Source organism: Anthonomus grandis, chromosome 8 (genome assembly GCF_022605725.1).
Source record: "Anthonomus grandis grandis chromosome 8, icAntGran1.3, whole genome shotgun sequence".
Lineage (NCBI taxonomy): Eukaryota > Metazoa > Arthropoda > Insecta > Coleoptera > Curculionidae > Anthonomus > Anthonomus grandis.
This window is the reverse complement of record NC_065553.1, coordinates 20,493,231-20,600,299: the sequence shown is the minus strand read 5'-3', so window position 1 is coordinate 20,600,299 and position 107,069 is coordinate 20,493,231. Positions and strand designations below refer to the sequence as shown.

Below are 107,069 nucleotides of genomic sequence, written 5' to 3'. Positions count from 1 at the left end.
ACCAAATATTTTAAATTTACTTTCATCTGTCCAAAGCACTGTACCCCAGTTTTGAGATGTCCAGTTTAAATGCCTTTGAGCAAACAGAAGCCTTGTCCTTCGATTTTTTTTTAAGAGTAATGATTTGTTGACAGCAACTGTTTCAAACAATCCAACTGTAGAAAGGCGCCTTCTCTGCTTCACGCCTTGTTTTTTTTTTTTAAATCAACAACTCTTTTGGCAAGTACTTATTTTTTCTCATTTTTAACAGTGTTGGATACATCAGTCGCAGAAAAATACTGTACCAATTATTTCAAAACCTAAATATGCACATCGGATGTTATCTTTCCATACATATGTCCAAGCCGTAAACAAAAAAGGCAGATAAGAAAGGAGTGTGTACAGCCCAAAATAAAAGAATTTGATAATTATTATAGAAACAATCCTAAACTTCGTATATAAAAATAAGCAACCACAAATTATTACCCCTAAAGGAAAATTCATACCTGTATACCTAAATCTCAAAGAGAGAAAAAAAAGATACAATACAAACAGAAAAGTAAATTGGATAATCCCAAATTCGGCACCAGAGCATACAAAGAAATCACAAATAAGATTGTGAGATCTATCAGCGTTATTACACATTACATAAAGGGATGAATATAAGAATATATTCGTATTTGCCTTGGTACAGTAAAAGATTTTAGTATTCCTAAAATTTAATCGTGGTGCACAAAAATTTAATTTATCTAGCAGTTCAGTCAACAATCGTTATCCCCACGGAGAATTCTATGCAACAACACAATTGAAGCTTTGTTTCTCCTGAATTCAAGAGATTCCACGGAGAATCGAGTTAAAAGCAGATTATATGAAATGCCCTGTGGAGGGTAAAAACCATAAACTTGAAAAGAAATATACTTAAGAAACTTTCGTTGAAATTTTTTTATTGAATACTTATAAATTTCATAGTAAGGGCTCCATATAACAGAAGCGTATTCAAGTTTAGAACGTGCAAAGCTAAAAAATAACGTTGGGCAGTATTGGGCACTATAAAGCTCAGTGCCCTACTAGCGCGATCAGAGACAGACTCCACCGGATCCACAAAGGTTACTTTAGGGTCAAAAAGTATGCTTTAATCCGAAATGGGTTCACACCGTTTTAGATTTGTTGATAAACCATATTTAAATTTAATTGGATTTTTTTTTCGTGAAAAAGTAAGCACTTCATATTTCGAGACATTGAGATTTAATTATAGAAAATCTTATAAAAGAAAATTATATGTTATAGGAAAGTTATCAAAATCTCTTTGGGAATTAGAGCCTTACTCGTTTCTTTAACATTTGACTTTTTAATTGTCACAAAAATACCTTACATTATATCAATTTAGTTATTCATAATTTAGTTAATATCTGGACAAAAAAATTATTAACATTCGTTAGAAGTTATAGGAGATACGGACATTATATCGATTAAATAACAGCGGGTGCCGACTATAAATTGGTTGCTTTTAAAGGAGATATCCTGCAATCTCGATTTGGTTGCTGGATATCGATCGGACGCTAGCTTTACATACAGGGTGTTTCAGAACTATGGAATCAAACTTCTAGGGGTTGTTCAGTGCAACAGTAGAATTCATATGAGTATAGGAACCCATGTCCAGAAATCTGTCACTACGCCACTACGGCCCTAAGACGCGTTTAAATTTAGAAAAAATATTAATTACCTAAATAGGATCTGATGCATTTATTTTTACCTTTTGTATATGATACCATCACAACAATAACAGCAGCAAATTTCAAATGCTGCTGTTATTCGTCCAATTAAGTCTAGCTCTGATTCTACTGGAGTTTCGTAGACTAAAGACTTTACATGTTCCCACAAGAAAAAATCGAGCGACGTTAAATCGGGTGACCTAGGAAGCCAAAAAACTGCTGAGCCAAATACTCGCGTACTTGTACAGCAAAGTGAGCCGGCGCTCCATCATGCTGAAACCACATTTGCTATCTAACGTTTAGTGGAACATTTTCAAGGAGTTCTGGGAGAACTTCCTCCAAGAAACGCAGATGAATAGGTCCTGTTAACCGTTCCGGTAGAAGGTATGGCCCAATTAAATAATCATCAACAATGCCTGCCCAGATGTTGACAGACGATTCTGATGTTTTCTTGGAAAAATTGCATAAGGATTTTCTTCGTCCCAAACATGGCTATTCCTACTATTAAAAATATCGTCTCTTGTGAAAGAGGCTTCATCGATCCACAAAACATATCGTAAAAAATTTGGTTGTGCAATGATGTGATCCAGAAGCCATCGATAAAATTGAACTCAAGGATGATAATCGGCTGCAGTCATATCTTGAACTTTCTGGAAGTAGTAAGGATGGAGTTGTTGCTCGCGTAGTACCCGCCAGACAGAAGCATTACTCGAATTCATATTCTTAGCGACGTCACGTGTGCTATTTGATGGTTCATCGGCAACTCGCTGAAGCACCTCTTCAAATTCGACCGTTCTTACGGTTCGAGCAACACCAGTATCTTTGTCTTAAACATGCCTGTCTCAGCGAGCCGCCGATGAACCGCAACAAACTTTTTGTATCCAGGATGCTGTCGTTCAGGATGCCAAATGCATAACCGCCAATTCTTGATTGGTAAAGTTTTCCATTAGCAATAAATGTTTAAAAATTGTAAGCTATAAAGTTTTTAAACATGGCATTGAGAATTGACATTGATAAGCGTTGATTTTAAACAATTGTTGTTATGGTATCATGTACAAAAGGTAAAAATAAATGCAGCAGATCTTATTTTGTAATTAATGTTTTTTTATAAATTTTAACGCGTCTTAGGGAGTGACGCATTTCCGGACATGGGTTCCTAAACTCAAATGGATTCTTCTGTTGCACTGAACAACCCCCAGAAGTTTGATCCCATAGTTCTGAAACACCCTTTACATGCAAAAATATCCAGGAAAAAACACAAAGTGGCAACGGATACTTTCATTGTTAACATGTGTGGTATTCTACGTTGCCAAGTTGCTTTTGTTCTCATTAATTTTTTTGTTTGGAATATTTTTTTAATCTGAAAAGTTTGTTAATGAGCCTCAAAGTATATATTATTAGTTAGCAACTAAAAGCAAATTTTAGAGTACATTTTTTAGCTGTTACAAAGTAAAACACTTTAAAAAAATTCAGTGGATTAAGAAAACTATATATTGTAATAAAAATTGGAAAATCGATGACATCATTTTCTGAGAGATGGTGAACTCAAACAACCTCACCTATGGTTTGCACCTAGACTTATTCTAGGAAGTTAATGTTCTAAGTGCAAATCTATTAATTGCAACAAAAATTTAGGAAAATAAAACTTCGCCTAAATGCAAAATAACGAACACTCTCGTTTATCAGTAATTTTTTTACATAAAAGCCAAGTCAAGTATTATACAAACTAAAATATTACACGTAATTTACAATTTAATTTTGTCTTAAACCTACTTAAAACCTATCAAAAAAAAAGCGATTTAATCCTCCAAATCCGGTTCTTCCATTTCCTCGTCGCTCGATATGTTGGGCAGCTGTTTAATATCGACCAGTTCGCGGAAAAGTCGATCCCGGAAATCCCACATTTTAATTTTCTCCTTGTTTAGTTGTTTATATAGAATCAGGGCGTTTATTGTGGCGGTGTTTACTATTGCATCACAGGCCAATCTTTGATACCTGAAGTTTAGGTTAAAAATTAGTGTTATGATGATCAATTTAATTATAGTTTAAAAAAATATGTAATACATGACAATAATTGGCATTTCTTAAAATTATTTTTTTAAATAAGAGACATTCTGGCTACCCACACAATATTTATACAAAATTCGAAGGAAAAGCTTCGCTCTACAGGAAGTAATTTCTAGATGGGCTTATTCTCCATTTTAAGGGCTGAAGTAAGTGTGCTGGATGATATTATGAAAGGCATTGATGAAGGATTTGCCAGTATTTTAGTTTTCCTTGACTCGTAATTCAAAATAATCATCCATTATGCTCAAAGAGACTTAGATATATGACCAAAGGAAGAGAAAGTCTACTCAGTCTCACAAATCAAGTGTTTATTTAAAGGGTTACGCGTTTCGCCGCATTTGGGCATCATCAGGCCTAAATAAAATTATCAAAATTAAATATTAAGGAACAAAACGTTAATTAACAAAAAAAGACATACCTCATCTAAATACAAAAACTATACACTTACTCTCACTAACATAAATATAAAATATAATATGGCTACAACATCGTGTACCGTTATAACTAAAATATGAACTTTAAAACGGCAAATATCACCAAAATCCAGTACATTTTATACACATTATCTTATAAAGAACCAAAACAAATACAACCATGAAAGAAACAAATTAAAAAAGTTTTTTTTAAAAATTTAATAGGGATCGAAACAGAGACCATTGGATCCGAAGTATAGACCTTGTCGCCAAACCTGGGTGTTGATGTAGTATACGAGGATTTACATTATATGAGAAGTGATAAAACGGTGTTAACAAGATTAAAATTTATTGGAGATTATTGAAAATGAGATTAAGTTTGAAATTACACAGATATCATTGACACAATTTAATATTGGGCTTCTTTTAGCTCTTGTTTTCTCCAGCTTTTTGAGAAGATCTAGTTTTTTACCTTTCCCACACTCATGCAATATAGTTACATCATCCGACACCGAAAAGTTGTGACCAGTCGATAAAAGATGATTTGCAAAGGCTGACTTTTTTTCTTTAATATCGGTGTTCTTATAATTGTTAAAAATACTTATATGTGCTTTCACCCTAGTGGAAATCCTTCTACCAGACTGACCAACATACACAGCGGAACACTCACCACAATTCAAAGAGTACACCCCAGATTTTAAAGTTTGCTCCGTTTTATCATTGTGTTTATCAAGTACTTTGTCAAAGTGTTTGCAGTTTTAAAAGCCATTGAAAGATTAAGATTATTTTTAAAAAGTTTTGCAAGATGTGGTAGGAGAATTTATATTCATTCATGTATTCGGAAAAAAGTTTATTTATGGTAGAAAGTGGAAAACCCTAAGTAACTGCAAGCTGCTTTATTATGTTAATTCTTTATAAAAAGATTCCTAGGATAGAGGAAGGGTGAACATCCTATATAGCAAAGAGTTAAACAAAGCAAATTTGTGGGTATGTGGTGAGTTAAAAGTGAATTGTATGATGTCAGTTGTGGACGGTTTCCTGTATATATCGAATTCGATTTTATTATTATTCCTGGTTAACAAAAGGTCCAAGAAAGGTAAACTTTTGTTGCGCTCCTTTTCCAAGGTAAATGAAAGTCTATCATGTAGACTGTTTGTACAATTTAAGAAGGTGGACAATTGACCGTCATTGCCTCCCCAAACAATACAAATGTCATCCATGTATCGTTTATACACTATTATATGTTCGGCGCAAGAACTCTTTATAATTTTGCACTCCAAGTTGTTCATAAAAACTTCACTTAAGAAAGGGGAAAGGCATGACCCCATCCGTGGCTAAGCCAGCCTTCTGTGTATACATTTTGCCATTGAATTTAAAAAAGTTTTGAGCTAAAACATTTTTTAGTAGGCAAATTAAATCCGAAGAAACCAACCTGGGTAGATTAGAATTTGCTACTAAAGATTCCATTAGTTCAATGCAGTCGGTAGGTATACTGGGAAAAAGATTTTTCACATCTAAGGAAATTAACACTACATTGGTTGGTATATACAGGGTGTTCCGTTGATCATGTTACAAACTTGTAGGGCAGATAGAAAACGTCAAAAGAAAAACAAAAGTTTATATAAACATGGGTCCGGAAAAGTTTCCTCAGGGAGCTAGAGCTCTTTGAAAATAACCTTTAAAAACTAGTTTTTTTTTAATAGCTCCGGAACTACTTTAGCTACCGCAACCAATTTTGGGAGGTAAATTATTGTTAGTACGTTTATTCTTTTGAACCTACTAAATAAAAAAAATATTTACCAGGAGCTTCAGAATCAGGGGGGTATTTGGTAAATTTAGGCCCATTTCTTTAAGACTTTAATTTCTGCCCGTTTGGGCATTAGATTATGATGTTCCTATGCTTTTTACATAAAAAAGGTGCTCTTAGTAAAAGTCAATAAATATCACCGTTTTTGTGGAAATTGACTAAAACCAAACTAAGATACAGCACCTGAATTAATTATTTTAATAATAATAATAATGCTAATTCATTGCCACTGTCATTATTTTTTACATGATATTAATTCCCTTTTTATTACGGTTAAGTAATGGAAGATTACACTTTTGCTGAATACGCCGATATGCTTTTAATTTACGGGGAAGTTCGATGTAATGGTAGAGCTACTTCTCGACAATATGAAGAGCGGTTTCCCGAAAGGCGAATCCCAGCTCACACACTTTTTGAAAGGGTCAATCAACGGCTCAGGGAGACTGGCTCCGTTAAAATAAAACGCCAAGATAATGGCGCGCAAAAGAACATCCGAATCCCGGATTTTGAGGAAGAAGTGCTTCAGCGATTTGAAGATAACCCATCAGTAAGTACTCGAGCAGTAGCTGATGCGATGCATGTTAGGGTATGGAACGTTGTTAATGAACAGCTTCTTCGGCCCTACCACCTGCAAAAGGTGGAATCATTAGGACCCAATGATTTTATGCCCCGCGTGAATTTTTGCCAGTGGTTTCTTGACCGGTGTACAGAAGAACCTCAATTTCCAAAATATGTCCTTTTTACTGAGGCTTTTTTAAAAGAAGGCATTTTTAATTCTAAGAATAATCATGTGTGGAGTGAGGAAAACCCTTATGGTATTCATTTTAGGAGCTATCAACATAAGTTTTCGGTCAATATGTGGGCCGGCATTGTTGGAGAACGCTTAATTGGTCCAATTATGTTGCCTCCTTGTTTAACGGGAAATATTTTTTTCAATTTTTTAAGAAATGTACTGCCAGAACTATTAGATGATCTGCCCCTAAATATACGACAGAACTTATGGCTACAACACGATGGAGCGCCAGCTCATTTTTCACTTATTGTCCGCGAGTTTATAAATGAAAATTTTGGAAGGCGCTGGATTGGCCGCGGAGGCCCTGTCACCTGGCCAGCGCGCTCACCAGATTTGACACCTTTAGATTTTTTTCTTTGGGGGCATATGAAAAGTCTCGTATATGAAACTCCAGTCAAGTCAGAAGAAGACCTGGTGGCCAGAATTTCCGCAGCTGCTGAAGTAATTCAAACCACGCCTGATATTTTTAACCACGTCAACCTTAATATGGTGCGTAGATACAATAAATGTATCGATCGTGGCGGCCGGCATGTTGAGCAATTAATATTTTAAGTTGATTTTTGTAATACCAATTTTTAATAAAATTTGTTTACGTTTCTAAAATTGTTAATTTGTCGGTTTTTTATTACACTTAAAATCATTTAAACATTTTATGCCTCAAGGTAATTAAAGTGACAGTTAATTAATTTGAGTACCAATTTAATAAAGTGGCTACCTTAACTTTTTTTAAACATTTATTTTTTATTTACGCCAGATTTTTTTTTTAATTGTTTATTAATAATAATAGGTAATTCATTTTTGTATCTCATAACTTGCTTTTCGTCAATTTTCACAAAAACGTTGATATTTACCATTTACCGACTTTTACTAAGAGCACCTTTTTTATGTAAAAATCATAGGAACATCATAATCTAATGCCCAAACGGGCAGAAATTAAAGTCTTAAAGAAATGGGCCTAAATTTACCAAATACCCCCTGATTCTGAAGCCCCTGGTAAATATTTTTTTTATTTAGTAGGTTCAAAAGAATAAACGTACTAACAATAATTTACCTCCCAAAATTGGTTGCGGTAGCTAAAGTAATTCCGGAGCTATTAAAAAAAAACTAGTTTTTAAAGGTTATTTTCAAAGAGCTCTAGCTCCCTGAGGAAGCTTTTCCGGACCCATGTTTATATGAACTTTTGTTTTTCTTTTGACGTTTTCTATGTGCCCTAGAAGTTTGTAACATGATCAACGGAACACCCTGTATATACCTTTTAAATTATTAGAAAATTCGACGCAATTCTTAGTGGAAAAAACTTTCGAAGCCTGTTACCTCTCTTAAAACCCCATTCAACCACGACGAAAGTTTATAGCAAGGAGAATCCACAAAAGATACCACTGGTCTAATTGGCTGTCCTTTATGAACTTTAGGTAGCCCGTAAATAAGAGGAGTTCTAGGGTTCATAGGATAAAGAGCCTCCTTTCTAATATTAAAAAACTCCAAGGTTAATAAAGATCAAGAACACCTTTCATTTTTGTAAAAAATTAAGTTGTGGGATCCCTAGTCAAAGGTTGAAATTCATCGGTAGCAAGAAAACTGTTTAATTTTAGTTTTTAAGGATCTTAAGTGTTTACCATTATAATTAAAAGTTTTGTTTTTGTCCAATTTAGAATTTAAGAGAGAAATAATATTTGCTCTAAGGATATTTTTGTTGGTAATATCTTTAGTTTGTAGGATATTTTCAGCCTCGACGGCTAGCGTTTCTCTAATTTTTAAAACAACTTTATGCGAAAAATTACATTTTAAGTTTTATGACTTGAGAATATTTTCTTCATGGGCTAAAAATGAAACGTTAGATAAACACACTGTACAAAATTGACATCAAAAAATTTAAGTACAAATAACACCCAAGACAAAACACTGTGTTAAAACACAATCTATTTCTATAATAATTGATCCATTTTCCTCCCTACAATAACTGAGACACAATAACGGATAACCCTCATAATATCACAATTAATCCCAAAAAAAAAATCAAACATTTCTCACCATTTAACGTGTTCATTCAACGGCGACGTATTAATACTAAACTTCTCGTAGGCGTCAAATATTTTCTCACTTAACGAAATATCCTTGAGATATTTCGGTATTTGTTCCTCTTCCTGTGTGGTGCCGTTGTCCAAATAGTTTCTCACGTATCTTTGCACCGGGATGGTTTCGAGGGTGTGACAGGTTGATACACCATGATACGGCGCCCCTGAAACGATTATTTAACATTAAATCTAATTTTAAAGTTTGGATAAGAAAGGACTAGTAGTAACGTAAAAGGCACAATTTTTAGATGTTTTGTGGTATTCCAGATTAAATTTAAAAATATAAGTGGTTTTGAAACAAATACAATAAGTGTAAAGAAATAAAAATTGAACTGAGCGATGTCGGTTTACCTGCAAGGGACGCGCGGAAGGCAATCGAAAAGAATGATTAACGAAAGCGCGCAAATATAATTGGATATCATACAATCGTAGGGAATTATTCATTCGGCATTTATCTTTTCAGGGCGACGTTCATATTTAGTTGCTAATTATTAAATATTTTCGGATATATATAATATCCATTGTAAAATACAAGTGTAGTTTAATTAACTCTTATAGTGCAGCAGAGGGATTGTGAATTTTACGCCGCTATATACCGGGTGACACAGAAAAAAAGGGAACACTAAATAACTTTGTTACTTTTCAAGATAAACAAATGAAATTTGGTATATCGATAGAATAGTTATAAGAGCATCTTTTGATCTGTTCTATTGTTTTCCACTACTTCCGGTTTTGTTAAACCGGAAGTGATGAAAGTTAGTGTCATTTCCTGTTGGAAATGACACTAACTTTCTTATTTTAAATGGGACACTTGGTATATTATTACGTATTTCGATATAAAATAATATTCTGAAAACAATGATACTGTATTTTCTACTTTTTGTTTTATACTCATAGAAATTTTTTAATGTTTAATGAAGTAATCACGGAAAAATTGTTTTCATTGCATTTTATGACTTGAATCTATTACACGCCTATTTAAACTGTCGAAATTATTTATTTTGGTATTTACTTTATTTTTTTAAATAGCACATTTTTGAAATGCGGTTTCTTTTTTCCAATAATTTGATATGATGATCTTTTAAATCGGTTGATAAATAAGCCCATAAGGAGAAAGAATCAAAGAAATAGAAGCAGCTCTAGTGAAACCAGCTTTCCATCAAGCTCTTCGACAAGTAGTAATTTAACTGGCCGTTATAGGCGAACAAAAATATAGGCAAATTGTAAGTACAGATAAATCAAGTACTCCAAAGTTACTAATATCTCGTAGTTCAAACCAAGTCATAACACATACTGGCGAGAATGGTAATAGGATTTCTCAGAGTAACGTGCAAAATATGATTGTAACTGAACAGGCTGCAGGTGGAGAGGGTACGTCACAAAGTAGTTGATCAATTATTACAAAGGAAAGGGATTTGCAGAGGCGAATTAAACAGCTTGAGGATTTCGCCAATCAATTATCGACATTTATGAACAGAATGGAAACAGCTCTTGACAAATGCATTTACAGAAAACCAAGATCTTCCTACTTCGATAAGAAATCTTGTTTAACGTACAAAGCTTTCAGGAGAGCCTTGGACAGAATACTTTTGCAAAATGCAGTTAATTCGAAAGTGCGAAATAAAAATGCAATGGCTACAATTATAAACGAAATTCCTGACCCAACAATCTAATCGGGAGCAAAAGTAGGCCAATATACAATACCGAAAGATCTATTCAAGGAATATCTGTCAGCTCGGTCATCAACGCCCGTGGCTTATAGATAACATGAACGTGCTAATGCGCGTCGTACAGATGAAAGGCGCTCAGACACTTTCCAAAAACGCCATAAGAACAAGCCCAAACCGAGGGGTATGTAACATAAATATTTATACCTTGAGAGGATTTGTCGTCTTGGGTTGTCAGCTTGTTCTTATTCGCGAACCAGATGCCAAAAATGTTAATTTAATATGGATCAGCAGTGATGTATGTCTGAATGGTTATGGAGGAGCTATTTGCAAGGTCATGGGTACAGGAAGGACACTTCTAAGAGTAGACTCGTTTGATGCTGAAGTTAACATATTTGTGGTGTCAGATAACATGCAAACCATGCCAGTTCTTATGGGCAGGTCAATTTTAAATAAAAACAAGGCCATCACCATTGTACGAGATGGGAATCTTAGAGTAGTTTCCAGTGATCTGTCACAATTGCCACAAATTGAAAAACTTCCTCCATAAAGAATTGTGATGATGACAGCGGCTCCTACAAATATACCGCCTGGTTCTCAATTTGTCTAATGCCTTTCAAGAAAGAGTCAGGTGATGTTATGATGATGTCTATATTATGATCTTATATGATGTCTCCAGTTATGATGAAACGAGACCTTATTTTATGCATTGGCAGATGGTGGTTGATAACCCAGGAGTTCAATTTTACGGTAGCTATATAAGGCACACTTGAATGGACTTTCTTGGGAATTTTGCGTTAAGGGCACGATAATCAATCAAAAAAAAAAAATTTAATTACCAGTTGATGCCAACGCATTTACCGTTTGCATAACATGTTTCCTCCCGCACGCGGAAAGCCTATATGGTTTATATGTGGACGATTTGTCGTTCGTTAAACGAATTTCATCTCTGCCTGTTTAATTTCACCTAGTTCATACATATTTTCGTCGAAAGCATCTCGGTATTTATTTAAAAGTAGCAGCAAATTATATACAGGGTGGTCCAGTTTAAACGTCATTAATTTGAATACGTGATAAAGAATTTAAAAAGAAATAGACTTTCATTATACATTTTTTCTCAGAAATGTTTAATAACAAAGATACAGGGTGTTAAAGTTAAGAATAATTATTTGTCTATTTATCATAACCTCTAAACTACCAACTCAATTTTAATTAAATTTCGCATGCAGGTTATTGTAGTAAATTGTCAATTACTGATGAAGCCAATTATTAAAAAAAATACCAGTGGCGTAACATACAGAAGGACTTGGTCCTTTGTTGCCTCAAATCTGCGAGGTGATAAAATATTTTTTTATAAGAAGTCAACTGTTAGATTCTCCATTTAATTTGGAAAAAGAAGTTACTCTTGCAAAATTATGATTTAAGGCACTGTTTTTGAAATATCTTAATTTGATTGTTCCGAAAAGCAAGTTAAAATGCTGCAAAAACTTTAAAACAAAAAGAAAATTTAAGCTTGAATCTTAAATTAAACCTGTCAAATGAAATAATGACTTTTGCAGAAGTATTTTTTTTTCCAAATTAAATGAAGAAAACTAAACAGGAAACAGTTGAATTCTTATAAAAAAATATTTTATCACCTCGCAGATTTGAGGCAACAAAGGATGAAGTCCCTCCGTATGTTACGCCACTGGCATTTTTTAAAAAAATTGGCTTCATCAGTGATTGACAATTTACAACAATAATCTGCATGCGAAATTTAATTAAAATTGAGGTGGTAGTTTAAAAGTTATGATAAACAAACCAATAATTATTCTTAACTTTAACACCCTGTATCTTTGTTATTAAACATTTCTGAGAAAAAAATTTTAATGACAATCTATTTCTTTTTAAATTCTCTATCACATTTTAAAATTAATGACGTTTAAACTGGACCACCCTGTATATCATGTTCTCTGAGATTCGACATATTACATTATTCAAAGAACATTTTAAGAGACTTTTAATATTAATTTTATGACAAATACTTGCAGTTTCATCTTCAGGTGTGCATGGGACACCTCTCGTGATCACCTGACGCTTTCTAAAACGCATTGCCTCATTAAACAAATTGAAAACCGAAATCTTAGGAGTTGTGTAAGATATAAAACATCTGGGTAAAACATATTCTTTGTTTGGCTGCAAACACTTCCGAATTTACTTAAAAAAAGAATTTGTAAGATAAGAAAGTGCTAGGCATTCCAATTAATATAAAAATAAGACCTTGGGTTCTTGGGAATATAGTGTTAATACCATTATACATATTGTCCAAAAAATGGAACCACCGCTGTATCTATAAATATTTTAGGAAATTATACTGATATATGTTTTCTTTATCCAACAAAAAAAAATTAAGCAAGTTTACAAACTCGGGTCACAAGAAATAATTCACATTTGAGATTACTTTTTCTGTAAAATATATTTAAAAAAATACCTTACGCTATCTCTCACCTAAAAGCTGCCATTTTAACACAGAAATCCCCTTAGAATTCTGATAACCAATAAGGTCTCCGTCTTGTAAAGGTTTCGTCTCGATCTCTTTCGGGGTTCCCCGCGAATTCTTCCTAATCATGCCAATCGAATGGCACTGTCGCCTCAACAATTCCCTCGCCAAATGCAAAGAAATATAAATGTTATGGAATATGATGAGTCTGCCTTGGTCCATGTAATCCGCCAAAAGGTCCAGAGTGTTGTTCGTGGTGCGTCGAATGCGGTTCGAGCTTACTTCCGGCGGCAGCACTTTTATTTTGTACGTGTAAATATCCTGGTCCATCACTTTTAGGATTTTCGAGCCTTTTTTCGTGATGTCCTGCGGTATTGGTTCGAAAATGTATTTGTTTCGAAGGTAGCAGGTTGTTCTGCCGACGTACAGAATGTCTCCTGGGATTTTGTACTTCCTAAAAAATCAGTAAACTACATGAATATAATAATAACATTAAAAACTGGCTTTACTGTTAGACAAATTTTTAGAAATTTCGTGAAAAAAACTAGTAAAATAATAATAAAATACACCAAATAGAATCAAAGTGGTTTACTGCATATAATGCTCTCTTCAGCAAATGTGATTTCAAAGCCTTGCACAATTACCCACTTATACTCTATTTCAGAAGTGTGTAGAGCAATAAAACCTCATTAGGTATGCAAAAGTGGTACCTGGTGATCCACCAATATTTTATGCCACTACCTTAGTTGGGTTGGTTAGTTTCAATGTAAAATTCTTTCTTTTCGTTGATTGCAGGTAGTGCCACCCGGTTTTGGGTCAATTTATGAGTTTTGCCCATTGTTACCCACTGATAAACATTGAAAACGGTTCGCCAAAGGCGTGCAACTGGGACTTGTTTTTTACCTTATAATTAATGTACTTAAATGCTATTTTATTTTAGAAAGTTACTTTTGTTTAAATGGAATAATATATTTTTTTCACAAATTTATTGAACATAATATGTAGAGTAAAACAGTTGAAAATGTCACTTTTGGATCTGGCACTTTTTGAACAGTGTATAACAATTTTAAATTATAATAGATTGTAGCCTTCTTCGTCATCTGACGAACTGTCATCACCTCTTGACATTATAATTAAAGGATCGACTGTCTGATCGATGAGGTTGTCAAGATCCCACATTTTGTCCTCTTGCTTAATTACATGCTGGACTGCTTTTCGCCAATTCTCTGGTGTTGCTTCCGTAATGGCTTGATCAAACAGTAGCTTAACATCTTTCATTTTAAAAGTCGTGTTTTGTCTTGCTACAAATCCTTTTACCTGCGCCCATATCAGTTCTATAGGATTTAGTTCGCAATGATATGGCGGTAAGCGCAGTACAGTTATATTATATTTTTCGGCTATATCTTCCACGGCGTATTTCATGAAACGAGTTTTGTGTAAGTTTGCTATTGCCAGCAGTTCTTTTTTTATCAAATTTGCTTCAAACGCAATACCTTCTGCAGTCAGCCAATCGATAATTTCTTGCTTTCTCCAACTTGAAGTTGGCGTCTTCTCTATTCGCCGTGAATGATAGCTTGCGTTATCTATAACCACCACCGAATTAGCCGGAAGAAATTTTATCATTTCACCAAAATAGTCCTCGAAAACGTCTGAGTTCATGTCTTCATGGTAATCTCCTGTGCGAGTCGACTCAAAGGTTAGCAGACCTTCTTTTAAAAATCCCTCTTCGCTTCCAATATGTGTAATTATAAGTCTTTTTCCTTTTCCCGAAGGTACTTTAATACCCGTAGACAGGCCTTTTATGAAAGCTTGGCGAGCACTGGTTATATTTTTGTCTTGCCACATTTTTTGGACTATATAACCTTCGTTAATCCACGTCTCATCAAGATAAAAAACTTTCTTTTGCTCCCTGCGGTACTGCTTGATACTTCTCAAGTATTGTCGTCTCCAACAAACAATTTCGTCGCTCTCCAGTAAAAGTGCTTTGCGGTTATGCTTTTCCCAGGCAAAATCCATATTTTTTAAAGTTTTCCATAAAACTTTTCTACTTATCAACGGAATACTGTCATCTCGGCCAAGCTCCATTAAAATTTTGTCTAGGGTGGGTATTTCCTTTTTAAAATAAAAAGAGTGAACTTTTCTTCGAATTATACATTTAGCATTTTCATCAAGGACTTTTGTAGGTCGTCCTGTCTTTTGCTTGGGAGATTCCACTTGACTTGCTACTTTCCTTTCCCGCAACAATTTGAAAATGGTGGACTTTCCAATTCCACTCATTCGAGAACATTTTTCAACAATTTCTTGCACAGTAAAACTAGGGTAATCGTGTTTTATGCAATCATGTACATTTAAAATAATAACTTTTTCACTCAGCGATAGTGGAGAATTTTTAGTACATCTTTTCGTTGGACTGAATACCTCCATTTTTTAAATATTGGGATAATAATATTGTGATTACACTATAGCGTAGCAGTGACTACTAACGTTTAAAATATGATTTAAAAGTATTTATAGTCTGTATATATTACCTGACCCCATTTTTGCATGTTACAAAGCGTTAAAAAATAAAATAAAGGCATTTAATCCGTGAAAATTAAATTCATAAATATTATAAGTACCTGCGCCTATGAACTACCACGAAATGTAGCCAAACAGAACGGAATTCCCCAGTTTATTGCTCTATACACTTCTGAAATAGAGTGTAGGAATGGAGAGCATGATCTTTATCTTCCAGCCCCACGGTGAAAGCTCTATACTATATAATGCAAAAAAATGTACAATCATTTGCCACTTGAAATCAAACCCATGTGATCTTTCACCACATTTCGCAAGGCTTTAAAATCATACTTGCTGGAGAGAGCATTATAGTCAGTGAATAATTTTTTTATTAAATAATATCGGAACCTTATATTCATTTATTAAAGTTTTTACTTCTCTTACTTTTTTAACACTATGTACTCTACTAATATATTGTGACCGCCTACAATTTTTATTTTATTTTACAAAGATTTTCTAGTCTAGTATCTATTTTAAGTCTTTATACTTTATGTTTTTTGTATGGTTTTTATTATCGTATTAGCTTTGTCTACAAAATTCGTAAAATATTTTTGGCAATAAAGCGGAATATATATAAATGCAAAAAGAATGTGATAGACTGATCTAGACGTTGCCAAGGTTAACTCCCTGAAATCTGATCTACATACAATATTCTGATCTACATACAAAATATGCAGAGCTTAATTTTTGGATAAATTCAAAAAATTAAGAATCAATGTGCATGTCCTATTTTAAAACTTAGCAGATTCAAAGCGGTTAAGCTGGTATAAAGTACAGGGTGTCCCATTTTTGTTTGTTTTATGAAATTTCTCGCTTATGAAAAGAGTAAACTGGAATTTTATTCGTAAAATGACTACTTGTTCCAATATATAGTTGTTAGGGCTCGTATAAATCGCATATTGAAAATTTTGGGAAAGTCCGAAATAAATTCTTAAGAAATTATTATTTTGAACTTAAGGTTCCATTAGCTAATTCAATTTATTAGGTAATAATGCACAGTATATAAATAGAATAGACATAAATGACACCTAGATACAAAGGTATCTGTGTGTGCCACATGATTCAAAACAATACTTCAACTTAAATATACATAAAATATTCTCTGTACAAATAAATACAGTAAAAATTAATTTTACCAAAGCTGGATTAGTTAGTATAGGTATCTAATAATTACATAATATAATACTGAATTTATAATGTATAGGTAGGTATATCACACAGAACTAAGTTAATAATATATAATGCATATATAATGATCTCTAGAGATTGGCCCTTGATCACATTTTAGATAATATTCATTATATGTAGATCATTATATCTATCCTACAAAAACCAAGAAATTAACTGAAAAAAAAAATTATATTTAATAAAGTATATATTAACTCACAAATTTTGTTTTATTTATTTTAATATAATTAGTAACTGACATTAAACTTAAAAAAAAATTTTACTTGTTTAATTTCATTTGGCAATAGGTTATAAAATTTGGGGTCCAAGAAAAATATTGTTTGCTAACTTAATGTTCGGTTTACTTTAGGTAGGAGTATATTTTTATTTAATTTGCACCTGGTTTGATGATGATGATTGGTAATTGTTTGTTTAGAATGATGTTTATGTATATAGGAACAACATGTTGCAATAAAAATTGTCTTAATATCACTTATTATATCACCTTTATACAATTCATTAGTTGAAAACAATCTGGGTTTTTTAAACATTATTTTTATGGTTGAATTCTATACATAATGATCACACTGATTACAAATCGATGATAAAAAAATCTTCTATGTAGAATTTGATAGTAGTTCTTATGGACAGCACTATAACAAGAATGCAACGTTATTTCGATAGGTAGGTATAGTCTTGACTTGCATGTTGCTTTTACCAGTTTTAGAGATTCTCCCAAATTAATTAGTGACTCGTGACTTTAACATGTTTCTTTAAATTAATTTGTAACATTGATTTATGTCTTAGTATTATCTAGCTTAAGTTGTATTAATATTAGTATATTTTGTATTATTTTGTTTTTGTAAAATTGGTGGATACCATTAATAAATAAATAAATGACCTCTTGAGTACTTCTGGTATCTTTAAATATCAATCTTATATACAAAAGAGCATACATATTGCGTATTGTCGAAATTAGAGATTTATATCATCTTTTCACCTAAATTATGTATATATTGAACACAGTAATAAGAAGAACATAAGTTGGACTTACCTAAAGTTCTCGTTCAATTTGGCCAGAAGCGGATTTAATTTAGCGTAAACGCAACGGGTGCCATCGTTACCGAAATGCCAATAAGTCAGGATCCGGTGAAATCTGGTTTGGGTGAAAACCCGACAGGCCACGGAATTAAAGTACAGCCGTTCGGTGCTCCAATACGAACTGGTTTCTAAAAAAAAACAGTTTTTGTATCTAATAACATAACACTCAGATTTATGCCCTAAAACCTTTAATAGGTGACATATATTTATAAATTACCTGGAAGTCGTTTAAATGCCATAAAAATTACGATTCCTAGAAACTGGGTCATTTCTTTAAAAGTCACGTCCAGCCAGCCCGAAAGGAAGTCCTCGTGATATCCGTAACGGATAAAATTGGCTCTGGCATTTCTAAAAGTCAAATAAATTTATATAACAGTTGACAGTGTGAAAATAAATATCAAAACTAAACTAATTAACCAAGTTACATTTCCATGGAATTGTAATCTTTTACTTTTGAATTAAAAAACTAGGATGTACTTGTAACAATATATCTCAGAAAAATAATTTTAAAAATTTCACATATTTCTTCTAATTATATTTAAGTTTGTAATTTGAAATACCAACAATTAATGTGGATACTAAGAGGGTTTAAAATATTTTTTCTTGGATTTTCCAAGCAGTATTTTAAGTAATTTTATAATTTTTCCACGCACTTGAAACGAATTTATTATTTTTCTCAGATTATTAGGACAAGTCGTTTTCAGGGATTTGTGAGTTTTTTGTAAGGATTTAAATCTGTTTTTAAGCTTCTTTTAAATATCAAACGCAATTTCGTATTTTCTCTAGACCTGCAGAATAATGTTTAATATTAAGCCAGCCATTTGAAGTAATTTTAATTTTCTTCCTGGAATTTAAAACCATTTCTACATTAGCAGACCGGCTTGGCCTCTGATCTCTTTAATCTTTCAAATGATATTTAGAATAATTTTTCAACAAATTCCAGGCATATGAAGCTATTTTTTAAAGTCTTTTCAAGTATATTTTACGCATTTTAAATTCATGTTTACTTTTAATGCCTTTATTTTGAATGCCAGAGAAGAAACATCAAAGTTTTGAGAAATTAGTCTCAAATCGATAAACATTCTTTTACAAAAAATTGGAGTTTCTTCTACAAAGTATCATGATCAGACATAGCAAAATTTGCAATTTTACAGTTCACTACACATTCACCTTGATCATTTAGCACCTTGTGTTAAAATAATTGAGATGTATACTGCCGTGATTAGCAAAAACGCCGTATGTGCAAAAAAGTTGAAACGGAGAAGATGGTGTTTAAGTAAATTGCTCAACAGTACCAAACGATTTTCTAAAACTTCTTTTTTACTGCATCATATTTTTTCAATGTTAATAAAAAAACATTCTGACTGAAAAAAACGACAAGATCTGTCATTTTTTTAAAAACGCATTTACTGCGTTTTTGCTAATCAGTTAACACAAAACTTAACACAGCCCCTCATACAAAAACGCCCTACTGCATTTTTCTTAAGCAGGTTTTTGGTATTCTGAAAATGCAGTAATAAAAAAAAACTGTGAAAAAGCAAAACAAGACATTTTAAAAAAAGTTGTACACTATGTAATAATACACTTTTAACACATAAAATTTTTTAGTCCAATATATAAATAGTAAGCAAATTCAACCAAAAGTCTCTCCAATTGTGGGATAGAACTTGTTCAAGGCTCTTAAGTAAAGCATCTCTTTATTCTGCGGGGAAACCACAAGGACCCAATAAAGGTGGCATGAACTTCAAACCATTTTTAATAGCCTTAACTGTTAAAAAACAACTTTTCCACTGTTAAAGGTTTGTACCGCCGTCCGTCACAAAATCCGGAAAATCGTATGTCTTTCCTTAGTATTTTAAAAATAGTTGTGTTAAAGATAGTGGAAACTATCCGAAAACAAACTGACCTGTCATGAGTCTACGGAACCGTACCGATGAAAGATGACGAGTTCGCTGGCAAAAACGCCACAGCTGATGCCTGCCTAGCAAAAATTAATCACTTGAAATTTAGATGCCACACGCACAAGGCCAAAAAACAAAAAAAATTAGATGCAACATTTTGCTTAAAGAGCCATTAGATATGGCATTTATCCTGAGCAGTTGCTTAATATTATAAACAGACACGGCGTTTTAGATATTCTGTTTTGAAGGTTTTACGTTCGATACGGCCTTTTTACTAATTTGAAAAGATAAATAATGTAACTTCAAACTTATTAAAGTAAAAAAACAAAAAATGAGCCAAAGTGCATATACGACGTTTTTGCTGATCACGGCAGTATAGAAGCATTTACTATGTTTCTAATACTATTGCAGGCATTTGAAGTCCTTACTGACTCAAGATTTACCAAAATTGAACTATTATTCAATTTTTGAAGTAATTTTGGGTTTCATCCAGGTTTTTAAAATTATTTGTTTTTTCTTTGAGATCGTTGGGACACTTTCTGTGTTCCTGGGGTCTTGAAGTCATTTTCTATGAGTTCCAGGTAGTTGTAGGAATTTCTTTCCGGTATTTAAAGTAAGTTCAGGCTTTTTGAATAGAATCCAATACTCATTTCCAGGTCATTGAAATGATTTCTAAGTCTTTAGTATGGTTATGATAGCTTCAAAAGTCATTTTCTTTATGTTTTTGGGTTGATTTAAAAAAATTGTTGCTTGTTCCAGGCATTTAAAAGTACTTACAATTTACTAGGATTTTTAAGTTCAAAAAACAAGTTTCTATTCTCTAAATTTCACTCATTTCAATAAAATTCTCTAGAAAAAAATTATCAAAAAATAAACTTCTTACAGGCTTTAATTTGTTTACGGACAAACTATATACTTGACTTGTCTGTGCAAAAATTCCTCCTACTGATAATACAATTTTAAATCACTTACTTATTTGTTTCTCTAACCATCATGTGGATAATATCATCATCGACAAATAACTTAAAGCATTCCAAGGCTGAGTATTTTCTTCCCATATCCAAATTTATAATTCCCTCTGTCCCTTTAAACTTTAAAGGGATTATATTCTCTTGCTTGGGAGTGTCAGTCCAGCTTTCAGTGAGTTTATGAGCAGGCGAAGATCGTGTCCCCTAAAACAGTAAAAAAAACCAATCATCATTTAAATATCTTGGAAAAACTTTTTTAAATTAATATACCAACTCACTTCCATATCGTCATCTTCGTCAGGACTAGTGACATCTGAACTCCAAAGCTCAAAGTGATCTACAGCATCATTCGGTTCGAATTCAGATTTTTCTTTGCTTTTTTTGGTATGTCCTCGGCAATGCACATGTGTTTCCACTTCAGCACCGGCCTCACTAAAATACCACTATTAATTTTTTTTCGAAAAATGGGGATATGTTAATTCTACTCAAGGTTGTTAGCAGCAGTACTGTCCTCATGGTCCATGGGTTCAGGTGTTTCACCCGAGTGGCTACTTTCACCTTCTGATGCTGATTCGGAACTGTCCGGTTCTAAATTGTACGGAGGTAATGGATCTGGTTGCTCTGGATTAAGCATCTATATAGTAAGATTTGGATTAATATAAAAAAATGTGTAATGGATATTATTTATTATTTATTTATCAACAGGCTACTGATTAATATATATTTGCTTCGCCAAAATGATATTAGCTTAATCTACAACTAGTGCAAGATTAATAGGCTCCTCTCAATATTGAAAAGTGTAAAAAGATGTCCATTTCTTTGCTAAAAAATGAAATTAGCTTCGACTATACATTAAATGGTACAATTCTTTCTAACTGTGATTATGTTTGTGATTTGGGTGTTACTATTGACAAGCTTAATTTTTGTAATCATATCGATAACATCATAAAGTCATCTTTAAAATCTCTTGGTTTTATTATAAGAGCTACATCAGTCGTCACTAATATATCAAGTAGAATCATCTTATTTAATTCCCTAATAAAATCGCGATTACTTTATGCGGCTCCACTCTGGTATCCACACTATACTATTCACATTGTTAGACTTGAATTTGTTCAACCTAAATTTCTGAAATATACTGCTTTTAAAATTGATGGAATTTATCCGGAACAAGGATACGATCAGCACTTGTTACTCAGCAGATTCAATATGCTTTCCTTCCATCAGGAAACCATTTGTGCAGCTTTGCTTTTTCTTTTCAAATTATGTAATGGTCGTATTAACTGCCTGGAATTGCTAGTAGCTCTACACTTTGTTGTGCCTTACATTAATACTAGAAGATAAAACGTTTTTTACTTCCAAACATATAGCGCAAATTTAGCAAAGAAAGAATCTTTATACAGAGCATGCTTTTGGTTTAACTTGGTCCATCTTGGTCCATTTGAGTCTGGATGTCGATCTCTTTAATATGTCTTTTCATCATTTAAAAAAATTATTGTCAAATAATATAGTAAACCTGTTTAGTTGATATGCCTCTTATATATATTTTTTCTTCTTAAACATATTTTATGATTACCTATTAGTTATATTTTTATATATGATTATTATTATTTTTCATGATTTGATTATGGATAGCATCAGTGTTTCATTTACAGTGTTTAAGTTATTTTTGAAATATTTTATGAATCTAAAAGTAAGTAATTCCCAATTTGCCTATAATTGTCTTTCTAATTAGCCAATCTAGCTGATCTTCTCAAAAATGAGTTATGGCCATTGTTAGTACCATGTGAGTTGACTTGGATGGAATGATTTTGATCTAGTTTGCTGAGAGGGGTTTATTTTAATTCCTCCCCTATTAAATATAAAGTCATATATTACTTGAGAGTTCAGAGGCATTAGAGGAACATTGCAATAAGTTATAGAACAAAGTAAAAATCTCTGTGCACATAATGGATTTTGAGAGTTGCTTTTTGAAGTGAGTTTTCCCGATCTGAGTAATTTATTTTATCAACTCCTTGCTGTTGTCCATATGTTCAATCATCTATGAAGGGATGAAAATATACAATCACATGCCTCTATAATATAAAAATATTAGTAATGATATGCAGTTTAGTAAGTTAGTTAAGACATTTTTATTGGGCAAACCATATTATAGCTTGGATGAATTTTATAAAGAACTAGAGATGAGTGTGATGAAATACTTGTTTTGTTGTCTATGGCATTTGTATATTATATTGCCAACAACTACGGTTTATTAGTTTATCATTATCAGTGTACATATTTATCTTGGAAAATCGATTTTATTTATTTTTTTGTCTGTTCTTGTATTGGTGTTATCATTTTGACAATTCTAGTTTCTGTATTTTATTTTTCTTCTAGCTTTGTAGGGTGTAATAGACTCTTTATACAATAAAGTATTTTTTGAATTTGAATATCTTATGAACTTATGCTGAACTGTATCAATCACCTGAATATGAATGCTGTGAGATGGAGTTATCAGCAGAACAGTTTTCTAGGTGTGCTCTTACTAGAAAGCACTTTAATTAAGGGAATGTTAAGGAATTTATTAGTACTATGTTTGATAAATCCCAATATTTGTAAAGATTTCGAAATAATTAACTCAAGAGTAAAAGCTATCAAGCATCACTTCTCAAAAGAAGATCTGATCTTCTATTTGAGACGCTAATAATTTAATAGACTCTAAATTACCTGTTAACTAACTAAAGCTTGTGGGGTTAGATGTTCTGTATGTGGTATGTACTATGTATTGTTCTATCTGACTAATTTTTAGTTTAGTCTAGATATGAGTTTTGTTTACAAAATAAAATATTATAGAACAATAAAGCATATTTAATTTGATGCTTCCAATGATTCTGCAATCTGTTGCTGCATTTCAGACTTCTGACTGATCCTTCACTTTACTATTTATCCTTGATATGTTTTGTAAAAAAGCACATCAGTAATTTATTCTCAACAAATTCTGACTGTTAGGTATTCTGATGGCCAGGAGCAGAGACCAACTCGAAATTCCACTACATCATTCTACCTTTTATGAAAGAGGGGCACTATACAGGGCATTCAGGGGTTACATAAATGCTACCACAAAATATACAATGTATTGAAAATTCCAATCTGTTTAAGAAAGCACTGATGGATATGTAATTCATGACAGTCATTACTACTTCTTTACTTTTACTTAATTATCACAATGTGTTTTTTTTATTTTTTGTTTATTTTTCTACACATTGTTTCTACATGTATTTTGGAATTTGTATGTTTATGTTTGTATGTTTTATCTAAGAATACTTGTTACTATACTAGTTAAAATTTCTTATATACTTTTTTGAGATGCTACTGCTCTAGTTTCAGTCTAGGTAAAAACAGATTTCTTTGTTCCTGTCATATTCTTCATTTGTTACAGTTACAAAAAAAAATTGGTTAAATATTAGTATGAATGTATGACTAGAATATGAAAGGGTTGTAAAATGTATGAATTGTAATTTTTCATATTGTATACTAAATAAATTAAATTGAATAGAACATGACAATCAGAGTAAGGGGACCAAAATACAGGCCTATACTGCCCAGCAAGAAATAAACCAAAGAGCAATAAAGCAATTTGAAACAGTATGGTTAAGATGTAGACTCCTAATTATAAATACAAGACTATGCACACTTATTCAATATATACACTTATACAAATATTCAAAATGCATGTTAAAAAATTCCCTTGACATCATAAGTTCATTATTGTTGATTCCAACTATTTGGAAAGAAAGCATAATATCTCTATCTAAAGGAATGATACTAAAAACAACATGTGAGTTAAGTCTACACAGTCTTTAATTCCAAAACTTTTGATAGCTTAGTCTAAAACTACTTAAATTGGCAATGCAAAGAATTAATAATTGATGAAAGCATGGCTTTAGAGGAGATCAATCTACAGTAACTAATCCACTAACTTACAACACTAAACCATATATAACATGTAAAGCACATGCTGTTGTGCAATAAGTTAATAAATATAGGTTTTTTTAATGGGTTTGCAGGGTGGGTGCTTAGTTTTCTTTGTAATCAAAAGTATAATGTATGATATGTAAAAATTAGTAATTTTTTGTCAGGAATGATTGGTGTAAACTCTGGAATCCTTTGGGGCAGCAACTGCTCCTTTTTGCTATTTATAGTCTATTTGTCAATGACCTTAAAGATTGTATAAGACATTGTGAATTTTCATTCTTTGCTGATAGTCCTAAACTACTTTGTATAACTTTGATTGATTTGAATGTGGATTTATTTCAGAGGAATTGTTACACCAATTGGACAAAGTATCTACATAATCCTCAATTAATTTTAATGAACATGTTAATCAATTAGCAGTTAATTCACAGAGGATGTTAGGATTTCCTTTGAGGATCTTTGATTGCAAGGATCTTTCACTGGAATAATTTTGGAAAACTGTTTAATTTCTTATTTGAAACAAATAAAATTTGATTACCCTAAACAGATTATGTATGACATTTCTCTAATCTGTCAAATCTTAAATGGTATTGTAATTTATTTATTCCTACTATCTAAGATAAACTTTTCCTTAGAGAACACTTAGGCAAAATAATTTATTTTTCATTAGTTTTCATAGAATGAATTATGGCAAACATTCATTTATGGACAGGACTCTGGATTTTTTAAATAGAGAGGAGAGATTGGGTGTTTTTATTAATTTCTTTCAACTCTCTAGGGATTCTAAGAATATTTTAGTTTATCTGTTGCTGTGATGGAAGACTTATTTTTTCAAGACTGTTAATCTTTTTCATGGAATTATTTATTTATTTTTGTTAAATTTATATTTAAATAACCTAATTATATTATTTTGTAATGGGCGTTCCCTGTAAAATAAAATAATTTTATTAAAATGACGAAATGCATACACCCATTTCTTCATGTTCAGTTTCAGATTATTGCTATAATATATACTATTGCATAATTCATATCTATAATATAAATTAAATCTAATTGATGTAATTCAGCAACAAGATATGACTTTATACAGTTTAAAATCATCATCAAGAGCAAGATGCTTTGAATGAACAATTACATCACTCAGGTCAACCAATCAAAAAACTATTACAAAATTTCACCACCAACATTCCTAACCAGATGACAATGGCTAACCCTATCAAAAGCCTCTGAGAAGTCTCTATACACACTATCAATCTGTACAGACCTCACTTACCTTGAATAATGAAGCACTAAGTAAATTAAACATTAATGGTGTTGAATTAGAATGGGTAGATCAAGTAAAAAACCTGGGCCTCTGCATGGATAATCGAATGTCATTTAATGTGCATGTAAATAAGATTTGTCAACAGTCATATTATAAATTAAAGTCACTATATGAGTTTAAGGATATTTTGCCTGCTAGTACAAAAAAAATTCTTACAGAGAGTTTAGTGCTTAGTGTTGCTGGATACTTAAATACTGTATATGGTCCTTTTTTAACTGAACAAAATAAATATAAAATCCAGAAAATTCAAAATTCCTGTGTAAGATTTACAAGAAATTTGCCTTGCATTCATGTGAGTGAGCATGTAAAGAGGGTCTATAGTCTTAATATGACCCAATGAAGATTTTTGGGTATAAGCTGCACTTAATTTTCATGAACCAGAATATATCCATCAGAATTCCTTATTCAAAGGGGAGATTCACATAATGTAAATAGTCACTATAAAAGCACACTGGCAATCCTCCAGCATAAGACCGAATTTCTGAAAGTTTCTTATATATTTCTGCCTCATTTACAATGGCCTACCTGCAGAAATTAAAGATTTAGGCATGGCCTCTTTTAAGTCTAATGTAAAAAAATTTTTGGAGACTGCTGATATCTTAATATGGGTGTAACTTTAATTCTGGTATGGTACTCTGACTCATTTTTGTTTACCTTAGTTTTATTTTCATTTTTAAGAATATTGTAGTATGTTCTTTTATTATATTTTATTGTGGTGGTTATTAAAACACGCCTAGCAGTACTTTCAACCTTTGTATGTATATAGAATAGATGTAATTTATTTGTTGCATACAATAAAGATTATTTGATTTGATCAAAAGCACCAATCAAATAATACTGCTAGTCAACAAGTTAGCCACCATGAGAAAAACTTTGCTGATAATCACTAAGCAATCACTTGTGCCGTAGAAAGAAATAAAAATGCCAAAGCATAATACACAATATTCTATTTTATTTGTTGAGCGAAAAATCTACGGCTAGTTAAAAAAAAAAGAAGTAGATAATACTAGAAGTCCATTTATCATTTATGCTTATGAAGTTTTTCTTGTGTAGTTTTTTTGAGATGGCACAGCTCTAGTTTTAGTGTATGTAAAAGCTGATTCCTTTGTTAAAATCTTTGGTATTTCTTAGAAGCATGCAGGGTCGAAGTTAACTAAAGGTTAGGGGCCTATTAGCTAGTCTGTTCTACTTACCTTTTTAACTTAAGCTTCCTTTTTCTGCCAGAAGACTCCTAAGGGCACTTCTTACCTAAGAAAAAATTAAGTAGACTTAGGGGCCTTATCACGTTGCCAGAACAGAATTCACGATAAAACTGAACTTAAAACAAACGAATATAGTACCCATCCACTTTTTAATCGTAAATTATGAATTTATCGATAAACAGGGTCCAGATCCGGAACCTGGATTCGATATTCGATCGTATCCAAACTTTGGCTCCCGCTCGCAGATTCCTGCTGACATTGACACTGACAGGCAGTGTTGCCAAGTGAAGGTGGAATATATCAGGCGAAAAGAGCGATTTTTAGATTAATAATACATATGTTTATTTGTTTAGATTTATTTAAAAACATAAATCTACATAATATTGGTTACTTAGCTTGATACGAAATTGCCCTGCAACAGTTCAACAAAGGCGCTGCATTAGTGGTATTTTAGAAAATTTAAAGGTTTGCCGAGAAATTTACTCGAACCTTGCAATGCTGGTGCAAACGGCGAAGCTGTTGACTTAAATGCAATGTTGCCGTTGAAACAATAAATTATGACCAATATCTAGTATATTTTGAACCATTATGAGTGATTAAAATAAAAGTGATTAAAAAAATTTTTAGTCTATATGGGATATATAAATATTGAATTAAAATCAGAATTGTTAACAGCAATTTGCTTGTCTCATTCATAGGAATTTACATGATAAGACAGATATATCATTACGTTCAGATGTGTTTTTATATAATATTGTTAACGCATTATCGAAAAATTATTAAAATTTAAATAAACACTAACTATAATATAGGTTCCCTATATTAACCCTGCCTGGTTATCTAATGCAGTTTCTCCTTGAAGTAACTAAAACAACACAATCTGGCAACGCTGCTAAAGGATAACTTCGGACGAGTTTTGATTTGAGCAGCTGTTTCCTGTCAAAGATTCTTCCAAGAGGAATTTTGATGTTTCTAAATTTTTTTACACTTTTCAATCTTCAATTGAATTAAAGCGAATCTGTGATTTGTTTAACATGGGTGAACCGGGCCCCAGCTCAAGGGTTGATACCTCAGATGATGACGATCCTGTGGTGCGAGAGGCAAGTACTGTTTACTTAAAAAATTGGTGAAGAGCATAGAGGTTAGACCTGGGCAAGCATGTGGATAAATTTGTTGATGATTTTGCAACGATTAGTTTACTCTTTACAATTTTAAGCTCCCAGGTGCAATATCACACCTTTTTCTCAAATGAATTTAAAGAAATTTAAGATCTTTTTATGGGAGTTTTGGTCTTAACCGAGTTGGTTGATCTGTGATTTAAGATGAGCCCCATCTACTTGAGATTCTATTGACTCATTTAATTCATTTATTTCAATGAATGGGATATTAAATACGATGACAAAAATTTACTAAAAATGAACAATTCAAACCTTTTCCTTTTTTGAAATTTGTAGGGCACTATCTTAAAACTGTCATTAAGATAATAGTTAACATATTCCCACAATTGAATTATAAAGATGCACAAATTACAAAGGCTTGTTCATTTTATTTCTTAGAACTACTAATTTTTATACCTGTAATAAAACACATTTTATATATCTATACAAAAACTATTATTTCTATTATCTAAAACTACTATTTTTCTCCATACCTATAATTATTGTCTGTCTATAATTGTTATTGGTAACTAAAATACTACTGCAGCAAACTTCTGTTTTGTTGCTCATGATTGTTCAAATCTTTATGTGTCTATAAAAAAACACCACCCAACATCGTTTTCTAGAGAATTGGAAAGTCTGGGTTTTCATAAAAAAATAGTATTAGAAGGTACAATCAAGATGCAATACTGATTACTCATATTTCAGTGCTCTGCTCTCAGATTGTCATTCACTATGTAGGGAATACTACAGATTTAAAGTAAGTTTGTAAAATTTCTATCCAATCAAGACACTTCTATTATTCCAAATGAGATGTTCCTTTATGACCTGAGAGTTGATACTGGTATTTCTAACACAAACCTCTTTGCCACCCACATGTTATCTGTATTTAACAAGAATATTACCCATTCTAATGCCCCAGGTGCTTTTAATATCTCATGTAAATTTAACTATTTTAACTAGATGTCAGATAAACAGGTCCTGATAGATTTCTAAAAACCTGAGCAACTATGTCTTTAAATCTTTTGGAGACAGTAATGGAACAGAGTGATATGTATGGACTTTTAAAGCCTTTAATAAGGCTCCCACCTAAGATATTTGTGATTCAGACTTTTTATCAATCTCCTTGGCTTTGAGTTCTTACTGTTGTGTAGTTGGTGTAATAGGTAGAATGAAACATTAATATTTAGAGATGAACTATTTGTTTTAGTGTCATCACTGATCGTCAATAGTTAATTGATAGTATCCTCTTGAGGCAGCTTGACTCAGCCAAGGATTTGGGTGTTTTTTGGACCCAAGTCTTACTTTCTTCCAGCACTTTGAACATTACTAGAAATATAGCTAACAAGCTTTCAAAATCAAAACATCTTCAAAAAACTTTAAAAATATGTCAGCATTGAAGACATTGTATGTTTTCCTAATGTGACCTCCTCTTGACTTCTTCAACATGATTTGGTCACTTTTTGGAATTTTCTAATCCATATTGAAATGATGGCCCAGAATCTTTGTACCTTCAATATTCAAATTATTACAATCAATAAAAGAAAAAATTAAGTTACACATGTTTTGGTATAGATTAGAAATTATTTTCTGTCACTGGTCTCTAACAGACTCTGGTTTCAGAATTTGTGAATAAATATATTTATTTATTTATTTACGGAATCCATTTACAAAAGTGTTACATAGCATACCCATACAAACATATATATTCAGATACAAAACCATCTATAAATCAAGGAAAGGTGTAGATGAGTTAATTAATTAAAGCCCCTATGAAATAATATTCTTTAACTGCCCCTTAAAATGTGTAATCCTAGAGTCAAAAAAGCTTATCTGTCCTGACAGACCATTAGCACTTCGAGCCATTCGTGTAATTGGCTCATTAATACCATAATTGGTACAGTGGAATGGGACTGAAAATATTTCTGATTGTCTATTCAACCTGGAAGGCACCCTAAGTTTAAAAAGCGACAATAACTCGGCACAATCGAGTAATGTTCTTCGTGACTCTAATGTGGGTAAGTTCAGGTTATCCCTGACCCACTGATAGTAATACTCCTGTCTCCTGTAACCACATCTAAAAGCAGCCACCCTTAAACATTATAAATTTTTTTTTTTTTATTTTTTTTATTTTTTTTTTGTACTACTTATTTAAGGTGCTTAAAACTTGTACTGTTTTAATTTTAATTATTTCGATTGTCTTGTAATTGGGAATTTTCCTGTTGGACAATAAACTATTTGAATTGAATTGAATTTATTTTGAGTTTTTTCAATCTGCTCAATGTAGCAGTTATATGACGGGGACCACACAATTGAGCCATACTCCAAGATACCGTTATCAAGGTAGTAGATATAACTACCGAAACGTTGGTTCAAATTAGGTATTTTTTAAAAAAAGTAGGTCTTCTTGTTTTTTAATTGTAATATTCATAAAAAAGTTAGGTAGGATATTGAAAAGAAGAAACGAGCTCAGAGATTAATAGATTGAACCTCAGCTCCTAGGTATATAAAAAATCTATTATACCTCAAGTAAATTATTGTATTTAAAACTTATTGAACTTAAATTAAATTAAGTATATCGAACGGTATCGTTACAGATTTAAGTTCATATTTCTTTTAAATACATGAATAAGTCTATTTTCTTCTTCTTTTCAATTGTTGAGCGTGTGAGATAAAAATTTCTAAATTGATTTTTGCTATAAGTGAAGTAATACCCAATATAATAAGTAACTCATTATGAATTCATCACAAAAATACAAATTTTACTCAGTTCTTTTATTTCGAATATATGACCAGAAGTACCTCGGATTGCTAGTGAGATTCATTTCCACCTTATTAATATATTGTTGATAGCACAACTCTCTTAAGTACTCACATTGATGTCTCAAAAATACAAATTCATCATATTCCTGCTGTTGACCATTAATTTTAAACTTTTTGTGAATTTGTTTCTTTCTTATGATCAAACTGCGAAGCTCTGAAGAAAACCAACATGGAAAAGAAGAACTTTTCTACCTCTTTAGAGGAATAAACCTTTCCATTGAGGAGTAGATCACATTATAGAAAATTGAAACTATGACATCAATAAATGTCTCTCCCAAAAACAATTGATTCCAGTCTATCCCAGCAAGACAATTGTTAATTGCTATGTAATCTCCCTTACTAAAATCATAAAAATATTCCTCATATATCATATCATCAGAATTTTCTGCACAACAAAGGTCAAAACTAATTGCTGTATGGTGCAAGCTATTCTCAAAAATCTTGTCTATTGCACGTTCGACACTAATTAAATCTGAGCTACTAAATACAAGATCCAAGGCAACCCCGTTGGTATTTAAGACCCCATTTACCTGAAAAAAGTTATAGAAGCTAAAGCAGTTGGTCAGAGAAAGCACAGACTCTCTATCATTCTCCAGACCACATTAATAATAATAAACTATATAATATAATATATAAACTGGCTTAGTAAATCCACCAGTGTTAGTCAAGATATTATCCAGGCATCTCTTATTTCAAGTGGTAAAAAAACCTAATATTTTTTAGAACTCTAGTATTTCTTTCATTAAAATCTCCTGTTATGATAGGAACCTTGGGAACATTAATTTTTGTAAGAACTTTTGTAATTATGTTATGGAATTTGTCTGAATCACCAGTATATGGTATACCATGATGAGTTGACCGACATTGGAGTTCTTATCTTGAAAGTTGTAGTGGATGAATTGATGATGAATTTTAATTTGAGAGCTTCTCCTCTTCAAGAAAATTGTGCACCCTAATACATACTGAAATCCCATAACATGCTCATTTTTTAGATTCCAATTATTCACTCAAAAAAACTAGAAGAAACGTTATACCTATTCCAATTTCCATTCAAGAGAAAGAAATGCACAAACGAAGACAAAATAAAAAAGTGCATGTTCAAACCGCAAAATAAAGAAGTTGCATTAGAAATGGCAATAAATACTGCATCTTCTAATTTTGACTCTGGTAAGGATTTTTATTGCACTAATCTAAATAAAATTAAAATGTTTTTTTTTTATGTAGGAAGAGCCGAATTAGTTGCCCATGAAGTTGATGGCGACCTTAGTACAAAAAAAGATAAAAGTAAGGTGTTTTTTGAGAATGAATTAGTTGATAAAGTATTTTTGAAGTCAAACAGATGTGTTAAAGATGGAGAAAATTATGCCGTAGCCGCGTTTAATGGCCAAGAACTGCATTTAACTTCCATAAAAGGCATATTTCTTGTATGATAAACAAATTCCAAAATTAATGTGGATTTTTGTAGATATATTTCAACTAAGGCCCCATTTCCCATACCTAGATAAAGGTCTAAAAAAGAAAAAGGATGTACTGAATAATTTGGATTCTGATGAAGAGGAAGCTGGTCCTAGTACTGCACAACAGGTATAGTACTGAGATTTTCATAATAATAAAATCAATAAACATTCCATATTTGTCAAAAAAAAACTAACAGAGGTGACCAAAAGTATGCAAATAAAAGGCTGACAATTATATCATTCTGCCAAGGAAATTCTGGCCTTAACATTGTGGCCCACATTTCATTAAAAAAAATTATAATTTTAGCAACCCTTAGTATAATGAATTAAACAGTTCTCCTTTTAAAAGCATCTAAAATATATCCAATCATTTGAAAAAGTTCCAATTTTAAAAGTTAACAGTCTATAATGCAAACAATATAGGTACATACCCAAAAAAAAAATAATTTCTTAATTTACCAAATAAACCATAAAAAAAAACAAATGTTTAATACCTATACCAAAGACTCTAGCAAACATGCAAAAAAAACTGCTATGAACAATCCAAGAATTGATGACAGAAATTGATAGTCACTCTAGGTCTAAATTTAAAGAATTTATTTTATATGATCCTAAATTATTTTTTTATTAACTGTGGTTTATGCCTTGAAATATGAATAGTATTTCTCCTTAAATTCAAATGGTTTACATCAGTTCTAAAAGATACTCTCTGATAAATATAAGGCAGGCTATGATATTTTAAAATTTGAAAAAAAATTTGAAGCAAGAATAAGTAATTCTTTGATTTTCAAATCATTTGCTATTGCTAAACCATTTTATTAAAAGGTTACAGTTAAATTTAAACAAATGGACGATCCAGAGAAAAAGAGTTCCCATGAGCTCTCATATCATGCCTTACAAGCTAAAAAAAATCAAGAACCTTGGATTACATGCACTTGGCATGAAGAAAACAGTACCGCTAGCAATGTAAGGGAGTTATTATTGAAAATTTTTAGCATAAAATTCACGTTCGCTTGCTTACTAGGTGGAAAAACTGAAATTAATCTCCGATAACACATTTGAATCAGGCCAGGCTCAGAGTTTATCAAAAATGGAATATTTAAAACTCTTAGTGCCTGAAGATAAAGAGCAGAAGCCTTTGGAGCCCACTTTGCCCAGCCACGTGTTATCTCTACACGCCTTAAGGGGACTCCCGTTGCAAGAGCAGTGTAGACTTTTACTTAAAGATGGTTTGTTGTTGTTGTCACCTTATTAAAAAAAAAAATAAAAAAATAACATTTTTAGCTCAGATCATCCAGTTTCAGCAAATCATGCTGTTGCTGGCAGGTGGGGAAGGAGTTACTGCTGATGCGTTGATAAAAAATTTGCAAAAAGTCGCCGTTTTAGTCAGAGGTAACTGGGTCGTTAAATCTGAAGTTCTGTACCCTGAGAATACTTTTTCTGCCACCAGTGGGGTGCCGGCCGAGTTAATGTGTAGGGCAAGAGATTATATTGTAAGTATTTATTGTGTCTAATCAATTCAACTTAATACTAATTTTTCTATGAACTGTTTTTTTTAAGCTATACCTGTTTACTAAGCAGCAATTGGTAGAAAGGAAAAAGGTGTCTTCTTTATTAAAAATTCCAGCAGAGGAAGTTAAAGATATTTTTTCCGGAATATCTAAACTAACACATAATAAGGTAATAATAATGATAATAATAAATATGTTTATTAAAACCAATCTTAATACACCATAGCTAATGGTTGAATAAACAAAATATCACTGTATGTTAGTTTAAAAAGGCTAATCAGACGCCTTTTGGCTTATTAAGTTACAAGGTACTGTTTAAGCTTAAATTAATTTAACTATTTTAATCTATACTAAAACTTACAACTAGTTATGGATTTAAAGACATAAAAAAATAATAGCCGAGATACTCGAATTTATTGGATCAAACCAAATTGTTTAGTAAGCAGGGTTTTTTTTACGTTTTATTGTGAAGGTGAATAGAGATTGAATATTTGAATTGAAGAGATTAAATATGGAAAACCTCTCTTAAAAATTTCTTTTCTATATCTTGGTATTTTAACCCTGCTGTTTAAAGAACGCAATAAACGACTGTGAGCATCGGCCCTAAATTCAAGTTTATCAAATAAATGCTGTGGTTTATTTGTTTTTATTAGTTTAGAAGAAAAAAACCTCTACAGGGTGTTCTATTTGCCATGAGTGACTATTGATTGACGAGGGTGGGGTGAAAAGTTTCGGTCCTGACCTAAAGATGGCGCTAGCAGGTCTAATAATTGACTTGTATTCTATATTACTGTATCTTACTAGCTTGTATATAAATTTTTAAGTCGATGGCTCTATTAGTATACATTTGAAAGGCGATTGAACAAGACGCCTCAATTGCTTACGAAAAAATGGAAAAATCAAGCGCGCGGTCATCAAATATTAGGCGAATAGCGGCAGCCACAGGTGTAAGCAAATCATGTGTTGGTAAAGTACTTCAGAAAGAAGGCCTCTATCAATACCACACCAATATAATACAATACAAAATCGTTTATTTGTCAAAAGGTAAAAAAAGAATACATTTTATGAAAAAAGAATGCAGCATGACAAAAAGGACAGTTTCATCGTTTATAAAAAAAAACGCTTAACATGCTCCGTATATTAAGGAAAGCATAGGTGAACTATCCTATACATCAACAGCTAAATAATTCTGAATAAAAACTAACCTAAAAGAAGAATCAATGCATGGCAGATGCAAGTACTATCATTAGTATTTTGTCTATGAAAGAATTTAAAATGACTACAAGAAATATAACATTAAGTTATGAAAAAAAAACAAAAAATTAGCAATTAGAGAGAGAAGCGAGGGGCGACAGTAAGGCTAGTCAGGCCGCGGGAAAAGCGAATATAATATAATATGATATGACGCTGAAGTCAGCATGTCGTGGTATTAATGACATGTATGATTCTACTAAGCCTGAGAACCTTGTTCATAGAACTTTAATCTGACATGCTTTGAAAAACCTTTCTTGCTACGTGTATTGATCTGTTCCGGCAGTTGGTTCCACAAGTGCGCAGCAACAAAAGAGAATGAGCGTTGAAATGCTGATGTATGATGCTGAGGAATTACAAATTTGTGATTAAACCTAGTGTTGCGAATATGACTGGCAGGTCTTAAATAGGCAGGCCTATTATTATTTATAATGCGGTAAATAAAATTATACATATGAACTTTTCTCCAGTTTTCTATATTTAAAATATGCTCTATTCATATGTGGTGTAATATGTTCTCTAAAATTTATATTAAAAGAAAGTCTTAGACAGCAAATAATTATGGTATACAGTGCCACCAAAGTCAAAAAGAGACAGAACTCAAGTGTCACAAAACAAAAACTTTTGCCTAAAGGGAATATATTTTTTCAGCTCATATAGATTTTTAAGACGCAAATAGGCAACTTTTAATTTTATTTTAATATGAGGCTCAAAAGTAAGGGCATTATCTATAATAATACCGAGATTTTTTGCTTGGTTAACAACTGGAATTTTATTAAATGAAATGCTAATATTTAAATTATGTTCAACATCTCTGCTGATGTTTTTACTTCCTAGCACTATAACTTGCATTTTCGCGGAATTTAATTTAAGATTGTGGTCTCTCTTGCGAAGGTTTCAATGCTTTTTAGATCGGATATGAGGGAGTTTTGTGTCGTTTCAATATTTTCCTGATTTATTGGTATATAGATTTGCGAATCGTCAGCATATTGTCGTAAAGTGGCATGTTTGACTACCTTATAGTCTTATACATATCCGCAACATAGATTGAGAATAATAAAGGTGAAATGACTCAACCCTATGGCACCCCGCAAGAGATCGCCTGAAACTCTGAGTACCTCGTGATGCCCTCACCTCCGGGAATGGCCACACTCAACTGTTAAAATGATTTTTAAAAAATTGTACAGTGTTCACTGAGAGGCCAAAATAGACCGGTACGCAATTACCTTGACGAACAATAACCCGCACGTTGGATTGGCCGTGGAGGACCCTTGCTTTGGCCTGCGCTTACTCCAGACTTAAACCACATCGACTTCTGTATTTGGGGATATTTGAAATCAATTGTTTATGATAGTCCTGTAAATAATCTAAATGAACTAAATGTAAAAATTGTAAATTCTGTAAATATGTAAAAAAAATAATGAGGATCTTTTTTTTAAAATACGGCAGTCATTTGTTAAACGTATTTCAAAATGCATTGAAGTTAATGGAGGGCATTTTGAACAGTTGTTATAGTAGCGTTATTTGTATGTTTCTTTGTTTATTACTGTTTTTGGTATATTTGTTTGAAAGTAAAATATAAAAAAAATAAATAAATATCATTTACTTTGGTTATGATATAAGAATTTGTAATAATATTTGGTATTACAAGTTTTATTAATTACAAGAATTTGTAATTACAAAGTTGTAATATTTTTTTAAATTTAGGATTGCATTGCTAAAAATCTAGTAAATTTAAGTCATTCCCATATTATGAAAACCTAAAAGTGCGATTATTTCGAAAATGGTTGCACCTAGCGACTTTAATAAGGTATAAATTGTTTATGTAATTAAGTATTAAAAATGGAAATTATTTTGTTACTTTTCAAACCAATATAGCTGCAAAAAATTAGGGGATTTAAAAAAGTAACTAACGCAACGTGCGCCCTCTACCGAAAGCATGAAAAGTGTATACGAAATTTATTTTTCTTTTTAAAAGACTCGTATGTTCTAAATTTCATCTCAGTATTTCATTTGATTCAGGACCTATGAGAAAAAAAAACGATAAATCAAATAATACTTTGACACCCTGTATTTCAGTTACTATTAAAGTTAAGATGAGGCAAGTTGACCTCAATCACATTATTTTGACGTAAGGAATCTACTGTTGTTCTATGTCTCATTACTTTCGGGACACCCTGTATTTGAATTATATAACTCTCTCTATTAAAATATATAGATATCTCTATTAAAATTATATAGGTTAATATTTTTTAGATCTCTGTATTTTACCATTTTAGCTTGAACCTGCTCAATTAAAAAGTTTAGTTCTATGTAAGTCGCAAAATGATCAGCTATTTGTAGAGTATTCACTCCAGAAGATTTAACATTTTTAATATTGTAGAAAATCAGATCTATTAATGTTGTTGAATTAAGAGTAATTCTAGTTCGCTTATTAATTAAACTGACTTGATTGAAAAACTTGTGCAATACTTTTCATTTTTTTTTCTTTTTTAGGTAATAAATTACATGTGAAAAATCTTTTGCTCTTTTACTAAATTTTAGTTATTTTAATATCTAGGGCTGGGAGTTGTCTCTGCCGACAGACTCGGATTTCTTAACGAAACATTCGGATCTGGCTCAGAGGCAAAATTTATTCTGGGAGCACCGATACCATCAGCTGAGCCGCTTTCTGAGCCAACCGGCCCCGAGGCCGAGGCATAAGAGCAAAAGCGCGTCCGAAAGTGACGGAGGGGGAGGGAAGCAAAGGACTAGCAGCATTAGTTGGTACGTAAGAAAAATCTTTAAATGGGATGTAAAGTTTCTCAAATTCTATCAGTATAAATCTGAATTCTATCATGGTCTATGGTAGAGGGAAATTGATACTAGTGTAGTTAGTTAAATTTAAAACAAAATATCGAAAAATTGAAAAAAAAAACAAACTTTGGAATTGAGTTGTGAAAAATCTAAGGGAAAATAGCTCTAAATACTAAGAGGATTTTTGTCCTTCTGAATCCGATTGAATCATCCAGAAAATCCTATCTCTTATTCTATTTTCAAAGATCTGGTACTATCGGCTGACACAAAAAAACTGCAGAGCTTGGATTAGAGGTACTTAATAACTGGTTAGATTCCTTTAAGTTAAACATTAAAAAAACAAACTATATCGGATTTTCAATTTCAGCAACTTCTAACCGTCCAATTTTCATAGAATTACACTTCAGTCAATTGACATCAAAAATGTTCCATTCACCAAATATCCTGGTATAATTAAAATTAACAGAAAATATCCGTAAGCTTATCTATTATCAACAGCTACATTTTGGAAAGATTATTAATATACAGTATAACTTCAGTAGTCCGGACAGATATCGTTCCGTTACATGCTCGGATTCGGGGCGTCCGGATTACTGAAATCAGTTTAAAATATTAATTAAAAAATACTAAAACATTAAAGTTAAAAAAATATATATATTCTCTTTTTTAGGATAAGTAATGCTTATACAGAAAAAATGTATAACACTGTTATAACATATAAAAAATTAATAGTAAGTAGACAAACATTTTTAAACTTACGTAATAATGTATATATTACAGTTAAAACCCGAAATTGAATAAAACTAGTTTTACCCGGGTAGATTGCGTTTTATCCAATTTAGCTGGATCAAACGCTTAAATTCAGGTGTGGATAAAAAATACTACATTTGAATTATATTTGCTTTATTTGCCACATTAAAAATCAAAGAAATTATTGATGAAAAACATGTATCTTAAACTAACTAGGTAACTTCAACTTAAACTAACTATAGGTAACCTAAACTTGAACGCGAGCTTGAACATAAAGTTGAAAATATTTAGTTTTACTTGGATTTACTCTTACTTATTTAAGCAGGATAAGCTCGAGTGACATTTAGAGTTACATAATACTCCTGAAGACTTACAACGACATTTTAGTGTAATACATTTTGTTTTATTGTATGACATCTTTTGTATCCTTGACCACCAGACAGACTCGCTAGTAGCAATCGTAATGATTTTGTTTCGGATGACACTTTGTCAATATCAAGGAGTTGATTGTCACATACTGTAAACTGGTTTCTTGAGAACATTTCTTCAATTGTTCCATTCTAATTTCCTACAAACAGGATCATTCGATAAATAAGAATATAAGTTTAACAGGTACCTATAGCTTACCCAAACGATACGTGCCTTCTCCATTTGTTTCTACTACTACCATTAAAACATTTCTAAAGTCCCTTCCTTCCCCTATCTACATCGGGTATTTTCAGTCGCACGGTATCCCCCACATTACATGGAGGAAATTTAATTGCCGATATTCTTTTCATGTTTTCAGCTTGGATTTCCAAGTTTCTTTTAGCTACCTTTCGGATTGAAAGAATTTGTTTATTTCTGTCACAAAATGTACAAATTTCATCGACTAATGGACTTTGTTCACTGAAAACTGAGCAAGCATTAAGTACATTGTCCTGACTTGTACTTGGAGCATTTTCATTTTCTCCGATGGTCTCCTCTTCATGGCGAAATTCATTAATGATTTATTCCAAGTCCTCTTCGGTTTCAAGATCTTTTATAACCTGTTAAAATAAAACATTTTTATGAAACAAAGAACATAGATCATATCCTATAACTAAACCCTCTTACAAAAAACTGGTTTACCTGTTTTATATTAGTGTAATTTAATTTAAAAATAATAAGAAATAATTTGATAAATAATTTGTAGTATCTAATTTTAAAATACGTTTTACCTCTTGCGGTAGCGAGGAAGATTTAAGTCCAACTTTGATTTCAGATCCAAATATTGCCTTATATGGTGACAGTTTAATTCCGTAATGATATGCCCGATTTTTCATGAGTTGGACGAATCTTAACCCTTCTGACCAATTAGTAGTATTTTGGTCACTTATCCAGGTCATAAGCATATTTTGGATGTCTTAATTCGCTCGATCAACATTTTCTTGGGATTGGCTATGCCTAGGCTTTCCATGTACTATTTTAAGTTCATTCCACATCAAACACAACTCCTCAATAAGACGATTAGCAAATTCTCGGCCTAGTTAAAAAAAAATTACTTTAATATTTATGCCAATTAATAGTTTTAAAAACGTTAAAATAGAAAAGTAAAATCTATTGTTGTCATCAATCACCCTGTATAAGGAATTTTTTTATAGTATCTCCTCACCGTTATCTGATTGTAAAATCGACGGTGCCCCAAATATACAAAATATGTCCAATAAATTTTTGGCAACTTCCTCGGCTGTTTTTGATTGTAAGGGCCTAATTTGTACGAATGTTGTTAGGTGGTCTTGGTAGACCATTATAAACTTATAACCTCGATCTGGATTCGACTGCATGTCTATTAAATCCACTTGGCATCGACTATTCATTTCCGAAAACACCATGGGTTTAACGACAATACCTTTTTTCGCAGATTTCTGTTTCTTTTGACATGCCATACAAAGTTTAAGGTATGTCATGATGATTTCCTGTGATATGTTTTTATACTTTTTATTTATCTCATTCAACATGCGATGCTTTCCGCCATGACCGATAGCCAAGTGAGTCTCATGTAGAATATCAAAAAATTCATCAATTTTGATGAAATACCTTATATTTATTCCTTATATATATTCACCTTCGGCAACAGGAGCAATAAGTCTTTTAACACCACCAACTAAACAGACATCAAATCTTTTTAAGCGACGATATTGTAATGTCGATTTAGATTTAGCATTTTTTGCCACTTTTACCGATTCCAAAATATCACTATATTGTGTAGCATTCATACAAGACGTATTTAAGTCTTTACGTGACACCAAATCACAAAGCATTTCATTAAATCGTGCCTTATAACGTGAAAATTACTCTAAATCACTCATTTTCTTGCGCTCTCGGAAACGTAACTAAATAATACTTATTGCATCATTCACATGCAGCATTATCCAAAAGCAGTTGGAGAAAACTAGTATTAACCGGATAAAACTAAAATTCAACGAAATTTCGGATTTTATCGACTTTGGATGCTTCGAGCTTTATCCGGGAGAATTACCCGGATAAAGCTCTAGAATTATCTAATATTTGGCTTTTATCCGTAACATATATAATACATAATGTGCCTATTATTATTCATCAGCTATAATTTATGTTTAAATTTTTTTGGATGTGGCTTTATCAGTTGCTTTTTCTTTAAGCCTTTTCAGCAGCAATACATCTTCAATAGCTAGATTGTTCTCCTCGCTCCACCTGATCGCTATTGAAAGCGCTTTGACCGCATCTGTATGTTTCACCTTCTGTGTAATAACATCCTCATCTGATTCAGAAGATTCGTTTTGATTTTCGATATTCTTTCTTATGGCATCTTCTACCAGCTCTTCTTCAGTCAAATCTCTTACGATTTCTTGTTCCCCCACAGCCCATTTAGTAATGTTTTCGCTGTCTAAACTGACTCTTAAAGAATTTGTTATTTTTTCCAAATCCTCCAGACTTATTGGAGCAAGTTTTTTTTTATCTTGTTGTCGTGGACTTCCCGTTGTCTGGTTCTTCGCTACTTGTTCAAACAAGGAAATTCCATTGTTTTACACGTTAATATTTTTGCGCGATCCCGGATTGTAGAGGCAAAATTGAGAAACTGCCTGAATAATAGAAGTGTCCGGATTTGCGACTGTCCGGATTACTGAAGTTATGCTGTACGTTCAATATATAACTTAAAAATAGCAAATATTAAAAAAACAATAGGGCACAGATTTTTAGCATACATGGCTCTAAAATTTTATAACATTCTCCCAAGTAGGAGAATTATAGGGTTGTTCCAATTTTTTCTTTTCTTTAAATGTTATTGATAGTGTAGGTCCAGTTATGTGGATTTTAGTTATTTATTAGTTATAGGTTTTGGTTATTCTACATATTAAAAAAAATTGTTATAATTTACTTTAGGCACAAACAGGTGATTACGCATCTAGGTGCATGTCAAACTATGTATGACTGTTATGGCCAACTCTTTTCTGTAAAAATTAAAACGCTTTAAACGTGACAACATTGCATAAGTCAGTCTCTTGTCGTCCGAAAGTGAGAATGCACGCATTTGTTTTGTCCAGCAAATAAACCAATATTTAAGTAAATAAAGTGATATACAGTCCACAAATAGGGGTTTTTAAAGATCCCAAACATTGGTCCAATCGAGCAGGATATGTAGTTAAATAAATAAAGTGAGTAAAGCTACATATTCTATAAAAATATAATTATTAAGACGACAAGAGGCACGGCATTCATTCGCACCAGCAAATTCCGAGAGTTGACGTGAAGCAGAAGATTATAGAATAATTGGTGAGCGGTGACGTAAAAGAGCGAGCGAGAGGCAGATAGCGGACGGCGACGGCAGAAAGGTAGCACCCCGTGATTGGTTGGTTCTCCTGTGCAATTAGCCATGATGAATTACAAATAAACAGTTGGAGGAATCGCGGAGAAATATATTTGCACCGGTGGTTCGAGTAAGATTTAATATTTTTAGTAGGTATCTTTCAGTTTGAGTCAACTTATTTTGTGAATTATGTCTAATCTTGCCAAGTTAAAAGCCCAAAGAGGTTAAATTAAATCCAAATTAAGTAGGTTTAAGCATTTTTTCGAATCAATGAATAAAGAAAATGTAGATGAAAACATTATAATAAATTTAGAATCGCGCTTAGAAAAAATGTTACCTGTTTGGGAAGAATTTAATGATATTCAATTTCAAATAGAATCAGAAAACTGTAATGAAGATTCTGACTATATTGAGACCGACGAAACTGAGAGAGATTCGTTTGAGAAAAAATATTTTGAATTAATTAGTGAAACGAAAGCATTTTGTAAGAAATTTAATAATGACTTAAATGGTTCTGTATCTGGTGCTCAGTCGAATATATTAAGACAAAGTAATGTCTCTCAAAATAATAATGTAATGCCAAATTCTTATAATAATCAATCTTTAATTTAATTGCCTCCAATTAGGCTGCCAACATTTGATGGAAAGTACAGTAATTGGCTTGAATTTAAAGACACGTTTGTTGCCTTAGTCGATACTAATTCCTCGCTCAGTCCCATTCAAAAGTTTTATTATTTAAGGTCTTCATTGAGTGACTCCGTGTTAGAAATAATTAAATCTATTGAAATTTCTTCTTTGAATTATCCAATAGCATGGAATTTTTTAATAGAGAGGTTTGAAAATAAAAAAATTATAGTTCATAGCCATATTCGTGCCATATTTGAATATCCTCAAATATTAAAAGAATCATATGTTGAAATTAGGAATTTATATGACAATATAACGAAGCACTTAAGGGCATTGAATTGTCTTGGGGAAAAAACTGAGACATGGGATAGATTAATTATATATATATAATGTGTAGTAAATTTGATCATGTTACACGTCGTGATTGGGAAACCTATAAATACATGGGTGATTTGCCTACAATGGAAGATTTAAATAATTTTCTTAAATTAAAGTGTGAGATGCTTGAAAAAATTGAACTGTCTTGCAATTTAACACATGTAAAATATAATAAAACAAATACGAGTAATAAGATGTTTAAGAGGCAAACTTCCACCACCCATGTATCAACTAACAACACTACTAATGATAAAAAATTTAAATGTTCATTTTGTAATGCTAACCATTCGATTTTTAAATGTCAGTCCTTTTTAAATCTAAATATTGAAGATCGTATAAAAGAAGCAAAAAGGTTAAAACTCTGTCTAAATTGTCTACGTGCTTCTCATCCCTCCTGGAAATGTAATAAATACAATTGTTTTAAGTGTAAAAAACCACACAATTCATTACTCCATTTAGAAACATTTAAAAATTCTAATACTCAGTCCTTTAACACTACCGATGGTGAAAATAACTCCCATGCCAATTCAGGTGAAGCTGCAGAAAATCAACAATTCCAGGAACCGCCGTTGTCCTCGCTGACTACTACACTCCATCCAAATATCACCCAATGCGGTGTTGCCAAGACTTCATCGTTAGGAGAGTTTTCTCAGGTTCTGTTGTCAACTGCATTAATACGTTTAACAAATAAAGATAAATCCGTTGTAGTGCGTGCCTTATAAGATAGCGGTTCGCAAAGTAATTTTATTACGGAAAATGTATGTACTAAATTAAATTTAAGGCAGTCAAAAATTAATCATGCAGTTAAAGGTGTAGGGCAACTACTAACTAATATTAAAGGTCAAGTAAATATTAATATAAATTCTTGTTATAATGCCTTTAAAGAAAATTTAAATTGTTTAGTAATTTCTGAAATAACAGATAAATTACCGAGGATGTCTTTTGAGAAGCAAAATTTAAAGATACCTGATGATATAGTACTAGCCGATCCAAATTTTAATATTTCTGGGGATATAGAAGTTTTATTAGGATCTGATCTCTTTTGGAAAATAATTAAGGCAAGGCACTTCCGTCTCGGGGTTAATTTACCAAGTTTGCAAGAAACAGAGTTCGGGTTTATTATTGCAGGGAATTTAAATACTACCTTTTCTTCAGTTTCAATAAATTGTTTGAGTGTTAATTTAGAAGAATCATTAGACAAAAACTTAGTTAAATTTTGGGAGATAGAAGAATTAGTGAAGCATAAACATAATTTTAGCGAGTCTGAAAAGTACTGTCAGGAATATTTTAAAAATTCAATTTCTCGAGATGATGATGGAAAGTTTATTGTTAAAATTCCATTTAAGAGAAATTTATGTGAATTAGGGGAATCCTATGACATGGCTCTAAGACGATTTAAACTTTTAGAAAATAAATTAGAGAAGAATCCAGATTTAAAAAAAGATTATGTCAAATTTATGACGGAATATATTGAAATGAGCCATATGTCAGAGATCGATGATAAAAATATTAATGTTGGGTATTATATTCCACATCATGCTATAATGAAGAATGACAGTCTAACCACAAAATGTAGAGTCGTCTTTGACGCATCGGCAAAGTCGACTACAGGTTTGTCGCTAAACGATGCTCAGTTTGTAGGGCCTACGTTGCAACAGGATGTTTTTGCTATTTTAGGTAGATTTAGAGTTCATTCTTATGTTATGACGGGTGATATCTCCAAAATGTATCGTCAGATTTGGGTAGATTTTAATGATAGGGAATATCAAAAGATTTTTTGGAGGTCAAATAGCAATGAAAAGATAAAGATTTATAAATTGAATACCGTAACATATGGTACTGCTTCGGCACCATATCTTGCAGTAAGGTGCTTATTTCAAATCGCAGAAGAGAACAAAGCTAAATTTCCGGTTGCGTCCAAAATAATTGAAAGAGATTTTTATATGGATGATCTCCTAACAGGTTTTGAGTCTAAAGATGAATTGTTAATTGCACAAGCTAATATTGTTGATTTATTAAAAAATTATGGATTTGAATTAAGAAAATTTCTGTGTAATTGTAAGGAAAGTTTGGCCGAATTTAAAACTAATAAAGATTTGGATGTAAATATTTTAAATATAGGTGAGAATGAAGCAAATAAAACCTTGGGCATATTTTGGGATGCTAATAGGGATCTAATATGTTATAAATTGAATTTGGGGGCTAACTCTTCTAAGGGTTTAAACAAGGTAACAAAAAGGGGAATTTTATCTGTAATTTGTCAAATATTCGATCCCTTAGGTTTATTGGGCCCAGTAATAATCATTGCTAAACTTCTTATGCAAGATCTCTGGAAACTTAAAGTTGGTTGGGATGACGATATTCCAATTGAAATTATTAATACCTGGCTAAAATTTTATAAAAACTTACCTTTAATTGCTGAAATTAAGATTCCAAGATGTTCAATAATCTCAAGTTATGTTGAAATCGAATTACATGGCTTTTCTGATGCCTCCATTAAGGCCTATGGGGCATGCCTGTACATACGATGTTTAGCACCATTTGGGACTTATAGTTCAACTTTGCTATGCGCAAAATCAAGGGTCGCTCCTTTAAAACAACTTAGTTTACCAAGACTGGAACTGTGTGGAGCGCTATTATTAGCTAATTTAGTTAAAAAAATTACAGAGTCGTTGGAAATAAAGTTTAATAACTTCTATTATTGGACTGATTCCCAAATAACTTTGTCTTGGATAAGAAATGAATCTAATAAATTTAAGACATTTGTAGCCAACCGGGTAAGCGAAATAAGAAGTCTTACAGATTTTCAAGATTGGAATCATGTTATGTCAATTGATAATCCAGCTGATCTGCTGTCACGTGGTACTTCTGTTGAACTTTTAAGTAATTCTAATTTATGGTGGCATGGTCCTGACTGGCTTTTAAAACCCAATTCTGAATGGAGTTTAAAATTTTCTGTGCTTGATATGGCTGTAATTCCAGAAAAGCGTAGCGTTTCTTGCCTTGTATTAAGTTCAAGTAGTGAAATAATTAATTTAATTTCAAAATTCTCTTCTCTTACAACATTGCTACGTGTAACTGCATATATTTTACGGTTTGTTTCTAATTTGAAAGTTGATAAAATGACCAAAACCTGTGGTCCTTTACAGCCACAAGAAATAAATGAAGCGTTACTTCTTTTAATCAAGAATGTGCAAATTGAAAGTTTTGCTCAAGAATACGCCAATTTAAGTTAAGGTAAAGAAATTCACAAGTCTAGTAAAATATTATCACTTAATCCATTTTTTGAAAATGGTATATTACGAGTAGGTGGTAGGATTAGGCATTCAGATCAATCTTATGATAAAAAACACCCAATTATCTTACCCAGTAGTCATATTTTAACTAATTCAATTTTGAGACATGAACATACGCGTTTACTTCATTGTGGCGTTCAAGCCTTATTATCTTCTATTCGGGAAAGGTACTGGCTGATCTCTGGGCGAAATGCCTGTAAAGGTATTATCAGGAAATGTATAACCTGCTTTAGAGCCTGTCCGAAGGACTCTAATCAGTATTTAATGGGAGACCTTCCTAAGGTCCGTGTAAGTCCTTTTACTGTGTTCTCAAATGTTGGTACGGATTTTGGTGGTCCTTTTCTTTTGAAAGATAGAGTTACGCGTGGGGCAAAAATTGTAGGCTTACATCTGCTTATTTATATGCATGAGCACGAAAGCTGTGCATATTGAAATTGTATCTCGTCTCACTACAGAAGCATTTATCTCTGCATTAAAAAGATTTATTAGCAGACGGGGTAGACCTACTAACATATATTCCGATAATGGATTGAACTATGTAGGAGCAAACAATGAAATCATACATTTATATGAATTTTTAAATAATAATTTAAACTGTATTTCAAATAACGCTGCCAAAGAGCAAATTCGGTGGCATTTTATACCGGCTCGCTCTCCCAGTTTCGGTGGTTTATGGGAAGCCGGAATAAAGAGTGTTAAACATCATGTTAAAAGGGTTATTGGTGAGGCAAGACTTACGTTCGAAGAATTTTCTACTATCTTGACTCAAATTGAAGGAATACTGAACTCGCGTCCCCTGTGTCCGGTTACTCAGGACCCAGACGATTTAGAAGCACTAACCCCGGCGCATTTCCTAATTGGAAGAACCATCACGGGTCTTCCAGAACAAGATCTTCGCACTATTCCTGAAAACCGGTTGTCTAAATGGCAGCACATTCAACATATGATGCAACACTTCTGGCAGCGATGGCAACGGGAATACTTGTCGGAACTACAGACTCGAGTTAAGTGGAAGCAAAATGCACATATCCACTTAAAAATTGGGACTCTTGTACTTATTAAGGACGAAAATTTACCCCCGTTAAAGTGGCAATTGGGTAGAATAGTGAAAACTTATCCGGGAAAAGAAAATATAATCCGAGTAGTGGACATAAAAACTCGCAACAGCACAATAACTCGTGCCGTTAATCGAATATGTGTTTTACCTTTAGATTAAGAATGTTCGTTTAGAATTAGGAAAATATTTTTAAGATTAATTTTAAATCCAGTTCTATAAAAGAAAGTAGTGAGTAAGCACAGTTAAAAAAATTATCTGTTTGTTTTTTAAGTTGTAATAATTAAAATTTAGTTTAGTTTTTTCTTATTGAAAGTACTTTGTACTTTCAAGGCGGGCGGCATGTTATGGCCAACTCTTTTCTGTAAAAATTAAAACGCTTTAAACGTGACAACATTGCATAAGTCAGTCTCTTGTCGTCCGAAAGTGAGAATGCACGCATTTGTTTTGTCCAGCAAATAAACCAATATTTAAGTAAATAAAGTGATATACAGTCCACAAATAGGGGTTTTTAATGATCCCAAACAATGACTTTTAATAACTAGTTACTATTCTTGCTAGCAAGAGTTTGTAAATCAATGATTATTGTAACATTATCAAGTTGATTAATAAATTTGAATTTGAATTGTAAACTGAAATTAGGACAAAAACATTGAATTTTAGTAACTTTAAAAATGACTGCAATTTATACAAATCCTAATATTACCTATGAAATTAGATATATCTTTGATTCTCTAGTAGGTAAATCCTTAATACGTTTAAAATAAACTTTTAAAATAAAATTATTCTCGTTCTTTGTACGATAATCAGTAATGTTAGTTGTAAAAGTAACAAATTGATTGAAATAAGGTCGTCAGTAGAAACTTACTTAAAAAATTTAATCTAGAGTCTGTTAATTTGGTTTTAAGGTAGAATGAAAATCCTACAGTCTCCCTGCACTTGTTTATTAAACCTAATTCTGGTTTATGATTCCGGACATGTTTCGGACACAGATACTAAAAGGAAATGGACTGAACAAAGAAACAAATAGAGAAACACTAAAAAACTTAAAATTAATTTAAGGCACACTTACAAAAGTTGATGTAGATGACAAGAGACATCAATAATTAGATTGAATAGTATGTTAAAGAAAATATTAAACTTAAACTTAGGTGACATCTATGTTTAGAAGTCCTAAGAGCACCAGGGTACCTGATGATGTATTATGTAAATTTTTGGTGAAAGCAAGAGGAAAGTGGAAGGTTCATGGAGAACATAATAAATGGCACGGTTAAAGTTCAGTGCAACGATATATTAGAATGGTCACCCGTCAAAACACCAGCATTTTACTTCTCAAACAATGTAAATAGAAGGTGGATGACATTGTTTGGCAGGTGGAATGCTGGTGTTTTGACGGGTGACCATTCTAATATATCGTTGCACTGGACTTTAACACAGTGATTAGGACATTATGAAGGAAAGCAATCGATCAGTACCATACTATTTAGTATAATTATTGATGTCTCTTTTTATGTTTGACATAAACTCAAAGCCGGGTAGGTATAACTTGTACCAATTTTAAACTTTTGTAAGTGTGCCTTATAGTAATTTTAACTATTTTTGTGTCTGTTTGTCTATTTGTTTCTTTTTTCAATATTTCCTTTCAGTATCCCTTGATTGAGAATTAGGTTTAATAAACAAGTGGAGGCAGACTGTAGGATTTTCATTTTACCTATTTCTTCACAATTTTGTTTTAATTGAAGAAATAGAGAAGAAGCGATAGCATAATACACATATAACACTAAATTTTAAATAAAACGAAATTTAAAAAACTTACATATTATTATGGTGACTGGCAGTTTAAAAGTACGAACTAATTGAATGCACTGTTTACTGTTTTATTTCATTAACTTATATTAACTTCAGAATATACACTTTCATTATGGTCGGGAATATTAGACTAAAGACATCAAATTTGTTCATCATCCAAGTCGCGCAAAAACGACTCGTCAATTTTCTGCTCTAAAAAATAATTATTACAATTCTTGACCAGAATGATACGTAAAAGATATGTGTGAAAGATCTCGTTCTGTAAAAGTTACACTCTTGACTCAACATCCATTTTATTTTAAAAATTGATATTATGTTCCAGGCAGTCCGGGTTGAAAACACCCAGGAATTTATTGCTTGGTAGAAAAACAATATTTTCATCATAAAACATTCAAATGATTTCCATGCAGTTCTGATAAAGATTCCACATAAATGTTTTGTTCTGAAAAGTTAAATGTGTAATAAATCTCTTAATTTCCTCTATTAGTGGCTTTACTTTAGTTGACCGGGTGTATGTATTCTCAATTGCTTGAAGTACATACATGTAAGTACTTCAAGCAATTATGGAATATGACAACATTAGTGGATTTGTATTTTTGAACGAAAATTACGTACTTTTCTAATGAAATTAGCTTCAGATGTAAATATGTTTCAACGTTTATTGATTTACAATTGGTATCTAATACATATCTAAGGGAGGAATGTAAATTTCTGCTCCAGTAACTCCGGCATTTTTTTGAAGCGTCTGTATCTATTTGTATTCTATCAGTGATTTACGCAGGTTTTCATTAATCTTTTGATAGTCAGTAAATAAAGGGTATTTAACTATTGTGCTTTGTAAGGAGCTTAAATAATCAAATTGTGAAAAGTTTAAAAGGGTAATTAACTCTAACATTGGGTAACATTCTTGATAGACTTTACAAAGAGGTGGAGATTGTTTTAAGTCGGTAATATTTTTTGGTTAAATCATAAGTGCTTAATTTATAAGTTTTGCATAAAACTTTCATAAAAAACTTGGGATTACTTAATACGTCTTTTTAAAAGGCTTTTTATTGAATTCTATCAACTTTCAGTAGTAAATACAGTGAAAGTCGGATATAACGACGGCGAAGGGACTACTGAACATGGGTCGTTATAAACGACCGTCGTTATTAAAGGACCTACTTACACTACGCCTTTTTTTTCAAATAAAACTATGTACATACATAATTATGTATGTAGTAAATATTTTTCAATTTTACAAAACCCTGAAAATCGAATATAAAAAAAAACTAAATTTTTTAAAAAAGGTAAACCTACACAGTTCATAAAATACATTTGTATGTATGTACATATAAAAAAAAATGTAGTTAATTTAGTAAAAAATATGTTATCTTTGTTTTTTGCAACGCGAGTTAAAGTAAATTGATTCAATTTTTTTCTCAATAAAACTGGTTGTGTCTAAAAGATTTTCGTCACTCGCATTATTGTATAATATAAAACTGTTTAGGGTCTTCACTGCTCGTAAAGCTTCTTCAATTAGATGGATTAAATTCTTCTTTGTCCTCAGACCTGCCGTCTTCACCTTGATCTTGGGTATCCTTAATTGTAAGCACCTGCGCTGCAATTTGCTCATCACCCAAAGTACTGTTTGTATCTAAGTGACTATTAGAATCTATGAAATCAGTCCATAATTCATCAGTTAATTTAAAGTTTTCTTTAATTACAGCCTGTATCAAAGTCATTACTTATTCTTCTTGCCAACTCGGCTAAAGGAATGTCGTCTTCAGAGTCGGCAGCTTTCAGTGTCTGTTCTAGGAATCCGGCATGTTTAAAACAATTAATGATTGTTCGTTGTGATACCCTATTCGAGGCTTTGGAGACCATCGATATTGCGTCCAAAATATTAATGGAAGACTCCTTAGATAACTGATAACAATTTTTAATATTATTCATTAACTGGAACTTTCTATAATGGACTTTTAAAGATCTTATGATACCTTGGTCAACTGGCTGGAGCACTGATGTGGTATTGGGTGGCAAGAATTGAAGATTAATATTGTTTAAATTTAACACTTTTGGGTGCGCTGGGTAATTATCTACTAGGAGTAAGATTTTCTTTTTTTTCTTCATTAGCTCAGAGTCCCAATCTCGCAAGATCTTAATAAATAAATCTGAAGTCATCCAGGCTTTTTTGTTAGACATGTAGGTAACAGGTAATGTCTTAATTCATTTTATGCACAAAATGCCGGCACTAAATAAAAAGTACATAAACAAAGAAAAGCATTTATGAGATCGACAAACAGGTATGGTAATTCCCTCAAGAAGAACTTGTAGTTATTGGTTATAAATGATTGCTGTGTGAATGACACACGTTCGGTCGTTATATCCTGCCTTCCACTTGAAAAATCTTTTACATAAGGACGTTAAAAGCGACTTTGTCGCTATAACCGGCGTCGTTATAGGCAAACTTTTTTAGACTTGCGTTACATATAAATCCAACCAAACTTCCCAGATTTCGTAGTAATAAACGACTTGTTTTTATAAGCGACGTCGCGAATAGCGACTTTAACTGTAGCTATTAGCAGATCCATAAAAATAACATCCATAATGACTTATATATCTTATGTAAGATTTACCTCACATGCCGAACAAGTTTTTGTGAAGTATCTTAGACAGTTAACTCCTTTTTTACATTTACATTTTTTGAATATATCATGATTTAAAGGTTAAATATGATAAACCCACGAGTTTTTCGTAGCAAAAATACTTAAAGCGGTTTTCATATTTTACAGTCTACTATTAGAACTCCTGCTAAAATCCTGCATTATGTTGTAAAAATACCTTATTTACACGATTTTTGGTTTTTCGACATCGAATTCACGAACATAATATTTAGGTAGGGTCTTTAATTTTGTTGCCATTTATGATGATTTAAAAAAAAAATTCTGAAGAGTTTTTTGAAGTGATTTTTGTGTCTGTAAAAAACTTACGGAGAAAATGTTAAATTTTTAATGGCACGATAGATGACATTTTTTATAAATTATTTGGTAACGATTCAGGGGGGCTTTAAAAGCTCCATCCAATCACATTTAATGAATACTTAAGAATAAAATAACTACTACTACTAATTTGCTTTCTCTTTTAGCTCGGATAATGAATCTGGTACTGAAAGTAAAGGAAAATCCCCGGTACTGCCCCGGAAAAGACCAAGAAACGATTCCTGCGGTTCTACCAGTCAAATACCCAACGGTACGTTACCGGATCCGGTGGCAGCCCCGTCGTGAAAACACGCCTTGTTTACCTTCTAACGTTATAAAAGTTGACTGAAATTCTTCGTTTTTTTTCCCGACCTTTTTTTGGTGCAGTTTATAACGCTGATTTTAAGGTATTTGTTAATTTATTTTCTTGTACAGAGTGAGTGATACGACCCGATATATATAAGTTTAAATAAAGTTAAATTTATGCCAACGGGACCAACCCGTTGTCTCATATGTAAATAAATACATTTTGTTAATAAAATAATTTGAAAAAAACATCTTATATAGTGTTCTGTATTCTATTCTAGTATTCTGGTTACCTTGCCCTATACTAATGTATCCTTTTGATATTCTGGAAAATAATAGGCCAAATTTGACTATAAAGGATCGCTTACGTTTTCCTTTCTTTAATTCAATTCAAATGCTTTATTTGCCCATATATAAAATTATAAAATACAGTTATACATCTAATTAAAATTTTGACAAAAAGGTTTAATTCTGGATTATAAAAACCGTTAATCTGTTGGTACAGACGAAATAACCCTTAAAAATAATTAATTTATATAAAATAAATTAAAACGAAACAAATAATAATAATAATAACAAAAAAATTAATCCGGATCGGGAGAGCGGCAGCGGATAAAAGAACCAAGGAGGGTAACGCCCAATATTTAACACCCTAAAAAATGCAAAATGTCGATGTCCACAAGGGGTAAAGACAGTTTTCAACTAATGGCAATTAATAATGATTTTTTTTATAGATTTTTACCATTAACCTATTCATTGTTCAACTAGCAACTCTGATTTAATTTTTTTTTGAAAATATGTTTAAAGATAGTTGTTTAATGCTGGAAGGAATACTATTCCACATTTTAACCCCCGCAAATTTAAAAGAGCGCTGAAATGATGCGATTCTATGGCGTGGTACAACAAAAATATCATTGTTTCGCGTCATGTGGTCATGCTAAAATTTCAAAAATTCATCTCGCAAGTTTGCCGGTTGGCCTTCCTTTATAATCCGATAAATAAAGTTAAACATATGATGCTTTCGTCTATTTGTCATATTTAATAAATTTTTGTCATTAAGATATGGCGTTATATGGTTTCTATATGGGATATTATAGGCAAATCGCATACAGGAATTTTGAATTTTTTGAATTCCGTTTTTGGTACTTGAACGTAAAGAGCCATCATATACCCCATCACCGTAATCGAACAAAGATAAAACAAGGTTTTCACAAAGTAAATATTTTTGTTTTGTGGACAGGTTCCGTTTAAATTTAAAAAGGGCTTTCAGACGTAAATAGGCTGCTTTAATTTTGTTTTTTACATGGGGTTCAAAAAAGAGCGAATTGTCAAATAGGATACCCAAATTTTTTGCCTCTGGGACAATTGCAACTGGAGTGATATGAATATGTATACGATTTTCAAAATTTTGCCTTAAATTATTATTGGAACACATCAAAAGAATTTTAGATTTTTCAGCATTTAATTAGAGGTTGTGATTTTTTGCGTAGTTTTCTAGATTCATTAAATCGAACTTAAACTTATGTTAAAATGAATTATTACTCATATCTTTTACAGAACCAGGAATATACAGTTGTGAGTCGCCAGCATACTGCTGTAATGTGGAATGTTTTACAGCTTTATACATGTCTGCCACGTAGAGTGAAAAAAATAGGAATGATAGTATAGAACCCTGAGGTTCGCCTTGATTTAATTGCCTAAACTCTGAACATTGTTTTTATAATTATTGGACTGTCATAACACAACTTTCACGATTATATAGATATTCTTTAAAGAAGTTAATACCATATTCAGAGATTCCAAAATACCTTAGTTTAGCCAACAACTTTCCGTGGTTAAGTGTGTCGAAAGTTTTACTAAAGTCGAGCAGGGCCACACATGTTGCTTGATTTTGCTCTTCATTCACTCTTACGTCATTTAATATTTTAACTAAGCATGTTGACGTGCTAATATTCTTTCTAAATCCTGACTGGCAATCTTTTTAGTGCCTAACTGTATTGTTGGCTGTTCGTTCTTGCAGGATTTTTAACACATTCTTTAGTTGCACTCTATCAAATGCTGGAGCGAAGTCAACAAAGCACAGGAACGCAGTTTTGCTAAATTTTATGGACGGCTCAACTTTTGCTTAGCTGTAATCAGTTATGTATGAAATTTTGGTTTATTTAGTATTACCATTAAACAAAAAGTGCCAAAATTTATCTACGGAAGTGCATCAATCATTTACAATTTTCCGACTTTAGAATAACTAAAATCAGTTACATGAATAGATGTTTTTAATTTATTTTTAAGATATTTTTTTAAATATTAATATGCTAAAAACACTTTGCGAAAATGCATATTTTTTTGCTAATAACGGATTTCAGCTAAACAAAAGTTCAATCAGTTCGGTTGGGTGGGAGTGAGACATAATGAAGTCACTTTGGGTTGCGTTGGATTTAAGTGATAAATATTATATAAAATCCAACCAAATGATTTTTGAAAAAAATTATGCATTTCCGCAGTGTTTTTGGCATATTTATATTTAAAAAAATATCTAAAAAATAAATCAAAAACATTTATTCATATAACTGATTTCAGTTATTCTAAAGTCGGAAAATTGTAAATGATCGATGCATTTCCGCAGAAAAGTTTTGGTACTTTTTGCTTAATTGACACTTTAAAATACTAAATAAACCACATTTTCTTATATAACTGATTTCAATTATTCTTGAGTCCGGAAAATGAACAGGACACATTTCCGCAGGAAATTTTTTGTCGTTCTATGATCAAAGAGGCTATTTGAAGCTAAAAATATAATTTTCTCTTTAATAGTAGATTTCAGCTAAACGAAATTTGAACCCTATGGACTCGATGATTTGTCGCAGTATGAATATAGCACAGCATAAAGAAACCAGCAGTCGCACTTCAATAAAAATACATTTGCTTGAATAAGCGAGTTCGGTGCATGTGTACTAACGCAGGCGCGGCATATTTGCTTATAGTAGGGATGCCGCTGACACTCGCTACGGTCCACGCGGCTTTTGCCTTGGCTAGAGCCGGACTTAAACATTTTTTTAGATATTATTATCTTGTAAAATAAAAAAAACCTACATAGTACAAATATTTATTTTTTAATATTAATAAAGTTCAAACATTAACAAAATATTTAAACAAAAATAAACATCGCATTTCTACATCTAACAACGGCGATATAGAAGAATACGTGCAGGAAGTTAATTAGGTATGTACCATAAATTTAAGAGACCATTCTTTGAGTAATTTTAAAACAAAAAGTTCATATAAACATATGTCCAGAAATTCTTCGTTCTCAATATACAGGGTGTTAAAATTTAACAACAACTAAAATATACGCCACTGACTTTTGTGCATTTTTTATTGTGTTCTGTAGATTATACAAATAAAACTTTTTTGTCTTGATTTTTTTTCGTATCTTGCTTAGTTAATAATAAATTCCAAAAGAAACTTCCGATTATTCTATTTCTATATTTATCCCCCCATGTATCTCATTTTATTCTAATAACCCTGTATAGATCGGTTTTTTCTCTATTATATAATACGAAGTAATTATTATAAATTATAATAATCATGATATTCATGATTACTTATTGCTATGTACTTACCTTTCTGATTCTCTCGGAAATCTAAAAAAACTCAAATCACAATTATTTAAATTTTTCTTACATAAAACAGCCGCACAACGGCTCATTCCCCGCGATTCTGTAGCCATTTTAATCAAAATCACAAAACAAACACACAAAAGTTTTTATAGAAAACGCTACGCTTTTTAAAAACGCTATCAAAATAGTCACTAAGTACGGCGCTGAACTAGGGGATGCACCTATGAACACAGTTCGATAAACAGTGAGCTCGGCATCCGGAGAACATGGCTGCGGCATGGCTAAGGATGCTATTAGCATTAACTCCTATAAACTGTTTATCTATGGCTATTAGTTCGCTTACATTTTCGAGCGGAGTGCGACTGCTGGTTTCTTTATGCTGTGAATATAGGGTCGATTGTTGATCTATTCTGCCAAAAGCCTTGTTCTTCCTTAATGCTGACTATACTTGATAGATTGTGTTATCATTTTGTGTTAAATACAACCACTTTGGGAGTTATATATATTATATATTTTTTTTTAATAAATTGAAATAATCTCAATATTATACACAAAAAAAAATAACATATACAACAGTTTATTTTACTAGCTACCTAAAACCAGGACGGAAATAAAAAATCCCATATAAAAACAACATTTATTAAATAAAAATTTGTCAGTAAAAAATAAATGAGTAAATAAGCACTCACTCAACATTAATCATAAGCAAATACACTCTTCAGACGATCGAGAACTGTTCTTTCGTTCACACCCAAACGAACATCAGCTTCCAACTTACTCAAAGTGCAAGAGGCGGCGAATAGATCCGTCGATTTTTCGGGCACGAGTCTTTCGATCACTTTGCGCATGTGCATTTTAAACGTGTCCAAATATAAACTTAACGTGCCATCCAGATGCGATAAGTCTTCTCGCGTTATCAGCGTAGTCAAGTGACCGAGGCAAAGGCATATCTATTGATTTAAAAAAAATACGAATAAGGTTAGAAGGTACAGAGTAGGAGGTCAAAGTAAGGCTATTTTGTTGCATAAACAAAAATCCTTTAGCCTTTTGATGGGCCGCACAGTGGAACGCCTATATGGAGATATCGAGACGTTGTTATATTTTATATAATATTTGTACTTACAGTGAGGTTTTCATTAAAAATAAGTTTTTATTCATAAATATATTTATTTTTTTCTTATCAATCAATTAAAACAATTTTTTTTAAATTGTTTTTAAACAAAAAAAAATTGATGAATCATTAACAAAATATCTCAAAGGGGCCAAATGGACATCGCTATGCGGTTTTTAAATAAAAATAGTGAGCAGTACGAAACAAGGTACTTGACTTCGTTTTTTTTGGATGGCCGTCCAACCGCATAAAATTTATTAAAGCACCTTTTACGAGGTTTGAAGTCTTGGAATTTGGATGCTAGCAAAATGACGCAAATTTCAATGGACGGACCCAACGTAAACATAAAACTGTACAGACTACTTAAAGATTTCCTGGGAGAATCTAGCAAATTGATCGATATTGGAACCTGTGGATTACATGTGGTTCATGGTTCTTTGCAATCAGGGCACAAAGCAAGTGGCTGGTCAGTTAGCAGTTTCTAGATTGGGTTGTATTATCTTTTTAAAGATTCGCCAGCACGTCGCAGTGATTATTTAGGTGAGATTTTGTAATAAGTTTTGGTATATAAAAATATTTAAAGCAGGGTTTAAAGGATCCTCTCACGCAAGCTAAAATAGCGTTTTTTGCACTGGTAGCGTCATTGCTTGAACCGTTTTTGACAAAATACCAAACTAATGATCTTGTTATGACATTTCTTTACGGAGACCTTAGCTTGTTGTTGGTAAATTTGTTAAAAAAAAATATTAACAAAGATCATATTCCTACTAATAATCTTAAAAAATTAATTTCGATTGATCTTTCGAATAAATCGATATTTCTTCCACTCGAGAAGCTTGAGTTAGGGTTTGAGACAACAACATTTTTTAAAAAAGCTGCAGCAAGTGGTAAAGACAGAACCTTATTCCTTAGTGACTGTCAAAAATGTTTGTCTGTGACATTCTCAAAGATAGCGCAGAAGGGTGCTCCTAAATATGAAATGTTAAGGGCCATTTCAAGCTTAAACCCCTTTACTATTCAAAGCAATAAAGAAGCTTGCCATCAAAATTTTAAATTGGCTTTAAAAATTCTTTTTGAAAAAAATATAATTAATTCAAGCGTTGCGGAAAAACCAAAGGCATAGTTTTTTGAATTTTTGGAAAACTTTAAATATGGTTTAGTTGATACGCGACTTGATGAATTTTTTTCTAATAGAATTAAGCTAATAGGAAACCATGAGTTTAATGAATTAAGAACTGTAATTAACATTTTGTTGATATTTTTTCACGGCAACGCTTTCGTTCAGAGTGGATTTTTTGTAAATCAGAATATGGAAAATCTGCAAGAACAGTCCATGATATCTCAACTAGTGATGCAAAGAGTCCGGATGAATCGTCCGTTCAATCCGAATATCAAATTATTCCGAATCAATCTGGATATCTTAATCGTCCGGATACACGCCGCCCGTTCGACCGACAATGAAATAAAAGCTTGTACGAGGCTTACGAAGTTCCACGTTCCACCAGCTAAGAGAATCCGAATTAAATCGTCCGGACAAATAACCCGGCAATCGGCAATATCGTCGCGGGGCCTTGTGTAAATATTGCTTTATCTATCCTTATTGTACTCATTCAGAAACATAAGAGACAATACGAGAACGCCCAAACTTTTTAAGGGTCGCCTGACCTTCAGAAGTTTTTATGTAATGTATGCATTTTTGTATTGATATTTTGCATCGTTTAAAATACACTTGATTTATTACATACATAATTAGCTATTTTAGTTTTAACTTCATGTAGAAATCCGTAAAAATGAAATGTCTAATGGGTTGCATAATGCATACCTTATATTCGAAAAACAGCTATAAAAAACGTTTATCGGACGGTCGAACATCGAGCGGATGAATTAATCCGGATGAAAAAATCAAATTCAATCAAAAGAATTTTCAATTCATCCGAATCAATATTGTCCGAATATTGAATTAATCCGGATTTTTACAACACTAATCTCAACGATTAATTTTAGACCAAATTAAACACCGAAATAAGTAAATCAATGATTAACTACTGCAGAAATGCTAACCGAAAATATAAACAGTATCTAGAAGATAAAAAAAAATCTGAAAATTTGGAACAAAAACAAAAAGCCGAAAAAAGAAAATTAGAACCAAATAAAAGAAAAACAAACAAAAAAGCAACAGATTAATAATGAGCACTCTTGAGAGAGCTTGACTCCTTAAATCAGAAAATTACTCTTACAAAAAAATATTTAATATTATATTTTTCTGTTTTTGTGTATACTTTTACATAATAGGTTTTTAATATAAAAGTTGGTTAAGTTTTTTTAAAAGCGTTTTTTGCAGTTCTTGAAAGTTAAAAATAGACTGTAAATGTACGCGTTTTTATGTTTTTTTTTGTATCATATAAAATAATCATTTTATTGTATTTGTTTATGCAAACACTTATTAAATATAACTATTTATGAACTATTTATGTGTTTTTCTTCTTTTTTTTTGTTATGAAACCTTTGCCTACTCTTATTACCTTAAACATTTTTAGTTTATAAAATTGATGGTCTCACAAAAACTGATGCTTTATTGTAAAAAAATGTCCCGGAATGTCCTGGAGATTTTTTTGAGACTTTTGGTGGGAACCCTGAGTTAATATTGAAAAAATATGACGGAAATTAAAAAAAACGACCATTTTTTTTTTAATATATGGAAACTAGTCTCGACCTTATTTTGACTACTGGATAACTAATAGTTTGCCCTCAGACACTCAGTATTATTAAAAAATTATTATCTACCTGTTCAACTAGATGGTCCCTATGTTTATACTCAGTAAAATCGTCGATGTTATGGGAATTTTCCAAAGCTTGTAGCATGCCCGTCCAAACTGATTCGAAACACTGGCCGTAATGTTCTCTTTTCGTAGGTGCCGAAAGGGCCAAGGCGGCATTTATTCTAACCTAAACAAAACAAAATTAAGTCAGTTTTTTCTATTATAAAATTCCATCTGGTCAATTGATTGATTACCTTAAAATTCTTAAAAGTGACTACCAGCTCTGTGAGTTTGGTGAACACCGATTGTTGCCACGTGAATGCGTCCAGCTTTGAATATAAATGTTCGTTTTTTAACACGTTTGCCAAGGCATAACAGGCGTTCCATCTAACCTGTAAAATTGATCATGATTATTCACATGTAAGACGAAATGTTTTTAAGTTTTTATTATATTGACTGGAGACTCTTGGGAAGCAGTGTTAGTAAAGGCTGAACAAATTTTCATGAAAATTAAGAAGTGATTGAACCATAGTTTACTTTGACTAACTATGTACAAAAAAACAAAATATATAACTTTTAATCTGAACAAACGAAATGTATCAAATTTTTAAGAAATGCAGTTTATTCATTAGGATGCAAAATGGGACGAGAATGTCAATATACAAATTCAATGAGAAGTACACATTGTCTCAAGTATTTAGAAGTTTGAAATGGAAAAATCATGTTGAGTATATAACCAAAAGAGTTAGAAAGGTTATTGTTAAGTTTCATAAATTGAGAAATGTATTGCAAAGAAAAATCCTCAGAATGGTGTACTTATCATTGGTTGAACCATCTTCAGTTAAGGTCTGGTTGTGTGGGCAAGTGTAGGTAAAATTGTTATCATACCTTTATGTGTCGCCTCAAAGAATATCATTAAAATACTATATTTTAAAACAGTTATATTTCAAATCAATTATAAGATAGATTCACATATAATATCCAACATAATTATAGAACTAGAAATGTTAATAATCAAAATATAACGCTCCCACAGGTGACACTAACAATCTTGTTAAAACATTTGCTTTTCCAGATTGCCATTAACTTTTAAAACGAAGTTTGCACCACAATGCTTTTGATTAGTTTTGAAAATCGGGATGTAAGTCCTTATTTGCTTATATTATTATTTTTTTGTTACTAATGTTTCTTGAAAACTAAATTTTATAGTGTTGCTTAAGGTCTTCGTGTAAAATGCACTTTAGCGATGATCTATGCACGTTCAGAGCATTTGCACGCTTTCAAATGAAGAATCCGTTCCATCGGTCTCCTCAAGCTTGTTTATCCAATTTAGAATAAGAGGGACTTTTGATGCATCATTTAATTTATGTAAACTTCGAATATTGCAGAAATTTTTTCGTGCATTAATTGTAGCATTACTGGTTTTGTAAAATTAAATCTTATGTTAGATAGGTCACTTATCTAAAATTAGATCTTACCTTCATATTAAACCCAACAGTGCTGGCCTGTATCAAAGAATTCATTGCTTGACTAGAAGCGTCCTTAAAACACTCTTTTTCCAGCAGGATATCGTCCACCAGTTGCAGTAAATTGCCACAAGCTCGAACGTTGTTCACTTTTATTTTATCATTGTCATTCGCACAACAAATACTCGCTTCTAACAACCGAAGGAGCACTTTATCTGGTATACTGTCCTCGTTGTTGTCACACAATTTCTTGCTGAAAATTTACAGTTCCATAATAACGACTTAAGTTTTTAGTTAATAAATAAAACACACTACTTGTATTCAGCGTATAATAAATTGAAAATTGCTGCCTAGCGCTTTCGGTCATAGACCATATTCAGATAGATAGTAGATCCCCATCCTGTTAAAGAATAATAACCGCTACGTGGATGACTGTCTTACAATAATTAATACTAAAAATTTTAGCCCCTACAATATTTTGGATTCTCTTAATAATTTACATCGCCTTATTAAATTCACTATTGAAATAGAACAACAAAAAAAGCATTAATTTCCTTGATTTAATTATTTTAAGGAGAGAAAAAAAGAGCTTAACATTAAAAAAATTTTTTTTTCGAAAACATCCACAAACAGACCAAAGAATTCCTGCTAATTCTGATCACTCTGCAAGTCATAAAATGGCAGCCCTTAATTGTTATATAAATAGAGCGCTAAAAACACCCCTAGGCCCCACCGTTTTCAAGATAGAATTAATATTATTAAACAAATAGCTATTAACAATGGTTATAATATCGAAATGGTTGAAAAATTAATAAATAAGCACAAAATAAACATAATTTACTTAGTGCCCCAAATTGAAAATTCACAACCAAAAAGCTCTAAACACTTATCTGTCACTATCGTATCTTAGCCCTGTTTCACATGGGGTTTTTAAAATATTAACTAACCCCGACATAAAAATTTCGTTCAAATCAGTCAATACTTTAGGGTCTCCTTTAATAAACAAAAAAATCCTTCATACTGATGAAAGTGCCTTCGTATGTTCGATCGGCGACCTTATACTACATACTCATTGATTAATTTGGGGTGGAAGATGGACGGCGACGCGCGTTGTTAATACGTCACAGTTACATTATTTAAGTCCAAAGTTAGATGGCGTCACTATATATGTTTTTATAAGCCTTTTTCTATTATTGTCCTTATTACTAACGTTGTGCTGGTCACAACAGATAGTATCTCGAAGTACTGGTGTGCAAATATCACGATTAGAATGATCAATATCCACAAAAACTAAATAAATGCAACTAAATAAATTAAATAGAATCAACAAAAAATACACCAATGTTCTACTCTATTCTGTCTCTAACAAAAAGACTTAATTTTTTCTGTTCGCCCTGAAGAAGGCCTAATATAGGCCGAAAAGTTGGCAATAAAGAAAAAAAGACTTGAACAGCTTGAATTTTACTTGACCCCACAATCAACTTAATCATTAAAACTCAAACCAATCAAACTGAGTCACTAAAATAACAACTTAAAGACTTTCGTCATCTCTTTTACCTATTTAATACTAGGGCGTCACTTAAATTCCCTAAAGACCAAGAGGCTTTGATCCTAACGTTGAGATTGTCATCTTTTAATGCTTGTAAAACTGATTCTGCAGTGTCTACTACGAATCCTGGGTCGTCCCTTAAAGATGGATAGAGAACGCATAGAGCTAGGGCACGTACAGCAGCACCCTAAGAAACATATATTTTATAAAGTCTATAATGGGAAAAATATGCTGGCTGCTTACTCTCACGGTGCTTTCTTCATCCTTTGTGGCTGCAAAAAGTAACGTTACACATAGGATTTGCTTCTCTCTGGGAAACTGTTGGAAAATTTCGGCACCTACGAAGAAAATTTACATTTTTCACTTATCAATTTCTAAATTAAAAAAAAATTACCAATGCTTCCGAAACAATCACAGCCAACAGCCCTTAAGGCCGCTTGTTGATCATTCTGGATCAATGCTACCAACGGATTATCCAACAACACCAACCAGAAGTTAATGCATGACGTTGTCGGAGCTAAAAACAATAGCACCGAAATATTTAATTAATGAAATAATTTATGTTATAATGTACCTTCTTTTTCACACGTTTTACTAATAGATTGTCCTACAAAGTCCACGGCTCTGCCAGCGTGAAGCCTTAAGTCGACGTATTTGTCCATTAATGACACATTAAGGGCTTTAGTGATGTAGTTTAAGTGGGGCAACATGATCGAGTCGAAGTAGTTTCTACTCATTGCCGAGAGAACTTGTAGAGATTCCAGTTTTACTGGGGCCGGCACTGGTTTCACTGCAACGCCCTAAGAAAAATTTATAAGACGATATTCTTTTGATTTTTTAAAGTTTATTTATTAAATAGATGAGATCATTCTATTACAGCATTATAGTATAAAGTTCTGCAGATCTGAGTTAAAATATTTGGGTTATACATTTAAAAATTTGAAATGGCCATATATTAGCAACGAAAAACTGAATGAAAAAACGCTGAAACCAGTTGAACATAAAACCAAAGGAGGAACCAATTTATTATTATTCCTATAACATTCCATATCGACACCACATAACTTCTTCTAACGCTAATCAAACTCTTAATATGAGTAATAGAAGACTGTTGCACATGCACATGTTTGTATATAAAATCATAAAAAGAGAACCACGGGCATACTTCATGTTCGAATTATTGACTCAATTATTTATCGGCGTAATTGGAAGAGACCAGAAGAAATGCAAGCTAAGCAATCGAAAGGTCCGCGGCGAGACACTCGGTTTATTTTTCTTTCTTCCTCTAAGAACTGTTGTGTAGGCAAAGGGGAATCCCGGTCGATTTTGTCACGTAGAACCGTTTTTGTGGTTGTGTTTAATATTTTATATAGTCAGTATAAATTAGACCTTAAGGCTAAACGGAGCGCTGGGTTCTTTTTAATTAAATGACTTAAAATTAGTCAGAACTTTTTTGATTTAATACACCTAACGCAATACTACAAGTGGCACACAAGTGGTTGCGTAAAAGTGCGTCTTACGCGCATAACATTTCATTTATTGTTTTCCTTGACAAACAGACAAGAGTTTCCTAAAATGTGGATGAGTTTAACTTAGTGCCTAGAGTTTACTATATCTTTCTTTTAATTCTTTTTTTTTTAATATAGTTACTGGATAAGTGTTATTTTATTGTAATTTTCATTATAATACTTTTTTTTCCTATATTTTGACACTATTGTCTTGAGTTTATACTTTTTGTCATGCATAAATACAAAATGAATAAGTCACAACACAAGTGTTTACTAATTTGTGTAACGCGCATTACCTAATTTGTTCCGTTACCATACCAAAAAAAAAAAACAAATTAATACCTGACTATCCAACTCTTCAAAACTGATCCCCAAATTCCGAAGACACCTCTGCAAGAGCCACGGAATAGAGTCGATTTCCATTACAACTGTCTCCTCCTCATCAGATGAAAACTGTGCATAATCGAACTCCTCCACCGGAACATGATTCTGTAATTTCTTCTTCGGAGTTTCCTCCTCTTTTTGCACTTTTGTCATCACCTGCGTGATTTCCGGCACCGGAGGCTCATAGGCCAAAATACAACCGGCCACAATCAGAGCGGTAACTTGAACAGTTGCATCTGAAACATATTTTTTTTTTATTAACTCAAACTGGAATGTTAATGTTTAAGGTCTGATCTATGAAGTTATTGAAAGTTGTGAGTTTGTTTGATTCTTGTAAACAAGCTCGAGGTAATAATGCTGGAGCATTCATGTAACAGTTGTGAAAAGGCGTCACGAAACGTCACAAAAATATAAGGATTTTCAACATGCCGACCAGGGACAATGAAAATATTCGTAAAACGGTGCTAAGCATGTTTAACAATAATATGAAGGTACATTTAAAGTCTACAGGTATTTTGGTTAAAGAAGATGGTGGGTTAAAGCCAACGTCGATTAAACTTATTTAGAAAAGCAGTGGAAAAGTTTAGTTCTAAGTGTGTTTGGTGTTTAAATGGTAATGTCTATGTTAAGGAGCCCAGTCGTGCGATACAACGCTTGTGTGATCAACGGGGCCTCGATCGTATTTACCTTGGGAGTATCTTTTAAAGGGTAAATAAATAGTTTATTGTATTTAATTGATAACAAAAGTTTATATATTTTCGCAATTTTCTTATTTTTGATTTCCTTCTAATTTAACAAGTCTTATACTCTTGCTGTGAGAGCCAACTATAATTTTTGAAAACAGTTTAATTTTCATCAAGCTTGTGTATTGTGGTTTATAAGCATTATCTTTGGAGTTTTGACACAATTCAAATTCAAAAGACTTTTATTACCACTTAAACATTGTACATAGAAAATTACATTTTTTTTATTACAAGAATTTACACAATGCTAATAGTAATGCGGGCTGAACTGCGATTATAAAAACGACCGATAACACATACACGAGCTAGCGCAAATGTGCTGCTCAGACCGTTAAAATATACTAACCTAATTACAACTAAAACAAGAATAAAGACTTTCCCAATTATAATTATTTAGAAAATAAGTTATTAAACCTTAAAAACATATAAAAGCTAAAAACAAACAAAAAATATAGGGTAATAATTCACTATATCAATTACATTAATATAGGTACCATTTGTGCAATAGGCAGAGGGGAGGAAGGGCTGCAAAAAACACCAGCCGCGGCTGGAAAACCAAGGCAACTCGACGCAAAAATGAATAGGTATTCCAAAATGAGCCATTTAAAATTTTATTTTTATGCCTGCAAGATCAACAAAACCAGTGTTAATTTAAAAAGTAAGAATTCAAAAATAATATGGTTGCAATTAAATAAAAATAAATTAATTACATTTTGAATAAAAAATTGGTGGTGTGAATTAGTTAAAATGCCTATGTTAGTTGAGAATTAAGAAGAATTTCTTTAACATATGCAATTAATTTCTTCGGTGAACTATTTTTAATGTAATCCGGTAACTTGTTCCACATATTGGAATGATTTTTTAAAACCTGATGTTCGATGAAATGGAATTCCAATCAAGTTTGGATTTCTTACATTGTGTATATAATCATGGTGAAAAAATAAGTCCCTTAAATATGGCGACTGACCTGATTTATTTATTTTGTAAATTAAATTATACATTATACATAATTATACTTGACAGAGATGATATTCTATTTATCATATTTATAATATAAAATGTGAATTTAGATAAGGAGTAATGTGGTCTCTCTCTATACGATATATTAAAGGAAAAAACGCATACAACTATTTTGCAGTATTTGCACCGTCCTTGACAGAGACACGGTTAGTGAGTCGCCATACACAATGTCTGCATAATCCACCAAAGACAGTACAAGCGAATTGCAAAACAAATATTTGGTGTTTGATGGTACCTGATTTTTGTATTGATATAAGTTTTTTAAACGACCGTAAGCAATTTTAATTTTGTTCTTAATGTAAGAGGCAAAGCTGAGATTTGAATCGAATATAACCCCTAGATTACGTTTTTCCGCAACGGTTGGTATGACTGTTCCATTAAAATTGATTTTAATTTTCCATGCAATCTAGAAGATGACTTTTATTTTGCGAAAAAAACATTGCACATGACTTTGAAGCATTTAATTTAAGGTTATGGTTGTCAGCAAACAAAGCAATCTGATTTATCGTCTGATATTTTAAAAGAATTATAAATTTGGGAGTCGTCAGCAAATTGGTGCAGCTTAGAATTTTCGATGCACTGATTCATGTCCGCAACATACAAAGAGAAAAGTAAGGGGCCTAATAATCTATTTTCGTTGTTCCTTAGCGGTGCAATGTTTTTTTTTTCATAATTTTTATAAATATTTGCCTACTCATGTTTTTTTTTTCTTATTAAATATGTCCACTAAGTGAAGAAAGAAATGAAAATATCACATCTTAATGTCCGTTCACTTCTGCCACATATTCAAGATCTAATGTTTCAGGGTTCTTATGACATAATAAGCGTCACCGACTTTCAAATATAGATTCAGCTGTGATGGCTCTTAGTGCAGATACTTTATATAGGAAGCTATCAGGTAGGAGAGGGGGAGTATCGATTGTCTACACAAACAATAAAATTAAATTAACTTGTTCTGTTATTGATATTGACCGCGTTGAATTTAATTTCGAATATTTGTTTTTAAAAATAAATATTAACGGAAAGCCATGTATTATAGCAACTATTTATAGACCACCTCATTGTAATCCCACTGCTACAATCGACAAATTAGATGATACTAATATGATCTCTCTAATATGATACCTGCCATATCAAAGAATAGACGACGACCATTCCATTAAGTCAGTCTCTGCTCGATCCTATTTTACAAAAGCCCTGACAAATGCCAACGTAAGGGCGTAATTGATGTTAACTTTACAGATCATAACCTGGTTTACTATACCCTTAATCTCGCTGTCCCTAAATTTACACCCAGAATTCTTAAAATAAGCGAATTTAAAAATTTTGATCTGATACGTTTTTCTCAATAATTGAACAAATATATCCTGTCATCAATTTTATCAGATAAATGACATAAATGTAAGTATAGAATTCTTTATACAAACTTTAATAGGCCTATTTAATGCGCATGCGCCTCTACATACCATTCGTGTGAATAAACCAAAAACTCCATGACTAACTGATTTGATAAAGCTCATGATGAGGGAAAGAGATAAAGCCTTGCTTAAGTTTAAACGAACTAAATCTATTGAAGATGGCGCCAGCTATAGAGAAGTAAGAAAATTGCAATACTATGCAAACTGCATGTTTTCTTTGAGAAATAAAAACAAAAACAAAGAAATTTAAAAAAAATTAGTTTAATGTTTAACACGAATTTACAATTCAGGAAGCACGTCTCTGGATTAATAATATAAAGGTCATATTCTACTATGAAAATTCTACTTATGGATTATAACCTAACAGCTGAAACCTATTTGGACTTATTTCAAAATCAAATTGGACCCGCCTTGGGAGAAGTTGTTCAGGAAGATCAAATGATCTGGTACCAAATGGATGGTTGCCCGGCCCATAATGCCCATATGGTTAGAGAGTGCTTGGAAAATGCTTTTAACGGCAATATTATTGGTCCACGGTACCGGATACTTTGGCCAGCCAGTTCACCTGATCTTTCACCGAATGATCAGGTAAAATTTGAGAATCTAAACCAGTTACAAAACGCTATTTCGTTAGAATGTAATAAAATTTCCCAATATCAACTTAGTAACGTTAGAAATTAATTTTATGATCGGTTAGGATATTGTTTAGCTGTTAATGGGGGGGTTGTTTGAACATTTGATTAATTGATGCTTTTATGTAATTCTCTATTATTTTTAAAAAAGTTATTGTATTTTATTTTATTTTTCCACACTTAGTAAAATATAAGAGTTCTGTTCTCTCTTTTTTCGGATCTATTTTCGATCTTCTGAGTTAAACATTTACAATTATTTATTGCAATGTATTTGGACTCGAATTTACTAACAATAGGTTTAATGGTTGAAATGGACCAGATAGGCTTGATGGGAAAATAAACTGAAAATATTTCAGATACTGCTATTGGTTTAATTAAATTGTAAGTATGATAAAATTATTTTTTTAATAATCGATAATAATAATTGTTATTGGTTTAACATCATCGTTATATTAAATAAAAGTTTAGATAAAAAAGTAATGTTAACGTGTCTTACTTTGAATCTATGGTTGTGAAATTGATAAAACGAAAAAAAAATTCTTGTATTCGGCTTTACGTCAGATTTGACAAAGCCTTATAACAAAATTTTTGCTGGTGGCTGGTGTCTGGATTTACCTGAACCGAAAATTGGGTAATTTTGCAATTACATTTAATTGAATAATTCAAGATTCGCTTATTAAAATGTTTTGAAACTTTGCACGAGGTTTTGCCAGATTGGGCTCTTCAAAAAGTTATTTTACATTTTTTCTGTAAAATGTACAGGGAAGCTAAAAATTGACCCCCTTAAAATTTACATGGGATTTCCTATGTTCCGCTCGGCGACGCACCACCCGGTATAGAAAAATATGGCCTATTTGTATAAATTTGTAATTTCTTTTTTATTTCAATAAAAAACGACTATATTATTATTATCTAAAGCTCTAAATAATGGTTCTTACCTCTGTGACACACTAACGTTTTAATATGCCGCACGATCTTAGTTATCAGACCTGCGGGTATTTTGTGGTAAGGAGTGGCTTGCACTAAAGCAGCTAAACATTTTAAAACTTGCGCCAACACCGGAGCGGAAGTCTGGTTTAAGGCCAAACACAAGTTGTTGTGGACTTCTATCAGTGTTAGGGCGAGAAGCTCGGAAAACGGGGTGAAGCTTGACGGTTTATCTCTGTAAACAAGAGTTTTGTTTATATAGAAGTTTCAAAGAAAGTGTCCAATTACTTTAATTCAGCTTGAGATAAATAAGCTTTGGAACTTGTAAGTAACATCAGTAAGGCATTTAAGGCTGTCATCTTGCCCCTTATAGATGGATCTCTATGGATGCAGGTTAGTAAGTTGTGTTTGCCTGAGGAAGAGCTTTCAGGGACGAAACTGGACCAGTAAGAAAAAATTACTGGCTTTTCTGTGTGCTAAAAATCATATATTCTTAAATGTTGCTCCTAATAAGTGTTCGACGTACCTTAATAATACAGGAAAACAGGTTTAAAGCCGCTTGCCTTACTCTGTTGCAGGCATGTGAGAATTTTGCCAGTCTGCCCCCTTCGTTGTCAGAAAAATCCGAATCAGACGTTTTTAATCTTGCGATGTATGGTGACTTACTAAAAAAGGATGAATATTATGAAGGTTTAGGGTGCTAAGAGTTGGAAACTTACTGTCCTAAGCCACTATCCGAATTGTAATCTAAACCCTTAGTCGCTGGGGTATAACCGGCAGCCCTGTTATCAAACACTTGATCTTCTTGCAATTTCTTATCTTTTTTCCTGTTGGTTCCGGTTGTTCTGTGCTTTCTTTGCTTTGTGACCTAATTTTTTAACATTTACTATCAGATTGCATACTTTATTTATTTATCAGTGCAAAATATGTAAAATTACCAATCAAACATCTTAAAAATAAATATATCATGACACTGAAATATTAATTACTTATATGTTAAATTATTAACCAAACTTAAGAAAATCAAAATATATTTAAACTATAGTTTATATTACATTATGTTGGGCAGGTTAAGGAAGACTTACAGAAAAAAAGAACCCTACAGATATTGGAGCTGGTTTATCCTAAATATTGAGTTGAAAAAGTAGTCCATTCTTGCAGTGGAGTTAATAGGTCAATGGGTATCTAAAGATACTTCGTCATCCTCCACTGAATTTATTTAAAAAATTTTTAATCCAACATGTTTTGGACATATAACATGTCCATTATCAGGGACACTATTAAAGAACCAAGGAAACTTATAAGATGTAGATCCACAATATATAAATCCATGTTTTCATGTATTTTAAAGTTTTATGTCTTTAACGTCCAATTCTTTGTTAATTAATTAAGCTTTTTATCATTATTGTAGATGCCATTTTTATTCATTTTAACTTTTTAAGCTTGCCTGAGGCACTAGATCTGTAAGATGTATTGACGGAACCCCTTAAGTTGTGTAAGTAATTTTAATACCTTTGGTAACTTAACAATTTGTATCTATATCTTATAAGTTTCCTTGGTTCTTTTATAGTATCCCTGATAATGGACATGTTATATGTCCGAAACATGTCGGATTAAATTCTTTTTAATCAGTCAAAAAGATATATCCAATATTCAGAGATTCAAAAAAATATGGATGATTTAAATATTGCGTGGAGGTCCCTAAGGTGTTGCAACATCGGTTCAAGGTAGTGGTTGTAAGTGAATCCGAATATATTCTCTCGGTTAATGAGTTAATTAAAAAATGTCAAACCTATTTCCTTGTCTTTTTTTGTTTTGCAGAAATTTTTAATTTTCTTTATTTTAATTTTAATTTTCAAAAATTTATTCTGTTATTTATATATTATGTATTACCTTTGTAGCCGATGCTAAATAAATACATTATTATTTTTATTATACCAATATATTTTATATTATCAAACACTCGAAAGTCTAAACTTTCAATATAAGTTCGTTTTGCATATTATTTTCATAATTCTTCTCTCATACATAGTTGTCAATATAATAATTGTCATATTTAATATATCGAGCACCCCACGCTTTTTTACTCTGAATTGAATTATTCTGTTAATAACTTATTATGATTTTTAAGTAAGATATTGATAATTATGATTGATTGTTCGACCTTCTACTACTGTAATAAAAATTCTTTGTAATTAAAAATTATTTTCTACTTTTTAGTTCGATTAGCAATAAAAGCATGTTTTTTTAAACTATTATTTATTTCAAGTGAATCAGACTTTTAGAAACCAGTGAAAACTAAGCTCAAAGATTCTGTTACATACATACATAGATTCAACCCGAGCTAATAGAAAGTGTGTAAAAAGCAATATATTTTGTTTTACTGGGGATTAAGGTCAATTAAAAGTAATCCAACCAGTTTTTAATTAATTTAATACCAACTCTCTCACTTCTAGTCCAGGTCTTCAAAAAATATAATAACTGTATCATCAGCGTAGGAAATAAGCGAACCATTAAATAATTGAATGCCCATAAGAGAATTTATATAAATAATGGGCTCTTTGGTGAGATCTCATGATGATCCATTATTGCCTGTGGATCAATTCCATCCGATAATATCAATTATTGAGGTAAATATGAATAAAAAGTTACAGGTGTTACAGTTACTAAGGTAAAATATTAATGTAAAATTAAATTTTAAAAAACCTAATTTTAGAAAAATGTATATGTTCCTCTCCGTCTTGAAAAGTTTTTGAAATTGTATTATTTGATCGATTATATGATGAAGTTAAGTACAGTATATCCGAATAGCAACATGGGTTTTTACTGAAAAAATCAACAGTAACGAATCAAAACACAAAAATCAACATACATGTTAAGTTCTGTAGGTAGTTCAAAGACCATATATTTTGCTGATGACTTTAAAATGTACACAGAATTAAGTTCAATGAAGGATTGTCGTAGTTCACAAAGAAATTTAGAAAGAAAGAGTTTAAAAGAGTTGTATGCTGGTGTAATTTGAATCATTTTAGTTTTAATGAAAAAAAGTGTTACTCTGTGTCTTTAACTCTTAATAAAAATGTAATCAAATATACTTACAGTATTATTGGTACACAATTACAGGACTGTAAGCATTAGAAAGACTTGGGTGTTATAGTGGATTGTAAACCGGCATTTACAGATAATATTATTGAATTTGTTAATTAGACATATAATAAAGTGGGATTTATTGTCAGGTCCACTAACGGTTTTAGTGTTGAGTGTTGTCTAAGATTGTTTGACAATCTGGTGTTGCCAGTGCTGGAGTAAATGGTCTCCATACTATTAAATATGGACTAAAACTATAGAACATGTGCATATGGAATCAAGACTAGAATGACTTATTATTATTGTAGGAGTTTAATAGGCTTTCTTTGGAAAATCGTCACACCAAGATTTATCTTGCATATATGTTCAAGATTTTAACCAATAAAATTAATTCCCCAAAAATACTTTATTGGTAGCAATACTGGTAGCACTAGACAAATAAAGACTTTTAACTTGGACTTTCCCAGGATATACATATATTTTTAAGGGTTTACCAATCTATAAAATGTGCAACTTTTTTAATACTTATGCAAGCGAATAAGAGTTAGATTTAATTAGCTTGGATGGATTCACAAATCTTGTAAATAACAGATTTGCAGGTTTAGTTTGCATTAACTATTTATATTTAATTTTGCTAGATCATTGGATAATATTGGCTGTGTAGGTATATGGCTTGCTTTCAATAGTATTTACATCTACTTAAATTTCTAGTACTATTAAAATTGTATCTGTAATTGGCCTTTTCTCTGTTGATGCATTATAAATAAATAAATAAATAATAAAAAGTACAGGTCTTGAGCTATATCAACAAAGGGAGGTAAAACAATCACCATCTTTGTCTCTTAGTCTTCATAAAATATCATGGATAAGAATGAATCTTATCTCTAGATAACCAATCGATTAGAAGATCAACATTCACTTCTGGAGTGTATGCAATGCAGATGAATCTTCATCCAGATCAAAGCAGATTTTTATATTTTGTGTGTCAATAACTGTGTCAATTCTCTGCAAGATCCAGGAAAACTGCAATTTTTTATTAACTAGCCAAATGAGATGCAACTTATTTGGTACGCTCATATATTACATTTTCAGTGCTTAGGTCATTTCTGAAACCAAATTGGGTTATTGGAAAAAAGTATCATTACTCTCAAAATAATTTATAATTCTATTCTTTACACACTTTTCAAATATTTTGGAGGAATTATTTATTATACTTATAGGTGTTATCAACCTTGAAATGTCAGTTTTGTTTCCAGCTTGGTATACAGGAGTGACAATTGTATTTTTAAATGATTGAGGAACTTTACAAAAATGGGTACTAAAGGACCCAAAATGTATGATTCTATAATTTTAATGCACACTGTGCACCTGAAAGAATTTCATCAAAAATCAGTTCATTTTTATTATATTATATTTTAAACTGTTCTCTAAAATTGATATTTTGATACATATTAAATCCATTATTTATAAAATAATGGACTTCACCTAGTGCAATTGAATCTGCAAACTTTATTTTATAAGCTTCTGACCATGTAGAAAAATTATTGAAATTCTGATGAATGCTATGGTATTAAGATGAAAAAACATTTAGGAGCTTGGCCTCTGGAAAGATTTTTTTGTTAAATAATCACAATCAGTTAATTTGTATTGTTTATTTGACTGAAGTAGCCCAAGCTCATTAACCATAACAGTAGTCTATTTTACTTTTTAATACTTTCAGAAGATACTGAAATGAAGGACATCAGGGATTAGTAGATATACAGTATTGGCCATAAAAGTTGGAACTTTTAAAAGTTTAAAATTTTTCCAATGTTTTAAATTTATATTTTATTTTTGTACATCCAATCAATAAACATATTTATAATTAAACAAAAAAGCATACCACAATTTCAACCTTATCTTGTTTCAGACAATAAGAAATACTTTAAATTTTTGTGCTGGACAAAATGATTGAAACTTTTTATAAAAGATGTATTTTACAGGCAGTCTTTGACACACCAGTGTGCAAGTGGGTTATTTTTATTTATTTTATTTTGTGTTACCATGGGAAAAGGCAAGGCCTATTCCAGCGACATTCGCCAAAGAATTTTAGATTTTTACAATCAGGGTGTTAGGCAGCATAATATTGCTTAAAGACTAAACGTTCCTAAGAACGCCGTGTCACGGATAATTAAGAAATATTGTATATTTGGAAATGTGGTACCAGGTAAAAGCACTGGAAGACCTAAAGCCACGACTACCCGTGTAGATAGGGGAATTTTAAATATTTCCCAGAATGACCCATTTTTGTCATCTTCCAAAATTTTACAAAAATTAAATGAAGGTGAGCCTTCCAATATCTCGGTGCAAAAACGGTAAGAAGGCGATTGTGTTCTGGTGGACTTAACAGCTACAGACCTGCTAAAAAACCTTTGCTGCGGAAGAAAAATGTCAAGTTAAGCCTACAATTTGCAATGGATCATTTTAACTGGACTGTACAAGATTGGAAAAAAGTGCTACTCAGTGACGAATCTAAGTTCAATCTGTTTTCCAGTGATGGAATACTTCATGTAAGACGACCAAAAGGTGAAAGACTCAAGAAAAAGTTTATCCGACCTACAGTTAAACATGGAGGTGGTAATGTGTGGTAATATGGTACTGGGTTAATACATAAAATTGTGGGGAAAATGGATCGATTTATGTATCGGGATATTTTGCGAAATATAATGGAGCCTTACACATTTGAGTCTATGCCAGTAAATTTTGTATTCCAGCATGATAATGATCCAAAACATTCGTCAAAATTGGTAAAAAAATGGTTGGACCAAGAAAAGATCACAGTTTTAAAGTGGCCGGCCCAGAGTCCAGACTTAAACCCGATTGAAAATTTATGGGAACATCTGGAACAGTCAAAAATGCTGATGAACTAGGTATTTCATAAGCTTTTTGAAGCCTGGACTCACATTGACAGACAAATAATTGAAAATTTGATTGAATCAATGCCCAGAAGAATGCAGGCAGTAATTAATGCTAAGGGTTACCATACCAAATATTAATTATAATATTATGGTTTCAATAAGTTGTGTTTTATGTCGTTTTTGAATAAAAATCATTTAGTTCCAAGTATTTTGTCCAGCTTTCTTTAAATTTTTATTCCGAACTGCTACTGGTGCTGAATTTTTATCAACATTTAAATTAATTAACACTAGTTTTTCGTGAACAACAACTTTATAAAAGAAAATAAAATGCTAATTAAAAGGCACACAAAATATAAAAAAATTTCAAAAGGTCCAACTATTATGGCCAATACTGTATGTTCTGTGTTGTAATTTAGTTTATATTTGTTATTTGTACTGACTTAATTATTACACTGTTTTTTTATTTTTTAGAGTCTTTTATTGCAGGCACCTTATTTGGGCACTCACTATTTTTATGATAAAATTCTTGACAATTTATAATATTTGCTATGCATCTAGGGGCTTAATTATGTGAGAGAAGGTATTGTTGATTTGCTTTTTTTACAAAATATTACAACTTACTTTTCCTCCAGTTTTCTCTTTGGGCATTGAGGGTGTTATTTCAGGGATACTTAAAGTTGTAGGCATTAACTTTTCAAAACTTAAAAAGTCCACCCCCTTTATGTTAAATAGCATATAAGTCTTAACTATACCCAGAAGTGTTCCTAACTTATCCTTAAAACATTCTGTTATTGTTACAATATTTTGAAGTCCTATGAGGCATGTTTCTAAAATCTGAAACCATTAGGGTTAAAAAATTATTATTTTCACAAGTATGTACTTACTTTTGCTTCTAAAACTGTGTATTTTGGAGTAGTCTTTACACATAAATGTGTGAAAAAGACTTTAATGCATTTGTCAAAAAATGGCATTAGACTGTCCAAGGGCTCACTATTACTTGGTGCAGCTGTTGATGCTTCTAGGCATTGAAGTGATGCCAATGTGATCTCAGCATTTTCTGATACTGTCAAGGCTGCCAAACCTTTAAATATTGTATCTGATAACTAAAAATCATTTATAAAGTGATTAAAAATGATTTATTGTAGCCCTACAAAACCTTACAGTGAGTAGATTATGGCAGTTGTTCCTTAATAAGGCTTCTAAGGCGTTTAAAACATCTAGGACAATTTTCACTTCGGAACACTTAAGAGCCTGTAGACACCACTGAAATATGTTTGGTATAGAAATATATATAGTATAGAAATTATAATTTTATCAGATTTCTTGTTATATATACATACAGTATAACCTCGACTATCCGAACACGCGTTTATCCGAATATCCGATTAGCCGAACCAACAAATTTTTGGCCATTATCCGAACCCTCTTGATTAACCGAACAGTGGCGTCAATTTGCAGGTCTCGACTCGTCAGTTTCTCGGGTGTTTGCTTTGGTCGTTTTGTTCATTAGTTGGATTAGATCAGCGGATGGGTACACGACACGTTAAGCGGCGTGTTACGTACATGTTCTAGACGGTTTCAGTACATACAGTGTTTAATAAAAAGACTATGTTCCTGAGTGTAACACAATTAGGTATATGCACTGCAAATATGTCAAAGACAAAAAGGCATTTATTTAAAGTTGAGTGATAAGGTCACAATTTTAAAAAGTATTGACGCTGGTGACAATGTGTCAAATTTAGCTACTAAGTATGGTGTTGGTAAATCTACGATTTGTGATATAAAGAAGAACCGCACAAAACTTTTGGCCTACTTTGCTAGCTTGGATAGTGGCCCTGGAAATCGAAAGAGTCTTAAGTTAAGTGCTAATCCTGACGTAGAGAAGGCGGTTTACACCTGGTTCTTGCAGGAGGTCTAAAGGTAAAATATCAATGCATAAATGTTTCTCAAACCTACGATTTTTTTAAAATTAAATTACAGGTACACCAGTGTCTGGGGAAATTATTTGTGAAAAGGCAAAGTATTTTTACCAGCATGGTAATAATACATTTAAAGCTAGCTCAGGGTGGCTCCAAAATTTTAAGCAGAGATTTGGAATTCAACCATTGCAGTATCTTAATCGGAATGCTATCAACCAATCATTCTTTTTCCACCCTGTAGATGCCACCGAGGTCCTTGAAACAATTCAGTGCTTGAAGAATCATAGGTCTTCGGGTTCCGACGGTATCTCTTCACGTCTGCTGTTACTTCTGCCTGCGAGCGCTTTGGGTGCTTTGGTTTGCGCAATCAATTAGTCATTTCTTCAGAGCGAGTTCCCATCCTGTTTAAAGGAAGCTATGATTATCCCTCTTCATAAGGATGGTAGCTTGGACCGACCCTCTAACTTCCGTCCCATATCAATTTTGTTCACCCTCTCCAAGGTTCTTGAGCGGCTTGCAAAAAAGAGAATTGTTTTTTTTTTGACCAAATACAATGTGGTGTCCCCTAATCAGTATGGATTTCAGTCATCTAAGGGCACACAGGATGCCATTTTCAGATTCTTGGAAAGTGTGTATCTATCTATGAACTCCAGGGAGGCTGCAGCAGTGGTGTTCTGTGATTGATTTTTATGGATTTATGGGAGTGGCTTTGGGCTGGTTGGCTTTGGTTGAAGTCATACCTGTCTGGCCGCACACAGAGGGTGGTTGCATCTGGATTTTCGTCAGGGATAGCACATCTTAAATGTGGTGTACCTCAAGGGTCAGTGTTGGGTCCTATTTTGTTTTTATTATACATTAATGACTTCAGCTCTCTATCACTGCATGGATTAGTGGTTCAGTTTGCCGATGATACTACAATTCTGTGGCATAACAAAGATCAAAAAGTAGTCAGATCTCTCATAGTAGAGGACCTTCACAAAATTAAAGAGTGGTGCATCTGCAATCAGCTTGTATTCAATGTTGATAAGACTTTTGTTCTGGGCTTTAAGTGTAATGTGAAGGGTTTTTTGTTTGATGAGCAGAGCCCACTAGATGGTTGGGATTATTGTCGATTTCTCGGCCTCTTCATTGATGAGAGTTTAAGGTTTGACAACCACGTTTTGGGCCTCGCTGCTAAACTTCCTTCTGGTTGTTTTGCAGTCAGGGTTGCCAGGCATGAGTTGGGGGGGTTGTTTGCTCGTTCAGTTTATTTCGCCTTAATAGACTCTCATATCCGTTATGGGTTGCCATTTTGGGGTTTGTGCTCCAAGGGACTCCTTAACATAATTTTTACTATTCAGAAAAAAGCATTAAGGTATCTGTGTGGTGTTGGTCTGAGAGTCTCTTGTAAGCCTCTTTTTGTAGCTGAAAGAATTTTAACAGTTTTCTCACTCTTTATATTGGAAACTGCAACACTCATACATAAGTCCGTAAGTCCACCATCCTGCACCAGTTATAATACTTGTCAAGTGGGCAACTTATCTCTTCCAATCCCCACCTTCTCACTTACGAGAAACTCTCTTATATTTATTAGTCGTAAAATATTTAATCATGTTCCCTTTTCGATTAGGACTGTTACAGACCTTAAAAAGTTTAGGAGAGAACTAAAGAAATTAATCTTACCAAAAGCTTACTACAGCATTGAAGAGTATTTTAACGATTCATTTTAGTATTTAAAATTATTTGGTTTTTTCTTTGTTTGTATAAGATATGCTTCTGTGTACAATCAGGATCGATTCTGTATTCTGTTTTTGTCCTGTATAACCAAATGAATACTTGTATTGTAAATTCTAGGATTAGGAAGCTTTTAGCATAAGTTTGTAAACTTGGCAAATAAAGTATATTTTGACTTTGACTTTGACAACAGTTTTCTATTTCCGGGAAAAAACTTTCCAGTGACCTCTCTGCAGTAGATCCTTTCAAACTAAAACTTCATGATAAAATTAAGGAGTTAGGCTTAAATGCCCATCAACTTTATAATGCTGATGAAAGTGGGCTATTTTGGAAAATGTTGTGTCAAAAAACATTGGTTTATAACCAGGAAAATTCAGCTCCAGGCAGAAAACAAAATAAAGAACAAATAACATTTATGCCTTGTTCAAATGCTTCAGGTAGCCACAACTTAAAATTACTGGTTCTTGGTAAATCAAAGAGGCCACATTCATTTAAAAGCCAAAAGCCATTACATTCCTGTAGTTTACATGGGTCAAAAAAAAAGCATGGGTAACAAGAGAAATTTTCACAGAATGGTTTCACACGTGCTTTGTCCCCGCCGTACGTCAAAAAATGCATGACTTGGGTTTACCTGAAAAAGCACTGCTACTCCTTGATAATGCACCTGGACATCCAGAAAATGTATCCAGCGAGGATAAACAAATTTGTGTAATGTTTTTACCTCCTAACTGCACTCCTTTGATCCAACCAATGGATCAACACGTAATTCAAGCACTCAAACTGTACTATCGGAAAAAGCTTTAAAAAAAAATTGTTGAAACACCAGGAGATATATCGGCGGAATTGAAAAAAATTATCTTAAAGGATGTCGTAACCGAACGGGCTGAACCTTGGCAAAATGTCAATCAAAGCTTGTTAAGAAGATCTTGGAAATCACTATTACCACCAAATTTGACTGCACAGGAGTGGGATGAAGAAGATCTAATATCTCTTGCTAGTTTAGCGAATCGCTTAAAAATAGGTATTTTTCATCAAGAGCTGGGTGAAATCATAGATTTATCAAAAAAAAATTGAAATAAGTTTAGCTGATGAGGAAATAAAACAGTGGGCTGTAGGAAAAGAAGAAACCGTCGAAAAAATGACCGAAGAAGATAATATAATAAATTTGGATAAGAAAGATCAAGATTCAGAAGAAGAACATGGGCTCATAGCTACCAAGTTTATAATGCATAATGAAGCGGTATCCTCTTTTGATAAATGTATAGAGTGGGCAAATAATAATGGAGAAGCTCAACACCATATCCTTCTATTGGAGGAAATGAAAAATAGGGCTAACCAAATGGCAATGAATGCTATAAAGCAAAAAAAAATTACTGATTTTTTTAAAAAAGTGTTTTTTTTTTTTTGTGTCAAGGTTTTTACATATTTATATGTTTATAAAAAAATGTAAACTGACATGAAATGTTTTACTTAAAGGTTGTATACATATTTTAATAAAGAAATTCGCAACACATGTTTTTATGTAAAACTTAATTATCCGAACATTTTGCTTATACGAACGGGCACTTGCAGTTAATGATTCGGATAATCGAGGTTATACTGTATATGTTTTAATTATTTAAAAGTGATGATGGTATGAGGTACGATGACCTACCTGGACAGCTAATATTAACGTTCTTCCCTCGACCACTACATTTTGTGTCTTAATTAAAATGGCAGTCAGTTGAGCAAATTTGCCTACTAAAATTTCCTCATCGGAGTGAACTGAACTGCAGAATTGGTTTATTAATAGCACTGCTTTCTATATTGCGATAGAATTCAATTAGTAATGAACGACTTAAGCAAAAAATTACAGTAAATACTCACAGTTGGTGATCTTATAATAGGAAAACGATAGTTTAGCAAGAGAAGGTCGTCCAGGTATTTAGTTATGTGGTTACGGTCAGATCTGCCATAAAGTATTTGTCCAATTTTTTGACTCAAGTGGTCGAAATGAGTAGCGGGATCCATAACATTTTTAGTAGGAATCATTGATTTTATACGGGCCTTTGACGGTATTTAATATAAATAAAGGACAGACATGTCTTAGTTTGTTTTGACTTCTGATGGCGTTTTTTCTTAGGTTATGTTTCAGGTTTTCTTTGACATTGACAGTTAGTGCTGTTGGAGCGGTGTTGCCAAGCCATTTTTGATGTGTTTGGACATTAGCTCATTGAAACCCTAGAAGCAGGAAACATATTAAAAAAAAATCCGATAAGCCAAATATTAAAGTAGTGGATATTACATATCGACGCTTGCAAATAGGAACATCGTATCTCGAAAAAGCATCACTACGGATTAAGCATTAAAATTTGAAGACGGTGTAAATATGTTAATAAGGCACCTTTTCAAAGAAAAAAATTGTTGGAAAATCGGGTTTTCTTTTTTAAATTCAAGTTTAAAATAGTTACGATGTTATTATCTGACCATATTTCGGTATTTAATATCGTATCTTGAGATAAGATAAATTTATCGGGGATTTGTTAAAAAATTATTATCGTATCTAAAGATACGATGTAACTATCGAGCATTTATTAAAATATTATTATCTTATTTAAAGATACGATATTAGAATGTTTATAATAAAGACCTGCCTAAAAGACCTAAAAATTGAAAAAATCACACAAATAAGTGGAGATACAGATATACAGAGCCAACAAATGTCAACAAAGGAAAATCTCAATTGACGAGCGTTTTTCAAAACAACAATTATTATTGCCTAATTTTTATTGAATTAATGCGTGACTTTACGCCCTCACTGTATATAGATACAGATATATAATATACCAAAACTATTTCAAGTAAATAAAGAAAACAAAACTGATAAAGAGAAAAAATATTTATTTTAGAAAATACAAATAAATAAATGAACATAAAAATCAACTACTTTTTCGACAGAAGTGGAATAAATTTTCAGTCAGAATCTTCATTTTCCTCATTATCTCCATGGGGAAGGTTTTGGTAAAAATTATGATATAAATCGGGGATCCCATTTTTGCATAGGAATTGTAAATGATCGAACTTTTTATTGGAGATTTTAAGTGGGCCTTCATAAGCCTTGCCTAATCCCTTGTTTTGGCAACTTAACTTTAGTTTCATTCTCTTACTAATGGTTTTCTTCTTTAAATCTAGCAAGCAATGGTTATTCTCATCGACAAAATCATATTTAATTTTTATTTGCAAAGGGTCGTCAGATAATATTTCAATTTCTTTTATATCATTCTATCTTATAGTTTTTTCATTTTGATCTGTTTTCCAGTTTCTTTCGGGTGTTACTAGTCCCTTTAAGTCATAAACCATATCTTGACTGACTTCTATAACAATATATGGTTCACCTGTAACTTTTGCCATTTTTATAAGCATAATCCACTGCTCTGGTGTGTAAATTACTTTACCCTTTTTCTGTCGCTCTATAAGAGCATGGACACTGTTTCCCTCGTTCTGCGTATGGCCTTTTTCCAGTAAACGGTGTGTAATATTTACGCTATATTTTTCCGCTGCGTACACATACATGGCATAAACAAACCGATTCCTGTTTTGACCAGCGCAATTATCTGTGTAAAACACAAAAGTATCGACACCATTCTGTTTTTAATTTTTAATGTAATCCAACACAAAACTTCCAATTTCATTAGCTCCTCGTTTTGCAATTGTCTCGTGCCAGAGATAGCAATGCCCTTTAATATTTCCAACTTCAAAAATCGTTAAATTATACGTAGTATATTTTAATTTGTAATAAAAAATGCTGACATCTTTGTGTGGGGTAACTAAAATTTTTTGTAAATCATAACAGGCGACGTTAATTAATGATTTATCATCTTTTGTCTGCTCCTTGTCCTTTTCCTTTAATTTTCTTACGGCGTCTTTGTTGGCTTGGTGTCTTCTTTTTTCTTCTTCGAGTTCTTCTCTTTTGCCGTCATCTGCCAATAAAAACTTATCGCAAACCTCGCACTGGTCTTTTTTTGGTAAAAAAAACCCTATATTAAACTCATGCTCAAAGACATACCGATACTGTCTGCAAGTAGCAATCGGACTAATATTTTTTCCTTGGCCCATTCTAAGTACAGTCTATACATCTGTGCTATGGACTGTATATCAACTTGTAGGTATGTACGATTTGACCTTACTTACGTATATAATGTGACTCGGTTATGGGAAGACACTCAATGTGCTGCCTTATAAATTTCCTGGTAGCTTCAACTTTTAGATCTGTACTTGTGACTCTGCCTCTGCCATCTGGACTTCCTATTCCAATCGTGTTTCTATCTAACTTAAGCATTACAGTTCTTATCCAGATGTCAGTAATACTGAGCGTGTTTAAAAAAAAAGTTTTGCATACTTTAATGATGAGTTCATCCACTGTAAAATAATACTCCATTATAAATTGACGTCTTGAATTTGTTTTCACTGTTTCTGCCTTCTTTTGCATTTTTTAACGTGCTTTGATAAAAAGTCCATGTGTTTATCATGATTTCTTAGTTTTCAGAATTTACAAAAAATGTTTTTTCGCTGATCTTCTGAAATCTTCTGGTAACATTCCATTCGACATTTTTTCTTTACACAACTTTCTTTGATTTTTCTAGCCTTAACAATTTTTTTGGTAGTGTAAGACGTATATTCTTGACCTGTATTTCTTCTTTTTTTAGCTATTTTAACTTCCAATTTTTTAGCTATTTCCAATTATTCTCATTTCTAAACTTTTTTCTACCGGGTGATATATTTTTTTCAGCATCAGTTTGAAGTTGTTCAGCGACATTACTTTCTATAGTTACGGATAAATTCACTTCCTTTAAAACAGTCGTTTCCATTGAAGTTGTTTCTTCATTAGCTTCATCTTCAAGCTGCAATAAAAATATTTTCATATTCATACCCTTGCAAATTTTATACCTCATGATTTTAGTACCTCTTTAGTATGTATAGCCAGAATATCCCCATCAGTATTTTCTAAATACTGTACATTTGCAGAAGTAGCCATCTCTTCATGCACAGGTAATCCATCTTAAGTAGTACCATAATAATAATACAGCAAGATCTACTTCATCAAATCCGGGATCAAAATCACTTCCATCAAAAATTGGGGAGCGTGCTAATGCTTGTTTTAAGCTCGTATTGGGGCAGTGGTTTTCAGTATCACTACTGTTTTCTTCTAAAAGGTATATCAAAAAATCAAAATAAGAAATATAAAAAAAACTTTTCTGATATGCATTAGGCAAAACTATTGTTTGATGGTGGTAATATTTTTAGATGATTGGAGTTTTAATTAATATTTTTACTATTATTATACAGAGAGGGCGGAAAGTCACGCATAAATTCAATAAGAATTAGGGAATTGTTTTTTTTTTTTGAAAAACGCTCGGACACGTCAATGGACATTTTCATTTGTTGACATTTTGACATACTTCATTTGTTTTTTTATTGACAGATGATAAAAATATGATGTCAGTCATATTTTTTTTAATGCAAACATAATAGTATGGCTTGTGATATATCATTTGAAAGGTCTTCCTTCATACAGTATGTTCCTTCCCAAAGTTTGAAGTCATTCCAATTATTTTAATTTATTTTAATTTTCAAGAGATCAAATCTTTAGCATGTGTAAATAAAAAAACAAACGAAGCATGTCAAAATTTCAACAAATGAAAATGTCAACTAACGTATCCGAAAGTTTTTCAAAAAAAAATTGATTGAATTTATGCGTGACTTTACACCTCACTGCAATTAACAAATTACAATTTTTAAAGTTGCAAAAAATAATCTTTGGGTACTAGGTACAATATACATGTTAAGTTTAAGCATTTATTTTGATAAAACGCCGCCAAACCATCAAAGCTTTGAAATAATATAGTCTTAATAATGAGCATTTATCACTTACCCTGTGCAAGCTTCACTAAAAACCTTCCAAGTGAGCACATTATTTTTAAACATTAGTCTAATAATTTACCGGCATTTAAGATAAATAACACACAAAAACAATACACCTGTCCTCGCCTTGTCTGTTAAATAATAATTTGATCGTAACTCCCGTGTACTAACATCGTTATTCAACTCGAACGAATTCAGAAGCGTACGCAGGCAGAGTTGCCGGATTTGTAACATCGTATCTTAAGTTACGATAAAACTGCATTCGCTCAAATAAAAATAATGGACATCTTAAGTATACTTACGATAAAATTAATGAATTAGAATGTGTGTATTATTATTGTATGTAGACATACGATGAACTGTTTTTATTAGATTTGCTGCAGTCTTCTTGTAACTATAACTTGATACAATGAAAATAAGTTCTTTATTAGCCATTTATAGAGTTTGTAACTTAAGTTACGATTTTATTAACGCCAGTTTTCTTGCGAAGCAGATACGACAAAACTTTTTTCTTTAAATTCCTGTTTTTTTCAAAAATTTTAATTTTTTATTATTTTAAAGGAAAGGGAAGAAAATTTCATACTAGAAAGTAGTCTTAACTCAATTTCGTCAAAAATCGAGTTACGATGTTCTTATTTGCGAGCGTCGATGTCAAAAAGAATAAAGATGTAAACAAATAAATGTAAATGATTTAGTTGATTATATTCCTTTATATTTAATACAAAAAAAAACTTGCCCACTTCGGGTCCGTTAAAGTTAAAGGGACGTCTAAAAAACGATTTTTACATAGAATGTTGAGTTTGAACATTTTATTGATAAGAAAGTGAGGATGAAGTGAAAAAATGCAAAATTTTAAAAATTATAAAGGATTTTCTACTTACGTATAATTCACAATTACACCCGGCTTAACTATACTCTATTTACGACTAGCCATCACGTTGACCATTATATGGATACCGCTTATCTAAAGAGCACCAAGCGACATTTCCTCGTTTGGAGAAACTTCAATTTGTATATTTCAAGCTATCCCGGAAATTGTATTGTAAAAATTTTGCAATGATGTTTAAAAAAAAAATTCTATATAAGAGGTAAAATAAAGAGGATTATTGAATTTTATAAAAATTTCATAGGATCAAGGTCAAAAATGTCATTTTTGGTCTTTGGTTCCTTTTTGAAAAACTGAAAATTCAATAATCTGTTATAGTTGTCTGTTGGTTCCATATTGTATGATACAAATTATGATTATAAGGAAATAAAAAGCAATTATAGACAAAAATTTTAATTAGAGCTTTAGTAGAACTTTTGTTTTAAAACTTTTTTTGTTTATATTAAAAAAATAATAATTTTCTTCAATTTCAAAGTTAATTTCAGGTCCAAATCCTTCCAAGTCTTCTTCAAAATTTGCTATTTGCAGTTTGGTGTTATAAAAAATCTTACACGCTTCGGGAACTAAAGTCATAAGGCTTTGGATATCCGCTGCCTTTTTTTCGGAAATCGACTTTCCCTCTGGATATAATGCTCTAAAATCTCCATTTAAAGTTTTGAGTTTAATACCTTTAGATCTTTTGTCTATTTTTAGCTCCCTGTAATCGACTTCGACGTACGAGTGTTTAAAAAAGATGCTATAGGGATTTTCTTTTTCGATTTTGATTATTCTAGCCTTTAGCCAATCAACCTTTTCACCTGTTTCAAATACCTTTCTGTTTGAAATAGCCTTCTTAGCATCCTCAATAGAGAAAAAGTAGTGGGTGTCTATTTCAGTTACAATAAACTTATTATTTTTCTTGCTTGATAAAATAATTGATTTAAAACCATCTAAGGTATAGACACGTAATTGGTGCTTCATAGCTCGTTTGATTTCTCCAAAATCAGTATCATTTGCTAAAAAGCTGTGTCCAGGGATTAGGTATTTAAAATATATTTTTTTAAGACTCTTATGTAATAATAATAATAATAATAATAATTTAAAATCATAGAACCATAAAAAACTTAGAATAAATTTAAAATGTAAAACAGAAATACAGAGATATAAATAGAAACACAAAGCAAAAACAGCAAACAAAAACACAAGAAATCAAAAAAAAAAATACTATAACTCAACACGTAATTTAAAAACCGTTTTTCAAGAAATCACAGCTATTTAAGAGATCCAGTTAGACAAGCTTGCCCCTATAATTCAGTTAGAGCTTATTTGTTCAACAATCAGAATTTGTTTAAGTCGTTTTTTAAAGTTCAACAGCGAAGTGTTTGAAAATGACGGTGAAAATAGGTTTATAGTTTTAGCCGCACAATATGAAAATGATCTTTTAAATATTTCTTTTCGATGTCTAGGTATGTCCACTAAGGACAGCCTTTAAAAGAAGAATTATTTTAATATTACGAATCTGCCCACCGCATGAATCGGACCACATAATGAGTTCTTCAATATTTGGATCTAGATAATTTTCAATAAAGTATTTTATGCATGATCCAACCTCTTGTGCTCCTCGACCAGCGATTCCTTCTTTCCAGATAAAACAGTAAGGCAAATTTGTTGACGCACTATGTATTCCTTCATTGTACACAGAGAGCTGTCGTTTGTAGTATGTTACATTTGTCGGCAGCTTCGGTAAGCTTAGTACTTTTTGCATATCGTAACTAATAACGTCATGGGTCGCATTTGCTGTAGCGAAATCTACCTTCATTGCCTCACGTGCTTCTTTAGCTTTATTTAAATGAGCAATGTGTTCGAGATACATTTCTTGTTTTAAAGTCTCACTTTTCTGGTTTTGTAGTTTTACTTGCTGGCTATCACATACATTGCAAGTATCTTTTATTGGAGGCTTTCTTCTTAAATTGAAATTTTCATAACATATTTTTTGTAGGTACTTAAACTAACAAAAGGATTATTTTCAGACAAGTATAGTGAATGCATTTTTGGAACTGAAAGATCAGGGTTTAAGTACTTTGCATCTGATTTTTCCCTAGTGTAATGCGATATGTAGGTTGGGAACATAGCTATGTGACCAAGAACAGCATCCTTAGTAATTTCGGATATTTTATTTAAACCTCCTGATTTCTTGCCCCTTTTATATTTAATGCAATGATTATTAAATTTTTTACTGCAGTATGAATTCTTTTTGTTGAGATTTGATATGTTTTAATGAACATTTCTCGACATACATTCTCATTTCCTAATTTATAAACTTTTGTGTAACCTCTTTTCAGACTGTTAGGAACTCTTTTTCTTTTTATTTCATTAACTTGAACTGTTGCTGCTAAAAATGCTGTTTGAACATCATAAGATCCTAAATCCCAACAATTTTTAAAAAGTTCAGCTCGTTTTTGTTGCTCAACTTTTTCCTGACATTTCATTTTGCAGTTGCATTCAAAATCTATAGAAGTTTTTGATTCGACTCGTCTTCCTGTTACTGAATAATGTGGCAAGTTAGAGTCCTTTAATTTTTTTCGTAGTTTAAAAGTTTGCTCTGGATATTTCCTCTTTCTTCCTTTCTTTGGCCTCCTTTCACTATTTTCCTTAATACTTCGTAACTTTTCCTTTTTGCGTATTACCGCTAAAGGGTAATCCTCTTCTGAATCTGAAGAGGTAGTTATAATAATCTGTCTTTCAGGCTGTGGAATCTCTTCATCAGTTTGATGAGATGCTTCATTAATGTTTTCAGATGCCTGCAAGAGAACATTAAAATCGAAATAAGTTTTTACGCTTTTAACTACCCTTTATCTTACTACACTCTTAAAAATAGGTGAATAAAAATTCAATAATTGTATAGATTTTACATACAATTTGATTCTGGAAATGGTACAGAATCAATTTGTGTAGAATTTCTCTATGCTATTGTGTTTAAACAACTGTGGTTCTATAATCAACAAATTGTGTATCAATTTGATTTATTTTATTGTATATATAGTACACTATTTGTGTACTTAAATTCGACAATATTTTATATTTATTTAATATAATTGTTCAGTAAAAAAGCAAACTCTTAGTGTTTTTTTAACATGGTATGTACAGGAAAAAAACACAATTTGTGCATTTTAAATACACACGTTAGTGTAGGTTGTTTTAACAATATATTTTATTTTCTTTCATTTTAACTATTAAATTTTATTACAAATTGTGTATAATAATACTATATATTGTTTTATAAATTTAAATATAGTATAGGTTACTTATTTTAGGTTTGTATATCAAATTAACATAAACTGGAGTTTTTTATTACAATATTTTGTATTTATATTCATAAAAAATTTAAAATAATCAATATATTTGTATAAAAAAAATAAACAAATTGTTTAAAAATGTAAAATACGTTTTAGAGAATTTTGTCATAAATCTGTGTAATAATAAATTCTAGGGCGCCTGGGAAAAACAGGATAGGTCATAATTTGATTAAAATAAAATAAGTCTTGTAAAAAATGGGAAAGAAGTGAGGCCCAACGTTTGGTAAGAAAAGTAGTCATATTAGAAAAATACAGATTGAATATGTATTTTCCTAATTTGACTTATTTTCTTTTTATCAAACGTTAGGCCCCACTTTTTCCCATCGTGTTACTTAATTTACTTATTTAATTTTAAGCAAATTATGACTTTTTTTCCATATAGACTATTTTTCCCAAGCACTCTAACATTTATGTTTTATAAAAAATTGAGTTCCATAGGTAGGGTAAAAAAATTTAATTGTTTTAAAAAAACATGTTTTTATTTAATTACCTTTTCAAAAAGTACACATAATCTGCACAACAAAACAAAAAAACTATAGTAGTAGTATTATAAATACACATTAGGAACGCAAATAGGAACTTAAAATGGAAATTCTTAGTTGTAAAAACAGGATTTTAAATAAGGCTAATAAACACATACATTTATGTACAGGGTCACTTTTTATATTTGCGTGCCCATAAACAGGGGTACTGTAAGTGATAGAGAAAAACTTTTTATACAAAAGTTGCATACTTTTTTCCGTATTATCTTTTAGATTTGTAAAAAAAACAAAAGCTCATTGCAAAGTTAATAAAACAATAGCAATAAGTTGATTTTATTAAATAAAACGCCCTATATATTTTCTGCTAGATCTAAAGACCTTTTTTCAACGAAATACAACGAAAATTCTTATGTAGGTACATACCTACATATTAACAACATACAGTTTTAAGCTAAGGGTTTTATTTACAGGTACATAATAATATGCTCCTGGAGTTGGTCCAATAAACCCCACTCCTTAAGTTTATCTTCAACGAATATATCCATTTTTTTCTTATGCAATTTTAACACTTTTAACACTTAACGAAACGAAAAAACTTTAAAACAAATTAATGCCGGCCGGTTGATTGAAGGACTGAAGAATGAACAGTTGAACACCTGTGACACTGGGAATTATAGCAATGCTGCCAAATCAAATGTATCTTAAAGATTACACCGCCAATTAAAAAACTACGTTTACCTACGATTAACTACGAAAAAGGAAACGTAAAGTTACGTTTCCTTTTTCCTTGCGCGTGTTATTATCACGATATTATTTAAATAAATAAAATTAGAACTTATGCTAATTGGGCTTATTTTTAAATATCCTATCAAATCATTTTCAATTAACAACTTTAAATCAACTGCAAATTTTGATGCATACCTTTACAACTGTTTAATATTGAATCTGGCAACATTGACGCTAACAACGAAGTTCTAGCGGCAAAGGCAAGGGCGTCGGGCGCGTCCCCCTTTTTACACAATTGTGTATTATAACTACACAATATATGTTTTAAAATTCAATAATTGTGAAGGGCTATTAGCAAGAATCTTTTTTATTCTACACAATTGTAAATAAAATCAACACAAGCCAGAATAAAAAATTAATTAAAAATTGTAGTAAAAATATACTTGGTTATTAGATTTTTTACCAAACTACATTGGATTTAAAAAAAAAAATGTGGAATATTTATACACATCATCTTAATAATTAATATCCACTTATGGTGTATTAATTTAATATGCAATAATTGTATGAATTATACACATTAAAACATATACAAAATGCCTGAGAATTTTTATACAGGACTGTGAGATATTATCTAACAATTGTGTATTAAGGTTAAACATTTTTTTTTACACAACAAAATGTGAAAAAATCCATCGGAATTTTTCTGTGTGTACTTACAATGTAAAACTTCAAAACTTACATCTATGTAATTTTCAGTATCTTGAAGAATAGCCACGTTAGAAGATTGACCACAGTAATTTTCATAGGAGGTATCCAAGTTATTTGCATTAATAAGATAACTTGATACCTCATATTCTTGTCTGGCACATCACCATCTTGGTTTATCAAGAGTAAATCATTGCAAATAGTATCATTATTGGTAGCAACATTAAATTTGTTGGCAGACAAATCACTAGTTTCCTACAAGAAAGCATTAATTTAAAATATTATGATCAACAATCTATAGTAAAAATAATGTTATAGGATCGTCTTTCTAAATAAAGCTAATTTTATTCCACATTTAAACCGACAAAATTGGATGAGTTCCCAAAAAATCCTAAACAAATCAGGAAGACATTATCATGGTATATTTTTAACACGTTGACTGCCTATAAGTATTTTGTGCCCTTGTTCAGAAGCCGTCGGGACTATTTGCAAAAAGTAGTTCGAAAATAGGATTTTTAATACTTTGTATGATTAATATTGTGTTTTTTTTTGCTTTTTGGGCCTAAATCTACTTTGACTCAATAGCTGAGTCACCGGCCCTGAGGTATATTTCTCCTAGAATATACCGGTGACTCAACATTTGAGTCAAATTTTAAAGTCAGAATTAAAATAAAAAACAAAGAACTTTTAACAGGTATATTTTATATTATGTATTGCACGTGTAATTCTTATCACTAAAACTTTGCAAACACATAACGTAGCGAAAAAAAACATAAATAATTAATTTTTCTTAGGAGTAAATCACAAAAAATAATAACAAAATTAACATTTTTTAAAGAACAAATGAAAAAAAGACCTATTTTTCATCGTGGTAGATTCGAAAGCAATTTCCGAGGCAAAGACCTGGCTTATCTGGACAAACCGGGCAGAAAAATGGCGTGTTCTTGCGCATTTTCTGTGTATAACAAACCCTGCATCTCTTTCTCATTTGACGACCTTTATTATCCATTTCACATTTTTCAGGCAAATGACTAGGCTGGTTTTGTTTGACTTTAGGAGGCTCAGGTGGTTTTTCTTTGGCTTCAGACAACAAATTCTTTATAATATTATGCCTATAATCATAGTAGCTTAACTTTTGCTGAGTAGAATATTTATTATAAAGGTGATAACTATTAAGCAGCATCATTGATATCAGATGAATAGCAAGCTTCTTATACCATCTGATGGTTTTTCTTTCGCTGGCATAATAAGCAAGCATCTGATCTTGCCTGTCGATTCCTGACATGTTTTTATTATAATTAATGATAGCATTTGGCTTTTCTTTTTCCTCGTTTCGTCTATTTGGTTGCTTGATCAATTCCCCACTAAACTCTGTAGATATAAATAAAACCTCCCTTTTGTCACGCCATTTTCCCACTGCAATGCCTTTAGAGTACTTTGTAATAGATTCACCTTTTTTAAGTTTTTTAGAACTCACTTCGGGAGGATTTCCTTTCCTGTTCAGCCTTAAGGTTCCAGTAGCATAGGTTTTTTTTAAAATTAGCTCTTTACATAGTGCAATCGAGTTATAGTAATTATCCATGTATAAGGAATGGCCCTTATCAAGATAATTCTTTGTCAAACTTAAAACAACGTTTGCTGCATGCCCTAATTCTCCCTTCATATCTTTTTCGTCTCCAGTATATATCCTAGCTTTTAACACAAGCCCATCAGGTTCTGACAAAATATACAGTTTCACCCCAAACTTGTGCTTTTTATTTTTAATATACTGGCGAAAAACCAGTCTTCCTCTCCATAGCACCATGGACTCATCTAGTGATAGCTCCTTGTTTGGGTAATAGATCTTGTCAATTCTGTCATTGAAGAAATTTTGAAGCCATCTTATCCTGCACAAACGGTCACCATAATCTGGGTCACCTCTTTCGGGATTTTTAGAAAAATGTAAACATCTTAGAATGACTAGAAATCGATTTCGACTCATGTTATTTCTGAAACAAGACAGATTATACAATTCATCGGTCTTCCAGTAGTCCTGCGAACGGTTTAGCTGAATATTGCCCATGTGAAGCCACAGACCCAAAAAAGTTTTCAGTGTTGGCACTGTCAACGGCTTCCATTCAGTGATTCTTGATTTCTCTTTTGTTTCTTTACTTAAAAAGAGTTGTTCGGCATAGTTGTTAGTTTCGGTAGCAATATGTTCCAGAAAATCGTCTGTGATAAACAATTGAAAAAAATCGATGGGGTTGTCCGAGGTTAAATTTACTCTAAGTCCAGGCACACCCGAAAATAAAAAGTAATTTTGATTAGGCACATCAGTCCAGGTCGGAATATCACTGTTACTGTTTTGAACACTAATCGTCTCATTATTCTCAATGTCGGTAAGGCTTGCATCCTCTAAAGCGGCAACATCGGGCAATTCGTCTTCGTCGCTTGAACTCTCATGATCAGTAGGCTCGTATTCACTGCCACTGTCGACGAAGGGGTCCTCCTCACTTTCTGATAAATACAAAAGTTCTTCTTGTTCAGATAATGTCAGGGGTCTCATCATTTTGAAATCTGTATGCCTCCGTTTAGGCCGAGAAGGACCTGGATTTTCTTCATCCATGTCAGGAAAACTACTTATCACCAACAAAAACCGATTTCGAAAAAACACGTGTTTATAAGTACACTTGCGACCGGTGAAACGAGACGTATCCCCTGCGGAAGCCGAAACAATACTAAACTCATATACTAAAGCCATGCACATGACTCAACAGTTGAGCCACTGGCCATAGGAGGGGTACCGCCGTGGCTCATATGTTGAGTCATTGGCAGTGAACGTGTTAATAGTTTTCGAAACCTAAAGGTAAAAAATATTAAAAGTGAAATTAAGAAAAATCTAACTTTTATTTTATATTATATTTTATCTGTCGTGTTTATGTATCGACTAAATTATTTTTTTTTACTTACGTTTTTCTCTGCAATTTGACTTATCTCAGTTTGGTTAGGTAAAATATTTTTCTTTCAAACCCCTGCTATTGCTAATGTCATTGTAGTCCAAAATGTTAATACTATTGACTGGTAAAACTTCAACTTTCTATAAAAAAGTTACAAATAACTATGTACTATATTAAATTTAAATACTACTTAATAAAACTTTTAAATTTACTTATTACTTACTTAAAAACTACTGCGGGCTAATTCCACCAACTTTTCACACCTGGTAAGATTTCTTTTCAACATTTTGATAAAAAAATTCTAAAACCATCAACCACCAACAAAAAAAACTGCAGCACTTACACTGAATAATATATATAAACCACACAACAGAATAATAACTTTGAGGTTAGAAATACGGGAAGAACCAAACGACGCATATCGATGTCTATAGATTATCTAAACAGAACCAGTCCCTTGGATCGGTTTAGATAAACAAGGAAACTGTGTTTAGTTGAATGGCGTTTGGTTCATCTACTCATAGATTATACCAGAGAAAAACAAACCACCGAGAAGCGACAAAACCCGCATTTACCGTTGATTTTCTGGGGTCCAATTTTGGCGACCTTGAGCGGGCTTAAATGACTGGCGCTACATATAAAGTAAAGGAGAAAAATCGTTTTGGCAATTTAATAGTTCCGTACACGGAGAGAAATACGACAATTAATAGATTAAAAATTTTATTGGGAATTTGAAATCAAAACTATTACATTATTTTACTGTTGGTATAGTTAAGTTATAGGTATACCTAAACTATACCGGGTGATACAGGAAACAGGGAACACGCAACAACTTTTTTATTTTTCAAGATAAAACAATTGAATACGTCAAAATATGCCTTTATAACCATTCTATTGACATACCAAATTTCATTTGTTTATCTTGAAAAATAAAAAGTTATTGCGTGTTCCCTTTTTTCTGTGTCATAGTGCCAACTATAGTGCCGGTAGTAGCCGGTATAGTGCCAACTATAAAAATTACCATTTAGGATAAAAAATGTAAAACAAAAAATCTTCTAAACAAACTTTTATTTTTTGAGGAAATAATATTGGCTCATTGTATAACGAAACACAAAAATACATTGGCAATAATTGAATTAAATCTAGGTACATTTATACATTCCGCAAAATTTTTAGTTTTCGAACATTTTTATCTTTATTTGTTTTTAAGACCCTATTATTATATTTAATGGTGTAAAATATTTTCAACCTTATAAATAATTTTAAGATAAAGGTTTTTGGAAAATGTGCACAAGGGTGTTCATAATTAATAGTTTTCATTATGTTAAATAAATTGTTAGATATTCCCTGGTTTATGCACATTTTCTCAAAATTACAATTGAATATTTCCTCTAATTTAAATATATATGAAATAAACTCTTCTGGAGGAGATTGTAAGCCACCAAAGTTACATATACTGGAATTATAAGCCTTAAAATGAAGAAATAATCTATTTATATCCATTTCGTCACACATTTTGCCGAAATTGGTGCAGGTATCACAGTTAATATGAACTTCAAGTGCTCTTTTCATAATATAGCCACAAACATACCGAAAGGCATTTTCTGTGGGAATATGGTCGGTCCTATAACTATAGTTTTGAAGTGCAATACCTTTTGCAACTTCAAATTTTTTTTCATTGAAAATTTCGGGTATATTGATGGATTTGACGTTCATCAATATACTATCCAAATCATTTTTACAATTCATTCTTTCCGAATGTAAGTAATTCTGACAGAACAGCTTTTTAAATGCTCTTTGGAATTGCAGTGGTGTTGGATTAACATTATTCCCACTTTGCTGCCTTACAGCACCAAAGAAGTTTTCGATACAATCTGTATTTAACCTCCTAGTCTTGAGATACTTGTAACCCAATGTTGATAATTTTTCCCATATTTTTATCGTGCTTCTGATTGTAACCATCCAGCAATTACGAAATTTCACAGAATTTGTGATATCTTTATTGCTAGAGTTACAAATTTTTAATTTGTTTAAAAAAAGTAACATCTCATGGAAAAATTCTATTTGGTATGGTGATCCATCATAAACATTTTTAAATTTACAAGGATCTCCCAAGGATATTGAGTTTAATAAATCAAAGAGGTTATTGAATTTCTCAATTACCTCTATGGTTCCAAATGCATCGGCAGGGAGTGCACCTACAGTTACATAAGTATTCATCCCACTTGCCACAGTATGGCTAAGAACTTGGCTAGCGAGACCTACTTTCATTTTTTCAAATGCTGAGGGACATATATGGGAATCTGTCAACTTTGGGGCACATCTATAAAACTGTTGTTTATCTGCACGATAGAAATCATTTATGAAAGTCCATGATGTTTTTTTTTCGTCAAAGTGAAATGAATGATTAAATAGATTATTTCTTGTTGCTTTGACTAGATGACATGTATCAAAAATATAAAACAAGTTTTGGTCTCCGATTTGAAATTCTGGGTTTTCATGTGTCACACCTAACAATTTAGAAAGTTCAATAAAATTTGACCCCATATCACTAGCAATACCTTCTATTTTAAGTCCAATTTCCAGTAATTTAGGAATAAGCTCCCCCATAATAGTTTTTAATTTGGAGGCTTTTAATTATGAACCTACTAAAAAATACGCTAAAGGCTGCTTCCAGGAAGAATATAATCCTCTAGCCATAATAACTAACGCATTTTTACAAATAAATGGTTCTTCGGTTTGTTCACCAAGATCTGCAAATCCCACAATTCTATCTTGTGTAACGTTAAAAGCAATATTAGCCTTTAAAGATATTTCATCAATGCACAAAATGCAATGCTTGTCTTGCTCAAGCAGGGTGTTAAGTTTGATTTGATATAAAACTGCATTATTAATACCAGGCTGGCAAAATATTTTCTGTAATTCTATGCAAACTTCTTTTTGTTGGTAGAGTAAGCAAACTACCTATGAATTTATATGCCTTGGGGCTTAAAAAATGCAATGTTAAGGCAAATTGTTTTAATTCCATAGAAAATCTATGAGATTTACGTCTCTTGCCCTTTAGTGCCACATGAGTTTTAATAACACATGCCAAAGGTTTACTTAGAAATTTGTCACATAACCTGTTAAAATCTCTTACATCAGGATCTTCTTTTTGACGTGCTTTAGCAGTTACACCAAACTTTCTCATTTTTTTAATTTGCAGTCGAAGTTTTCGCTTTCGGGGAGTGTTACTACTCAGCTGAGAAGAAGTCTGAGTAGAAGCTGACGGAGAAAGAAGGCCTGGTGGAGAATTCTCGGACGGTTTATCTATTTCGATAGATAGGAGGTTGCCGAGGGGCTCGCACACTGAATATTGTGAAGTGCTTGGGCCTGCAAATAATAAAAAAATGCTTTAACATTTTAAAACTTTACATCTTTAATATGAATAAAATCAGAAAGTAAAACTGATAGACTATATGGTAAACTAAAATAAATTTGGAAATTCTGCTCAGGTAAAACTACCTATGTATTTGGTTTTCAAACTTTAAAAAAATATAAATAAGTGATTGTGAGGTTGGTTTTCATAGAAATGGAAACAAACACAAAGGGTATTATTTTACCCATTTTATATGGGGTCCAGACATTTTGGTACCTAATCCTAATCCTGGTACCTGTCCCAGACAAGTCTTGTATAACCATTTTATAACAAGACCTTGTCTGGGCCTTGTTATAAAATGGTATAAAACTAATTAGGGTTTTTTTTTTGTTTGTTTTTCTCTGATTATACCACGGGTATTATTTTTATATGGGTATTTAGCAAAATACGGGTAACAGATAAACAGGTCGCTTGGTGCCATTTGCTCAATTTAGTCGTTTTGGCGCTTGGTTCTCTTTAGATAAGCGGTATCCATATATGCTGTTAATTTAAATTTAAAACCCTAAGTAACCAAATTCTGTAACTTAAAAGGATTCACATCACTTCTTTAGGTCATATACACTATACACAAATTTCCAGACGCAAATCAGGAATAAGTATCAAATATGTAAATACTAAATACGGATTAATTCATAAATAAAAGAGACTGTCAAATGTCACTTACGTGAACAACTATTATTTTATTATTTATTGGGAGTGGCTACTGTACTAGTACGAATATCGTAAATTTTCTGTCGTGTCTCATTATAGGTAAGTATTTGTTTATTTATATAATCATGGGACTATGTGGTTATCGCACATGTGGAGTTGCGATTGCAAAAAGGGATTGGAACCTTGGTTTGGCGCTAAATAGTGGGTTAGGTAGTCGTTTGAGCCCTATTTAAGGACTGGGATAATAGTTAGGAAAAGAGGAATTATCGGCACAAACACTGTGTTTACTGTGTTTGTGCCTGTGTATACACAATTAAAGGTGTGCTTGTATATGCGTGTGTACATACAAAAAAAAACGATTTTTTTTTGAAATCGTACTCGTACAGTAGCCACTCCCAATACATAATAAAATAATATTTTGTTGACGTGACATTTGACAGTCTTTGTTTATTTATGAATTAATCCGTATTTACATATTTGATATTCTTAATTCGCCTGTAAAAATTTGTGTTTATGACCAAAAGAAGTGATGTAAATTCTTCTAAGTTATAGAATTTGGTTACTTAAGGCTTTAAATTTGAATTAATAGCGTATATAATGAACAACGTTAGTCGCTAATAAAGTGCAGTTAAGCGGGCTGGAATTGTGCATTATACGTAAGTAGAAAATCCTTTATAATTTTTAAAATTTTGCATTTTTTTACTTCATCCTCACTTTTTTATCAATAAAACGTTCAAACTCAACATTCTATGTAAACATTTTCGAAAAAAAAAATCGTTTTTTAGACGTCCCTTCAACTTTACCGGACCCGATACTTCATAGAAAGAAGAAAGAAAGAAATGTTTATTCATACATTACACAAGCTGTGTTTGTATAAGTTAATGTGAATATAAATAAAAATATGGAAGCTTTTCAATCGAACAACCTAATTATAACAAAATTAAAATTTGAATGAAATTGTTTTCTTATACTCTTATACCCGGTATATGAGTTCTCTTAAACTCATATACCGGGTGGCGCGTCGCCGAGTGGAACATACACGCATAGGAAATAACATAACCGCTGATAGGGGTTTTTATAGCTATTTTTGGGTTTAAAGAAAATCGATTTTTCGCATTTTCAAAGTGCTATAATTCCCTTAGTGTTTATCGAAATTCATTATAACCCAGTGTTTTCGTGTTGTAGGTGATGGGAACAAGCCGCTGGTATAGTTAATTCAAATTCGAAAAAAATCAATTGTTGGTGAAAAATTCGATACGGGGGGGTATACCCGAAAAATGAAAAAACCCAAACTTTGAAGGCCTATATCTCGGCTTCTATGGGAGCTATCGGAAAAATTCCAACGGTTTTGTCTTAGTTTCGTCTTTCTGAATCCAACGAGGCCATCCGCAAGGTCGTAGCTCCCATCTTAGCTAAGATCTTGCATTTTTGTGGCCCATTTTTGGGCTCAAAAACGGGGTCGAAAATTGACTTTTTTCCGAATTTTCAAAGAGCTATAATTCCACTTGTTCTTTTCGAATTCCATTATAACCCGGTGTTTTCGTAATGTAGGTGATAAGAATAAGCCTCTGAGAGGGGTTTCTATAGCTATTTTTGGGTTTAAGGAAAATCGATTTTTCGCATTTTCAAAGTGCTATAATTCCCTTAGTGTTTATCGAAATTCATTATAACCCAGTGTTTTCGTGTTGTAGGTGATGGGAACAAGCCGCTGGTATAGTTAATTCAAATTCGAAAAAAATCAATTTTTGGTGAAAAATTCGATACGGGGGGGTATACCCGAAAAATGAAAAAACCCAAACTTTGAAGGCCTATATCTCGGCTCCTATAGGAGCTATCGGGAAAATTCCAACGGTTTTGTCTTAGTTTCGTCCTTCTGAATCCAACGAGGCCATCCGCAAGGTCGTAGCTCCCATATTAGCTGAGATCTTGCATTTTTGTGGCCCTTTTTGGGGCTCAAAAACGGGGTCGAAAACTGACTTTTTTCCGAATTTTCAAAGAGCTATAATTCCACTTGTTCTGGTCGAATATCGTTATAACCCGGTGTTTTCGTAATGTAGGTGATGGGAATAAGCCTCTGAGAGGGGTTTCTATAGCTATTTTTGGGTTTAAAGAAAATCGATTTTTCGCATTTTCAAAGTCCTATAATTCCCTTAGTTTTTATCGAAATTCATTATAATTCAGTGTTTTCGTGTTGTAGGTGATGGGAAGAAACCGCTGGTATAGTTAATTCAAATTCGAAAAAAATCAATTTTTGGTGAAAAATTCGATACGGGGGGGTATACCCGAAAAATGAAAAAACCCAAACTTTGAAGGCCTATATCTCGGCTTCTATGGGAGCTATCGGGAAAATTCCAACGGTTTTGTCTTAGTTTCGTCCCTCTGAATCCAACGAGGCCATCCGCAAGGTCGTAGCTCCCATATTAGCTGAGATCTTGCATTTTTGTGGCCCATTTTTGGGCTCAAAAACGGGGTCGAAAATTGACTTTTTTCCGAATTTTCAAAGAGCTATAATTCCACTTGTTCTGGTCGAATTTCGTTATAACCCGGTGTTTTCGTAATGTAGGTGATGGGAATAAGCCGCTGGTATAGTTAATTCAAATTTGAAAAAAAATCAATTTTTGGTGAAAAATTCGATACGGGGGGGTATACCCGAAAAATGAAAAAACCCAAACTTTGAAGGCCTATATCTCGGCTCCTATAGGAGCTATCGGGAAAATTCCAACGGTTTTGTCTTAGTTTCGTCCTTCTGAATCCAACGAGGCCATCCGCAAGGTCGTAGCTCCCATATTAGCTGAGATCTTGCATTTTTGTGGCCCATTTTTGGGCTCAAAAACGGGGTCGAAAATTGACTTTTTTCCGAATTTTCAAAGAGCTATAATTCCACTTGTTCTGGTCGAATTTCGTTATAACCCGGTGTTTTCGTAATGTAGGTGATGGGAATCAGCCGCTGATATGGGTTTCTATAGCTATTTTTGGGTTTAAAGAAAATCGATTTTTCGCATGTTCAAAGTGCTATAATTCCCTTAGTGTTTATCGAAATTCATTATAACCCAGTGTTTTCTTGTTGTAGGTGATGGGAACAAGCCGCTGGTATAGTTAATTCAAATTCGAAAAAAATCAATTTTTGGTGAAAAATTCGATACGGGGGGGTATACCCGAAAAATGAAAAAACCCAAACTTTGAAGGCCTATATCTCGGCTTCTATGGGAGCTATCGGGAAAATTCCAACGGTTTTGTCTTAGTTTCGTCCTTCTGAATCCAACGAGGCCATCCGCAAGGTCGTAGCTCCCATATTAGCTGAGATCTTGCATTTTTGTGGCCCATTTTTGGGCTCAAAAACGGGGTCGAAAACTGACTTTTTTCCGAATTTTCAAAGAGCTATAATTCCACTTGTTCTGGTCGAATATCGTTATAACCCGGTGTTTTCGTAATGTAGGTGATGGGAATAAGCCTCTGAGAGGGGTTTCTATAGCTATTTTTGGGTTTAAAGAAAATCGATTTTTCGCATTTTCAAAGTGCTATAATTCCCTTAGTGCTTATCGAAATTCATTATAACCCAGTGTTTTCGTGTTGTAGGTGATGGGAACAAGCCGCTGGTATAGTTAATTCAAATTCGAAAAAAATCAATTTTTGGTGAAAAATTCGATACGGGGGGGTATACCCGAAAAATGAAAAAACCCAAACTTTGAAGGCTTATATCTCGGCTCCTATAGGAGCTATCGGGAAAATTCCAACGGTTTTGTCTTAGTTTCGTCCTTCTGAATCCAACGAGGCCATCCGCAAGGTCGTAGCTCCCATATTAGCTGAGATCTTGCATTTTTGTGGCCCATTTTTGGGCTCAAAAACGGGGTCGAAAACTGACTTTTTTCCGAATTTTCAAAGAGCTATAATTCCACTTGTTCTGGTCGAATATCGTTATAACCCGGTGTTTTCGTAATGTAGGTGATGGGAATAAGCCTCTGAGAGGGGTTTCTATAGCTATTTTTGGGTTTAAAGAAAATCGATTTTTCGCATTTTCAAAGTGCTATAATTCCCTTAGTGCTTATCGAAATTCATTATAACCCAGTGTTTTCGTGTTGTAGGTGATGGGAACAAGCCGCTGGTATAGTTAATTCAAATTCGAAAAAAATCAATTTTTGGTGAAAAATTCGATACGGGGGGGTATACCCGAAAAATGAAAAAACCCAAACTTTGAAGGCTTATATCTCGGCTTCTATGGGAGCTATCGGGAAAATTCCAACGGTTTTGTCTTAGTTTCGTCCTTCTGAATCCAACGAGGCCATCCGCAAGGTCGTAGCTCCCATATTAGCTGAGATCTTGCATTTTTGTGGCCCATTTTTGGGCTCAAAAACGGGGTCGAAAATTGACTTTTTTCCGAATTTTCAAAGAGCTATAATTCCACTTGTTCTGGTCGAATTTCGTTATAACCCGGTGTTTTCGTAATGTAGGTGATGTGAATAAGCCGCTGATATGGGTTTCTATAGCTATTTTTGGGTTTAAAGAAAATCGATTTTTCGCATTTTCAAAGTGCTATAATTCCCTTAGTGTTTATCGAAATTCATTATAACCCAGTGTTTTCGTGTTGTAGGTGATGGGAACAAGCCGCTGGTATAGTTAATTCAAATTCGAAAAAAATCAATTTTTGGTGAAAAATTCGATACGGGGGGGTATACCCGAAAAATGAAAAAACCCAAATTTTGAAGGCCTATATCTCGGCTTCTATGGGAGCTATCGGGAAAATTCCAACATTTTTGTCTTAGTTTCGTCCTTCTGAATCCAACGAGGCCATCCGCAAGGTCGTAGCTCCCATATTAGCTGAGATCTTGCATTTTTGTGGCCCATTTTTGGGCTCAAAAACGGGGTCGAAAATTGACTTTTTTCCGAATTTTCAAAGAGCTATAAGTCCACTTGTTCTGGTCGAATTTCGTTATAACCCGGTGTTTTCGTAAATTAGGTGATGGGAATAAGCCTCTGAAAGGGGTTTCTATAGCTATTTTTGGGTTTAAAGAAAATCGATTTTTCGCATTTTCAAAGTGCTATAATTCCCTTAGTGTTTATCGAAATTCATTATAACCCAGTGTTTTCTTGTTGTAGGTGATGGGAACAAGCCGCTGGTATAGTTAATTCAAATTCGAAAAAAATCAATTTTTGGTGAAAAATTCGATACGGGGGGGTATACCCGAAAAATGAAAAAACCCAAACTTTGAAGGCCTATATCTCGGCTTCTATGGGAGCTATCGGGAAAATTCCAACGGTTTTGTCTTAGTTTCGTCCTTCTGAATCCAACGAGGCCATCCGCAAGGTCGTAGCTCCCATATTAGCTGAGATCTTGCATTTTTGTGGCCCATTTTTGGGCTCAAAAACGGGGTCGAAAATTGACTTTTTTCCGAATTTTCAAAGAGCTATAAGTCCACTTGTTCTGGTCGAATTTCGTTATAACCCGGTGTTTTCGTAAATTAGGTGATGGGAATAAGCCTCTGAAAGGGGTTTCTATAGCTATTTTTGGGTTTAAAGAAAATCGATTTTTCGCATTTTCAAAGTGCTATAATTCCCTTAGTGTTTATCGAAATTCATTATAACCCAGTGTTTTCTTGTTGTAGGTGATGGGAACAAGCCGCTGGTATAGTTAATTCAAATTCGAAAAAAATCAATTTTTGGTGAAAAATTCGATACGGGGGGGTATACCCGAAAAATGAAAAAACCCAAACTTTGAAGGCCTATATCTCGGCTTCTATGGGAGCTATCGGGAAAATTCCAACGGTTTTGTCTTAGTTTCGTCCTTCTGAATCCAACGAGGCCATCCGCAAGGTCGTAGCTCCCATATTAGCTGAGATCTTGCATTTTTGTGGCCCATTTTTGGGCTCAAAAACGGGGTCGAAAATTGACTTTTTTTCCGAATTTTCAAAGAGCTATAATTCCACTTGTTCTGGTCGAATTTCGTTATAACCCGGTGTTTTCGTAATGTAGGTGATGGGAATAAGCCTCTGAGAGAGGTTTCTATAGCTATTTTTGGGTTTAAAGAAAATCGATTTTTCGCATTTTCAAAGTGCTATAATTCCCTTAGTGTTTATCGAAATTCATTATAACCCAGTGTTTTCGTGTTGTAGGTGATGGGAACAAGCCGCTGGTATAGTTAATTCAAATACGAAAAAAATCAATTTTTGGTGAAAAATTCGATACGGGGGGGTATACCCGAAAAATGAAAAAACCCAAACTTTGAAGGCCTATATCTCGGCTTCTATGGGAGCTATCGGGAAAATTCCAACGGTTTTGTCTTAATTTCGTCCTTCTGAATCCAACGAGGCCATCCGCAAGGTCGTAGCTCCCATATTAGCTGAGATCTTGCATTTTTGTGGCCCATTTTTGGGCTCAAAAACGGGGTCGAAAACTGACTTTTTTCCGAATTTTCAAAGAGCTATAATTCCACTTGTTCTGGTCGAATATCGTTATAACCCGGTGTTTTCGTAATGTAGGTGATGGGAATAAGCCTCTGATAGGGGTTTCTATAGCTATTTTTGGGTTTAAAGAAAATCGATTTTTCGCATTTTCAAAGTGCTATAATTCCCTTAGTGTTTATCGAAATTCATTATAACCCAGTGTTTTCGTGTTGTAGGTGATCGGAACAAGCCGCTGGTATAGTTAATTCAAATTCGAAAAAAATCAATTTTTGGTGAAAAATTCGATACGGGGGGGTATACCCGAAAAATGAAAAAACCCAAACTTTGAAGGCCTATATCTCGGCTTCTATGGGAGCTATCGGGAAAATTCCAACGGTTTTGTCTTAATTTCGTCCTTCTGAATCCAACGAGGCCATCCGCAAGGTCGTAGCTCCCATATTAGCTGAGATCTTGCATTTTTGTGGCCCATTTTTGGGCTCAAAAACGGGGTCGAAAACTGACTTTTTTCCGAATTTTCAAAGAGCTATAATTCCACTTGTTCTGGTCGAATATCGTTATAACCCGGTGTTTTCGTAATGTAGGTGATGGGAATAAGCCTCTGATAGGGGTTTCTATAGCTATTTTTGGGTTTAAAGAAAATCGATTTTTCGCATGTTCAAAGTGCTATAATTCCCTTAGTGTTTATCGAAATTCATTATAACCCAGTGTTTTCGTGTTGTAGGTGATGGGAACAAGCCGCTGGTATAGTTAATTCAAATTCGAAAAAAATCAATTTTTGGTGAAAAATTCGATACGGGGGGGTATACCCGAAAAATGAAAAAACCCAAACTTTGAAGGCCTATATCTCGGCTCCTATAGGAGCTATCGGGAAAATTCCAACGGTTTTGTCTTAGTTTCGTCCTTCTGAATCCAACGAGGCCATCCGCAAGGTCGTAGCTCCCATATTAGCTGAGATCTTGCATTTTTGTGGCCCATTTTTGGGCTCAAAAACGGGGTCGAAAACTGACTTTTTTCCGAATTTTCAAAGAGCTATAATTCCACTTGTTCTGGTCGAATATCGTTATAACCCGGTGTTTTCGTAATGTAGGTGATGGGAATAAGCCTCTGATAGGGGTTTCTATAGCTATTTTTGGGTTTAAAGAAAATCGATTTTTCGCATTTTCAAAGTGCTATAATTCCCTTAGTGTTTATCGAAATTCATTATAATTCAGTGTTTTCGTGTTGTAGGTGATGGGAAGAAACCGCTGGTATAGTTAATTCAAATTCGAAAAAAATCAATTTTTGGTGAAAAATTCGATACGGGGGGGTATACCCGAAAAATGAAAAAACCCAAACTTTGAAGGCCTATATCTCGGCTTCTATGGGAGCTATCGGGAAAATTCCAACGGTTTTGTCTTAGTTTCGTCCCTCTGAATCCAACGAGGCCATCCGCAAGGTCGTAGCTCCCATATTAGCTGAGATCTTGCATTTTTGTGGCCCATTTTTGGGCTCAAAAACGGGGTCGAAAATTGACTTTTTTCCGAATTTTCAAAGAGCTATAATTCCACTTGTTCTGGTCGAATTTCGTTATAACCCGGTGTTTTCGTAATGTAGGTGATGGGAATAAGCCGCTGGTATAGTTAATTCAAATTTGAAAAAAAATCAATTTTTGGTGAAAAATTCGATACGGGGGGGTATACCCGAAAAATGAAAAAACCCAAACTTTGAAGGCCTATATCTCAGCTCCT

The 107,069-nt window shown here is 32.5% G+C and overlaps 3 protein-coding genes and 1 long non-coding RNA gene across 5 annotated transcripts; 1 reads left to right on the top strand and 3 right to left on the bottom strand.

The window, feature by feature from the left end:
* Positions 1 to 3,347: 3,347 nt before the first annotated feature.
* Positions 3,348 to 27,432, bottom strand: LOC126739927 (piggyBac transposable element-derived protein 5-like). Of its 2 annotated transcripts, XM_050445757.1 has the most exons (10): positions 27,307 to 27,396; positions 27,160 to 27,214; positions 21,171 to 21,319; positions 20,964 to 21,117; positions 20,690 to 20,889; positions 18,034 to 18,164; positions 17,770 to 17,944; positions 13,001 to 13,446; positions 8,803 to 9,010; positions 3,348 to 3,686 (listed from the first exon to the last, which is right to left on the bottom strand). In XM_050445757.1, the coding sequence occupies exons 3-10, from the start codon at positions 21,317 to 21,319 to the stop codon at positions 3,491 to 3,493; spliced, it is 1,659 nt and encodes a 552-aa protein (XP_050301714.1). In that variant the 5' UTR covers positions 27,160 to 27,214; positions 27,307 to 27,396; the 3' UTR covers positions 3,348 to 3,490. The 2 variants fall into 2 exon arrangements, with proteins under 2 accessions (XP_050301714.1, XP_050301713.1); XM_050445756.1 differs by having other exon boundaries at positions 27,160 to 27,432.
* Positions 27,433 to 28,100: 668 nt separating this feature from the next.
* On the top strand, positions 28,101 to 53,402 carry LOC126739928 (DNA-directed RNA polymerase III subunit RPC5). Its single transcript, XM_050445758.1, has 10 exons — positions 28,101 to 28,268; positions 32,141 to 32,315; positions 32,373 to 32,561; positions 32,614 to 32,732; positions 33,431 to 33,571; positions 33,630 to 33,834; positions 33,890 to 34,098; positions 34,166 to 34,285; positions 37,928 to 38,133; positions 53,013 to 53,402. Exons 1-10 carry the CDS (start codon positions 28,203 to 28,205, stop codon positions 53,149 to 53,151), a joined length of 1,569 nt encoding a protein of 522 aa, XP_050301715.1. The 5' UTR covers positions 28,101 to 28,202; the 3' UTR covers positions 53,152 to 53,402.
* Positions 53,403 to 57,391: 3,989 nt separating this feature from the next.
* Positions 57,392 to 82,240, bottom strand: LOC126739925 (HEAT repeat-containing protein 6). The gene is made up of 19 exons (XM_050445753.1): positions 82,186 to 82,240; positions 81,768 to 82,121; positions 81,556 to 81,702; positions 77,431 to 77,532; positions 77,154 to 77,372; positions 76,891 to 77,103; positions 71,005 to 71,153; positions 70,812 to 70,950; positions 70,574 to 70,761; positions 70,297 to 70,520; positions 65,504 to 65,781; positions 64,228 to 64,453; positions 64,048 to 64,170; positions 63,897 to 63,991; positions 63,662 to 63,840; positions 62,117 to 62,357; positions 60,893 to 61,030; positions 60,664 to 60,825; positions 57,392 to 57,718 (listed from the first exon to the last, which is right to left on the bottom strand). The coding sequence occupies exons 2-19, from the start codon at positions 81,930 to 81,932 to the stop codon at positions 57,464 to 57,466; spliced, it is 3,243 nt and encodes a 1,080-aa protein (XP_050301710.1). The 5' UTR covers positions 81,933 to 82,121; positions 82,186 to 82,240; the 3' UTR covers positions 57,392 to 57,463.
* Positions 82,241 to 82,764: 524 nt separating this feature from the next.
* Positions 82,765 to 85,959, bottom strand: LOC126739933 (uncharacterized). Its single transcript, XR_007661735.1, has 3 exons — positions 85,813 to 85,959; positions 84,844 to 85,086; positions 82,765 to 84,781 (listed from the first exon to the last, which is right to left on the bottom strand). It is a non-coding gene; the product is annotated as an uncharacterized LOC126739933 (long non-coding RNA).
* Positions 85,960 to 107,069: the final 21,110 nt, after the last annotated feature.

Coding starts and splice junctions, on each gene's coding strand:
- LOC126739927 (XM_050445756.1), bottom strand. CDS start 21,319: ATGCTTAATCCAGAGCAACCAGATCCATTACCTCCGTACAATTTAGAA. Junction 9,011..13,000: donor GTTAAAATGGCAGCTTTTAG/GTGAGAGATAGC, acceptor TAATCGTTTCAG/GGGCGCCGTATCATGGTGTA. Junction 3,687..8,802: donor TTGAATGAACACGTTAAATG/GTGAGAAATGTT, acceptor CCTAAACTTCAG/GTATCAAAGATTGGCCTGTG.
- LOC126739925 (XM_050445753.1), bottom strand. CDS start 81,932: ATGATTCCTACTAAAAATGTTATGGATCCCGCTACTCATTTCGACCAC. Junction 65,782..70,296: donor AACGTTAGTGTGTCACAGAG/GTAAGAACCATT, acceptor AATATGTTTCAG/ATGCAACTGTTCAAGTTACC. Junction 61,031..62,116: donor CTGTTGGGTTTAATATGAAG/GTAAGATCTAAT, acceptor TCAATTTTACAG/GTTAGATGGAACGCCTGTTA.
- LOC126739928 (XM_050445758.1), top strand. CDS start 28,203: ATGGGTGAACCGGGCCCCAGCTCAAGGGTTGATACCTCAGATGATGAC. Junction 32,562..32,613: donor GCATTTAACTTCCATAAAAG/GCATATTTCTTG, acceptor GGATTTTTGTAG/ATATATTTCAACTAAGGCCC. Junction 32,733..33,430: donor GTCCTAGTACTGCACAACAG/GTATAGTACTGA, acceptor TTTTATTAAAAG/GTTACAGTTAAATTTAAACA.